This window comes from Necator americanus, chromosome III (genome assembly GCF_031761385.1).
Source record: "Necator americanus strain Aroian chromosome III, whole genome shotgun sequence".
Classification (NCBI taxonomy): domain Eukaryota; kingdom Metazoa; phylum Nematoda; class Chromadorea; order Rhabditida; family Ancylostomatidae; genus Necator; species Necator americanus.
Genome location: NC_087373.1, coordinates 6,827,344 through 6,947,850, shown reverse-complemented (window position 1 = coordinate 6,947,850; position 120,507 = coordinate 6,827,344). Strand labels below are relative to the sequence as shown.

General features: G+C 39.0%; 9 protein-coding genes across 20 annotated transcripts; 4 read left to right on the top strand and 5 right to left on the bottom strand.

Moving 5' to 3' along the window:
- Positions 1-17,516: 17,516 nt before the first annotated feature.
- RB195_008808 (uncharacterized protein) lies at positions 17,517-17,894 on the top strand (the record flags this gene model as incomplete). Its single annotated transcript, XM_064195497.1, has 1 exon — positions 17,517-17,894. One exon carries the CDS (start codon positions 17,517-17,519, stop codon positions 17,892-17,894), a length of 378 nt encoding a protein of 125 aa, XP_064046642.1.
- An 11,905-nt stretch (positions 17,895-29,799) lies between these two features.
- On the bottom strand, positions 29,800-38,876 carry RB195_008807 (uncharacterized protein; the record flags this gene model as incomplete). 2 transcript variants are annotated; one of them, XM_064195496.1, is made up of 16 exons in its annotated part: positions 29,800-30,092; positions 32,333-32,430; positions 33,526-33,635; positions 33,716-33,754; positions 33,798-33,915; positions 33,986-34,067; positions 34,132-34,327; positions 34,378-34,464; positions 34,522-34,656; positions 35,825-36,010; positions 36,111-36,295; positions 37,973-38,105; positions 38,187-38,294; positions 38,323-38,365; positions 38,509-38,694; positions 38,809-38,876. In XM_064195496.1, the coding sequence occupies 16 exons, from the start codon at positions 38,874-38,876 to the stop codon at positions 29,800-29,802; spliced, it is 2,067 nt and encodes a 688-aa protein (XP_064046640.1). The 2 variants fall into 2 exon arrangements, with proteins under 2 accessions (XP_064046640.1, XP_064046641.1); XM_064195495.1 differs by lacking the exons at positions 29,800-30,092; positions 32,333-32,430; positions 33,526-33,635; ... (1 more) ...; positions 38,509-38,694; positions 38,809-38,876 and having other exon boundaries at positions 33,723-33,915; positions 38,187-38,282.
- A 4,143-nt stretch (positions 38,877-43,019) lies between these two features.
- Positions 43,020-44,975, bottom strand: RB195_008806 (uncharacterized protein; the record flags this gene model as incomplete). The annotated part of the gene is made up of 7 exons (XM_013452059.2): positions 43,020-43,043; positions 43,097-43,265; positions 43,363-43,467; positions 43,521-43,607; positions 44,463-44,560; positions 44,653-44,831; positions 44,909-44,975. The coding sequence occupies 7 exons, from the start codon at positions 44,973-44,975 to the stop codon at positions 43,020-43,022; spliced, it is 729 nt and encodes a 242-aa protein (XP_013307513.2).
- A 1,055-nt stretch (positions 44,976-46,030) lies between these two features.
- Positions 46,031-52,917, bottom strand: RB195_008805 (uncharacterized protein; the record flags this gene model as incomplete). 2 transcript variants are annotated; one of them, XM_064195493.1, is made up of 22 exons in its annotated part: positions 46,031-46,166; positions 46,263-46,442; positions 46,869-47,018; positions 47,093-47,209; positions 47,685-47,749; positions 47,812-47,944; positions 48,709-48,879; positions 48,947-49,059; positions 49,139-49,307; positions 49,386-49,497; positions 49,570-49,809; positions 49,963-50,077; positions 50,168-50,293; positions 50,372-50,509; positions 50,656-50,778; positions 50,841-50,984; positions 51,125-51,228; positions 51,282-51,358; positions 51,446-51,510; positions 51,588-51,710; positions 51,776-51,886; positions 52,867-52,917. In XM_064195493.1, the coding sequence occupies 22 exons, from the start codon at positions 52,915-52,917 to the stop codon at positions 46,031-46,033; spliced, it is 2,763 nt and encodes a 920-aa protein (XP_064046638.1). The 2 variants fall into 2 exon arrangements, with proteins under 2 accessions (XP_064046638.1, XP_064046639.1); XM_064195494.1 differs by lacking the exon at positions 52,867-52,917 and having other exon boundaries at positions 51,776-51,877.
- Positions 52,918-54,456: 1,539 nt separating this feature from the next.
- Positions 54,457-77,011, top strand: RB195_008803 (uncharacterized protein; the record flags this gene model as incomplete). 4 transcript variants are annotated; one of them, XM_064195490.1, is made up of 21 exons in its annotated part: positions 54,457-54,478; positions 57,539-57,637; positions 68,543-68,664; positions 68,742-68,840; positions 69,221-69,310; positions 69,572-69,700; positions 69,756-69,827; positions 69,882-70,006; positions 70,063-70,174; positions 70,268-70,329; positions 70,410-70,569; positions 72,646-72,716; positions 73,454-73,474; positions 75,475-75,576; positions 75,783-75,888; positions 75,992-76,051; positions 76,356-76,466; positions 76,614-76,709; positions 76,775-76,790; positions 76,855-76,897; positions 76,981-77,011. In XM_064195490.1, 21 exons carry the CDS (start codon positions 54,457-54,459, stop codon positions 77,009-77,011), a joined length of 1,749 nt encoding a protein of 582 aa, XP_064046633.1. The 4 variants fall into 4 exon arrangements, with proteins under 4 accessions (XP_064046633.1, XP_064046634.1, XP_064046636.1 ...); XM_064195491.1 differs by lacking the exons at positions 54,457-54,478; positions 57,539-57,637 and adding an exon at positions 64,473-64,527; XM_064195489.1 differs by lacking the exons at positions 54,457-54,478; positions 57,539-57,637; positions 73,454-73,474; ... (6 more) ...; positions 76,855-76,897; positions 76,981-77,011 and adding an exon at positions 64,473-64,527 and having other exon boundaries at positions 72,646-72,741.
- RB195_008804 (uncharacterized protein) lies at positions 57,577-61,974 on the top strand (the record flags this gene model as incomplete). Its single annotated transcript, XM_064195492.1, has 3 exons — positions 57,577-57,637; positions 61,753-61,861; positions 61,923-61,974. 3 exons carry the CDS (start codon positions 57,577-57,579, stop codon positions 61,972-61,974), a joined length of 222 nt encoding a protein of 73 aa, XP_064046637.1.
- Positions 77,012-78,600: 1,589 nt separating the features above from the next.
- On the top strand, positions 78,601-88,027 carry RB195_008802 (uncharacterized protein; the record flags this gene model as incomplete). 7 transcript variants are annotated; one of them, XM_064195484.1, is made up of 20 exons in its annotated part: positions 78,601-78,696; positions 79,625-79,786; positions 79,851-79,925; positions 80,085-80,172; positions 80,282-80,357; positions 80,424-80,513; positions 80,572-80,690; positions 80,751-80,821; positions 82,973-83,041; positions 83,154-83,161; positions 83,226-83,322; positions 83,382-83,505; positions 83,643-83,692; positions 83,774-83,872; positions 84,594-84,717; positions 85,996-86,120; positions 87,115-87,285; positions 87,817-87,838; positions 87,897-87,955; positions 88,016-88,027. In XM_064195484.1, 20 exons carry the CDS (start codon positions 78,601-78,603, stop codon positions 88,025-88,027), a joined length of 1,737 nt encoding a protein of 578 aa, XP_064046627.1. The 7 variants fall into 7 exon arrangements, with proteins under 7 accessions (XP_064046627.1, XP_064046630.1, XP_064046631.1 ...); XM_064195487.1 differs by lacking the exons at positions 85,996-86,120; positions 87,115-87,285; positions 87,817-87,838; positions 87,897-87,955; positions 88,016-88,027 and adding exons at positions 83,897-83,973; positions 84,034-84,083 and having other exon boundaries at positions 83,774-83,849; positions 84,594-84,678; XM_064195486.1 differs by lacking the exons at positions 85,996-86,120; positions 87,115-87,285; positions 87,817-87,838; positions 87,897-87,955; positions 88,016-88,027 and adding an exon at positions 84,034-84,083 and having other exon boundaries at positions 84,594-84,678.
- A 3,925-nt stretch (positions 88,028-91,952) lies between these two features.
- Positions 91,953-103,141, bottom strand: RB195_008801 (uncharacterized protein; the record flags this gene model as incomplete). Its single annotated transcript, XM_064195481.1, has 4 exons — positions 91,953-92,014; positions 95,525-95,612; positions 95,926-95,988; positions 102,863-103,141. 4 exons carry the CDS (start codon positions 103,139-103,141, stop codon positions 91,953-91,955), a joined length of 492 nt encoding a protein of 163 aa, XP_064046626.1.
- Positions 103,142-111,320: 8,179 nt separating this feature from the next.
- Positions 111,321-118,157, bottom strand: RB195_008800 (uncharacterized protein; the record flags this gene model as incomplete). The annotated part of the gene is made up of 7 exons (XM_064195480.1): positions 111,321-111,417; positions 115,974-116,104; positions 116,168-116,237; positions 117,346-117,449; positions 117,736-117,829; positions 117,931-118,033; positions 118,109-118,157. The coding sequence occupies 7 exons, from the start codon at positions 118,155-118,157 to the stop codon at positions 111,321-111,323; spliced, it is 648 nt and encodes a 215-aa protein (XP_064046625.1).
- Between the last annotated feature and the right edge of the window lie 2,350 nt (positions 118,158-120,507).

Genomic DNA, 120,507 nt, shown 5'->3' with positions numbered 1-120,507 from the left:
ATTAATATTATTTATACGTTTGTATCTATTGTTAGAACCATCAGCTTATATGTAATTATATTTTTATTATTTTATTACTTTTAATTATCTTATTGAGTGAAAGTGACCTATTTATTATACCTTTGTTTCACACATCAACTTCACTTTAATATAATATCCCCATCTGAAATTTTTGTTTAGAAAAAAAAGCTATAAAAAAACTTTATGATCTTTTCCGATCATCAGATGTCAGCGTTCGTAAATGTCCGAAAATGCCGAAAGTGGTTCATAAGAATCAGATCATAGGAGGGTGATCAAAGGTTTTAATTTCAAAAATATTTTATTTCCGACGGCTCTAATGCACTGTTTATTTCTAGGACTGAACAGATATATGAGAAGTTTGTAACAAAAGAATAAATATTACTAAAAAAAATGTTGTAGCAGATAAAGTCGAGAAAGAAAAGTTTCTTGCACATTTTAGCATTGCACGCTTTCCCTGCCCTCCTAGTAAAGAGCCTCAGAAATTTCATACTCACCGAGAATTTTTAAAAAGACGAAATTATAAGATAAATGTATCAGAGACCTTTTAGGGAATCTGTTACAATTATTTTATAATTTCGTTACATTAATTTTACAGTTTTTATTTTTATTACATTAATTTATAATTTTTATTTTCATTGCATTAATTTTATGATTTTTTAAAAAGACGAAATTATAAGATAAATGGACTAGAGACCTTGAAGGCTATAATTTATACAGATGCGACAGAAGAAAGAAGGAAGATAGAAGAAACTGGAATACCCTGATCGATCCATCAGGGGAAAAAACCAAGTGAAAAAATAAGGGAATTTAGAGAATAATTATCTATAATAGTTAGGAGAGAGTGGTTAGGAAAGACCACTCCCTCTGAGTTCCAGTGAAGAGTGGAACCATGCGGTAGTTGTGATGTTCGAATAAAATTATGGGGAATAGAGCAACTCAGTTGGAGCAAGTGTAGCGCAGCCGGTAAGAGGTTCCGCTATGCCTGCAGCTGGATCGATCGGAGGTTCGAATCCGCCGTAGTACGTAAACCAAGCCTTTCAGCGCTTCGGGTGCCGGGTAAATTGGTGCCGGACTTGTCTGGGAGGATAAAGACACTGACTTGACACATCGGCCAGCGACCGCAAATCATTGTATGGGGCCAGTTATGCGTTCGTAAACCTCAAACGATCCTGAATTGAAGTGAAGGTGGTGGCGTGGGTCCCAAGCGGATTGATTAACGCCGAACGCTTATTGCTTTATCTTTTCACGGATCAGCTCTACAAGAATCACTTCGTGCAGCGCAAACTATCACTCTTTTTCAAAAAAAAAAGTCACACGCTTGGTTGCAATTCCTCAATTTCTGTAGAGGATCTCTATCACTCAACGATGATTTTTTAAAAAGCAAAAAATTTCTGGAGTTTGTCATTTCATTCCCAGCAATCTATTTCAAAATAGTAATCAATTAATAGCAAAAGAAAAAATAAGTGACCAGTTTTAACTTCTTTATCGTAGAAATTTTTTTTAAAAAAATATTCTTTTTCCTTATTTTTTCCTTATTTTTTTAAATCTAAAAATTAAAAAAAAATGAAGAAAAAGAAAAAAATTAGCTCTTTCAAGGTTTTCAATCAATGGAAGAATTTTTTATGGAGCGTCTACAGAGACAATTGGAAAAAAAACAATAAAACCAGAACGGTTCAGTGCAGAACTCCGGCATTAAGAGATCACAAAAAAATGGATATTTAGCATTTGTACGTGGGTGTGAACTTGAATTTTTAAGAATTAAAATAGAGAGAAAAAATCGCAGACGACAACACCACGCTGCTAGCAGACTTGCCACTTCATTCATCGAACATCTCTTGCACGACGACGAGGTCAAGGATGTCCCGTTGCGTATTACGTGTCGAAAAAAAATAAGGACGCAAAACGAAGCACGACCCGTCAAGTTCGTTTTAAATAAGCGAAAAAGCGACTACGTTCAGTACTGAGCAAGATAAATCTTAAAATTTTCTTCCTCAGAACTAAATGAAGGTCCCATTCTTAAAAAACGATGCGCTCTCCATCATTTTCCAATCATCAATCAATCGAAATTTTCCTATTAATCTCTGTCTTAGGACAAAAATTAAGGGGAATTTGAATTCGTTCTGATGAAATAACATCGAACAAATCCACTCAAGCTATCCGATTTAGCTCTTTTTTTTCTTTATCCGATGAAAAAAAAATTGATAATCAATGATTCGACGACTGATTGATGTCGACGAAAGTGATAAACAGCAATTTTCATCAACGATAAAGACAAAATAGCAGGTCCCTATGTACTATTGATTATTACTGCGATGGAACTATCCGAGTACGAGGGAACTTTTGCCTTTGGCACGAAAGGATTCACATTTTTAAGGAGATGTTTTCCACAGAGTTGAACGAGCGCGGCTTGCGTACGCCTTTGCCGCCACCATCCGCGAGTTGCGAATGTCGCGGAAATCAATCTCCTCCGCTACAGTAGTACCGTAGTAGTAGCTGAAATTTGTCCAGAAGCAAACGCACTAGTAGAAAAGTAGCAGTAAAGAGTAGATAGTCTCATAGTAGAAGATTTCACCTTTTGTGATACACATTAGTGATACATCAGTGTCTCACTAATTCGGGTGATATACCGGTGTCTCACCAATTCGAGTGATACACCGATGTCTCACTAATTCGATTCCGCTATTTAACCTTTTTGGTCCTAGATAATCTACATACATAAGTGACACCCTACGCAGGAAAAATTGTCAATTTTTTTGTCCCTCCATTATTCGTTCTATTCTTTTTATATGAACGCAGGTCTGCGTTGAATGATCTGCAAATTGTTGCAGGTTTTTTTGCGTTGTTCATAAATAAGTAAACAATAAATAAAAGAATAAGTGGACAAATGATAAATAAATGGTAGATAAATAGATAAAACTAAGTGAACAGATGTACAAAAACAATAATAAAAAGTAATAATATAATCTAAAAAAATATAAAATACAAAAATAATGAAAAATAAAAGGGAATAAAATAAAAAATAAATATGAAATACAAAAATTGTAATAACAAAAGGTTAATAATTAAACTATGGAAGGAGGGGATGTTTACTGGATTCAAGTCAAGTCAAAAAAAAAAACTGATGGATTTCTAGAGCGATTGAGGATTTGCGAACGACAGCTGTGTGCGTTCGAAAACGTGGCATACGTTGAATGCCGGGAAAATCACGTAAAGGTCGAAAACTTTCGAAAACTATTGCAAAAATGCATCATAAAAATCCCGTTCAACTCATTTTTTACAATCATTTACAGTACCTTAGTGGAAATAAGATATATATACACCGCGAAAAACTTCAAAGAATCACACAACTGTTGTGAACCCAGTTACTGCAGAAGAAGAAAAGCGTTTTGGAACACCTCATCTGGGAACTGGAACCATTAGGAAAAAAAATCGCGGAAGTACAGTTTATTTTCTATTCTCGAAACAATAAAGACCTTTTTAGCGGGATTTATAGGATAAAATAGTAAATTTTTTGGCTAAGGGGAAAAATATCAGGGAGAAAATACCTTTTCAATGCATTTTTAATGCATATATCATTCTCAAACGATGCGCTATCCGGCGACAAATCGTACAGTTAGCTGCAATTTCTGCAAGAAACGATAGAATGAGGTAATAAATGCAATCACTACGTACCGAACGTGATGTAACGAGCTATATGGCATGAAATTCCTGCTCTATTCACATCCTACAAAAGTGCATTCCTTGCTTTTTCTACCTACATATCAATGAACGGTTTATGTATCGTAACAACGGCTAAAACATCCTCTACAAAAACTGCATATGGATTCTCACATTCTAACAAATTACTCTGTGTTATTCCGGGAAAAAAGAAAAAAAAGGCTGGCATCGCAGACAATCCATACAAACTGGTCGATAAGAAGGTACGTTCTCAGAACAGCAGACATTTAAAGGCATCACTCTAGGAATCTGACGTGATATGGATTTCCGATGGTCAAAGACTATGACGGGATCGTAGATAGCAGAAACGGGTGGGATCCCGCTCACTTCTTCCCGATCGCCGTAAAAAACGACCCGGAAGATGTGGCTTCGAGCGTTCCGGGACGCTATCTTCTACAACGAGTTCGATTGGAGCGCGCCAGCCTTGTGCACGCGCTGCATCTTCCGGGCAATCAGGAAGAAATAGACGGGATCGCCCTTCCATAATCATCCATAATCTATATAGACTCCGTATAGACATAATACAACTAAAACCGCAGATTCGTGGTGTGATGTCTTTAAGGAGCCAGTGCTTTACTAAGTGAACAGTAAGGTCATTGTTCATCAGTGGAACACTCAACGTACTCTCGTCAGAACTTTAATGAAGCCATCTTTTTGTCTGGATAGCTCCGTGAAAACTTCAATCAACGATATATTTGCAGAAAACCCTATTCTCTTTAAACAACATTAAACAATATTAACACAATTTAATTTAATAGGGGCGGGGGTAGCTCGGTCGGTAACAAGTTCCGCTGCCTGCACGATCGATCCGAGGTTCAAATCCGCCCTAGTGCTCACCAAGCCTTTCATCCATCCGGGGTCGATAAATCGGCACCAGACTCGTCTGGGAGGATAAAAACACTGACTTGACTCGTCTGGGCTGGGTTCCGGAACTCATTCTATAGGCCAGTTACACGTTCGTTAACCTCAAACGATTCTGAATTGAAGTGAACGTGGTGGCGAGGGTCTCAAGCGGATTGATTAACACCATACACTTTATCTTTTATCCTTTATCTTCTAGGGAAAAAAACAAAAAATAGAACATTAGAAATAAGTGGAGACAGTATATTTGGTTGTACCTGGCACGAAATTCGAGTGTAGGAATCATGAAACTACTCATTTTCTCGTTCGTTGACCTCACATCAGGTTTATGGAAAACGAATGAAAAACCAGGAGGAAAACTCACGAAATTTGCCGACGAAATTTGCGAAAACTTAGGAAAATATCCGCAAATATCGGAGAAAATAAGAAATAAAAAAGAATATGAATACATATGTGAGAAACAAAAGAAATGAGAAAAATATCGGAAAATCCGTAGGGAAATGTTTCTTTTCAGAAGTACAGCGGGATGAATCGATCTGGTTAGCGACTGACCTGAGTGACGCAACGAAACCGTAAGGTAACCAACGTTCGTTCGAAATTGGTGAAAGACCTTGGGAGTAGGAATCGAAAAATCGCATTCTTTCTTTTGTAGTCGACACTTAGTCACGTCAATTAGGTCGGAAACGTTTGATTATCGCCACAACAAAAACCGTTACGATCGTTTCTAATTAACTAATTAACAGTTCATTATGAATCAACCAGCGATGACGATGTGAAGGAGTCCTTTAATTATTTAGAAATGTTAAGATTTCATAGGAAACGATAGGTCGAAGGTGAAAAAAAGCAGAAAAGCAGGGGAAAACGAACAAACAAAACTTGCTTAAATATTTTATGCATTCAAACTTAAATTTAGATCGAATTACTTAGTAAATTAAACTAAAATTCAGTAAGAGACAAGGGGACCGGGTTCAGAAAAGTAAAATCAGGGAAAAATAGGCGAAAATTAGTTAAAGTTTGTAGGAATTTAAGTTTAAATCAAACTAATAAATAAATTAAATTTAAATCCAATAGGAATCAAGGGCTGGGTTCAAAAAAGAAGAAACCATTGACAAACAGACGACATTTAGTCAAATTTTAAGGAATTTAAGTTTAGATCAAATCAATAAATAAATTAAATTTGAGATTAGTAGGAGACGAGGATTCAAAAAAGAAAAAAACAGAGAAAAACAGACGACTTTAAATAAATTTAGTAGAAATTAAAATTTAAATGTAATCAAATTAATTCATAAATTAAATTTCGATCTAGTAGGAAACGAAAAGACTGGGTTCACGAAGAAAAGAAGCTGAAGAACAGACAACATTTAGTCAAATTTAGTAGGAATTGAAATTAAATTAAACTTTAAAAAAATAACTAATCATAAATTATTTTCATCTTTCATTTTCATTAATCGTTTCCTCATCATAAATTAAATTCTTTTTTTCTTTTAAATATAGAACTAAATTTAATTTTAAAAAAATAATAAATCACAAATTATTTCCATCTTTCATTTTCATTAATCATATTCACATAAATTCACATTATTATTTATTATTTACTATTTATTCACATAAATTAAATTCGAGTAGCTAGCTGGAAACAAAGAAAAGCGACTTGGAAACGGAAAAAGAAGAGAAAATTGAATGAAATTTCCCGTGATGACATCAAGCGGACACGTCAACACATCCGCTCGCTTGTCTAAGTGCAGTGAGGAAGCACTTGAGGAATGTGTGTGTGTGAGTGTGGTGCGTGTATTTCACGCATGGGACACCACTCGACAGCGGACGGACGATGGACGGACGGGCGGACGGACGGTTCGGTCGTTTTAAACACACACCCCACACATATACAGACCAGCGATTGCAAATTGTTTCGCCGTGCACAGGTCTATTCTATACGTATAGGGCTAGTTATTCTATACGGTGGACGAGAAATCCACAACCCCGAATCTAAAAACCATTATACCGGATGGATGGATTGCATAAGTTCGTTCGTATCGTTCGATTATTCGTTTATGCCATTAAAATGTATGGCGTGATTAAATTAAGCGATTTTTTGTCTACTTTTTTGCGTCAAAGTGAAACGTTACAGTTTTTAGTTGGAAATTTTAAATTTTTTAAACATTTTCTTACCATTTTTTTGCATTTTTACAAATTACGAAAAAATTTTGTTACATTTTATATTTTTAATGTTAACGTTAATCCACTGGAAGTTGACGTTAGTGTTTCAAAATATCGAAGTTTTGTATCACTTGACGGCCAAGCACCATTTCCAATAACTTGATTTGTGTTTTAGGGATTTTTTTTTCCAAATGCAAAAAAAATCAAAAGAAAAATGAATCAAAATAAATTTTAAAAAAAAAAATCATTAAAGCACTGCAATGGTACCATTGAAGAAATAAACTATTTGTGATCGCAATAAAACATTTGTTTTTTTAGATCGAAGTCAACAAAATGCATGCAGAACAAAATTTTCCCGGATGGTACAGATTACGCCTGGTAATCCATGAGGTAAAAATTACCTGAGTGAGTAGAAATGAATCTTTGAGAACACTTTCGCCTGCTTTTTGCAACAAAAAAAAAATTGAACAGCGCCAGACAATGAATATACAATGATAACCAACAACCAACCAACAAATATACAGTAATAACCACCTTTGTTGTTAAAACCTTCACTTTTTCTTGTCTATGCTGTACTGTAAGACTACAAAGTGAGTGCGTTTAGTGAAGTGCATTTTCCAAAAACAAAAACGAATTGCGAATTTACAGCATGTAATGCTATACACATTTTAGAAAAGCAATTAGTGTTGAGACTGAGAAAAAATCCCAGGATTACAACCGGCGAGACTCCTGAGAATTTGACAATTGTAGGAAAAAAACAATAGAAACTATATTTCTGATTAAAAACCCGCATTTTTTTCCCAGAATCTGACTTGTTAAAATTTATCTTGAGGCCAGGCACGAACTCTTCGAATCAACTAATATAACTGTAGCATAATTCTTTACGGATAAGTTCACGGATGCGGTGAATCTCAGAATCTCACCTGTTGAAGTTCATCAGCTCATGAGAATAAGTGGATATGTATATGGAATGGAACCGAAAGCTCCAAATCAAATTCTTCTTCATAGGTTCTTGGAATTTCAGGAACTTAGAAGCGTGGATCGTGAATCATTCTCGCAGCCGAACTGTTCTGGATATCACTTCCGAAGCCCCCCCCCCCCCACAGAACCACAGAACCTCCTGGGGCGTGGACCATCCCCTCTACTACTGTTACACTATTTATATCAGCGGAATTCAGCCTATCTTTTCTATTGATGTGCCTACGAGGCTATTAGATGGAACATTTATTACCCTAAGGCTATTTCGGCTTCCTCGCCGCGTCCTCAGAGGCCAGAGTTTTCTATCGGATGTGCAGCCGCTGACAGCTCCCACTTGCTGTTGCCCAATGTATCGACGAATAGCACTTCAGTGATAAAAAAAAGAAGAAAGAAAAAATAAAAAAAGTGATGAAAAGTGTTTGGAACATGAAAGTTCATTTAAAGGACTATTTCCACCAAAACAAATGTTCTTTACATTCTACAACGGATATTCTTGTACTTCCAGGACAATACAGAACGAGCACGGGGTTACTAGTAAGCACGATTACCAGTAAACAACAAAAAACTGGATGAAAAAGTTCCCTATTCCAAATTACATCCATCTTAAGTGCAGTGCATTTGTTCCCTCGAGAAACGTTCATCAACTTGAATAAATTAATCCTACTATTTAATCTTTATTTTAGTTTTTGTAATTAAGTTCAAAAATAAAACTGTATACACTTTGTTATGTGATTTAGCAAAAAGAAGCATTGTGTAAACCAAGGAAATTTAGCGTCTAGCTAATTCTAATTCTAGTACTAAGAGTTCTAGTTCTTATAATACTAATTTGACCAATTTAGCTTAATTTAGCTATGGATTCATTTATTTTGAAGAAGGATTATGCAGTTTATTTTAGAATTTTAGAAATTACACCGAAAGTTTTAGAGCCGTCGAAGGATAAGAATATTTGAACATAAATCTCTTAAATAATTAAGATATTTCGCTTGGAAATATCTTAAGGTTGCGCGAATACTGAATGAGAACGAATAAATTTAAATCGTCTGAGGAAGCAAAGTGTAAAAATGTGGGAAAGATACTACTTGGAACGAAAATCAAAGGAAATAGTCGTTCCCAGTCCTTCTCAACAAAGAAGAAATCCGTTACCCGTATCCGGGGACATATGTCTTTGGAAGGATAATTATGATAGCGATGAAACCACTGATGAGTTCCTTCTCCCTCAGTGGTGCCCAGCCCAAAAAAAAACCTTGCTGCAATGGTATTTCGCTGCGAGACCCACTTTTTTTGTCAGGTAAGTATTTCCAATGCTGAAATGAGTGGGTACGTATTTCCCCGCTGCATGATGATGCTTTACCTGAGGAGAAATCCCTATTGGATTGTAGTATATCCAAGCAAATGTTTTCAAATATGCACAGGATAATTTACCCTGCATTTATACAACAACTATTCAATTGGATAAATGGTACCGTATCCGTGTGCAGAACTAAAGGAATGTCGTTACAGGAAACGATAGTTAAGGGCAGCATACCATGAATCTGAAGTGGTGCGGATTTCAGGTGGAGTATCCGTATACGGGGTCGTAGATTATGGAGACGGAGTAGTTCCGCTCATCTCCTCCTGCATATATGCAACCTGCCGCCTCCAGAATGCTGTATTTTACGACGCCATCTATTGCAACGCCCCACCTCTTGCGCCGCCTCCGCCCTGCGATTCGTCGAAACTCGATCCGGACAGCCCCGATAGGCCGTAAGGGACGCTACGCGTGTAAGGGTGGCGTGCTGCAATCGAAGGCATCGTACAAAACAGCATTCAGGGGCCGGCTGCTTGCAGGGATTCAGGGGGAGATGAGCGGAACCACCCCGGTCCCCATGATCTACGACCCCGTATACGGATACTCCACCTGAAATCCGTACCACCACAGATTCGTGGTATGCTGCCTTTGACTGAGACTCGTCCGCCCTGCCGCGCATTTGACGCGACGCGAAGCCTTGCGCTCGTTATCGGTTTTATCAAAGTGTTCTTTAACAGTTCAGAAACAAAAAAAAAATTATCCAGTCATTCTTTGCTCTTTTCGTCTTGAGGCTTCTCGTTTAACTAATAACACAGTACAGAAGAATTTTGAGCCATCCATAGGCATTGACAGTATTCTATACTGCACTGAGAATACTTCCAGAATTTACTAGGAAAGTCGAGAATAGGTGAAAAAGAAAGAGGACCTCTTAATTCAATTATATATTCAATCAATCAACTTTTTCCAAAAAAAAAGAAACTAAGAGAATTCCCCAACGGAACAGCACACATAAAAATTTAGACATCCGAAACGACGAGCGACCTCGATCAATTTATGAGAAATGAAGAGTTTTTTTTTTCTCCTTGTAAAAACAACCTCGGCGAAACGAAGGACACGGGAACAAAGTGACCTCCTCCTCAGATAACCATAGCCAATTTATTTCGCTCGGATGCGAATGCGCATTTGAAGAAACGCGAAGGAAAAATCTTAAAAAAATTTGACACATTGACGACTACGGATGTGGAAATAGCTAAGAAAGAACTACAGAAAAGAGAAAAAAAGAGGAATTAAGAGATTTTTCCGACGGAACACCACACATAAAAATTTGGACATCAGAAACAACGGTCTATCCGGAAAATTTCCGGGCGGCAAAACTTTTCCGCAGAAGAATGGACGAGGAAAATTAGTTGACGAAGAATACACGGATAGTATCGAAACAGTAACAATTATTGTTCAGTGTTCCGGAATGGAGGGGTATGCTACTAGACTAGGTATGCGGTTTTATGATCATCGCTGTTGATTTATAGGATCTATATACTGTCAATTTTCGGGATCAAATCGTTTCTTTTCAAACCCGTAACTATTCATCCTAGTAGAATAATCGTACCATAGCTTCAATAAAAACTAGTCCTATAAATGACCGTAAACACATCATCAACTGGTTGCCTTCAGAAACGTTTGAAATAGGAATTGAGAGAGAGAAGAATCGCTGTCTACCGTTCCCTCCCCCTCCTCGTACTTTTTCGTATCCACGATAGTACGATACAAGGTTATAGAATAAAAATTATATTTAAAAAAGCAACTAGTACACATGTGATAGTCGGAAGCGGCGCTACCCTCCCTCCTTAAAGACATCACCCCAGGAATCTGAGGTGGTGCACATTTCAGGTGGAGTATTCTTAAACGGGGTAGTAGATTATGGAGAGGGGGGTGGTTCCGTCAATGTCTTCCTAATTGCCGTAAAAAACGGCCCGGAAGATATGTACCGCTTCGAGCGTTCCGGCGCACTATTTCCTACAAGAAGTTCGATTGGAGCGCGACAGCCTTGTGCATGCACCGCATCTTTCGGGTCGTTTTTTTACGGCAATTAGGAAGAAATGGACGGATTCACTCCCCTCTCCATAATCTACTCTCCCGTATACGAATACTCCACCTGAAATCCGTACCACCTCACAATCGTAGGGTGATGCCTTTAAATTATAAGAGGTGTGACCGCTTTCGCCCGAGCCGCAATCCCTCCTCTTCCCTCTGTCTGGAATTTTCATTTCATATACAGAAGAAAGCATACTACAATACTCTGCATGAACATTGAAAAACCGACGGTGAGTGACGGTGCGGCACCGTCGGCCACCGTCGCTTGCTCATAACTGCTCATAAAATGGAAACTTCAGGACAGTTTATATATCATTTGATTCCTCTCTTTGAGATCTATACGAAAACCCACATATTGTTGAGAAAAGAGCAAAATGACGCCAAATATGCGCCAAAAAGCAATAATTGGAACCTAACATAGCCTAAGGTTATAGTTGACAAAGTGTTCAGAGACTCAAACTTTCACATTTGGTCAGAACAGCAAGAAATTGTTGTGGACGAGTACTTGAAATTGTTGATTTGTTATTTTTTAGTCATTTGTGCGTCATTTTTAGTCATTTTAATTGTTGCATAAAATAGCGGTTCGTCCTTACTTTGAACGTTTGTTGCAATGAAAGAGGTTGTCAAAACAGCCTATAAAATCGCGGTTGAGCACAACTATTCCTGAATTTTGTGAGATTTGTGTTGTATACAGACAGATGAACCCCGCTCGTACACTAGAGTATCGCAAAGTTTGAAAATCCCACTTTTCGTCTTTTTCCTTTCATTTCATCTCTACTTTGCACCTCCGTTAATCACCAGAACAGAGGTCAAATCGAAAGAACCTAAGTAGATCGCTTAAAACAGGTAATGTACGTTAGTTTATAAGGTATGTTTCCCTCTGAATAGATTTTCTTGCTCTATTATAACACCTTCTTTTCATAACATTCCATAGAAAGGAAGAGTATGAAGCTTACTATTAAATTTTATGCAACTATTTCAATACTATGCTCCTTGATTCACCAAAAATCGAGTTTGCCACAGCATTTCGAGTTGAATGATATCGTTTCCAAAACAATTCGAGATTTCTTGCTATCTGACTCCGCGGCCCGGCTATTTTCGCACCTCAACAAGGCTGGCCTATTCCACCATTGGCGGTCACTGCTGCAGCATTGGAAGGAAACATTGTGTGGATGTCAACTCCACATTTTATTCCAAGAAATTCAAATATGTACATGGAATAGAAAAAAAAGATTGAACACTTCACTACAATATATAATACCAATTCACATCACTATTAAAATGTTAATATTCATCCTCTCATGTTGGATTTATTAGTGCCAGAAGGGTAGCTCGCTTTTTTGTGAGGTACTTGTAGTTAGAGTCAATTTTGAAATAACAACAACAATGAATTATATAAAAAGATAGTAGTCATTGTTCGAACTACATATATAAAACAAAGCATAAGATAGTTTAAATTTTATCGTATTGATGACAGCTGAACTGGAGCGGTCAGATCAAGTGACAGTATTAATAATCTCATCTTCACTAGAATTCGATTAATCTCAGTCTTTGATTTCATTACGTAATATCTGCAAAAGATTAGTTCAGAACTTTTTCCAAACAAAAATATGCGACGTCTATATAAATGTTGCCTTTCTAACGCTGTACTTGCCAATGGTGCAATATGCCAGCCTTGGTTGAGGTGCGAAAATAGCCGGGCCGCGGAGTCAGATAGAAAAGAAATAATTTCGAATTGTTTTGGAAACGATATCATTCAACTCGAAATGCTGTGGCAAACTCGATTTTTGGTGAATCAAGGAGCATAGTATTGAAATAGTTGCATAAAATTTAATAGTAAGCTTCATACTCTTCCTTTCTATGGAATGTTATGAAAAGAAGGTGTTATAATAGAGCAAGAAAATCTATTCAGAGGGAAACATACCTTATAAACTAACGTACATTACCTGTTTTAAGCGATCTACTTAGGTTCTTTCGATTTGACCTCTGTTCTGGTGATTAACGGAGGTGCAAAGTAGAGATGAAATGAAAGGAAAAAGACGAAAAGTGGGATTTTCAAACTTTGCGATACTCTAGTGTACGAGCGGGGTTCATCTGTCTGTATACAACACAAATCTCACAAAATTCAGGAATAGTTGTGCTCAACCGCGATTTTATAGGCTGTTTTGACAACCTCTTTCATTGCAACAAACGTTCAAAGTAAGGACGAACCGCTATTTTATGCAACAATTAAAATGACTAAAAATGACGCACAAATGACTAAAAAATAACAAATCAACAATTTCAAGTACTCGTCCACAACAATTTCTTGCTGTTCTGACCAAATGTGAAAGTTTGAGTCTCTGAACACTTTGTCAACTATAACCTTAGGCTATGTTAGGTTCCAATTATTGCTTTTTGGCGCATATTTGGCGTCATTTTGCTCTTTTCTCAACAATATGTGGGTTTTCGTATAGATCTCAAAGAGAGGAATCAAATGATATATAAACTGTCCTGAAGTTTCCATTTTATGAGCAGTTATGAGCAAGCGACGGTGGCCGACGGTGCCGCACCGTCACTCACCGTCGGTTTTTCAATGTTCATGCAGAGTATTGTATATTTTTCTTTCAAAAAATCCCTTTTAGAAAATCTCTTTTTTTCTTTTAAAAATGTTTTTCTTTTAAAAACAAATTCCACCAAAACCCTCTTTCCAAGCCTACGATCCCTTCCACTTTGAACTGCCTGAAGGGATTGACTCTTCACAGCTAGGGAAGGATTTGTCACCTATCCGTGTCGTAATTATGGAAATCAGAAAAAAAAATATTAAAAATAAGATAAATGAAAGATAAAAACAAATAAATAATAGTGAAAGTAAATAAATAAAAATAAAATAATAGCTTAAGAGATCAGTGGTGGATTTTTTAGAAAGAGGTCTTCCGAGAGCTTTCTAATGTGCACCAATTATGCGCATCAAACATCATTGAAACGTTCTGCAGGACAATATTCGCAAATCTATCATTGAAGCACACTCGAATGAACATGAGCCAAGTGAATTTTTGCATTTTGGCATCCACCCGTTTCTGTGCTCTTCCTGTTCTTCGATTTGCACCAGTACTACTTCCATTTGCCCCCATAAATAAAAATAATAAGTAATAAATACTATAAAAAATTGCTCAGTGGGGTTTCTTCTCGCGAAGGAGAAAGATCTCGCAAAGTACTATCTTCTTCTTCTCAAAGTGCATCAAATCATTCTTTGAAGAACTTCGTAAAGATGTCTGACTGTCGCGTCCGCGGACTTCTTTCGGTGTGTTCGATGTCACGTGCTAACCGGTCGCTTACGGCCCTAGTCCAGCGACTGTCGTTGAATCGTATCAGGCTCACCTAATTTTACTGTCCTTGGTATATAACGTCTCTAATCCTCGATGGTTGAGGACTGAACTCTGAATCGCCGTTTGCGTAATTGCGTGAAGCGGAATCCTTCTAGCATCATACCTTCAATTGAGCGTTCTATGGCGCTGACCGGATTTTCATTCTGCCTGCGATGTGCCCAGGTTTCCGAAGCATAGAACTTAAGTAAAGCAATTACTTCCGTTTTATGCTTCGGAAGCCGAAGTACGGAGGTGTTGAATAGGTAAGCACAGAGCGGAGCGTTCCTGGTCTTATTCACTGCATCCTCGATGTTCTTATACGCTCCCCAAACCGCTAGTGTCCTTGCGCCCAACTCGAGGATGGGTTGCTGTTAATTTCCCGACATAGATATGCATAGCTGGAGCTCTTGGACGTATTCATTCCGTTGAGCGTGTATCAAGCGTCAGAAACCTATCCATTTTTCATGAACTTGTACACACCCACCTGGAAAGTGATCTTTTTACACGTTTCATCAAATTCGACCAGCAATCATTCCGCCTTTTATTCTGGCATTAATATGAGGAAATAATGAATGTACAATGGTATGAGTCGAAGCTTCCGTACCCCGCAAGGGTACGCAAGCTAACACCATGTCCTTCCCTCATCTACGATAAGGTTCTCACTAAAATGTTGCTTTTTTACGTGCTCAATTGCATAATCATATAATCCTGCTAAATGTTTCTAACAATAACAATAAAAAGAACAGTTAGTTTGTAAGAGACTTCATGATGAACTATGTAAATCTAATGAAGAAGCTATATTTCTACAAACAAAAAGGAGCGGCGAGAGAGTGAAAGAGGGTAACTGAGCAAACACATCGAGAAGAACACTAGAAGCAGATTCAGGATGTCAGCAGTGCAAATCCAAGCACGAATAACCGGAACGAGTGCATAGCAATCATCGAGTGACGTTCTTTTTTTTCTGGTATCGTTGTAGTTGTAGTTGTACGTAGTCCGCAGTTCCAAACGCAATTAACATCTTGCGATGCTAGTGACACTCATTCGCAACCGCAACGAATGCCCGCATCCAAGCAGATATTTCCTGCCAAACTGATGGAACAGAGGTTTCTCGGGTGTAATTTCAGTTCGAAGTTATCTTTAATAAGTTTAGAGTAAAATCTGTAGAGTAGTTAAGCGAAATAAAACCGAAGAAGCATCGTGGCAGAAGTTTGACGATGTTTTGTTTTCTCCGGGAATAAACGCTCCCAAGTAATTCGAAAAAAAAGCATGAGAAACATCCGCGACCTCATCTGCCCAACGGTGCAACTTATTATGCAATTTATTGCCGACAAGTCCGTCGATGCCGATCCTCCATTATTCGAAGAATATAACTCAAACTGACCAGCAGAAGTTGCTCCACCTGCCAAACGTCTCAGAAGTGTTGCGCATTGCCCGCAATAAGTTGCGTCGTTGGGAAGATCGACCACGCAATGCTGTTTCTCACGCCTTTTCCTGCATTACTATTGGGAATTGAGCTTGCTTACGCATTCGTGAACTACGCACCTATCTCTATCTATTCCTGGAAAGATCCTAACATCGTTGATATCCTGATATAGTGCCCCTGAGGCTTATATCGGAAGTAGATCAACATATTCAAGATTCCGTAGAAGATTTGAGCAAGAAAAGTCAACCCATCAAATATAAACCTTCCATTAAAGCAATTTTAAATCATAACATTTTCTAATAGAATAAAGAGAACACCTACGTCTAAGTGTCGAAGAACATAGCACTCCCTCCATCAGAAATTTACGTGAATGGAGTTGTTGAAAAAGAAAAAATAGAAAAATAATATAATAATAATAACCATAAAATAATTTAAAAATAATAGAAATGAAATACAGAAATAATATAATAAATAATAATAGAAGTGTCGAGACAGCTCTAGATGTCAAATTTAAACTCATAAATAATTTATTAGTATTTTTGAATGATTATTTCAACACATCCACTCATTATTCGATTAAGAACAACTTTTACAGCATCATAGAAATGTGCAAAAAGATAAAATGAAATGAGACCAATGAAAAATAACACACAACAAATAACTTGAACATAACCATTCCCATTCAAACACCTCGGAGGCTTGAACTGAGGTTGTAATGAAGCAATAACAGCAAAACTGGTTCCTTACCAACGTGTATGCTATGAAACCAATGGAAACTAGTTTTACATCATGAAACTCACTGCAAACTAGTTTTCAGCAATCCTGTTCGACACTTTCGTTTTTTTAAAAAAAATGAAAAAAGTAGAATTTTCTCCGAGGTCGTTAAGAACTGGTATTGCACTAAGTGCAATGAGGTAATCTCTAAGCAAATATGACATATCTACGTTTACTGGGTACATAGATATTTGTGGCAGCAGCACAAAACATTTCTTTCTGTATCCTTTGCACAAATAAGTGAAAAAAGTGGAAGGTATTATTCTAGGGCTGGTGGCCATCCACTTCGTGTAATCTTGGCAGCCCACATGACATCCTACCTTCAGAAAGAAAGATCCCAGACCAGTGGAAAACCTTGCGAACCGTTCTTGTTCATATGAAAGGTGATCGAGAGAACCTTCGGAACTACCGTCCGATATGCTTGCTGAGCGTGTTATACAATGTATTCATTAAGATCATCTTCACGCGCACATCCAGGACGCTGGATGAAGCCCAGCCTCAAGAACAAACTGGATTCCGCCAAGGGTTCAGCTGCTTGGACCACATTCAGACGGTGTCGAGGGTCATAGAGGTTTGCCGGAAATACCGCCCTGACTCTTGTTCTAACCTATGAGAAAGCCTTCGACAGCGTAGAAACGAATGCAATACTGTCGGCGCTGGTCGACCAAGGTGTATACGCGTCGTATGTGAGGATATTAGCCAATTGCTACGATCGATGCAGCACTAAGATACAGCTTCTCCACCGCTCCCTCATTATACCCATAGGAAATTGGTACGACAAGGCGATACTATATCGCCGAAGCTGTTCACGGCTGCATTGCAATGGTTAATAAAATCACTTTCTTGGGAAGAACCGGGCATGTGTGTTAATGGAAGATTCCTCTACAACCTTCGTTTTGCGGACGACATCGCTCACATTTCGAGAAGTACCAATGAAGCAGAAATGATGTTAAACGGATTTAACCGAGCAGGGAAGCGAATAAACAGAAAGAAGACACAGTTCATGAAGAACGCCTACTGCGAGGACGGAGGAGTACAACTTGAAGGCTCCGAAATCGTGGAAACTTCGTCATACGTATGTGTCGGACATTCTAATAATATGGAAGACGATTTGAAGGAAGAAATAAATAGAAGGATGAGAGCAGTGTGGGCAACATTCATGAAGGAAGCTACCCACCAACTGAGGGAACAAGATCTCCGTGCTTATCTGTTTGACTCAACAGTTCTCCCAACGTGAACAGACACTACTACCACGTCTAGGAAGCTACTTACTAACTACCGTACCCTTGAGAGATATCTTCTGAAGCTTAGCTGGCGCATACAACACCTGACCGGTCCTCGCAGCTCCGACTTACAAGCAATGTAAGGTCTTCGCGACCCAGCGGAATATATATCGAAAGCAAAGCATAGATGTGCCGCTCAGATTATGAGAAGAGTCGACGATAGATGGACTAAAAGAACGCTGGAGTGGATCCCAAGATATGAAAAGCGCCGTAGAGGGAGACCACCGACGAAATGGGGTGGTGTGTTCGCTACACGTATGGACCAGCTGAGAGCTCAGCTGTATACGGGTTAAAGACCTCGTCAATGTCACTCATTAATCTTGAGAACATATTGGACATGACAATGGCGAGGGAGCGAAACGAGTGGAAGAGATGCTGGGGCCCGCACGTCCAGTGAAGACGGACCATCTAAGTAAGTTCGTATTTACACTTGAAGCAGCATATTAATTGACAACTTCGCGATCTCCATGGGCAAATGCAGAAGCACTTAATGTGCTAGTTACAAACATGAACGGCGGTCATGTTTAATTCCCCTGAATCGTCCTGAAAACCGGCGTAGGAAACTTCCACGGTGCTCTATAGCGGAACATCCTCCTACGCGCCTCACTAAAGAAGAGGCCTTTTGCTCCATAACACATTTAGTTAACAATTTCATAGGATTTTCCTTAGTCTATGACTGGGCATTTTTATGTCGCTTCTGCCCATTTAAAGGCGGTGTATCTTGGAATTGAAGTGATATAGAAACCGCAAAGAAAACGTACAGAGAGTTCTTGTTATAGATTACAGAAACCAACGTAGCTCCGCTCAACTTCATCCAGCCCTCCTGAAGACTGGCGTGAGAGCGGCGTTTGTTATTGCGAGGTACGTTACAGCACGTCATCCTTGTACTCGCTCCTGTTCCCTCAGCAGCCTATTCTTTGGTTTTACTTGAATAGGGTGGTGAGGAGACATCATTAGTCTTCGACCGCCATCTCGTGGGCGCGGCGCGCACAAGCGGGCGCGTAGGAACAAACGTAGGAACAAACGCGCTTCCCACGCCGCTTTTCAGGACAAGAAACGGTAGATAAACGCAGCTAATCTTGTTTTCGTGATCCTCCCGTAATCGTTTCGTAATCCCGTCCCTAAGTTTCCTCTTCGGTTTCCGTACTAAGTCAGTTTCATGCCATTAAAGTCAAATTCCAAGAATAACATCACTAAAATAAAATCGATAACCCTGTGTGCAGCGCTTATAATTTTCGTGATCACTATTCCATGAACGCGGACATTATTCTAATAAGAAATCCAACTCGAATAAGATCTACGAAAAATCTCGGATGGTGAAAAAAATAGATGCTGATGAAATTGGCAACAAGCACCCACGCAGAATTTTCGTGATCTACGCCTTCGATGATCTCCATCCGAAAAACAGAGTCCAGGTCTTCAATTCTAGAGAAATTCACTGTTTTGGTTTCAAAGAACACACCTTATAGATCGCTGAAATGAACTAGAATAGAGTAAACTTTAAGAAGTGCAGAAAAGAACTGCTAAAACTCTACGTCTGTGAATATGGATTTATTTTTACGGTAGTAAATTACATTCATGTGGAAAAACCGAAAATTATCCCCGGTTTTTTGATGTACTTCATCTTAGCCACATCTGTACGAGTGCATTCACCTCAAATGTACTCCTATACTCCAAAACTAGAAATTTCCGGTTTCCGGTTCACCAGCAATAGAACAGAAATTTCCTTTTTATTTAGAGAAATTGATGAATGTGCATGCGACCACAGTTAAATCAGGAACGAATATTGAGGCTAGCAGTTCAATGCAGCAATACACAACTGAGTACGTTCTTTTTTCTATTTTTACAGTGTTAGGGTGATTTACGTTTCTTAACGGAAAGTTCCATTCAAAAAAAATTATTTCTTCTGCAGCGATATTTTATGACTTTTGAAGCAGTAAGCAGAAACGGACATGAAAAAAAGAAGAAGAGAAGAGAAGAAAAGGAACGAAAGGAAAAAAGAAGGAAAAGGAGAACGAAAAAGAAAGAACTTCCAGAGCTTATGGGCTGCTCCTCACATATAGTTTACATCGCTACCTTATATCTGTGCGTGGGGTAACCAAAATAGCTCCATTGATTCATCGATTCTCAAGGATTTGATCCTTTCGCTAATGGAAAAGAATGGATCATTTATTTGGAAGCGAGTAGAAAGATCACATCACCTCCTTTGCTGTTCACATTCGATCTATAATCGCTCAGGATGCCGATTCTTCCGGACGTATGTATGTAATATGTCTGCGAATAATTGACTTTTTATTTGTTATTATTTCTACCCTCGCGAATCAATTTGGCCTTCTTAAAATTATTCATTATAATTTCTATTTCTTTAAAATTTACTTGCATATTTTTTAAAACTATTCCTTATTTATTTCTTCTCTTTTATGAAATTAATTTTGCTTCTTCCTTAGTACTTCAGATTCTCCGTCACTACTACTCGCCTTTTATTATAACAGATCCTTTGGGCCGATTAATAAACACTGATTATATAAGATTATTATATTAGATTAATAAACTAAATAACATTCTGACCCAGTGCAAGCTCTCGCAATTCGTCATCGAAACTAATCCCACTCGTTTCTTAATACCTTCTATCAATCACACAATATCTTTCCTGATCTCGTTGATACTCGCTTTTTTGCTCTTTCCAACAAACTTCTTTTTCTGCATTCTTCGATACTCTCCATCACTTTCGGATCGTAATCAATTTCTCGACTATTCATCGTCTGATGTCGGTTATTCGATCTTGAGTTGAGTGTTTTATTGATTTTTGATCGATAGTTGATCGTTCCAGCCGTTACCACAACGGTATGGTTGTTTAAGGCTATCGCGTGGGTTACAAGTGAGGTTACTTTAAACCACACATTAGATTGGCAGAAATTCTGAAAAGAAAACTATCCTGAAAATCCATCAGAATTCTTCGCACATACATACACATATTGCCTCGCCAGTAGCATTCTCTTTATTTCCAGATAGAAATAAAACCGTAGCAATTGTTTTTTCTTTGAAAAAAAATGTCTTACAAACATACGTACATCAGCAAACCACAAAATGCCATACCTATTTACTTATTCTTGAGTTTTCATTTCGATAAAACATATTGCATTACACCCACTAAAATACCCATATCAAAGATGGGTTAAAAAGACGTGAAACTCGGTGCAGTTACGTAAGCCGTTGCGTACGAAGCGGAGCAGTGAAGCCATCGGTTGGAATCGAGGTGGGACTATTACGAACTCCGGCGATGGGTATCACCAAGATCCCAACCATGCTCCACCGCTTCGAGCGAAGCACTGAGTTCCATGTCGATTTGACCCGACTTTATTCACCAGTATGATAGTATCAATGATTTGATTCTTTTGATAAATTTGATTCTTTTAACCTAAATTCGATTTAATTTATTTTTTCTTGATTTTTTCTAAGATTTGATATAAGCCACTAAATCCATGTTAATTTATCCATCACAATGATTGAAACGAAAAACTCAGATGAGGTAAATGTGTGAGCGCTAACGAGATTATTCAGGGTAAACTTAATTACTGACGATTAGCAAGTACAAATAAGGAAATATGTAAGTGCACGTGCCAGGAAGTACAATGTTCCACAAAACTGTCAGCATTTATCTGCAAGAGGACTCTAACTATTTTTGTTGCTTCCTTGTTTCTGCCTGAATAAACATTCGAAAAATGTCTTTGAAAATACAGAGGTTGGGGCTTCGCGGGTTAGTACTCTTGAAAATCCACCCGGATTTTCCGAACACATTCCTTATCACTTTCCCAATCTGCTCCAGTTCTTTTCCGAACGAACAGAAAAATTGTGGCCCTTGTTTTCTTAAGCAAATGGCTGACGTACTCGACTTAAAGGCATCACCCCACGAATCTGAGGTGGTACGGATTTCAGGTGGATTATTCGTAAAGGGAATCGTAGATTATGGGGAGGTGGGTGATTTCGTCCATTTCTTCCTACTTGCCGTGAAAAAATGGTCCGGAAAATGCGGCAGTGCACAGGGCTGGCGCGCTCCAATCGAACTCGTGGAAAATAGCGCACGGGAACGCTCGAAGTGGTATCTTTTGGGCCGTTTTTTACGGGAATTAGGAAGAAATGGACGGAATCACCCCCTTCTCCATAATCTACTATGCCGTATACGAATACTCCACCTGAAATCCGTACCACCTCAAATTCGTGGGGTTATGCCTTTAAGCTGGTCTCACCAAACCCTGGCAATCCTTGTTCCCCTAGTGTTCTGAATTTGGAAAAAGGATCTCGCGTGAGCATTTTTGGATTTCTGTACCAGGAGAGTTGTCCACCCGTCAGCGCACAATGTATCCAAAAAGGTTAACTTTTCTGTACAAAACTTTTGGCAAAATTCTAGTGAGCTCTGTTCTTTTCAATTTTTTTTTTTGTTTTATGCCCTATGGGTTTTTTTCAAATAAATAAATAAATAAAAATAACTTCCGCAAACGTCAGGGGTCAATAAGATCATCATGATCGATTATCACATAAGCATAGAGATTGTTTGTTGAATCAACTAGTTTGATCCATATCGATTAAAACAGTTATCAGTTCTCAACAGGAAAAAAGCAGTAATGGATGTCGTGTTTCTGAACAAATAAAAAACAAATGTCTTAGTTCAGACGCTACATATAAAGTGTAGTGTAGCGGTTAGAGTTTCCGCCTCCTGCACTAACGAACGGAGGTTCAAGTCCGCCCCAGTGCTCACCAAGCCTTTCATCCCTCCGAGGTCGATAAATTGGTACCAGACTTGTCTGGGAGGATAAAAACACTGACTTGACACATCGGCTGCCCCCTGCAAGTCATTTCATAGGCCAGTTACACGTTCGTAAACCTCAAACAATTCGGAATAGAAGTGAACGTGGTAGCGCGAGTCCCAAGCGGATTGATTGACGCCAGAAACTTTATCCTTTATCCTTTATATTAAGGCAACTAATTGGAAATTTATCGCAGAAATGTAAACAATGTTTAAAGTACATACCTGGACAACAAACAGCACACAATCTGTGAGAAGCTTGAACACACATACACAAATGTTTGCTATAACCAGTTTGTTGAGAACTGGCCTGTGGATTCCTGGAAATATATAGACATAGAGCATTTCCGAGAAAATACACTGGAAAAAATGTTCTGTCGGTGGTGAAAATCTACTAAACCATTTCTTATATATGTATAATATCTTTTTCTTACCCCTAGGAGGTTTGACGACAACAGTAGTGACCAAGAATACAAAGAAAATTTAAAGGAAAAATTTTTTCGTTACAAATGAAAAACTAAGTGAGAACATAGGTAAAAAAGAATGCGAGAAAATTTCTTTGAAGTAAAATGGGAAAAATTCCCCCATTAATGAAGTTCTGAGTCAAGAAGAGAGGAAATGTGTTTACAACCATATTCTGGACAATCCAGACTTCCTAATCTCTAAAGAGACGAGAATTACAGCTTATAAGGAATTACAAACCGATACAGTACCTAAAAGCAGGAAAGCACTGAAGTAGTAGAAAGGACGAAAGGAAAATGTTAAAGTAAAAATAAATTATTCAAGGCGCTGGCCAACGGCTGTCAAGAGACATTTAATGAGACGAATTTTGATCGCCACCTTGGCTAAAAACGGAAAACGATGCTTTTCGCAACGGAAAAGAACGGCATCGAGCATTCGTGGTTTTTTTTTTCTACATATTGAACTAAGAAACAATGAGAACGGGAAACGATAGTGATAAGGACCATGTAGAAAATTTTAATTTTTATTTAGTTACTACTTAGTTACTCAGCCATTAGTATTTAGTTACCATTTTAGCCATTTTTATTTAGTTACTACTTAGTTACTCAGCCATTAGTTTTGGCTTTTTTTCAGCCATTTTTATTTAGTTACTACTTAGTTACTCAGCCATTAGTTTTGGTTTTTTTCAGCCATTTTTATTTAGTTACTACTTAGTTACTCAGCCATTAGTTCTGGTTTTTTTTTTAGTTTTAAAAACAATGGGATACCAATTAAAAAATAATCTATTACAAGTGGTGTTTCACTAAAATGAATGTTGGCCGATGAGAAAAAAAAATTCGAGACATTTCAGGAGTTAGGAGATGATGGGTTGACAACGTCAGCACGGTTTCCCATTCGCTGTATTGTCTAATCTACGCTATAAAATTTAGAAAAAAAGGCTTTGTCACAGAAATTCTTTTTTCTTTCCATCTATTCAGGATTTTCTACTTTATGAAGCAAAATATTCATAAATGTACGCACGTCATATATGTGTCGAGAACTCCGTGCCGTGCTGTTGAATCTCCCCTGTCCTCTGCCACGACGAGGGACGAGTTCGGCGCGTTTCGGCGACATCACACATGCGCCAGATGTGGTGCAGATGCGCCTTTTTTATACTGTAAACGTCACTTCCAAATACCAGTTGAAATACAGTATACAGAATTCGCCACCAACGAAGAGGAACGAAATAAATCGCCACCAACGAAGAGGAACGTAGAGGCAGCGCATCACGCAATTCACGCTCTTGGGACCTCTCCACCAACAGAGCGCGGCTAAAGGGTATAATTCACTAATATGAGCGTGACCACACTTAGTTCCGCTTAATAACGCAGAAAAGGGGCGTGAGAAACAGAATTAAATGCACTCGTCCTCTGTACGATACAATTTATTACGCAATAGTACACGAGCGGTTTGCTCGTCATTCGCAATGTCTGCAATCTTACTGATATAATTCGAATAAACAGCAAAAGCTGCTCCTACATCTGCACCATCGTAAACGTTTTACGGTAGGGCTTTCTTTTACTATGCGTCGCAAGTTGTATCGTAGTGAGCAACGTGCAACGAAGTCTGTTTCATGTGTCTTTCTCGGGATTATTAAGGGGATTTGAGAGCGATCACGCTTATAATCATCAACACTCCTATTTCTATAGGTGGAGAGACGCTGATATCGCAAACTTCATGATAAAATGGTAAAGTTTCTTGCGTTAATCAATCCGCTCGGGATGCGCCACCACGTTCACTTCAATTCAGAATCGTTTGAGGTTCATGGACGTGTAACTGCCCCACACAATGACTTGCGGGGGCTAGCCGATGTGCCAAGTCGGTGTTTTTATCCTTTCGCACGGATCTCTTACCAATTTATCGACCCCGGAGGGAGGAAAAGCTTGGTTGGCACCAGGACTGATTCGAATCGATCGTGTAGACAACGATAGCTTCTACAACGGAACCTCTCTGCGCTACATCCGCCCTTATTTCGATGTCTTTAAAGGCAGCATGCCACGAATCTGAGGTGGTGCGGATTTCAAGTGGAGTATTTGTACACGGGGTAATAGATTATGGAGAGGAGTGTGATCCCGTCCATTTCTTCCTAATTGCCGTAAAAAACCGCCAGAAAACTGTGCGCGTGCAGAAGGCTGGCGCGCTGCAATCGAACTCCTCGAGGAAAATAGTGCGCCGGAACGCTCGAAACCGCATCTTCCGGGACGTTTTCTACGGCAATTAGGAAAAAATGGATGGGATCCTCTCCATAATCTACTACCCCGTGTATAAATACTCCACCGGAAATCCCTACCACCCAGATTCGTGGGGTGATGCCTTTAATAGATGGTGATCCACGCAAAAATTTTGACCGGTTGATGAAAAGCAAGTACAAAGCCACCTGCAGGGTCTGGAATAGGTCATGGGCTATCAGCTATCCCAGACACTGAAGCAGACAAGAACTGTCAATGAATTTTTGTCGTCGCTGCCTCTCTAATTCTGGAAAAAGTGCATTGAGACTTTGCTATTGAGTAGCTGATAATGATGACAATTACATTGTTGATCCTTGATTTGTACTAATAGAATTTAAAAGTTCTAATCTTCTTCAAAATCGTGGGAAAATATATGTAAAGACCAAAGAGATGAGTAATACAAAAAAATAAGTGACTAGAAGTGAAAGTAATGCGGAGAAAAAAAAGATAGGAAACGTTGCATAGCACTCTTCTTCTTAATTTGCATCATTTTCGACGTAATTCTATATTGTGGCTGAGGAATAAATTGTGCTTACATTTCTTTGGACTTCTTGAGAGCGCTGCGTTAGAAGCGACTATCTATTTCAGCTTTGCTAGAGTAACTCATAAATAATTCAAAAGTCGTGATTGTCGAGCGAAAAAAAAAATATGTGGACACACGCCTTTGTTATCGATGAGATCCTCATTTCTCATCGCCAACAAAGCTCTCATGTTCCATTGTTTGAGGAAGCGTAAAAAAGCCTAGTGTAGAATGAATTTGGGAGAATTACAGTGGATTAATTAGGTGTGGTGTGCCGATCTTCATTTAAGTCTCGTTCTTGTCTTTCAGATATCATTAGAAGTGAGTGATAAGAACACTCACGAGTAAACAACATTCTGAAATCATCAAAAATAGTGTGTACTAGTCCTGTGTTGTGCGTGGTGTGTGTATAGTCGAGTTAAAACGACATGAAGCACGGACAATTGCGCAAGCGGCTGCGCTCGAAGCGGCACGGTGGAGACAGCGGTTGGAATCGAATTGGGACCATAGCGATCTGCAGAGATGAGTGGCGGTAGCGAGGATCCTCACACGATCCCAACCGCTACGCTCCACCTCGCCGCTTCGAGCGCATCCGCTCACGCATCCGTGCTTCATATCGTTTCGACCAAACCATATGGTGTGTATGTGTATGTGTATGTGTATGTGTATGTGTATGTGTATGTGTATGTGTAACTAATATTAGTTGAAATAAAAAGTTTTGAGCTTTTTTTGGCTTTGTTTCGACGATGAAATTAACATAGAACTGATAGGTTTAGATGAAATATGTGCCGATAACTTTTGTTCATTTTGATGGAAATTTCATAATTCTGTAATGGAAGAGGTTCTCATAATTATTGGCAAAAAACTTGACCACCTCATTTCTACACCAGCCCTGTACCATCAAGAAAATTCTGCAACTGCTTGAAAAGCAGATAGTCGTTTGGGCCAGGTCTGGACTAAGTAGAGGTGCAGTAGAACCATTCAACTAAGCTCTCAGACCTTCTGACGATCCGCTAAAAATGTGTGCGATCTGGCGGAATCTTGATGGAACACAACACCTTTCCTATTGGCCAATTCTGGGGACTTATGGTTTGCTTCAACTTGGCCACTTGTTGGCAGTAGAGGTCCGAATTCAATGCTTGTGCTGATGATGGGACGCGCTCGTAGTGGATGATTCCCTTCCATTCCCACTAAACACACACCGAACCTTTCTTGGCCGCTAATCCGCAGTCGGTTAGAGGTCCGTTGTAGCCACACGGTTGACAGCTCGAAACCGCCGTAGTGCAAACCAAGCCTTTCATCCTTGGAGGAAAAAAACACTGACTTGATCATCGGCTGGCTCCCGCAATTCGTTGTATAGGCCGACACGCGTTCCAAAAACCTCAACGATTACGAATTGCAGTAAAACGCTTTGACGTATCCCAAATGGATTGATACACCAGTGACTTTTGACTTTATCCTTCAATACAACTCAAATACACAGCAGAAACTCTCACTAGCGCAATCGTGAACGCGTTGCGGATTGTCTGCTGTCCACCACCCGTAATAAGGTGTGTGGTTGAGTAGACGAACGCACAGAGGGCGTTCATGCACGCGTTTTGGTGTTAGAGATTTGCGTGATTGTGTTGAGAAGAGGGTAATTGAGCGCGATCCCGCTTAGATCTCTGAATTACACCATACCAACATTTTACTCCTGCAGAATCCCAAAATGGAGAATTTTGTGATGCGCTGCCTCTAACGCAGCGATTTCTTCCTCTCCAGAATGCGGAGCGGAAACCAACTTGTTTTTGAAATAGTAATAAAATTGTCAGTTTTTGCTTCAAAGAAGTTTTTTGATAAAACAACATAGGTAAGAACATATTTTAATTTACGCATAACGCAACATAACGCATTTAAATAATTTATTAACAAAAAATTTTGTCAGGCATGTGATGTTCGTTCTCAATGATGCATTGTTGAAGTTTGATTTTTGAGTTTGACTGACTTAGAACTTTCCCAGCAGGTCTCTGTTGATTTGAATGATTTGTTGTACGAAGATCATTGACCTCGCGTAAGATTTTGTCACACGCGGGAACAAAGCCATTCCGATTAAGATTGAATCTCATGCGGAATTCACGCTGAACCGCTGTCACCAGTCCACCACCTCAAAAAAAACAATCATACGCGAATACGCGTTGTTCTAAGGCAAATCCACTTGGGCCATGATATGAACTTCATATAAAAAGAATTCATACATTTATACAACTGCAACAACTGCCATCATCATCCTGACGAGAAAACGATGTAATACACTATAAAATATGGGGAATGCTTCAGCTTATTCGCCTTCGTCAGAGGTAAAAAAAAGTAAAAGGTAATATATGAGATTTATCCTCCACAACATTGTCACCTACAGAGAAACCTCAGAAGAGATCTAAAGGTACTCACTTCAAATGTTCCCGAGCAAGACCAACTAGAATCAATTATAATTCAGCGCTAAAGGACCTTGCCTGGGTTTTGCATTCATCAGGCGAAGACCTATTGAACATAAATGCAATCACTTCGCTGTTCGTCAGAATTTGCTCGAGCTGGCGCCAGTATTATCTTCATCGCGCTCAAATGTTGCCCAGTGGCTCCATCTGCCGCGAAGGACTCGAATAGCATCGTATTTCTCTTTAAAGGACTTTGTGGAGAAGTCTGGCCATGGGGGCAGCGGTCTTTCTGATTCTGTTTTCTGCTTCTGCTTTTGATATGGGTATCCAGTCGCCCACAGCTTCAATCCAACGTTTGTCGTTGGAACGCGTCACGTGTTCTGCCCTCTTGATTTCATCTTCCTTGACTCATAGTCTCTGATTTTCGACCGGTGACGTTCTTTGATCCAATACAGATAATTAATGCCATTCTGCTTGAAAAATCTAATGTTGTGTATTGAAAAAGCTCAAGCAATCCTAAACGATCTTCTCACAAATCATTAGGGTCATCCGAAAGGATGAACACTTTTCTCATTTACAACTGCAGGTTAACTAATACTCTCCGCCACATGGAGGTTCGAAAAAAAAAAACATTCGCAAAAGATCGAGATCGACAATTGCCTTCAACCATTTTATACGATAAGGGAAAGTGAAAGCCGTGAATGCCTACTGCAAGTAGCTCCTCTTCTTATCTACAAAAGTGTTGGTGTAATCAGTAGCACCTTGCGATGTAATCTTGTAGATTTCGAAAGAAATGAAATGCGAAGAAAGACATTGACCTGACAAAGACCTTTGACATTCGGACAGAACTGTTACTGATTATACCAGAATTTGACCATAATCAGGTCAAAATCTTTGCCTAAATAGAAACGGTCTGAACCGAAGTGCGTAAGCGGCTGTTATAGAGAGGTTAGTTCCACATTTGGAGAACATTTAAATTTCAGTTTCAAACACTCTTTCGAACACACCAATATAATATGGGCACCACTTGAAAGCATTGCTTAAAGTATGTGTTTTCCTCCTGTTTTCCCCCAACAGTTATCACAGAATGATGTTTTGGCATAAAATGACGCGAACGACACATCTTACTGACAAAGATAACGTTCCACGTCAGATCGTGTAGACTGTTCGCTACTATCTAAGCAGTCGTTTGCTTGCGTGTTTCCACTTTCTGAAAAAGGCATGTTACCAATCTGAGGCAAACGTGCAATGCGCGCAGGAGTCGTAGAGGGAAAACGCAACGGGCACGGCTATGAAACGGATGAAACGGATGGAACGTCTCATTCACCATCTAAAATATGCACACGAAGTTATTGCGCGCCAGCTCAATGCCGTGGGACCTATTGCATCCCATTTTTAGAATTTAGTGGCACAAACACGTGACAGAATAAGCCCGTTATTATATAGCATGATAGGAATGTCAATTATGACATTAGACGCTAAATCAGTCGGTCCCAAACATGCTCCACCGCGATTCGCATCAGATTCTGCTATTCTGCGGGGAAGAGAGTGGGCACGTGTGGCCAGTAGAGGAAGAGTATGCGGCTTAGAGGTGTCGCATTCTCCTGGTTGAATACATTTGTCTGGTGCTGCGATCGTGACCCAATCGACACTACTTGCGTTTACGTACAAATGGCCTACGTACAAGACTGCAAAATTGTCGTATCATACGCACAATACGACACGACAATTTTGCAGTCTTTTTTTTCTCGCCATGGCCAGATGTGGTGCAGCTGGTAAGAATGATGCTCCGACTGCATTATCGAACGTTCAAAATCGCCCTATAAGTCGACAAAGCCATTCATCCTTTAGAGATAGCTCAATTTGCCTCAGAAAATAAATGTTCGACTTGTTACGTCGACTGGACTCGCAAGTCATTGTATAGCGATTATAACTCTTCATTTGAATTAAAGTTGGACGAAGTATTGACACATTCCGAAGGGATTGATCACCTTAACACTTAAAGGGAGCATGCCACAAATATGACGTGGTGAGAGAATCGCAGGCAAAGTTAGAGTTAGGGATGTAGTTGCGTGATAAGGGAGGTTCCGCTCATCTTCTCTTGATCGTTGTATGAAAAGGCGTGAGTATATATTGATGTATTTAAGTTGAAAAGTTCGATCAAAAAGAAAACGAACTCTCTTGTTTTCAAAAAACAGCGTCCTACCACCGTCTGTACTATGAAAGGAGGGGTCCCATAGCTAGCATCATTCATTTCATTTTTACTTTATATGGAATGGATGTAATACGAGTAAAATGAAATTAAGGTTCGATGTAGTAACGCAGCGGCTGCGTTCGAAGCGGTGCGGTGGACCGTAGAACCGAGGGGTGGGGGACCCTTAACATCTATCCCTGAAATGAGTCCTGAAACAGTTTTCGTTTCACCTTCCTATCTTATGCCGATGTCAGAGTTCCCTGATAAGCATTTCACCTCGTGACAAGGTCCAATTTTTAGATGAACACTGCTTTTTCTTGGGGAACGGTAAAGAGGGTCCCGGCGGATTCTCCGCAAATGCCTCCGAGACATTGCGTGTCGTATGGACATGCCGGAGGGTACGCGAACATACCTCGATGAAGTCACGCTCCAGTCGTTAATGAAGACGCAGACGACCGTCTTAGATTCTTCTGGCCACAGAGACGCAAAGAACTACACAGTTATGAGGAAATATGTAAAGAATAATGGTGTGAGTTGTCGAAATTACTGAATAAATTAAAAAGAATGTAGTTAGAAGTAATTATCATTTTGTGTGGTTTTGAAGTAAGGGGACAGATGCCAGTCTTGTCTAGATTTTACCTTCAGGAAGTATTGAAATCTTACCTTATTAACTCTTTTTTCTTATAAGAGGTCAGAGATACAGAAGGTCCATCTGCCAAGACATAAATTAGGCTAAAAAAAAAACCTCGGGACTTACAGGATAACGATTAGCCTCATTCTCGTTACTTCTCAAAGCTGGAATGTTCCGATTTCAACGAAAATTTTCACATACGTAATTTGAAGCTATTGAATGCATCTTTCTTACCTATTTCATGTGCTTCTGGTACGGTTACAAGTTTGAGAACAGCAGCCCATCTCACATCTCACATCACAAAATCCCAGTGGATGTGCCTGACCCTTCAGAACAATTTAGTAGCTCGTGATTTATAACCTAGCCGGTGATGCAGTGATGCAGCGTGTGATGTCTATCTAGCGGTAGGTGAGCAGAGCCAGCTATTTAGATGGCAACGAAAATAAATCCCTTCTTGGGACCATCATTAATTGCTCTGCCGTGTCATGATCGGGGCATGCTCGAAAATCCGCCGGGACCCTCTTTACACGCACCCCTTTTTCTTGAGCGATTCATCATAGTCAACGAAATTATTGGGACACATACATACAGTCGGATCACTAACGACATGAAGCTCCGTGCGGTTGCGTAGGCGGCTGCGCTCCAGTTGACACGGTAAAGGCAGCGGAAATATTGGAATATTGGAATTGTGGTGGGACCATTACGAATCCGCACGACGAAAGCTGCTAGCATGAGTCCATATTCGACGTGGTAAGTATTTCATGTACACATCATCCAAAAAACCGAACTTGGTCAGGGAGCGCAGTATTCAGGTGTACAAAGCCAAAACTATCCGAAATTGGATTAGAATCAACGGCCAACGCCTTCAGATTTACAGATCGACCACAACAATTCCTTTACCGTAAACATGTGAAGCAAAAATATATTTTTCTCGCTTTTCTCACGCGTACGTCATCAACAATAGTTAGTGACTCATTAAACAAGGAGCCCGTTCCACAACATCACGTACCAATCCTTGTTTTGTTATGAAAAAAATCATTGGTATAGGAGCTGCGCCTATTTTGTTTCTTCTCAGTGTAGCAACTATCAACTTCAACTCTCACACAGGAACAATCCCAAGGTCACAGCACCACTCGCTACTAGTTTAGCCAAACATCCCTCTTTATTCATGTAGTGCCACTCTACCTGAATCAGCTTCTCACTGAAAAGACAACAAAAAACCAAAAAACTATAGTGCTATTTGCCTATCACTCCACTTCATACGTCGTTGTGATTTCATTTCTTCAATCTACCTGGTTAAAACCTGCACATCATCAAATAGCCTAGAGATGCCTAAAGATCTTCTAAACAACACTAAACATCGCATAAAATCACCATGTTATCCACCATCATATTTTTAAACTTTTTCTTCCGGAAGTAAGTATCATCGTATCTTAATTCGCATTCGCATTCACATTGTAGCAACATATTAAAAAAAACATTACAAAACAACGATTGCATCGAATCTTTATTAAGCGAAGGAGTTCACTTGAAAGATTGATACCTGGCAGAAACAACTTGAGGGTCAACACAAACATGAGAGAAGGGTGCGCTGGGGGCGAGACACAGGGCCAGCCGAGGCGCACCCATAAAACAACTGGGATATCCCAACTGCACGGTGTAGTATATTATGCTAGCCTAAAAGGCCCGCAATGACTCATACACAGATGGTTCGAACCAACTAAGTTGGGACGACTTCCGCATATGAGCACTTATATAATTAGAAGCTCTAAAACTATTTTATGCACAGGGATGAGAGGACAAGTTGATTCGTTGAGATGGTATTGCCGAGCGGGAAAACTGCTCAGGTCGCTTGCACTAAACACTAAGTTTAGCGAAAAACGATGAGATGGTAGAATGAGACAGAAAAAACCGCATGATGATGTTGGAACCTGACGATGAAAAAGGCATCCGGCTGAAGCCAGACAGACAGAGACGGACAGCACTCCTGCCGTCCCTACACGTTAGAAGCCCGTATCAAACAACAATAATTGAGAACGCTACAGAAAACGAGAACGCTCTCATCTCAACTATCAAAAAAAAAGAGAAAGAAAATTAGCATGGAGCGCATAAATTTACAAAATATAAAGAATGAAAAACTACACACTGCAGGTCATGCAACAAAAGATCTAAAATGAACGCTTGAATACAGTGATCACTGAATGTCACCAAAATCATTTGCAAATGCACATAATGAAAAAAAAAACTAGGAACAAAATTAGAAACTGGAAACAAAGAGACAAACAACTTAGAGCACGTAAAGTTTACATTTGGAACGTATTGCCGCGTGGTATGTTGAATCGCGAAAACAGGCTCAGCCATCGAATATATAACGAGATCAGATGGAAGCACTGATGAATAGATAAGCTAAAATAGCTAATTAAACTACTGTTTTCTTGTACTATTCTACTTTTCGCTGTCCTCGATTTCACATGAAACATGCTTACCCCGAGCTCAGTTGGCGTTTGTTTTGTTATTGTCCTCATCTTCGACAATCTGGAAGTCCGCCACATACAATTTCGGATCAACTGCTTTTGGAATGGGCTCGATTTGCGTTCGAAGTTCTTGCTCGATGCGACGCAGAGTGTGCCGGTCTTCGTAAGTGATAAGATTGATAGCAACACCTAGATGACCGAATCTTCCCGACCTGAAAACGACAATGATACGCGGCATATAGAGCATCCATACATTGAGAAACCTTTAATTCTATTACTGACCGGCCGATTCTGTGGAGGTAGGTCTCAGCATTTCGGGGGAAGTCAAAATTAATAACAACATTTACAGCTTGAATATCGATACCTTAAACAGAACATCTTCAGCATATTTGCTTAGGAAATTGGAGTACCCTTGTGCCATTACGTACCACGAGTAAGCAAATCCGAACAGACCAAATTGCGGCAATTTCCCTGACGGAAATCGTGAAAGACGCGGTTTCTGTGATTCTGTGCCATCTTAGAGTGTATGTAGTAGCAAGAGTATCCTATTTCAGTGATTTTCTTCGCCAAGAGCTCCACACGCTGTGTAGAATTGCAAAAGATGATGGACTGATTTATTTGGAGCTGAAAAATGCGACATTAGATCTATACTGGTAACATATGTCAGATATTACCTTGCGGAATAATGTGTTAAGGCAGTGCACTTTTTGCTTCTCCTGTACATACGCGTAATACTGAGTCACACCGAGGAGGGTGAGTTCCTAAAACGCAACAGGACACAAATGACAACTCATGAAACGGAATCTAACTTAACCTACCTCCATGAGGTTGATTTCGTAAGGTTTTCTCATATGCTTCTGCATAAATTCGGTTACAGTCATTGGGAAAGTGGCAGAGTAAAGCATGATTTGACGTTCTTTCGGCAGATAGGAAATGAGACGATCCAAGATCCCCTAAAACTGGAGTTTGAAACTCAGTTCCTCAGCAACACCTTAGTGGATATTGTTATTAATAACTCAAACAACTATTTTTTTCATTAATGGTGACATTCGATAGCGACTGATGAGAGATGCAAAATCGTATCTCAACAACAATTAAAAGACCTTAAATCCAACTTCTGCTGTTATTTCTCTTCCTTTTCCTCGTCAACATTAATTAGTCAAGCCAATTTCCGAACAGATAACATGTCGTATCCTGATAATTGTTCCATATGGAAACAAGGCCGATACAATAATCTACTTTATAATATTGATTCATCCATTGTGCAAACCAATGGTGATGGAAGGGAAATAGGAAGAACTAAAACGACCCAGAACAGAGAAGCCGAATGGATGCGCACGAAGAAGTTCACTTTATAATCAAAGGAACGTAAACAAAGCAAGCACAGTTTCGAGCTCTCATGCTGCACTAAACACTGATGCTTACGGCGTCATTACGGCGTAAAAAGGTACCGTTAACGCAAAACCGGACTATGGCATCTCCTAGGATTTTTTCGCTGTGCAAAGAAGAAACAAGTTCTCCGAAGACGGGAAGGAACGTACTGATCGGAGGGAGGACACGCCACTAGTCTGTTTTGGTTGCAAAAAAAACCTCAGTAGGTATGCTGCGGAAATAAATATGGATGGTAGCAATCAGATAAACCAAAGAACCGATCTTAAACGCAGTTCGGAATGAAAAAGGAATCAACTGTTAGAAAAAGACAACTTTCGGCAATGGAGCTCTCATCTTTTTCAGAAGGTTCTAACTATAAATAGCCAACGAACAAAATTATAACCGGACTGACGATTACGATTGTTCAAAATAGTACCAAAATTTGTACTGTACTGTATTATTGCATCATTACTTATCTTTACAATTAATACCGAAAAGCGAAGATCTTGAGTAAATTTGCATCTGAAAGAGTTTCATGGTTTGGTGGCCCCCACAGCACAGACACCGTGCCATCAGTAAGTCAGTTAAAACCATCATAAACCATATAAGCTCAGAAAAATCCCCACACGCGAACGAGATGTCTGCCAGTTTTCGACAAGCGGTTGCGAATTCACTCAGTGTAAGCAAAATCGCTACTGTTGTGACCCAGCAAGTAACCAGTCATGTGAAAATTGATTGAACTTAGCCCACCTGGAAATCTTGGCTGAGAAGCTTGTCAGCTTCATCAAGAACGAGCATTTTACAGTTCGACATATCGGCCACTCCTTTCTCCATCAGATCAAGGATACGTCCTGGAGTGGCGATTACCATATGCACTGAACCATTCAAGCGCATAATATCATCACGAAGGTCGGTACCACCAGTGGTTACCATAATCTGGAATGTTTTCCGTTGCAGACAACTATCCAACAGCGAATCTACGTGAACATCATCAATGAAAAAACACAAAGCCAACCAAAATCACAAATACACTCACCTTTAGCTTGATATGCTTCGAGAGTTCGACACAAATTTGGGAAGTCTGAAGAGCGAGTTCTCTAGTTGGAACTATAACTAGTGCTTGTATTTTCTTTATAGCAGGATTAATTTTCTCAATAACTGGAATGCAATATGCGCCAGTCTTGCCGGTTCCATTCTTTGCACGAGCAAGAATGTCTTGTCCTGAAATACACCGAATACAAATGTAATATGTTTATAGTGTGGTAAATTGAATTAAATATTCCAGGAAGATTTCCGAAAAATCAGGCAACTTAGGTGGTAAGTGTGTCGTGGTAGTTCGAATGAGGGTAAGTGCTAGCAATGCCTAATCTCCAACAAAAGTATTTTTGCGCTTGCTGCTTTGATGAAAGAAGTAGACATGACTGCTTTCTTTTTTATTAGCATCACGTTCAGCTTGACAGTAGTGTCCAGGAGTGTCAAGATACAGTCAAGATGATTGAGCTCATTGAGTTACATTCCCTATCCGCATTCTCTTTCATATTGTCAAATGAGATGCATCAGTTAGAAAATTTCGCACTTTTGATTTAATCTTAATTTAATTAAATCCAATGTTACATCAGCATATTGGCCGAGACTTTCACTTCTCTTTCCTGAAAAAAATGCCAAAATTTAAAACTATCTCATCAATTACAACTACCCTCTCTGAAGACATTTTTGAACTCTTACTCCTATCTTGCAACAGCTCCCTTTAGGTCAAAAAACGCGATGACTATGCTACATATCAAATTATACTACATGATATGGGTGGTGTAAGTAGTTCGTATCTAACAGTGTAAGTAGCAGTGACAGCTGGAGACAGTTAAAATAATGACAAACAATTTTTCTAATGTGGACATATCACACTATGAATGTTAATGTTATGTTTGCATAAGAAAAGTCGAACTTCCAGAAACGCCATTTACAAAAATGTTACGCTACAAAAAATACACCGTAGCGACTCCTCAACAGCATCAATGATGTGCATTTCAGATGTATGTACTTCTTTGGTATTACGTTACGTTATTTTCGAAATATTTTTCTAAGATTTAGACAATATGACTTGTATAAAATGTGGAATTTGTTTTGGTCATTTCCTGGTAAAACAAGCACCATCTCCGAAACAAAGAAAAGAAATGTAAGTTAGTAATCGATAACCACTGATTCCATCATACCGACCAACTATTTTCATTGGTACATTTTTTGTTGGTGAAAATCAGGATGCAATAACAACAGTTTGTCATAATATTTGGTTTCGCAATAATCTACGCTCTTAAAAAAGCACCATCAACATGTCCGGCCATTTAAGCACATCAGCCAATTACAAAACACATGACAAAAGTGTTCACACGTCCTACATGTCCTTAACACTAATGGGAAACTGTGCTAACGACTTTTAATAGAAATGTTCCTTTTTTTGTAACGTCGTTGTCCGGATGGATTCAAATGAAACTACTTCTTTCTACCACAACACACACGCCACTTTCACAATAACGGCAGCATATGCTATGGAGGAGAAAACGAGAGGCTAATGTTTTCTTTCTTATTTGAATAAAGACAGCACATCAACTCTATTATTTCCCCAACTTTTCTGAAGATGCCAGCCACTTTTTTTTCTTCTTTTAATTTCTTTATTTCATTTTTTCAGAGATCTGTACTCCACTATCGTCATCAATGTAGCTCCTACTAATCCTTTTCGACCCTAATGAAACTTGATAGAAACTTCAGTGTAAACGAAAACCTATGGTAGTATGGAGGAAGCTTCCCGATGTAATTTAACGTGTGGTCCAATCAGTTCTTGAGGTAATACCTCTGGATTTCAATTATACTTAAACTAAATAGACTTAATCAAACTGGACGAACCTGACAAAGCGACACCAATGGAAGCCTCCTGAATAGGACTCGGCTTTTCCCATCCTTTCTCGAAAATGCCCATGAGCAAGTCACGACTAAGACAGAAATCCTCGAATTCCACTCCTTTAGTGTCAGTGACATCCTGTAAAGTTCTCAAATCGATTTCTTGATAGTCGCGAATCCATATCTTCGAAGCATCGCCAAGTGGACAGAAAATCAATACCGCGGTTTTGAAGCGCTTATCCTTAGCGGGCAGAACGAGGCCGGCCTTCCAGTTCTCATCGGTGGTTACGGCAACTTTCGTATCAGCGGCGCTCATGTTGAGGATTGGCTAGTGCGACGAACACACACACACACACGTGGTACAAGGCACACAACGTGGGAGCAAGTATCAGATGTGACCTATAAACGTTTACTGATGGTGGTGGTGGTTCATATTAACGCGACTGCCAGGCGCCAGCCAGACGCGCCAATCGCCTGACAACGGACAGCCAACGCTACCCAGCGTCGGGTCCCACGTGCATCAACAAAATCAAATCACCTACCGAACGATGCTTAGACCGGGATCGGATTGAAAAGTTGGATTATCGGCAAAATAAACTGATAGTCGAGAAGGAACACTCAGATCTCGCAGAACAACAACGTCGAATGATTGCGGTGCTAATAGCTGTGAATCGGTCGGAGGCGTGGTCGCGGGCGCGCCAAGCGTTGCGCATGCTCGGCGTCGAATACTCAGCCAACCCGAATCTACCAAAAGCCGCGAAGTTCAAATCGGCTGGTCTTTGATGTAGTGAACCGAGGGTTGAGGAGGGGGCCTTCGCTATTGATGACGGCTGCCACTTCACCGTTGTCGCCTATTCCATGGGGTCTCCAGTGCTGAGGTCTGACTTTTCGGGTTTCTCAGCATTAACATCACTTCGGTAAGGTGGCCCCAATTTTCTAACACACAGAAGATGTGACCCTATGTAGGTCACACTTTTTTTGCCCTAAGAGGGAAAATGTGACTCATACTGAGTGTCATGGGTCAAGCTGTGAGACACATGCTCCAACATATGTGGGATGCCAGGGTTCCAGCGATACTCGGACTTCATCACAACATCTTAGCATAGGCTCTATGAGGGGTCCTCGAGCATAAAGCGATCATTTTTTCGAATGCGATTTGCGTTGCTGGTCCTGGGTAGAATCGTTATGGCACTGATACAGTGAGACCCACTTTCCCTCCCCTGAGATACTTGTCCACGAATCTGTAAAAGAAAAGAGAAAAGGTGCGCGACTCTAAATCATATGAGGTGGGGGGACGGGAAGAAAGGGTCCCGTTGTCCAGAGCCCACGGCAGTTCCGCTCAAGACCAGCAACTCAAATCGCATTCGCGAAAAATCGTTGCATTACGCTCGAGAACCTCTCGTAGACCCAATACTCAGGTCACGCGAAAAAGTTCGAGTATCTCCGAAAGCCTATGCCGCTGTGTAAGAGGTGCTTTTCAATTTTTTTTGTGAAATAATCGTTAGTATTGTTTTCAATAAAGTTATAGTAGGCTTAGGGAAAAGAATGGAATTAAAACAATGAAATTAATCACACTCGCTAGAAAATAATTAGATACACGCCTAACACTGGAGCGAAGACGAAGATGCGGGAGAAACATTGTCATGTGGTTATGCTTAATCTGGCACAGTAGCTCACAATAGTTCGAAAACCTTTCTGTTCTACCTCGGACCTAAATATGTTTCGCTGCTGCTGAGAATATGCTTCTGCTCTCTCTCTCTCTCTCTCTTACTAATACGGTATTTCTTCGTATGTCTTTGAGACGTTGTGCTCACAAAAGACGGGGAATACACATTTCTGCGAGACACATTAATTCCACATCGTAACTGTAGCATGGAGGCAGTTTGGAGCCCTCATACGGAGGTTGTCATCAAAGTCAAACGTACTAGAAGGCTTCACATTTTACTCTCACCTGCAATTGTTATGACTGCGCAAAATTCTCTTCGCCTAGGTGCTCCAGGAATTTGTTGTTCTCGAACCAACCCTTAGCATACTTACGTCTAGACTAAGAAAGAGGGGAACCGCCTCTTATTGAAACAAGAATGGTTTGGAGTCATATAAAAAGATATTGAAACAAAACTACAACTTAATATCAAGATAAGAAGACTTACATCGCGAAAAAAAAAAAACAAAAAATTTCTTCTCAGATCTCTATCTGAATCTCAAGCATCAGTATGTCATCGAAATGTACGCAAAACCACAGAAATGTGTGCAGTGTGCCACTGCGATTCTTTATGCGTTGTTAAAGAGTTAAACGCGTTCGATGCACGTGAGTGTAGCCCATGACAAATAACAACACCAAAACTGTCAATGAGTGCGGGCGTAGTCCTTAAAGGCATCACCCCACGAATCTGAGGTGGTACGGATTTTCAGGTGGAGTATTCGTATACGGTATCGTAGATTATGGAGAGAAGGGTGATTCCGTCCATTTCTTGCTAATTGGCGTAAAAAACGGCGCGGAATATGCGGCGTGTGCATATGGTTGGCGCGCTCCAATCGAACTAGTTGTAGGAAATAGTGCGCCGGTACGCTCAAAACCGTATCTTCCGCGCCGTTTTTTACGGCAATTAGGAAGAAATGGACTGAATCGACCCCCTCTCCTTAATCTACTATCCCGCATACGAACACTCCACATGAAATCCGTACCACTCCAGATTCGTGGTATGTTTCTTTTAAAGTCGTCATCTTCATTGCAACTGTCTATGCACGCACATTTTGTATACAAATCGACAAATGTTGCAGCCACAATTTTCTTCCTTTCAGTGTTTTTTTTGTGTTCGAATCTCAAAAATACTCTACTTGAAGGGATCTGGATACATTAGTATCGTTAGCAACTTATTTCGAACAAGTTTCAAATCGTTTGAGCGCCAACGTATAAGAAATAACAAGCGGTTCGTCGCCAATGAGAGCGTAAAGTTCCCGACAGGATGCGCATAATTCTTGCTTGCACATGAAAAAAAAAACGTTGTTAACGACCGGTTTCCTGTAGCCTACTATGAGTGGAGGCTAAGAACTACGCGTTGTTTTGCACGCATTAACGTGGACGAGACGGATTGTGTTGATTACATCGTGAGTAATATAATACGTACCAATTTATAGTTGATGTGTGCATTACGCAGCAACACAATGTAATTGCATTCATCTGCCATAAGCGACGGGTGGATTTAAAATATGGCCAGTATGGATAAATGCAATTAAACTTTTAAAACTGCAACTGAACAAAAAAAAAAGTTCTGAAAAAATGCACTCTTTTTTATGCTTAAAAGCACGTGTAATGCAGTTTTTTTCAATTGCACTGATGTGTTTTTAGTCACGGACCATCAAATTTTGGATGAGGGGCATTAGAGGTCTTCCAAAAAGATAAAGGAGCATTGAAGGAATGAAAGGAGAAAAATTTTCAAAATTAAAACGTTTCGTCTATTTCAGTTCTGAAAAGACAGGTGTAGCGCAGTCGGTAAGGGGTTCCGCTGTGTCTACACGATCGATCGATGGTTCGAAACCGGTCTAGTGCCAACTGGGTGTCCGGTCCTTTCGATAAATTGATAACAGAGTTGTCTGGGAGAACAAAAAAAACACTTTTGCTCGGTTAGCCTCCATTAGTCGCCTCCACCAGTTGTGGAGGTACGTGTTCACAAAGCTCAAACTATCTTGAATTGAAGTGAACGCGGTGGAACATTCGTGCCAGACTGATTAACGCCAGTTACTTTATCTTTATCCCTTACGGATAATTGCAAATGAAACTTTACTAGAATTAAACCATTCACCATTAACATCATTTTAACGGCAAGAGTAATCATAAGCGTAACAAACATATAAAGTCTATGTAGACTTGACCAATTACCGGAAATTCTGATTCCTCGAACGTTACGTAACTGTGTAAACAATTATCATGAGCGTAAAGCTGGTTGCGAAAATTTAAACATGCGGCGAATATCAGAAATAAAGTGGTGTGCTGTGTAATTCAACGGTGGCAATATAAGTGTCGTTTGTCCTAAATTAATAGTATAGAAGGGAAAAAATATGAACAGAAACCTTGCAAGAGAATCATAGTAGCAGAAGCAATGCTGATTCCGGGGGGAAGTGATCGCGAAAAACGTTCCTTTGCAAATCCTCTCGTACACATAGTCGGAAAAAGGACCGGAAGCTTAGTGCTCTTGCACAAATCGCTACGCTCGAAGTAACGGTAGCTAGTGATTACTTATCCATTCACATCTACGGGTATCTAATCTCAATTTGTCAGAAGAGTTTCTAGTCCTTTTATGGGAAGCACTGAATGTCAATAAAACACTCTTTAATATCACGACTTTTCCAAGCAATCCCGTGGGTAAATGACGAAGACGAATGAATTACTCGAAGTACGTGTACTAAATCACGTGCTGCTCATGTTTTTTGAATGTTCTCATTAATCATAGTTGGGCGAATGCGATAGTGGGTGTATAAGATAATGAATGACGAAGGAATAAAATTCTATTGAATGATGGGACAAATAACAGCAGTTTCATGACACGAAAACTCTAAACTTGGCCAATATCCCGAGAGTCCACTTTGCAATTCTTTCAATATCCAAGTCATATTCACTATATTCTGTATTTTTAGGACGGGGACTAGGCAAACCGGTATAACAACTACCGAACAGCAAAAACAAAGAGCAGAGGTACCACAAAGGCAAGGTCTGCCTAGCACTTTTACCGATACGTGAGATGGAACGAAGCAAAACATACATCTCCAAAAATGCTTGACATAATTATTATTAACACTAATATGATCTATTTCTAGCCAGACTGACTGTTTAACTTCTGTTTATTTAGCTGTAGCAAAATTTCTTAAGCAATTTTAGTCCTAAAATCTCAAAGTTAAGCAAACCGCTTCCGGCATAGCATGTATTGTAAGTAGAGAATACGTGGAATTATACACGAAAACAAAGTGTCTCCAAGCTTCATGAGAAGGAACTGTAGAACATAATAAATAAAGCTTTGTTCATATGTACATCAATGCAATGCTATCACTCATGCTTTTACTTCTTTTGCGCCGAAGATGCCTAGAAAATAGATATAGGAGAGTTCACAACACAAAACTGTGCAACATCCTCACCTCAAAGATAGTTTTATTCAAGTCATCATCAGTTCCACTGTCACCATCAGAATCTAAGGGTAATCCATTAGTCAACCTCTCTTTTTGTTTTGCTTTCCATCGAACTACTGCCTTAGCGAAGGTTTGCTTAATGCTAGGGGTTGAGATAGCAGCTGTTGAGAGCATTTCACTGAAATAAAGTGATAAAGCAAATAAATGAAACAACTGCAGAGTAAGTTAGTAACAAGGACAATTTTAAGTTTAAAAAAAAACGTTATGAAAGTTACCGTAGAACTTGATTTTCTTGTAGAAGTTGAGATAACCTTTGCAAATCAGTGGATGTTGTGTCTTCACATCCTTTCATAAAACCAGACAGGTCATCAACGAGCTTCCTAAAGAACAGTAATCACTCTAAGAAATTAAGTGTGTACTGAAAAGTGGGTACCTAAATCGTTCTTTATCATATGCCGTATCATCAATATCCTCAGGAAACAACTTCGTAACATCTTTGAATGACGGCTGCTTCGAAATTCTGTGAAATATCACATAAATTAGTACAGCGCACTGTAAAAAGCGAATAGGGCTGCTTCTTAGTACAATCCTTTTCCCAACTAAATATATTGTGACCAGGAACAGCGCAACATAGACTGCCATGTCATTACCTTAAAGAGAAAGTAACACTGCTACTAGGTCCCAGTCAAGGATAGTTTTGTTACCTATAGAAAGAGAATCCATTTGTTCAATCCTACAACTGTCAAATAGCAATGAAGTATTGGTAAAATCGAATTCTCTCATGTTAAATATCGTAGCTGATAAAAGTTTCCGACAGCAAATTCATTTTAGAGTTTGCATAGAAAGTGCTTTCTTTGTTTTTATATTCTGTTCGAATAATCAACAGAGAATCAAATGTTCATGCAGAAAAATCACTCTAGTTTAGAACCATGTTCGGATGAACAATGGATATTCAAACGTCAACGCAAGAAAAAATCACTAAAATTTCGAATAAATCCACGCGAATGTTCACATTATAGTAGTTCTCAAATATCTCACCATATTTTCATATATAGACCAACAAAAGACTATTGGAGATAACATTATTAGTATGCCCAGAAAATGACAGTATTATTCAACGGGTCATCAAACCTTTGTGTTATATGCCGAATTAACTTCTAACACAAGCAAGCGAGAAGTGATCGGAGGTTAAACTGCTTCTCGCGAAGGAAAAAGAAACATTTCCAGAGACATTTTACCACGACTTTTCACAAGAAACAAACTTTCACTTATGAGCATAAAATTCCCGTTAGGTACTATACAGTTACTTGGGGAAGAAGCTCGTATATACGAATTTAAAGAAGATAATCACAAAGAAAACCATCTGAGGAAGCACCTGTTCATTCTTGCCATAACGTTGCGATGTCGAGCCATGACTATGCCTAATGTTTCCATAGATTCATTTATAGCTTCTCGAAGATTTCGGTTCTCTTCCTAAAACATAACTAAATGAAAGTTAGACTAATTTAAAAACTTTGAAGTCATCCAAACTAGGCAAAAAAAAAGGTCAAACAGTGGTCACCCACGTGATATGCTAATATCTGCCTATTTTCTCTCTGTAACTCCTCCAGCAAGATTGCTCTCCTTGATCCATTGACAGTAAATGCGTTAACCGTACATATTATGTTCTGATATTCCCTCATACACGTCATTTTTTCATTAACAGCGTTCACACGTCGTATCATCTCGTCAACTCGTCTCTCACCTGAAAATGAGAGACATTGACTAGAAGGAGAAAATATTGTAAATCTTTTATCCAAAGAGAAATTACAAAATCATTACCGGTTCCAATTTGTAACATCAACTCCCGCGTGTCTCTCACAATACACTCCACTTCGGCATTCGCCATTTTTCTGAAATACAGCTCATAGTACGAACAATATTATGTAAATACTGTTAAACTTGCAAATATGACTTAATTTCAATAAAATAAAAAGGAGCTCCATTGCTTTATCGGAAAGCAAGGTGCATGATGTGTTGACGAAGAAACGATCAACACATAAAATACGCAGATCCGCAATTTCTCGTGGATAGGTTTTACGGCTAATTTTACACATCCTGTTACTCCTGCTGAATATCCTTTGCATTCTAGTTGAACTGAGGGATTATAGGGACAGTGATTACTTCCCATGATTGACATATAGAGAATTTCCTTCTGTTCGAGGTTTTCTTTGCACTGCTCAGGAGGTACTGGCGAATCAAAAGGAGTGTGTCATTTCGAGTGTGTCAGCTCCAGGATTGGCGGTTTTAATGACCTAGCAGTGAGATCCAGAAAAATGGTGTCTGTACGGAAATCCAAGCTCTGTTCCGCTGTTTCGTAGCTTTTAGAAAAAATCCAGGACTAACGGTATTCAAAGACCGTCACCGTTATCATCGCCCTACTGATGAATATCCTCGTTTTAACGGTTTAATAAGTCTAGGCTCAAGAGGCTCAAGATCAAGCTTACTTAGTTATTTCGGTCTTAGCTGAAGATCTGCACATTCTTTAGGGGAATCTAACGACTTTACGAAGACTCTTGGGATCTAATTGAGCATGTCCTCTGCTTCGATAAACTTTGAGCTAACGTTTAGTCAGCACATTTCCTTTCGCCTTTCCTACCATACATTTCAAGAAAAGTTAAATTAACAAAAAATGTTGAACATCCGTACGACATGTATCTATCAAAAGCATCACATAATACTTTCATCTTCCTGTCTGCAGTGCACAGACATTTTCAAAGAAACATGCATTCAACAGTAGAAAGTATGTACTATGAACAAATTCAAAATATACTATCAAATGTGAGCTAACAGATTGCCAAGCAACGAAATAACAAAGTCAACAATAAAAACAATATTTCTCCAATAGGAAGGCAACAACAGTGAACGGCAACGAACAAACAATGCAACATAGAAACGAACAATTCATTTCTTTTTCTTTTTGCCACTTTCTCTCAGCTCTTTGTTCCATTCACCTTGCTGCGATTGTAGTCCACCCATCAACCGTTTCGTCTTTTCTCGCCTGTCGCGATCCTTAGTTGCAGTCTCCTTTCTTTCTAGTCTAAATTACAATCGATTTACATCATCAAGACAACCATAACCTCCTCCTGACATATGTATTAACCAAACCACGTAAGTAATAAGGAAAAGCACCAACCTATTCAAGAATGATGCATCTTTGCGAAGTTCCTTGATAGCACCTCGCCTTTCTTTCTTAATCAAGTGTTGAAGTTTCTCCTTTTCTGCTCGAGGTCCCTTGCGTCTTTGATCACGGCTCAAGCGAGGCCGCTCTGGATCAAAGCCTTCTTCGAATCGTGGCTCCAGCATTTTCAGCATGCTGTAGAGAATTTGAGAATATGATACGCTAATATCGAGTTCAAAAACTTTGATTTCTAGTGGATAAAGATTTTGATGTTATTCGATAAGTAACGTAGGAGGTGCGCTATCAATCAATATCTTCTCGTTTGTTCTTCTCTTTGCCTACGCACTCTGCTTCTTTATCTTTTCGTAGTTCAAAAACTTTGATTTCTAGTGGATAAAGATTTTGATGTTATTCGATAAGTAACGTAGGAGGTGCGCTATCAATCAATATCTTCTCGTTTGTTCTTCTCTTTGCCTACGCACTCTGCTTCTTTATCTTTTCGACACGCCATTGAGCATAGCAGATAAATAAGTAGATATCAAAACAAAATCTCACACATCTCAGATTTTTGTAGTCTCTCTCACACCACTTATTGGAAATAGGAACTGTAAAAATGCCCACCTCTTTTCTGTAACAATGCGACTCAGTTGAGTGAGTCGTGAGCGCGCCTTACATTCAGCTTCCGCGGAACGGGTAAGGGCCTCGATTTCCTCTGCGACAACAGCTGGGATACGAGCGAGTGGAATTCGTTTCAAGAGATCCACAAATGGTCTAACAGGAGCAGAGGATTACATAGAAAACACGAATTGTAAAATACGAGTTAAAATAAAAGTGGCGGTACATACGTGAAAGTTGCAGTGAAGGTGTGTTCATGAGCAGCGTAGATGAGGCGGTATTTCTGTACAACAGCAATAAGTGACCGCAATACTCTGCATCGGTTCACATCAGAATCTTTCAGACGGCTGCAAAATAACAAATCGTTTATGGTCATGGTTTGGACTTGAGAGCAAATCATTTGTGCGAAATGCAAAATGTTTCCAAAGAAAAATCCCTAAGTTAAAAAGGTTGACTCACTACACAAGCAATTTGTATGAGAACTTCAGAAAAACTTTTACTGGAACAGGAAACAGAAAAAAGTCTGCAACGTCCGTTTAGTACTTTAAAAAATGTTATTTTGTACTAGAATTTAGGTGAACGTAGGATTTTGGAGAAAAAAAGCATACACGACAAGCTCTAAAGCGAGCAAATCGTCGATTCACATCTCGAACAACTTGAGTTTTGCCAAAATCATAAAGGAATTTTCATTTGAAATCAAGTCGTATTAGATTTCAACTAAAATCAACTTCCTTTTCCTTGATTTTTTTCCAAATTATTGTTCGAGAAGCACTACAATGCTATGTGGAGTACCAACATTTTACTACAGAAAAAATGACTGACCATTCATCGTCATTGAATACTTCAGAAAACTTCAACGGTTCAACAGCAGCATCTTTTGGGAGATTCTGAAGAGAATGAAAGGAATTTATTCTATTAATGCAGAACACTTGCTAAACATCTACCCAACCTCGACAATGTAAAGCATCCTTCTATGAGGCATTGATATAGGAAAAGCAGTAGACGGAGCGCGTTCGTTATCCTCATTTTCAACCGCCATTAACAAAGCACCTTGGCAAAATGCGACAGCCTCCGGGACAAAACTGAAGCAGATATTGGTGGAAAATTTTATACAGTAAGACTACGTAACCAGAGAAAAGATTAGCCATAGTCGATCAAGTCGATAAAATGTGAATTTCTCGGAAGATCTATAGTAGGGTCAAAACGACATGAAGCACGGTGCAGTTGCGTAAGTGGCTGCTTCCGAAGCGGTGCGGCGGAGCGTAGCGGCTAGAATCTAGGGAGTACTCTTGATAACACCATTCATCGCTGCAGTTCGCGATGCTCCCACCTCGATTCCAATCGCTCTCTCTATCGCGCTGCTTCGAGCGCAGCCGCTTACGCAACTGCGCCGTGTTTCATGTCGAACTATACGGAACAGGGTGTAAATATAGTCACACAAACTTTGCTTGAAACGAAGACACGACTTCATCGTTGCGCATGAAACCTTACAATCCAAAAATCCGTGTTCCCTTCTGTGCTATTCATCTGCGCATCTGTGTATCCGCTTTTTTCGGGAAAGTCTCCTAAGTTTGTTTCAATATGCAGCTCAGTGGAATGTTTTAAGTTTTTCGGTACAAGAACTTGGAGATTCTTTATAGAGCAGCACAACTAGGGTGAATAACTGAAGCCGGACACTTTGGAAATTAGATGAGCTAAAAAAGATCTCCCTAAGTACAAGTAATCCCAATTTTGGGTCAAATATGGTGTGAATATAACTTTGCAGCATTCTCAGATCTTAAACAAAAGCCGATTTCCACCAATCCTAAATATAGCATGTTGTGCAACTAAAGAAACGACAACTCACCGTTTGCTTTCTTCAACAAAATCGGCAACGACAGTAACGAGAAGGATTTGCCTTGCAAGAACACTTAAGTTTTGTATGTGACATTTTGCCAGGGTGACAGCAGCCAAGGCCATAGCTGGCGTACAAACTGGATGCCATTTATCGGAGACAGGGAAAAGTGAGGCTATTAACCTAAAGTAGGCGTATTTTGGTTGTAACACAACGAAAATTGTGTTGAAACATGACCAGATGAGCTCACCGCAGCAAAGCAATTACAGAAAAAGAAGTTGGAGAGGTAAGACTTTGCATGCGCTTTTTCCAGTGTTGGCGTATCAACGCTCGAACACATCTGACACTGAACTCAACGTCGAACTGAAGATGAAAATTCCAACAAAGCGTAATGCAAATAAGTAAGAATACTATTCAAATTGAGGAAAAACTGATAGCGTACTTTTAAGAGCGAGTACATTGTTTTAGTAAGAGATCCAAGCATTTCTACAGTGGTTTCGGTAGGTAGAGAATGTGAACAGTCGTCGAAAAATCGCAATAAGTACAGAAACAGCTTAGATAACAATTTTTTGTTGCCCTCAGCAAGGCTGGGGTGGTGACATTTGATCAGCCTGAAGAAAAAAGAAAACTGACAGCCATACCACTGAAATAAGCAAAAAAGCAGACACGGCAATCATGCTAATACCCACCTTTCTAAGACCACTTCCATTTTGTTCGAAGGGAACTTGTTCAAGAGATCCACGAGCGCGTCAAAATTCTTCGGCATTCCAAAAACGAAGGGAATATTCAGATCTTCTTTATCTAAACAGTTACGGAGATTATAAAGCAACTATATAAAAATTATCAAGAATTGACATGTAAATTTTCACATACCAATAGAAGAGTGGTTGCTTTCAGTTTTACTGGTTTTCTTTTCTTTGAACGCATGATGTTGTTCTTCGGCAGCTCCCTCATCTTGCTCGACTCCGATTTCACTTCCATTATCCTCATCATCCTCGTTCTCAGTGTCTTCATCCTCTTCGTCACTTTCATCTTCCTCTCCGCCCTCGTCTTCTTCATCGGACTTTCCTTCCCCATCATTATCGGTTTTAGATACAGGTTTGGTTTTCTCATCTCAAAACAAGCATATATTAAGGGTAGATACTTCGAAATCACAGCAAAAATTTCTTACTAATTTCATAATCAGGATAAAAAATGAAAGAAAAGTTACTAGACCATGGAATTCTAGGCAGTACAAAATAAAAGAATATGAGAAGACAGAAATACCATCACTCTCGTCGATCAAATCGTTGAGATCTTCTTCGTTTTCGTCCTCCATTTCCTCATCCGTTAATTCATCATCAGAGTCGATAGCGACTTTCTTCTTAGTAACACGTTCCACCTGCCATGGAGAGAGAGAGGAATTATCATAACCGCAGATGAAAACAAAAGAAAGAAAGGATGAAAACTAAAGAAAGAGAGCCATTCAAACCTTATCTTTGTCCAGGAACGCACCAGACGAATCAAAACGGACTTCAAACCCGTCTTTTTTGCTTTTTTTCTTAGGTCCATCGCTGATATTGTCTGCGTCGACAGACACATGACCGCGCTTATTCTTCTAAAGCAGCCCAGGTGTGTGTATTAATATCTTCGAATTTGAATGATTTATAAAGGAATGTAACCGTTGATTATTTACCTCAGCATTCATTCTTGCAATCCTGAGTGATTCTAGCTCTTCAAGATGTAGCTTCTCCTCTGCTGCAAGTTCTTCTGCTGTTTTCGTCCGTTCAGCCGGGGTTGCGCGAGCGTCTGCATCAAATTTGAGAGTTAATGCCTGCAAAGTGTAATTTGAATGAAATTGAATAAATGGAAAAAAAGAAATTCTGCAGCCCTAAAAAACCGACTACAATAGTATTTATAAAAAAAAAATAATACAACGGCAAAAAAAAGATGATAAAATATGCGAGAAGTTATACGAACCAATGTGTCGTAGTCGTCCTTCGTAACCTTCTCAGATTTTGTAGCTCCTACAGGTCGGAACGTTTCTTTCACTTTATCCAAGATTTTCAAGTATTTAGCATCTAGCTCTTCAGTAATTGTCTCCTACAAAAGTGAGATGAGCTTGAAAAGAAGAGCAAAAGCGACGAAAGACTGTTGAAAGGAACCATATCATCCTTAGCGTTTTGCTTGTTTTCCCGCGCCTGCTTTGTCCGTGCGATGAGATCAGCAATGATGTCCTTACGGCTAAGCTTTTCTCCTGCAGTTGTGGTGGAATCCAGATCACCGCCACCGAAATGTGCAACTTTGACCTATTACGACATAATTAAATACAGTTGAGCAATTAGTGAACACAGTTGAATAACTACAATGACGTCAATGAGATATCAAACACCCAGAGATCTTTAGGTGTGACTAAGGAAACACGCAAACTATAGAAATCTGGACTTACCACATCAGCCCCAATATTGCCAACGTCATCTTCATCATCAGAAGCAATAGTCTTATCATACTTCTGAATAGATGTCAAAGCTTTTCCACCATGTGTTAGCGTATCTGAACGATCCAAATAATATCCGTTCCAGTTAAACATAAATTAAGCAATCTACCTTCATGATTGTCATAATCATCCGTTAGGTTAAATTTGCTTCCTTTCTTTAAATGTTTGACACGCTCAGCTGTGAACCTAAGATATTGTATGTTGATATCGTCATGAGGTCCCATTGGAGCATTAAAAACATGTAAAAAAAAGTGAGGAAGGTGAACACTATACCTTAATGAAGCCTTTTCTTCGGTCGTAATTTCTTTATTCTTCTCTCCTAAGCGTTTGTCGATGATCTAGAGAATTTTAATAGAAAGAGGCAAGAGCAGATAAAAATCTACCATTGTTGGACAAAAAAGAGAGGTATCCGTACCTTGTTAACCTTTCCTAGGCGCTCGTGTTCAACACCAATCGTTTTTGCTCTCTGTTCATACGCACGTTTACGTGATAATCCAGGATGACCGACACCAACAGAGCCCTTTTTCTTACCAAGCACCTGCAGAGAAAAAGATGGAACCTCTAATAAAATGAAAAACATTAAAACATTGTTAAAAAGCTCACATCGTGTTTCAAACGATTGAATTTCAATTCAAAAGGATTAATTTTTGGAGCTGCTTTCGACTTCCGACTTGATGTTTGTTTCGGTCGTTTTTTATTCACCATACTTACTGCCTGAATAGTTCAGAAATTCCGTAACTTATAATAACGGAAGTTATTCCAATTCGAATTCTGAAAGTTTGCCAGAGATGTGAGGAACATTTTTAAGAGAAAGAGGAGAAACGAGCACCATATAGTGGCGTGAGGCAAGCGGTGTGTTCTGCATTTTCAGAGACGAGGAGTCATGCGTTACAATCGTCTCCCCGTTCGCAGACTCGAGGTTTTTCGTTCATTTTCACCCGACTTCGTCCAAGGAATGGCATAGTATTGGTACGTACTTCAGAGAGAAACTCGAGCACACAATATGGATCTGCGGGAATTCCACAAAGATGACCACACCTTCCACAAAATCATTGCTTAGGATTTCGATGCCGAGGTCGGCTGCAAAAGGACTCCTGAGAAACTTCACATTGGGCTTTACGGTCTACAGTGGAACGAACAGAAAAGGAAACTTTCTGGGTTTATCATCGACACTCACGAGATCGAAAAGCTCAGCTTTAGGACATGCGGTCGAAGATTTTGAAGTCATTTTCCTGTTGCCCAGAAGTTCTACATAGGATGACTACCATGCAGATTTCATGAAAAGGGAGGGGGCGGAGGCACTAAAAAATTGTTCTAGTCGCTAAACGATTAGAGCTGACTGTTTAGACCAAAACCATTCTTGGGACACAAAAATCGTCCCTAGTTAAAAGTTTTAAAAGTTTCCTCGACACCCTTGCACGACCAGCAGGCCATTCATCAAGTTCTTCATTGGATCTCGATGAAAGCTCCACATAGTAATCAGAGTCAGATCACGAAGAGTCAGCAAATTATAGTCGGGCCAGAACGCCATGAAGCTCGCCAGCCAACGGCTGCGTTCGAAGCGGCGTGGTGGAGCCAACGATTCGGATCAACGAGGTGACGTCGCGAACTCCAGTGATGTGTGGTACTAAGAAAGTTTCCATCCCATCTTAGCCGCTACGCTCCACCGCACCGCTTCGAGCGCAGCCGCTTACCGCACTGCATCCAATTACACGTCGCTTTAGCTGCACTGTAGCAGCAGACATTATCCAAATTAATGGCGAAATTAAATGATTGAGTAGCGCTTCACGATTTACAATAACTATTCGATATAACATCACGCTTAGCCTCGTTCTCCAATTTAAGGAGATAATCTGAAATAGGATGTCATAGTCCTACTGTTCCAGAAGATTAGCGAAATCACCGGGGACCCTTAATATTTAAATCGTTTTTCCGATTACATGAAATTTCTTGAACTGTGTTAATAATATCTATGTTACTGTTAGCAGAATAGGGACTTCTACAAACATATCGTGAATTGGTGTTTTCACGGATTTATCTCAGAATTTTCAACAAACTTATGTGCAGTGGACAACGAGAAAGCTTCATGAAAGTTCTGAGAAGAGTAGCACTGAGTCCGCACCTCCGAGCAGGCATTTTTTTTGTCCCATTAGTTTGCATAGATAATGAAAGCCTCTTGCCTCGAATTTCGCCCTAATGAACACCGTGATGTAAACAAAGATTTTTCTGCCCACTTGAAGAAGGTAACAATCCTAATGCATGAATCTTTTTTCGTAAGTATTTTTCCTACTGCCGCGATAAACTATACTAGTGTAGTCGTCGCACGTAACATTGCCACACGGCACGCTACGATGAGAGTTTAGCAATACTAGGAGCTATAGTCGGGTCAAAGCGACATAAAGCATGGTGCATTTGCGTACGCGCTCGAAACGGAGCAGTGTAGGCAGCAGCTGGAACCGAGATGGGACCATCGCGAACTGCAGTGATGGGTGGTGGCAGCAAGCATTTCATCACGTTCCTAGTCGCTATGCCACACCGAAGGGCTTCGAGTGAAGCCGCGTACGCAATTGCGTACGTGCTTCATGTCGTTTTGACCCTACTATATAGTCAGGTCAAAACGACATGAAGCATGGTGCATTTGCAGACGCAGCAGCTGGAACCGAGGTGGGACAATCACAAACTGCAGCGATGTGTGGTAACAGGAGTTTTACCACGCCCTTAATCGCTACGCTCCACCGCAGCGAATTGAGCAAACAGCGCCAATTCATGTCGTTTTGAAGTTCACCTTTCAGCCGCACCTCATTTCAATGCTTAATGCTGTTTCCGTTTAGTTTCTGTTTGCGACCCTCGTTCTTTATAATTACCAGCAGTAACAATTAAGTACAGCGAACATAAACATACAATATACACGTAATTCTTTTGATGAAGAGGCTCATTAATTTAGAAATCATAACAATGTAATTTTGATAAAGCATAGTTCTGCAACAGTTTTGGGTATTTTAATAAGCAGCGATTCAATGGTAAATTTTATCCACAAAGGGAACGTTCTCCGTATAACCCCGGCAAGTGAGTTCAGCTGTTCCGTGTCCTTTTCCTTGCTACAATGACATTACGGCGGTATCTTGGATACGGTACGGGTTCGTCTCTTGTTGAACAAATAGAAACATGTTTTTCAGAACACTACCGGAAGCAACAATATTATCACAGTATAAAGGAGATAAGTTCGTCCTGCCATTGCTACGTACACTTCGACAGCAACCAGTGCGGGATCCCATTGGTTCGAAATGGTCCCTCCACCGTTAAATAGTGGGTTTCTGTCTATCATATCAAAATAATTCTTCTTTTTTTCTTATTGACAGTGCTGGACTGAATTGCGCGTATGATGCGCTAACATCCCACTTAGTTAGGCCTTCATTGAAAAACAGCAACAATATCCATATTCTCCAGTTTATCATCCACTTTACAGGGATAGAATTTCTCGATCAATTCAGCAATCCTATCAACAGCGCTATTAAAAAAAGGATTTTGCATTTGTTTTACTAACGGATCACTTCGAAAAAGACCTCGATTTTGTTCTCAGTTTAAGCGGTTACAATAGTGGATAGAAATACAGCATTCGCAGCAACCAGAAACAAACCTATCCTTGTGTTAACGCAGGTTTCGCACTGCAACGGCACTACTTTTTGCATCCGACCAGTGATCTGACGACAATAGCAAGGAGTTTGCAAGCTTTGAAACACCTGTATGCTCAAGACGTGGCGCTACAGTAATTAGTGGAACTTTTAACCGCAGAACAATACAGTCCGGTCAAAACAACATGAATCACGAGTGTAGTTGCGGTGCATTTGCGTACGCGCTCGAAACGGCATGGTGGAGGCAGCAGTTGTGACCAAGTTGGGAACGTCGCAAACTGCAGCAACGGGTGGTGCCAGCGAGGGTTTCACCACACTCCTAGCCGCTACGCTCCACCGAAGCGCCTCGAGAGAAGCAGTGTACGCAATTGCGTACGTGCTTCATGTCGTTTTGACCCTACTATAAGTAGGGTCAAAACGAAGTGAAGCCGGGTGCAGTTGCATAGGCGGTTGCGCTAGAAACGAGCGGTGGACCTAACAGTTGGAATCAAGGTGGGACCGTCGCTAACTGTAGCGATGGGTGCTGTTTGCTGTTCATTTAGTTTTGACCCTACTTTACAGCACTGCAAGTTCGCAACTCATACATTCGTAATCAAAGACGGTCCCTAAGATCTTAACGATGATGTTACTTTAGTGCAATCAAGTTGTCCATAGGGGTGAATGTTTCTTATTCTTTGGCAGAGTTAGATAAAGTCCCTCGCCAAAACGTCCTCAAATGCATCACCCCACGAATCTGGGATGGTACAGGTTGTATCTGGGATGGTACAGACGGGTAATGCCCATACGGGATAGTAGATTGTGGGGAAAAGGGTGATTCCGTTCATCTCTCCCTGTATCAGTATAAACGAACGAACTGCTTCTTCTTCTGTTGCAATAAGCAACCTTTGCGCCCCGCCCCAGCCTGCGATTCATCCGAATAGGGTTTTCGACGAATCGCAGGCGGGGTCGGGCGCAAGGGTTGTGCATTGCAACAGAGACCGTCGTAAGAAACAGCGTTCCAAGGTCGTCCGTTTACACTGATAAAGGGAGAGATGAACGGAATCCTATTCCTCACAATCTACCGACCCCGTATAGGCATTACCCGCCTGAAACCTGTAACCACCCCAGATTCGTGGGATGATGCTTTTAAGCATTCGCGGCTGCGCCTCTAGCGCCGAGATAAAGCCAGCGATTGCAAGTTTGGACCATCGCTAGCTACATTCGGACTGCAGCAATGAATGGTGCTAATGAGGGCTCCCTCTGGAAACCCACCCCACATTCCAGAGCAGCCTCTTACGGAACTGCACCGAAGTCATTTTGACCCGAATATAGAGCCGAGAGTTTCAACATGTAATAATGTTACATGTCCGGCAAATCTACGTCACCATAATTGTGACAGAACTTGAAATTGGCTCCCATGTTTCCTGACAAGATGTACATTTTCCGTATCCGAATCCAGAGATCAGATGAACATTGCTTCAACTTTACTGTTTTGTGTAGGTGGCTGCACAAACTTACTCCTTCTATTTATGTACACTGTGAAAGGTACTATACAATGGAGTCAAAAACATTTAGGATCTTTTTTTGCATTATTATGAATGAGGATCTCTAAAACACAGTCGGCGTGGAATGTGTTGTATCGGGGTGACACGATGTGTTCGTGGTGAAGGCTTGTACTAAGACATCGCATGACTACGATTACCTATAGTCGGTTCAAAATGACATGAATCACGAGTGTAGTTGCGGTGCATTTTGCTGTTCGAACCGAGGTGGGACCGTCGCAAACTGCAGCTATGGCTAGTACTACCCAGCGTTTCACCTCGCTCCTAGCCGCTACGCTCCATCGGGGCGCCTCGAGAGAAGCCGCGTCCGCAATTGCGTATGTACTTCATGTCGTTTTGACCCTACTATAGTCTTAGCAATTTTTTCCCATTAAAACCTCTCTAGGAGCATAATATGAAGGGATCCAATCTTTGTCGTTTTTGTAAGTAGTTACCTAGCCTGATGCAACACGATCTACAGTAAGTGTTTTTGTACCTCTCAAATTTGTAAATACGAAAGACCACAAATCCCATCTCAGACCAAGTCCAATCTGGCAATTTAAGCCAAATTGACACTGAATAGAGGAGAAATCGTGGCTAAGGTTCTGTCGTTTATAATCTATGCTGAAGGATTCAGTGTTAGCATTAGCACACATTTGCGCGATTGTTGAAATGCATGCATGTTATCAATGAATATAATGAACCATACATGTAATTTATTGGCTCGACTGTACAGCCGTATCAAAACGACGCGAATCCTGGTGCAATTACGTGAACGGTTGCGTCCCAAATCACTCTGCGGGAACCTCTCTCGACTTGACAACCTTTACGACTTAATAATGGTTCCACCTGAATAAACAGATCCCAAGGGTCTCATACTTTTTGATTTGTCTGTTTAGGCTTCTTAGTTGTCGTTACTTAGTAACTTCTCGTCCTAAGCATGTGACCACATTCGTTCTGAACCCCTTCCGTTTCTTTCTTCTTTCTGAATTTCTTTAAAGAATTATTAGTTTCTAAATAAATTTTTGCCTCCTCCTGTTTTCTTTCGCCTTTGCAGAAACTGTTGGTCTCATTAAACTGGAAGTCAAATATGAGCGCGCGCAAGCGAGGTGTCGCCGTCGGTTCTGTTGCCGGGCTCCTATCAACACAGCATCTTCTTTCCCACTCTTAGTTTCATCGTCATTCTTGTGCAAGCTGCTTCATCCTATGCATAGGTCCGAAGCCGCTCTATCCAACGGCACCAACTCTCTTTATGCTTCGTCCCCGACGTGGTTTTGTCAGGCGATCACTACCGAAGTGCTTTCACGCTGAGGGTGAGTCACACCTCATTGTTTTTCCTTCACTTTTTACCCATTCTCATATTACTATGGACTTACGAGTTGTCGTTCGCAGCTCCACTCTCCCGAGTAAAGCTATAGATTTTTGAGTCTACATGGAGAGCAATACAGCATGTTTACTCTTGCTCCGTGAATGAATAAGTACACATTAGGGAACCATCTGTAGTTAGTCATCCATCCTGTAATTATTCCCACATGCTGTGGTTAGTCAGCTGCACAATATTTCTTAGGATTTAGGTGTATTCTGCTGTTAACTAAATATCAAACTATTTTACCACCATTACGAACTTTTACGGTTTATTCATGACTCTTTCTGGCACTGGGCAAGATTTCTCGTGAAATTACCTTTTTTGTATCATTTTTAGTATCATTTGTGCAAAACCGATATTAGTGTGCTAGACCGGGAAGAGAACGTTATTTTCATGTTCTCATTATTCTTCAGATTCCACTATTCTCCTCCTTATTTTCTTTAAATCAGGGCCTCTTTTTGTCAGTTTATGCCTTCTTCTCGAGAGAATAATTACAATAATTACGAATGCTTGGAAATCACTCCTTTGTTCATCTACCCTTCCAAGAAAAATTCCCAAGAAATCCAGTTCTGTATAGCAAAACAATGCGAAATCATGATTATGTTCCGTGGGGTAAAATGTTGTTGGGGAGAGGGACACTCAGCGGCGCCCTTATTTCTTGAAGTAAATAATCAAATCAATCAAGGCCTTAAGGTCTAAGCATTAGTCTTAGACGATCTATGACATGTAAACCAAAGTTAAAGTTAAGCTTTAAAGCTTCTGGCGTTAATCAATCCGCTTGGGATGCGCCCCCACGTTCACTTCAATTCAGAATCGTTTGAGGTTTACGAACGTGTAACTAGCCTATACAATGACTTGCTGGGCCCAGCCGATGTGTCAAGTCAGTGTTTTTATCCTAACAGACAAGTATGGTACCAATTTATCGACCCCGGAGAGATGAAAGGCCTGGTGAGCACTAGGGCGGACTCGAAACTCCGATCGATCATGCAGGAAGCAGAACCTCTAACCGCTACACTACACCCGCCCAAACCACCGTTACTAAGAAAAAAGTAAGTTAGAGCGACGGAAAATAAAGGCGCTCAACTACATTTTACCCTGTTCCGTGTAGACTTGATGAACGAATAGTAGCATAAAGATTCCATGACTTGGTCGCTGGTGGGTAGATCAACGATCATTCTGCGTGGAGACCGTTGCGACCGCGCGTACTTTATTTCTCTGCAGGATTTTTCCCGCTCATACGCTCACACCTGATCATTAGCTATTCTATTTATGTACAACCTTGCAAGTCGCTATTAGGTGTAATTTACACCGAATGGCGAGAGCATGTTTAATTTATTTCATGGTCCTCGTCAAGCTAAGATGTATATGGGGCCTATGATGAATACATAATATCGTATGTGGTCTCTGACAAGTGATCTCATTACGGTATGTGGTTCACTTCTACTCAAGTAGCTCTGCTAACATTTGTTTTTTTTTCCAAATTGCACCCATTTACACATTTGAAGCTTGAGCGGAAACTCCGCTAATGTTTGCTTCTAACTCTACATTACTACGAATTACTGCTAATCGGTCATAAAACAATGATTTTAATACAGACGAGTAAGGAGGAGGACGAGTGAGTAAAGAGTATTGTCCACCCTTCTGACGAAACTAACCTTGAGCTAACCATAAGTGCATGGATCGACAATAAGCTTACGCAGTTTGCAAAAAAAAATGGGCAAGTCCGTTCCCTTGCTGATAGCCCTTTGAACAGTTTGATATAGTCGCGTCAAAACGACGACAGTTACGTAATTGCCTGCACTCGAAACGGCACGATGGTACAAGCGGTTGCGATCGAGATGGGACCGTCATTAGCTCTGCAGTCATACTGAAGTTAGCGGTGTTCCACTTTGATCACAACCGCTTGCTTCCCCGCTCCGCTTCGATCCCGGCCGCTAAACAACCTCGTCAGGTTTCTGATCATTTTGATTCAACAGATATATCCACTTCAATTGCACATCGAATTCGAATTCGAACCCTCCAAATAGTCCTCTCAATTGCTGGAGTGATATCTTCCCATGAGATATATGTTTATTTAGGTTTGGACTTCTTCTTATTAGATATATCTCTAGTTACTAATGTTTGAACTTCACTCCTTTGCGAAATTTATGGTTATAATTATTCCTACTGTAGCGCATGTTAATGTGAGATGATGATGAATGGCTGTGGTGAGATTATACTGGTCAGGAGATCAAAGACTCGACAATGGCTTTTGACTTCTAAGTTTTTAGTTATGTGCTTATTCCTTTTGTAATTTCAATTTAAGCTCCATTAGTTCTACTTCTTGGTTGGCGCATATTCTTAATGAGATATTCCATCGAATGCGGGAGAAATTTATAGTTTAAGAATCACATCTGTTGTATTTCTACTCAGTTATGCAGTTTTCGATATATTTTGTGTTGAAGTTATCTTATATCGCTGGATCAAAAAGACCTACTGTTTCCGAATTTCAACTTCCTTCAAATCTTGTAGATGATCCAAAACACTGAAGTTTTGACGTTCTATGTGCTTCCGTAGTTTCTTTTCCAAAATAATTGACGAAAACTGGTTGTATTGGCGACAACAAATGTCATATGGTGAATCATCCAGTGACGCTGGTCTTCGATGTTCTTTTAATAGTTATACTCATCTTATTGTTATCTTTTGAGTTAATTAACAGCTGTTCTTTGTACATTGGTCTTTGATTGAGTTATTTTCGTCCTTCTTTACCGCCTGCATGGACCTTATCGAGGAGTCCTTCGCTACTACTTTGATGTTTCAAATTCATGTGACCTTATCGAGGGACCTCGATGTAATTACAAAGACCAAGCCACCATTTTTTGTTCATTATTTTATTATATTAACGTTGACACCACTTGGTTTACTAAATCTTACTTCTCTTATTTTTGTAGGGACTTCTATGAGCATCTTTGTGCCATAAAGTTTGTCAAGGTTAACTCGAACAACTATTGGTATTACGCCACTGGCAATTTGGGGAATGCCCGCTGTTCTTTTTATGGTCTACGTGGTAGTAATTAGCCCAATTATGGACACGATCTGCCATAATTGCTTTAAGGTGATAATAAGAGCTGCATGACATTAATCTAATGCTTAAGGGATTATAAATCACTAACAACATATGCTGTTATTGTAAGAATCGGAACAATGGGTAGTCAGGTGATGGAGTGCGGTACCCTCTATGTTTACATGTGTTCTCCGATAGTGAACTACAGCGGCAATGTTCAAAGAGTTTGCAATGATTTCAGTACATTATGTTCAGTTGGAATTGGCACAGAAGTCTTGCTTTTTGTTATTTTTGACGTAGTTTTTTTTTAGCGTAAAGGTCGACTACAATGAAAGTTGTATCTCTCTGGGTAGTTTCCATTATTTTGCAGTCCAATAATGTTTTCTCGTACTTTTTTGTATGTTTTTTGGTTTGTTTAGCGTGAGTACAGTTTAGTGCTATCGTAACTATTGTGCTACTGTATATAGGGATTTTATTTCAAAAAAAAGTTGTCTTTTATCCATACCCAATGTTCAGTTTCTTTCGTAATACGATAAATATTAGTGCAGAACAACCAATCTCAAAATACTTTTTTCTTTTTACTGTAAGGATTTTACAATTATATAGTCGTTGTTTTCACAAGAATATCTTTTTGATTTATTTTAAACCTTCCCAATGTAGTTGCGTTTTTAGTTCTTTCTGAAGTATGTTGTTTTTCATTTAATATCTATATTTAAATATATAATAATACATAATATATTTAAATTCTGGCTTTTTTCTTTAAAAAAAAAAAAAGAAAGACTTTGGGACGATGTTCATGAGAGAAAGAAGTAATTCATTGAATAAGTATTGTTTTCATTGTTTTTGACACTATTATTTTTGTAATACACCTATCTTTAGGTGCTTGTTTTACTCTATTAATGTGAACGACCGAGATTTTAGCTAATCTCCTTAGAAGCGCATCTTGAGACAAGTTACGCAACAGCAGGAACAATTGAAATCTTTTCATTCTTTGCTCTCTTCTCTTGGAATGTTTGCAGTGACATTTGAAGAACGATTTATTGCCGGTATGTGTTCGCTAGAAATTATCAAAATAGGCTGCGTTGTCAGAGACGTTGACGCGGTCGAACACATGCAGTACGACCAACTGTCAGTGAAATTTCGATTTTATCGCCGATGTGTTCTTGTCAATTATTCCTCAGAAGTACAGTCAAACAAAACGCCTATTCGACTTCACACCGTTAAAAGTCGCTGCGCTATAAAACAGGTTCTACGGACTACTCACCTACTGTTTTGACATCTTTTTTTTTTCTGCAATTGGGGTCAGTTCATTTTCCAGTTTTTACGCTTTTGAAGTAAAAGTGGATTTTCATCTATTTATTACTCGCTCATTGTCATCTTCCAATGAAAAGGCATTGTGTGATGTTGTAACATTCTGTTGTCAATGAAAAATCTCATACTTCAATGATGCGAAAGGTTTTGTTCTCCGTTGAATGTTTACATATTTTAAAGATGAAATGATTGGAATTCTTAGTGATGTAGAATGTGAAAATCGTGCAGAATTTGATCGTCAATGCTTCTCATCCTTTCATCTTGGTGACGAGATCAAGCAGATTGTTTTTGCTGTTGCTAGAAAACCACTATTTTTTCTTTTTATTCCTTATTGGGGCACCCTTCACTTTGGATAGGTAGTAAACGTTCCAATATATATGAATCTGATTATGTGACTTTCATTCTTGATCAATAGGTTAATTTTTGTGGTCGAAAACTGAGCTGACGTCTATTGATTTATGTTCAACTTTCATAAAACTTCGTGATGACCACTATTTCTCTGACTTTCCTTAACTTGTCAATTCAGCATCCCGAAAGCGGATTTCTCTAACTGCCATTTTAAAGGGTTGAGTGGGTGGATAATAAACAGATTTTGATTATTCAGTCTCGTAACTATTTGTCTCATTTCCGGCTTCTCTTTTTTTTGTGTCCTGACAGATCACTTTTATTAATTTGTACTACCCTTTGCTTCTCATTTTTCTTCTCATTCACCACCCCTATCAGCGTGAATTACTTGGGTAAATGAAGTGTGGTATCTTGCACCTAAGGTGGAACTATGCATTAACCTCTAAAATCTTCGTCAACTGTTAAAATGACAATTGTTAAATGCAGTAACTTTTTTCGTCCGATAGCAGATGGGTGCGACACTTTCGTTCACTTCGTATATGCACTCTTTGATAGATCCGCGATGTTAAAACTTCATTACATTATGCATTTTTATTTTGTATTATTTTTTAAAGATTTTTTTCTAGCGATTTTTGTGCTACTTTTTTGTTCCGCTTCTCCTCCATGAGCATATCGCGAACATTTAGTTCTCTCCGTTGTTTGAAGCGATGTCGCTTCCATGATGCGATAGTCGGAGACGGTGCTCTGACCCCTTCACTTTTGAACGGTTGGGGAAAGGATCTCCTTCACTTTAAACGGTTGGCGAAATTATCCCCTTCACTTTTGGACGGTTGGCAAAAGGACCCCCTTCACTTGAGCTGCACCCCATAAGATGAACCCCCTTCACCTGAGGAGGGTCCGGTTTCTCCCTATCGCACCTACGGTCGCTTGAATATGGGACGGTGAACTATTATGTAGTCCCATGATGCACTGAAACATCAAAGTTTCAGATAGGAACAAGTGCTCTGTGTGTGTGTTTTTTTTTCTGAGCTTAGGTTTCCCGCTGCTCTGGAAACATCACGAACTCTCTCCGAACAGTTTAAAACGTAGATGTGTTGCAGCATGCTAATTACTCTCATCTATAGATAAATAGTTGGTAACTACCGATTTCTTCCCCAACACATTTCGTCTTAAAACTTCACCAAAACCCTTTGAAGTAACATATCGTTGTAGTTTTGTCAAGGCTGTTGTATGAGTTATGGTTTTTAAAATATCATTTTATTTTTTTCCTACAATTTTTTTGTCATTTTTCTATCAATCGCATCGTTTTTCTTATCATCGTTATCGTTGACTGGTGTCCATCTTCGACTGTCTGTGAATCCTTATCATTTTTCCTCTTCCCCATTCCGGAACTGTTCTGTCAATAGCTTCCCTTGTTATGATTTTTGAGAGGCAACATTGCTAATCTGTACATTAGTGAAGTTCCAAGACCCATTAATGGTAATATAGATAAGATAGTGCTTGTTATGGACGAACATTTATCACTGAGGCTAAATAATGTACCCCTTTTAGATCTTATGGTGATTAGAGACCACAGCAACACTTTGAAGTGTTGTTTTAAACGAAAAATGAAATGGTTTGAGAGGAATCTGTTGAAGAAGTTGTAGTTTCTTGGTGGTTCATCCTTGAAATCGATGGATTTGTTGCAGTGAAGACTAAGAGTGTGCCCTCATTAAACATTTGTGAAGCGCTCACTGACACTTAGATAAATTCTTCCTAGTTTGAACACTTCGTAGATTGCTTTTTTGTAGAATTTGCCTTTATTTTCAGGTTCCTATCGATCTAGAATATGTATGAGTTCTAATAAGGAATCATATTCAGCTCAACATCATTTTCACAACAGTTCGCTGTTTACTAATCACTGTTCATAGATCATAGCAATAAATTGTATACTAATAGCGACAACTTATTTTTTGTCACGAACCTCGGCGCTCAACCCACGCATCGACCTCAAAGCATGACCCAGGAGGCGTCTGTGGGCGTGTCCTATTCGTGTGCGCTTAGTTTCTTCACAGTCGTCAAACTATAGCTATAGACAACGTCTATGCCACCAACGCACGGGCTCACTAACGTCGATAGCGTGTCAAGGAGGAATACTGGTAAGTTTTGACATTTCCTAAACATTTCTAGGTAGTTTAGATTTCTAAAATAGTGGAGATCTGTGGTTGGTTAATCATCGTTTATAACGAAAGTTTTGAATTTGTTCGAAAAAATGTGTTATAAAATCTTCAGAGACATCTGTTGTTCCATTTGAGGAAGCACGAGACTCCTCACTTCTAAACTTTTTTCCCCGACTTTTTCCTCGACGTCCGTCTAAGATCTTTTATATAATTTTTGCTTTTCTTTTCCTTATATTTTGAAAATATACGCTCGGAAATCTCCACACTCGCTCTTTCTTGTTACATCTGTGTGATGTCAAGAATGTACATAAATTGGAATTTTTTTCTTAGTAATTGAGATGGAGCAGTTTTTTCATTCGAAAAAAGAAACAGTTGGAAGTAGGTATTAGCTTAGGGTAATAGAAATTGCCTACTTGGAGTTGAGAAGTAGTATAGTAAAATGGATTATTTTTAGTTTAGAAAATCTTTCAATTATTCCTTTTTTAAATGGAATTGTCCTTGTTCAGTGGCCACCCTTTGTACAAAACTTTTTTGATCCATTTTTTTTTGACCGCAGGAAGTTCTCTTTTCCCCTTATCAGAGCTGTATTTAGAAATTAGTAGCGTCAGCTAAGTTTTTTTTTCGTTTGTTTTGTAAGTGCTGCTTTATTTAGTATACAGAAACTTTGAAAGAAATTGTGTGGAGCCCATGTTTAAAAAAATGCAGTGTGTGTTGAACGCAAGTGAACCATGGCGTAATAGAATTCATTCAAACACTGATGCTAAGTTTAGAGAAATGCTTCTAGTCGTCAATGTTGCTATAGTGTTCTTTTTATTCGTGAGTCGAATAGATTGATCCTAATTTCATTAGCTTGTAGTAAATCATAGAGTATTTTTTCAAGAAGGAAATCTAAGCTTCTTGATTCACAAAGATTAAATTGATGTAGCTGGCCTGTAGATAACAGTACTCCGCTTCAGCAGTAGTTATTCGAAATTGGTAAAGAAAAAAGTTTATAAATAGGCGCACATGTTTCTTTCCTTTTTTTAAAAAAATGAAATCCTCAAATGATTGGGGGATGCAGTTACTGGGAAGCGCCGATCTCGGTTGCGTTTGTGGATTCGCTTACTTCTGTAGAACTGTTTAGGATTAGTACGTGTTTGAGTAAGATTTCAATTGATACGGGTTTGTTTGAGTTTTTCCAGCAAGTAATAAGCATAAGCAATAGACAGTAGCAATAAGGAGAAGGCTTGTGAGTTTAGCTGAATCCACTATGCTCCCAAACATCTTTTCCTAATACGTTGTAGAAGGAAGGTTATAATCTCTCATTATCGTAACTCCTTTCGATAGTGAGTATCTTTTTTCTGTGGCTTCACAAAAACCACAGTTTTTCGGGCGCTCATCAAATAAAGTCTTTATTTGCGTGTAACTCGTGTGTTCTTGGACCTTTCTAATCATGTTATAATAACATGAAGAATAATAGTTCCTCTGATTTGGCCGCTGGCATCGCTCTGCCCCTGCCTCTGACTACTTTGCACAACGAATGTGAATATTCTTTTGTGTGTAGCGCCTGCTAGCCAACAGATATTTGACGTTGATTGTTCTTTGAAGTCAAGCGCCTAGCAGATTTTGCTCCTCGCCGATGTCATACGGCAACACAGCGCGTGATCCTGATTGTTGTGCTGTGAGAGATCCTGCCGAGGCGTCTCTGCTCGATCCCTAAAATAATCCATATTGTGCTTCTTCGAAGGATTATTAGGTCGAGATCTGTGAAACTGTAACCCTAAGGTTTATTATTAACCATTTAAAAGTTAGAGAACATATTTCCCAGTTAAACCTATTGATTCTAAAAGGAAAAGCGGGAATTTTTGCACTTTTATTAGGAGTTTTTAACTGTGAACAAGATGAAGAAATATCTGGTTGCAAATATAACTAGTATCATCAATATCGGCAAATAAGGTTCCGGTGGGTTCTGAAAAGAACAGAAACGCATTTGATCAGCTAATCTTAGTTTTGTTAGAAGTTACTCCATGCCAAGGCTCCTCATTCGTGAATTATATCTTGTTCATGTACCGTTTTATGCGGTCTTCTTGATGAAAAGCAGCTTTTCAACAGGGTCCTATGTTTGCACAGGCTTTTTTTTGCCTCTCTTCAAGGCTATCTTTAAAAGATGGATTATCGCTTGACAAAACATAGCGATATTTATTTTGGATGAAGTGAAAGTTGCTTTGTGAGCAAATAGATAAGAAATTAATAGGGTAGAGAAAAAAACTATGCTCTTCCATTTTTGCAAAGCGTTTTCTAAAGTACAGTAAGGTCAAAAAGACGTGAAGAACAGTTGGTACAGTTGCGTATGCGATGCGGTCAAAGCGCTGCGATAGACCGTAGCTATTAGGATTAGTACGGTTAGGACCGTAGGGGTTAGGACGGAGAACCGTACTATAGTTAGGTCAAACTGATATAAAGCACGGACAGTTGCGTAAGCGGCTGCGCTCGAAGCGGTTGGAATCGATGTGGGACCATGGCGAAATGCAGAGGTGGGTGGCGGTAGTAGAGTAGTCCCTACACGATTCCAACCGCTTCGAGTGCAGCCGCTTAAAGGCATCACACCACGAATCTGAGGTGGTGCAGATTTCAGATGGAGTATTCTTATAAGAGGTAATAGATTATGGAGAGGAGGGTGATTCCGCCCATTTCTTCCTAATTGCCGTAAGAAACGGCCCGGAAGATTCGGCGCCGCACAAGGCTGGCCCGCTCCAGTCGAAATCCGTATAGAAAATAGTGCGCCAGAATGCCTGAAGCCGTATCTTCCGGGCCGTCTTTTACGGCAATTAGGAAGAAATGGACGGAATCACCCTCTTCTCCATAATCTACTATCCCGTATACGAATACTCCACCTGAAATCCGTACCACCTCAGATTCGTGGGGTGATACCTCTAAGCAACTGTCCGTGCTTCATGTCGTCTTGACCTAAGTATATAGTTCGGGGATTTTGTGCATCAATCAACGAACAATTCTCTGCACTATTCTTATACGTAAAGTTTTTTTTTCTGCCAACTCTCATGTGAAACCTAATATACAGCGATTCGCGCTCACAGATTAAATTTCATTTATGTTCAGATTTGTTGTCTGGCTCAGCGCAGATATTGAAGTCATCGATTGTTGATTCGGACGTAAATCGCGTCGAGCGCAGTACGATGGCCGCGCGCGACGTATTGACCACTCCCCTACGCTCCCACGCTTGCGCCACAACATTCGCTTTGATTTTTTGGGCCCCCATGACGAATTTCTAAGTATTTCCTTTTTTCTTATTTCCGGCCGTACACGTCAGCCGCGATTATTAGTGCATATATCTTTAGTCTTTAGGGTAGTGGTAGGGTAATTTCTTTCCTTGCTTTCTTCCAGTTCAGTTAAAACGAGGGAAACGACACCAATCATTTTATTTTCAATTTGAATACGACATTTTATTGATGACTACTCGCCGCAGTCGCTTCATTTTTTTGCATATAGTTTGTAGATGACCCATTGGATTAGCTTCTCCAGGATTTGTCTATTTCACACGACTAAATAAATCCGATCTGACGCTGTCTTTAATTCCATAAAGTAGGCTTCATCGTTGCCAAGCAACTTCCGCCATTTATTTCGCGCAGGTTTCTTTTACTGTAACGCTACGTACTTTATTGCGTCAGTTTCTGTTTTTCCTTAGTGCATTTTCGGATAGTTAACTTGCCTTTGTAGACCTCTTCACTGCGTTGTGTCCTATTTTTGAGAAAAGTAAAGTTTTATCATCAAATTGATCGTATTCAAATTGTTTATAAAAAGTAAGGCTCATTTTATTTTTCATTGGAGTTGCGCGGCCTGTCAGTCAGCTGTGCGGTTCAGTTTTTGTGACTTTCCCTGACTGTGCTATCTATGTATATTTGTTCTGTTGTCCGAATTGCGACCTGAATAGTAGTGCAGTTATTGATCTTCCGAATGTTAAATGATGTATTCGAAACCACAAAATTCCCGTTTCTAGAAATTTATCGAGGATCTTGGGTCGATTTGACCACCGGTCAGACTTCACAGTCGAAACCATCGAGCGCAAGAGTACCACCGTTGCCGTCACATACTGATCACGTTAGAATGCCTAACATCAAAGTTTGTGGTTATTGATTTGTTCAAGGATTTAATAACGTGTTATTGTTCTTCTTACTTGCTAATATTTGCTTGTTTAGGTGTTTTCCGGATCTTCACATCGTGATCTGTCGCAACGTATATGCGAAAGGCTCCAACTAGAGGTGTCGAAAGCATCGTTGAAGAAGTTTAGTAATAAGGTGAGCATCGGGAACGTTTTGATCTCTTTCTTTCTTTTACTTCTTCTTCTCTTATAAGAAACTGCTTAGTTGAAGTTAATTGTAACTTTCACTTGGTGGGAATTTAGAGAATGGTCAAAATACCGGAGAACTCGCTTCTGTGCTAGGCAACCTCAAAATATTATCTTTTGATACTCAAGTATACAACAAGAACTAAACTTTTCATTTTTACGAAATAGTTTGATACGTTTTACTTTGACTTAATCATCACTGGTATAGTAACCAAACATTTCTTTCATATTTTATCTCATACCTTTCTTTTTGATTGTTTCTCATTGTAGTCTATTTTGTGGTCACTGTTTATTACATGTGAGGTTAGTTTAGACTGTTGTTGTTTTTAGGAAACAAATGTTGAAATTGGCGAATCAGTACGTGGCGAGGATGTATACATCATTCAGTCAGCTGCAGGAGAAATCAATGACAATTTAATGGTTTGCTTCACCTCATGACAGACTTGTTTCAATATATGAAATGTTGTGATGGGATTCTGTGACAATAGGTTTTCTGACGGGAAATGGTCAGTTGTATGAGTAAGGATAGCATATATAATTAAGAAAGGAAAAAAATCTGATCTCATGAGCTCGGAATCTAGGGTTCTCCTTAATGAAAAAAAGAGATTAAATGGCAGCAAATTAACAATATTTGTCAACGATACATTAATGGGCTATTTTTCAAAGATGTCTATGTTCCAGGAACTCCTTATCATGATTAATGCTTGTAAAATTGCCTCATCATGTCGAGTAGCAGCCGTAATCCCATGCTTCCCGTATGCTCGTCAGGATAAGAAGGATAAGTCGCGTGCGCCGATATCAGCAAAATTGGTATGTGAAATAATTCACATATGTAAGAATGGATTTCTTCAAAATTCAATTTTAGGTTGCTAATATGCTCTCAGTGGCTGGTGCAGACCATATTATAACAATGGATCTTCATGCGTCTCAAATACAGGTAATATTATAGCTGTTTCTATCTTAGGAGATGTTGACACATGGATTGTTCTAGGGTTTCTTTGACATCCCTGTTGACAATCTCTATGCCGAGCCAGCCATATTAAAATACATCAAAGAATCGATACCAAACTGGCAAACGTCAGTGATTGTATCTCCTGACGCAGGAGGTGCAAAAAGGTAGCAATATCATCAATGATTTGTAGGGATATTGTAGAGATTCTTGTCATGTTCAGAGTGACGTCAATCGCTGATCGCCTGAATGTTGACTTTGCGCTCATTCACAAAGAACGAAAACGTGCAAATGAGGTAGAGAAAATGACATTGGTCGGAAATGTCGAGGGAAAAGTACGAGTATTTCTGATTTTATTACTTATGTGTTGTGTTTTGTTACCTACATTTATTTCTATGCTCAGTGTACAAATTTATGCGATTTTTTAGGTTGCCATACTTGTTGATGACATGGCGGATACATGTGGAACGATCTGTATGGCTGCTGACAAGTGAGTTCTCCAACTAGCTTACCAGTGTGCAGTGAATTGATTGCTCTTCAACAGTCCAGTTTATCTCTCCATATGTTTAGACTCGTCGAAGCAGGCGCAGAAAAAGTGTACGCATTCTGTGTCCATGGAATCTTCTCAGGACCAGCATTGCAACGTCTAAACAATTCGAAGTTTGAAGCTGTTGTAGTGACGAATACAATTCCTCAGGATGAGAATATGAAGCAGTGTCCGAAAATTCAGGTTAGCTGCACACAGTCAACGTATACTATATGACGTTTTGTATCAAGTTTTTCTTTGACCCTTTCACACTAAGGCATGCCTGTCTCTGCCGCTAAACATCCAAGAATTTCTGTAAAAATGCGGTTTTGTAAGCTAACAAACGAATCAGTCCCGTCAGTGCTTGTGACCTTTCGTATTACGTTCTTTCTGATGACGTAAATTCGGGCGTTGGTGGCCAGCCTAATCGAACAAATGGTAGCTAGACGTGTTTCCACGTGCATTCGCTGCGTTTCTGCGTACTTGGTTTTAAACGTAACAGCACGATTGTTTTTTGATTGTTGAACCGCGGCAAAAAAAAAAACCGATGAAGAGTTGTTTGGAGAAATATTCTAGGGCAAAAGAAAGTTGATAACATGGGTGCTATACGGAGACGCCGGACCCTCCTCAGGTGAAGGGAATTACCGCATGGGGTGGAGCTCAAGTGAAAGGGTTCCTTTCGCCAAGCGTTTAAAATTGAAGGAGGTCCCTCGCCAACCGTTCAAAAGTGGAGGAGGTCAGAGCACCGGCTCCGACTATCGCATCTATGGTTGATAATTCAACATAAATTTTCGTAGTGGAACCAATGTGCCCCAACAGTTATTTCTGTGTGAACATCTATGTCCAACCAAAGTCGTATAGGCAGTCAAGCTTCTGCTTCTGCTTCTGCAGGCTTTCAGAAAAAAAAAAATGATTGTATCACGCATTATTCCTTTTTTCGGTTTTTTTTTCAGTATTGTGATAAAATCAGTAAGTTCATTTTAGACAGAATTTACTTTTCCATTCATTTCAAAATTTGTTTGTTATAAGGTCTTCGGAGATCAGATGATTCTCTTGTTGCACACAGCGTTGTAGCTAATTTTTTTAAAACAGAAAATCATGATTAATAGTCCTCAGTTTAATCACTTCCGTAGATTAGAGGTAGTTTTCGTCCAGTAAGAATACTGTTATAAGTGGGGATTTATAAAAAAATTGCGAAACATGTTACCGACGGTGTTTTTAGAAATCGAATTTGTTTCCAAGATTCTGGACGAAATTGGAGAGATTGATTCGCTTTATCTTGTATTTATCAGAAACCGAGGGGTTTTTCTTTTCTTTATGGTCACTAGTCAAAAGAATGAAGGAAGATGTGAGGCTTTCCTGAAAATTCTTTTCTTTTGTCTAATATCTCTCAAGTGTAACATGACAAAAGTTTCTGCATTGTGTCAAGAAGTCATACATCGGAGTGCAGCAGAATTACAAAGCGCAGACAACAGCTGATAATATAGAGCAAAGTTTTTATATTGTACAAATTTATAGAACGTTTGTGATGATAGTGAGTGAATGATTGCTATTTTCCACACATTATGTTGGCTACATTAGTACTACCAGTTTGTTTTTCGTTATATAAACTGGAAATTGATTCTGCAGGCTCAGCTCAGAACCACGAATTAGTTATGAGAATTTTATGGATATTTTCTGGATAGATAAAGTATCTCGTAAGTCAAGTAGTTCGATAAATACTCAATGAACACTAAATGCTTGATGGTGAATTCCTAGGAAGTCTGATTGGTGGTTACCTTTCGTATCAAACAATTACGATATGCAACTTTTCAAACTTAAACAGTCATGTTCCTTTTCTTAGTAAGTATTTTTGCTTATGGATCATCTGTTCCCTCTTGATTGAAAAATAATCGATCTTTTTAAGAAAAAAAGGGATTAGAAAGGCTTTGCTTACCCTAGCAAAACGATTTTTACTATTATATGCCATAATTCGCCGCTGATTAATACTGAATATAGGTGCCCGTTGTTGAAATTTGCGTAAGCATTGAGGGCTACGTTCTTGTACTCTGCTGTTGTACGTCAGTTCAGCTTTAGTTATAGTGTCGCATGTCGAGAAGGGTTGCTTCCAGTTATTAGGTTTTCGTTAAGGTTACTGTAAAAATATACATTTCAACACGAAAGCAGGCTCGCTTTTATCTTCTTCAGAGAATAATTTATGGCTCGTAATCGATTGCATTACAGAGTCAGCTCAACATTTAATGTTGGCATTTTTTTTATTTTATAATCGTTCAATTTTAGTGCATTGATATTTCAATGATTCTTGCGGAGGCAATTCGTCGTACACACAACGGTGAATCAGTATCGTACCTGTTCTCGCACGTGCCAATTTGCTGAAGTAGCATCTGTCGATTTTCTACGCCACAATTCTTCAAGTTTTAACCAAAACTTATCATTATTCATGGTTCGTATAGTGATGTTGTTTAGAATCAGTTGTTTAGCATTTACTTACGTATTGAGGTAATGCAGTTGTTAGGACTCATATTCGTTAATTATTGATTGACAAGATGATTATTGATCACCCCAAAAAAAGGCGAAGAAAATGCGCGGTCTTCTTTCATCTGTTCATGCTCAGCTATTCTGTACTTTAAAGTGTCTAAGAATGCAGTAAAAAATTTAAGTGCAGTAAAAAAATGTAACCGTGTTCATTTTTCCGCGCATAGATCTGTTCATTTTCCTATGACGTGCCATGTGATTTCAAACTCAGATCTGTATGGGTGGTCCATTTCGGTAGATTGTATGTAAACTAAAAATTCTTCATGTATTTGCCATATCCATCAATATCGAAGTAGGTGTTAACATTATGTTGATTAACTTTTCCTATTTTGGGAATGAATGTGTCAAGCGAGTAATAATAAAGAAATGATTGTAAAATTGTTTTATTAGGTGTCTTCAATAATTGTTTTCTTCAATAGAACTGAACACGAGGTTATTATAATCCTTTATTCTTGGCTAACGTTTCGGCAATATCGCCTTCTTCAGAGCCTGAAAGGGGTGAAATCGAACGCGATTAATCCGATGAACGCCTTATCCGCCATGTTTTATTAAGATTGTACTGCAAAATCTGTCGGTAAATTCATTGCAGTGGTTTGCGCTTAATTTGGTGAACCCTTAATTTGGTGAACCTAATTTGGTGTAGAAGGCTGCATTGAGGTGTTTTGTACATCGTAGCTGATATTTCTATTCCCATCAGTTTCCTTTGTAAATCAAGCGTTTAAAAAAAAGAACTGAGATTGGCACTCACTCCTATAATATGATTGCATGGAACGATAAGATAAACTGGTAAAGTTTGTTTTAATTGCGACCGTATACCATTTACGATTCGTTTCGAGATAACCGAATACCATTATGAAGCCTAGTTTTATTGATTGTTTCAATTCATTCCTGGATCACATGAAAAACGCATCGGTTCCTCTAGACTGTTTTGGCTGTAGAACAAACAACCAAAATAGTCATGTACATATCAATATTATCGATCTCTCGGCGCTTGTTTCATCCGTCCTTCTCCAAGAGTGACATAGGGTGCATCACTAACTAGTTTTTTTTCTTTCCTTCTCCATCTACCTTAAGAGGACTTGTTGATGCTTTGATGAAAATGCTCCCATTCTGAGTACTGTGCAATTATGGATTTACTTATACCACTTACTATCACGTTTCTACTATCTTTTTCCTCTATAAAGTTCACTTTTATTGTATTGGAGTAGAGATAAAAATTGAAATTAAAATAGAAATTGAATAGAGTCGAGTTGCTTTTTCGTACTTTGAAGAAATGATCTACTAAATGCATTGCGGTGCACCGTGCGGCTGAAACAGTTTACCAATTCCAACTCCAACGTGTGTCACTACTGTTTCATCGCTAATTCATTGAAGTATCTGCGTTTTGCTCAGGAGAGCTGAAATACTCGTGTTGTCGCGTACACGCATGTATTCAACATAAATCAATATGAACAACATTAATTCCTTCAAAATGTGGTGATAAATCTTCCACACATTTTTTCCACATCTCCTTTTTTATTCGAAACTTAATGATGAACAAATATTTTTTTTTACTGAAACGTCTACACTATATTTTTCTAGTATTGCAAGATGCCTCAGTTGATTTTGATGAACGTTTCCTCAGATTTTTCGGTCTCAAAAATTGAATCTGGATCTCAATCTGGAACATTACAATTGCCATAAAAGTGTTCGTGAGTGCGGCCGCATACAAATGTTTTCTTTTAATATATGTTTTCTGTTAAAATAAGGCTAACCATGTAGTTTTCAAAGTCAAGATTTTATCCGCATCACCTAGCCGTTCTCAGGTGTCTTCAAAAGAAATCTCTTCAACCTATCCCTCTACCCAACTATTTACGGTAAATGGTAAGAGATTCACTTGCACAAAGCGACTGAAGGCTTCAATAGATAGGTCCATACAGATACATACGATAGTTTCATCGTTGTTTCACCACTTTCTTGCTGCTTCTTGCTAACTATCGCGACACTCGCACATTTTCTGTGTAATTGCGACCACACGTGCAGCTGTTCCTTTTTTTCTCATCGCCTGCTTTTTTTGGTTGGTGTCTTTTTTTAGTTGTTTTATAATAGCTTCGTTATTGACGTTTGATTCTATATATATATATATATATATATATCGTTCAGAGAAGAAATGGAAGCAATTATTCTTTCCTTGTTTTTTCCATAACTAAATTGGGTTTAAAATGCGATCTAATAATAGACCATTTGCGAAGTCTTCGGGGATTTTTTTTCGAACAAATCGGTTCAAGGAAATTCTAGAGATGATTTCTTTGTATTTGAGGAGAAATATAGTAGATGGATGGATGGGGGGGACTCAGTGCCGCCCTTATTTCCCGACACTCTAACTTACTTTTTTCTCTTACTAACTTTAGTTTACATGTCATAGATCCTCTATTTCTTAGGGCCCCGATTGACTTGATTATTTACTTTGAGAAATAAGGACGCCATTGAGTGGCCCCCTCCCCCCGACTACATTTTACCCCTACATTTTATCCTGTATTTGTTGTTACGGGACTTCTGGAAGAATATTACTTAATTATCCAGATTTTGTTTAAGGATGCGGTTAGATCTTGTTTTGAGCTTCCTAGCACTCCTCTTCGCAAATTCAAATGCTCAAACATGGACGACTGGAGACAATTCAACAGTTGTTGGTTGTAGGTGAGGAAGATTTCCGAGTTTTCTTCCGTTTTATGTGGTCCGAAATATTTCTTTCTAGTGTTATTCGCGACATACATATGTGTATTTGTTAATTTAGTGTTAATTTAGTCGTTTCTCCAAAATTTTTGTTAAGATTCGTTTCTGGTACATGTATATTGGTTTGTTATATGCTGAACTAGTCATATCCTAACGCAGTGAAATTTAAGTACCCATTGTGCACTTAACGATGATGATCTGACTTGCTGGAACACAACTTTGAATTTCTTTTCCAAAGTGCTTATTGGGCAACTGAGACATTACATAGCTGTTCAGGTACGACTTTATGATATTCAGGATATGATTTATTTCTCAAATTCTCATTCTATTTGTATAATATCGTTACGATACGATACGTATGCGATTGTTTTTCGCTTAGGTCGATATCGATCAGTGGCATCGTCGACACGGAAAACCGGGTGGTCAGGATATGGATTTGGTTAGTATATAAATTCTGGTTTTATCTATCTGTATCTATCCTTAATTTCTTCCACGTTTACACATCCGTTCTTCTACTTTGCTTAGTTTCCAACCTTCCAACCAACCCTTTTTCCAATTCGTTATTTTAACAGTCGGAACCATGGCTTCACACTGTATTCCATTTTCAACCGAAGCGGTTATTCTTATATATCATATCATATCTGTTCTGTTGTGTTATGCTCTGTTATATCATACTTCGCTTCCATTTTGTTCATCTTTCTAACAACGTTTTAATCTTGTTTCTTATTTCATATCGTTCCTAGGTCGCTTCCGAAATTGAGACTTCTTTCTTGAGCGAACTTCAACCGAAAGATATTCTTCAAAAGTCTACGGTTACGCAGGTTGCAAAGATCCTCAGTGATAGGATTCGTAATGTAGGTTCTTTCTCCACAAACTACTGCCCACTTTTCGCTACATATTCGTATTTTGTTCAGTTTAATTTGCATAGGCATTGTTGAGTGCTTTTTTCAATGTGGTTGGTCAATAATAGTGGTTTGGTCACTCTAAATTTTTTTGTTCAGGTATCTGACCATGTAATCACATGGGTTCCACATTTCCAATGTCCCATACCTTGTGAATATCGCCGTAACAATTACCGCAATCTGTTGATAGCTTCGGTAAATCTAAGCCTTAATTTTCAAACTTATATTATTGTACTTTTATACATGTTGTCATGATTTAGATGATCTTGAATGCATGTATGGTTATGGTAGTGATACCTTTCATTGTTCGATTTGTTCGTTACCAACATGTTTGGGGCAGTGAGACTCGATTGGTTAACTCGTAACATGAACTGCTGCCTAGTGTGAGTCACACCTGTTCAATGCTCTTTTCTTAAAACTCGATTTTCTCCTGTTCAAACTCATTGACATACTGTAATCACTTCAGGCCGAGTTACCACCAGAAACACTTTCCTTGACGGACTAATATATTGCAGTGACTATATTCAACCTTAATTTTACTACCTTCGATTGGAAGATAGACCTAAGGATGCGAAAAGCTAAGGTATTTGTTGGAGACGTGCAAATTGTCGTATTAGTGTAGTATTTATGTGTTGAAATGAGTTAAGGTGGTCGATGATTTATGTTCTACTTCTTATGCAAATTTGTAGGGATGCTCTTGTGGTTGGTGTTTCCATTTCATTTCCTTGGTTTTTTTTACGTGTTATCTCTCTTTCTGTTCATTTGTACTCTCAGTAGGAAAGTAGGTAATGGTTGGTGGATTGGCAAACAGATGTACGCTATTTGCGCTAAAGTTTATTTATGGTTACTGAAACTTTGGGAAATAATCTGAGCCTTAGTTGTCCCCTACCTTGTTATGTTCTTATTTACTTCACTCGAAAGGCAGATAGACTTCTACACTCCTCCATGATTTCACTGCTTTCTTTATGTACAATAATCACAAAGAACACAGTGCAGTACATTTTAATTATTTTAATTTGCACAGCTGCGCGTACAACACCGAGTAACAATAAAATTTGTAGCTTTTAATTTGGGCTTCAGTATTTGTTTTTCGTTAGACAGTGACAGAGATCACAGTGAGAGTACGATGACTACGACAAAAAAGATAAGAATAGTCTTGAATTTCTGAAGAATAACTTTTTCTCGGAGAATAAGTTTGGTTGAACCAAAGCTGCTGCATTAACATCTAAATAATGGGTTTTCTGCAAATTTTTGTGCTGGTGTGACGTTGCGGCTGTGTTGAGAGCGTATAAAGGCAGCTTATAATGCTGGATAATCTGTGAATGATTTTTTTCCACTTTTCTTCTCCTTTTTTCGTGGATCATAAAATTATTTTCTATTTTTTTCTTGCTGAACAATGCCTGTGACATCAAGTTGCTCCCGAACTCATTCATAAATAATATGTCTTGAAGTTGAGGATAGTTTGTAATTTTGTAACTTTATTGTTGTTCTTGTAGTACAATTTGAAAAGTACAGTTGTGGATGAGTTTGGATGTAATTCTGATATGCATTCCGTGCCACTTTTATCCTCAGCTTTATCTCTGCTCTTCTGTGATTTTTAAAATTGAATTTGCGAAAACTTCTTCGTGTATATATGCATGTATTAATCGGAAATATCCAAATTTGTAAACATTTCCTTGTAAAATGCTACCTTTATATGATTACAGTACATGGTTTACATGGTTATGGTCACATGATGCCTCTGCACTGTTTTTAGGCGCCGTTCTATGTTTTGTAGGTGTAACTTTGCAATTCTTCAGCTCTGTGGCTTACTTCTTCAGCTGTATATGTTACTGCTCAGCCATTAACCTTGCCCAGAAATAAACTTGTATACTTGTTTGGTTCTTTTGTTTTCTTGTTTCGTATGTGAATTCGATAAGTATTTGATTCTATCAATCCCGCTTGTAATGTCCACGATTATTGCATTCCACACTTGTAAATAGTAGGAAATTACGGACTGTTTTTGTAGTAAACATTGTGGTGTATTCCCAGACATATTGACACGGTTATTTTTTCTCTTGAACATAATGCCTATTTCTTAAGTGAAATGGAATCTGATAACTTGTTAATGCTTGCTGATATAGCTAAATTGGATAATGAAGAAAGGCCATTCAGTTGGGATCAGAACAGGGAAAAAGAAAAGGTAGGAAATCTCATCTGTACTGCCAAAGTATAGTATATCGTATGATGTTTTGAAAAGTTTTTCATTTTTGGATTATAGTTGGGTCAAAACGACACGGAACACGGACAGTTGGTAAGCGGCTGCGCTCGAAGCGGCGTGGTGGAGCGTAGCGGTAGGGATCGTGTAAAGAATCTCGCTACCATACCATATACCACCGTTGCCCATCTCTGCAGTTCGCCATGGCCCTACCTCGATTCTATCCGCTGTCCCCACCGCACCGCTTCGACCGCAGCCGCTTGCGCGAATATTCGTGTTTTATGTCGTTTGACCCGACCCTATATTGGTTTTTTTCGTCAAATCGAATATTAAATACCTGAGAATCAGTAAAGGATGGAAATCTAAAAGAGACTCGTGTCTGTAGGTTTAAAGTTGGGTGGAAAAGCCGGCTTCAAGCTCAGTGGAGTTCCCCCCTCAAAGCGGCGCGGTTGAGTGTAGCGGTTGGGGGCCTTTGGTAGTATCTCTCATTGCTGCACTCCTAATGAAGCTAGCGATGGTAACACATCGATCCCAGGCATCAACTCCACTGCGAAACTGTTCGCGCAATTGCATCGAGCATAAGTCCTTTTGATCCAACTACAATAGGTCGGAATTACCAAATTCCTGAACAACATGTTGTTAATATTTTGATTTTACATCCAGCAGATCGATCGAGATCACCATAGTGCTTTATAATAAATCACCCTATGATATGGTAATGATAGTAATCCAGTAGGTGAAAAGGGTTATCGTTTCCTTCTAGGAAATGTACTAGTTGCAATGAATTGTGAAACTCAATCTTTGAACCTTGTTCCGGGCTAAGCGCCTGACCATCTGAATTCAAAGAGTCGATTATATGTGCAAAAAATGCACGCGTATCGAACGAACCTCCCTAACGATTTTTCGTTTAAAGGAAGCATTATTGGAATCACATGAAGACGGTTTTGATCATTGTTACCTTCCTTCAAGTGATTTTGATCGTCTCGTTAACCCTACACATGACTACTATCGCCGAATAGGACAAGGGGAGTTGGATGATCAAGAACATTCATACGCTATCCAGGTCCCATCTGAAGTATGTATTGAGTTCTAGCAAGTTTTCTCCACTTTAAAATTTTAGAACAAAACTACTGTTGCAGCTTCTTGGTGGAGAAGACCGTCTGTTAGGATTCGACAATGGTGACACGATACAAGAACCCTCGACGTCTTATGTGGTTTGTTTATACTAGTCCAGTTTTTGTGTTGCAGCATAACAAACATCTGATATAAAAACTAAAAAGTGAAGATTAGATATGACGCTCACCCTAAATCGAACAGCTTCTGCTTTTTTTTGAAAATCTCTTCATATTACTGAGTTTGTGAAGCAATTCCAGGATGGCATAATCTTATGTCCGCACAAATGTCAATGGGCCTCTTGCGAAGTCGTGTTCGCAAGTTTGGAAGAATTACAGGCGCACGCAGGTCTATAATTTCCTGGTTTTGTGTTTGTCGATGTCTACAGATGTTTTTAAAGATAGCTATCGATTTGTCTCGATTCTATGAAGGCTCCTATCTTGCTGTCTTTTTCTAGAAAGACACGTCGAACTAAACAAAAGAAGTTGTGAATGGCGTGATTGCAAGAAGAAGAATAATCGCTATGCGCACAGGTTTGATTGCACCAAGGATATTCTTGAGATATCTCACAAGTTCATTAATTCAAACATTGATTCCAGGTACTTACTACTACGACATCTACGATCACACACAGGCTCAACGCCGTTTAGCTGTGAGCATTGTGGCAGCCAGTTTGCCACTAGTGAAAGGTACAGTTCAGTTCGATTTCTTTTCGTGATCAACGAATTAAAACGACTTTGTATTCAGAATGCGACTACATATTCGTGCAATACATATTCCAGAAGTTAAATACAGATGCGAGCTATGTGACAGGTTTTTCAAAACGACATCGGAACGACGTCATCACATGACTCGAACACATATGAGTGAGCAGTTAATTCCTTATATAGCTTATCAGCTAAATGAATAATTCTACTTTTTTTCAGTGGAACGAATTCGATGTCGACATTGCGGTGGATTATATGCGGGTTCAACGGTGCTGAATCGACACTTGAAAGTGTGTAAAAAGAAATAAATGCTAGATAGTTCTGATGGAAGTTCTGTGCAATATACAGTATTTTTCTCCACACATTGCACATTACATTCTTTCTAAGCTATTGCACAACGTGTAAAACTTATATTCTTTGCTGCTTACGTGCCAAATTCGTAGGACATGTCTATAGTAACATCAACACGTACTGGAAAACGGTGCAGCTGCGTAAGCGGCTGTGCACGATGTGGTGCGGTGGAGGGTAGCCGTTAGGATCGAAGAGGGACCCTTGCTGGCATCATTCCTTGCTGCAGTTGGTGTGGTTCCAACTCGATTCCAATCGTTGTCGCAATCGCGGCGCTTCGAAACCGCTTAAAGGCATCACCTCACGAATCTGAGGTGGTACGGATTTCAGGTGGAGTATTCGTATACGGGATGGGAGACTACGGAGGGGGGGGGGTGATTCCGTCCATTTCTTCCTAATTGTCGTAAAAAACGGCCCGGAAGATACGGCTTCATTCGTTTTGGCGCACCATTTTGTACAAGAGGTTCGATTGGAGCGCGCCAGTCTTGTGCGGCGCCGCATCTTCCGGGCCGTTTTCTACGGCAATTAGCAAGAAATGGACGGAATAACCTCCTTCTTCGTAGTCTCCCACCCTGTATACGAATACTCCACCTGAAATCTGCACCACCTCAGATTCGTGGTATGCTGCCTTTAAGCAACTGCACCGTGGTTCATGTCGTTTTGACCCGTCTATAGAATATAGAACATATCACGGCTTCTTTTTTGGTCACACTAGAATCAAATCCATTGGTCCCAGGCACAACCAAGATCTCTGTAGCTGGAACCAATTTGTGCACATAGTGCTACTCTTGGTCGAAGAAGCATACTGTTTTAGTCATTGGTGTACATAGTCAATGGTAACAAATTCCCCTTCCAGCCAGCGAGGCGCAGACAAACATCGTCAACAAATAAACGAAAAACCTTCATCCTTCATTTTCTGAAAATCAGATAACGACAACATATGTTCCGGATAGTTTATGACAAAGAAAAATCCAGAAGAATTGCTACCCTTTGACATTATTCCGTTCAACTTTTCAGGTTGACACCAAATTCCGTTGAAACATTCTTGTTGATTCTGTAGAGTATAGTAACCTTCTTAACCAATTTCCAAAGATTTTCCACACAAAACAATATATCAGCAACGAAAATCTTTGCACATTTCAGTCGAGTGGGAAGATGTGAAAAGAGAAAATGTTTCGTATTAGTCGAGTCGAAGTCTGCTTGTCCCTCGAATCGAAAAACATAGTTATCCTTTCGGAAAGTGTGATCGTGCGTACGAAATACTAATCTTACAAACAAAAAGGAAAAAAAAATTATGATAGAAAGACATGAAACTACCATTGGCCGGCTCCAAGCGAGCATGTCACAAATGCTCCTATTGGCTGCGCACCACCCGCTGGTTATCGATCGCCCAACCAACCAACCACGACGTCCGACGTCCTTTGTCCCCATAGTCTTATTCCCACAAATTGTGTTGTACGTTATTATTATATTATCGTCATATTACGTTATTGTACAAAAGATCAAATCCAAGAGCATCAAAAACAAATGTTGCACAGTGAAAATAAGTACCCATCTAACGCTGTTTACATATTTCTCTCGGACGTAAGCATCAGCTTACAGTCATGAAAGCTCTAAAGGACGGGTTCGAGACTAAAAACCGGAGACAGAAATGTTGCGTATTAGTATGGAGATGGTCTGCGATGGGATCGAACGGCGTACATCTTTATCCCACAAAAAAGTAAAGCAAACAAACGTAGTCTAACCTATGTCACCTGGACTTTTTTAAAAGTTAATCATTGGTTGTGATAAAGTAGGGGAAAATGTAGGGGGGAGGGATGTGAGAAGCAGCCTGTGGCGACTTTCTTTCTCGACGCTCTAATTTACTTTTTTCTCTTGGTGACCTTGACTTATATGTCATAGATCCTCTAAAACTAATGCTTAGGTCTTAGGACATCGATTGATCCAATTATTTACTTCTACTTTACTCTTTTCTACTTCTTCTTACTCTTTACTTTTACAAGTCACTAAACGTGCACGCGTACATGAGCGTCATACAAAGAGGTCCCCGCGCGAAACCTAGCGGTCAAGTCCCTGTTTCGCCTAGCGTGCAGTCTCTAAACGTATACACTAGAAGTTCCGTGGGATATGGAGTGATTGGCTCTTTGCTCTGTAAATTTCACGTATGTTTTTCCGTATTCAATGTAGCTTTTGAAGTTTTTCGTTGGAAATCGTACATGGATCGTTTAAAAACTTCGAGTCATGTGTGGAAATGATAGAAATATCGTATTTCAGCGGTACTTGTACGAAGAACAAGGCTTCCCATCGGGGGTTTTTATAATTTTCGGACGTCATGGATCCTGTCAGGGAAACCATTCAACAGTACCAAGTGGAAGGTACTGTCCCCTTGTATAGCCCTGTGCAAACGGGAGTACCAGAGATGTTCAACAGTGGAGAGTATGCGGTAAGCTGTTGCTGAGCGAATTTCCGTTCATTGTATACTACAAAAGACTGTATTTCCAGGTTCCAGACCTTGGAAATGAAAATATGATCACAATCAGTTATCAGGAAAAGCCGGTTGTCTTCCTAATGGTACCAGTTGGTGAAACATGCAGCGTAGATGTCACTAATCAGGAAAATCTATCCCGTTAGTTCAGATAGTTCTACTCTTTGCTTCAAACAGCCGAAAGGATCTAAAGCAAACTATTGTTTCTTTCAATAGACCTTCACTAGCGGTTTTATGACAAGATTTGATGTCAGATAAAGCGTATTTCACTTTTACAGCATCAGACACTCTACTCTCCTACGCATCTGACGTTGTAAATTCGAATGACGTAAGTCTTTCGTCTTTTTGTCGTTTTGTCTTGTTGTTCGTACTCCAGATTCCTCAAAATTTACGTTTATCCAGATTTCAGGTTGTTTATGTGAATCCACGACAATATGAGAGAATACTGAAGCGTAGGGATACTCGAAAGAAGATGATGTCTGAAGGTCGATTATCTAAAACTCGAAAGGTTTGTGTTTATCTCTTGCTCCAGATCAACTAGTTCAGAAATTAAGCTTAAATGGGGAAAAAAGATGGAAACTACGTGAAAGCTGTGATTTTGTGCAAAAGGTGTAGTTTTGTGCTTCTGTCAGTTTTTAATGGTGTTTTATACAAAGTTCTTCTATTTAGGAAGATGATTGCTTTCCTTTCATTCCTTTATCCGAAGCGAATCACCCTCGGTTTGTTTACTTATGTCGACTTAGATTAGTAATTCTGACTCTAAGGATCAAATTCCAACATTTTTATTTGATTTTTGAGTCACTTTCCTGACAGAAAAAAAATCAAATTTCAATTTCTATACATTTAGTATTATTTGCCAATGCCCGAATGAGAGACAAAAAACCTGGAGGAGAGAAATCGAGGGAGTTAAGACGCTACAGAACATTAAAACAGTATTCACAAAAGAAAAAAATAAAGAAAAAAAAAGAAAATGGGAACATTTAAAACAAGGCGCTATCAAGAACTTTCAGGAGGAGTAGGGAGTAATTTGCTTGGGAATTTGTTGGAAACATTTTTAAACAGGCGAAAATTTTCGGTACTTCTAATCCTATTCGTCTATAGGTGAAGAATTTTTTGTTTTGAGTTCGTGGTGAGATCGCAAACCAGATTTTAGTGGAGTATTGCATTGACAGACCATTTTAGCTTTATTCAAAAATTTTGTAGACTTCATATTGAATGTGTGATTTCAGAAATACCTTCATGAATCGCGGCATATCCATGCTACGAAGAGAAAACGCGGAGAGCAGGGTCGATTTCTACCATCCACAGCCTTAATACGTGGCTCTGTGCAATTATCTGAAAGGAATATCAATGGTGAAATGAACGAAAAAACCACCTTAAGTTTTCCACCTTGAAATTCTTTGAGTTCTCTTCTACTGCGCATTTCTACCGTCAAGCTAATGCGTGCCAGGAAGCATAGGCAGAAGAGGGATGAGATGAAGATATTTCATGGTGGTACATTCTGAGTGATTTGGGTCTTCTTAGTTGTGGTGAGTCGCAGATCAAATTGAACTCGAGAAATTTGAGGGTGCACACAACTTTAGTCTTCCCCGAAAGCGAAGATTTGCACCTGTATGTCCGTTTAAAAAAGTGGAAGTAGGTTGTCCAACAATCTCCAAACCCTCTCTTCTTGAAACCTTGGCATTGGAAACTGTATTTATGTTATCTTGTTGTCAAGACGAAGTTGTCGAAACGTGAGGCCAATGATAAAAATTCACCAAAACCTTGTTGGCATAACAAGACAACATAGATATAATGAAAGTTGGGTTCTACTCAAGATATCCTATCTTTTCCTGGAAACGTAAGCTTCTTCGCTCCAATCAGATTGTTATTTCTTTGCGTTGCTAATGGTAATGATGATAAGTATAAGAGAAAAGATGTCTATGCTTTCGAACACGGATTGGTTGTGTGAACAGCGGACAGGGATTGATTTTTGATCATGATTCGCAGCCGCCCTGACCACATCTTATTCATTTTGATCTACTTTGAAATCAGTGGTGTGCTAACTATTATGAGAGTAGTAGAAGTGTAAAATCGTTGTCGTTAGGAAACATTTCGGGACTGCAATCGATTTTGTAAATTGAAAATTATCTGTAAGATTACTGTGAAGGTTGTCAAAGAGCTGACTGTCCAGAGAATTCCACGGTTGTGCTAGGAGGAACCAATCATGTACGGCTTGGTTTCTCATTTTACCGGACTTTCATTTTTTTCATTTTGCTCACTAAGTTAATGCATGTTATTATAAGTTATGTTATGTTAGGTTCTAGATCTCAAATGCTTCCATTTATCAGTTTTCCACAGATCTCCGGAAATAAAGTACGTACCTAACTGTATATTGATATATTGATAAGTGATTCTTAGAAAGTGATGCGTTCTTTTCCTTAATGGTCAAATCTGGCAATTTCTTATTTCATTGAAAATCAACAAAAACTTTTATGTGTACTTTTTCGGTCGCGTTTACGTACATGTTTAGCTTCAGGTTTTTTTTTTGCTTTGCTTGGAATCTTCTTGTCATTAAATTATTACTTTAAATAATGTGATGTACACTTCAAGCGGATTGCTGTCCGCTTATTTTTTCTTTTCTCTCTCCAGTTGCTTCACCACAGGCTATCTCATTAAGATCTACAGATTTCATTTCATTAGCTTTGTGCTGTTTTTGGCAGTCTAAAATGAATTCCAGTGATGCTGCCGAAATCCACTCTGCTATATATAGTGCGGTATGTGTCCCAATTTTAATTGAGAAACTGTGTGGAAGGATATTCGTCTATTTGATGCTTTTTATTTTATCTGCATGACATTATATGGTATTATTTTAAGTGTAAAGAAATGTATGCAGCTGTCACTAGGGAGAATTAAATGCTAGATTATTTGTTGTCTTCCCTACAAGATTAGCTCTTCCTTATTTGTTTAAGGTTTACTAACTTCATAAGGGATTACTGATGATAAATACTCACTTTACACTCGAACAAACTTGAATCTATGTTCCACCGTTCACGGACCGGGCTCTGGTTATGAAATATTGTCTGTCGTTCACATTGCCCGGATATGCTGACGTCATTGAAGCCACTGGTACATTAGAACTGAGAGCGGCCATTATACTGCTTTTGCTCGCTGCTAACTTAGTTAAGCGCTGAGGACATTATACTCTTCGGCTGAATGGATTTATCTAGGAAATGTTGGAACGTTTTTGGCAGTTCATATAAAAAGTACTTTGAGAGAAAAAATCATACATGTTTTAATATTATTTTAGTTAGTTCCAAATATATTAAACTATTCTGTTTTCTTTGCTTCAATTTTCGTTTCAATCACATTATTCTTTGTCAGGACCCGTGAGCGTAAGTCTTTGACCAAACTAGATGCTCTTTTATCTGGAAGTGTGCTCAAACCTAAGCATTTGCGAATCGACAGCATCAGAAGTGTTTTCTTAAAAGGGATATTTTCCGGGATTTAAGAAATGAACTACTGTAGTTTTCCATCTGTTATAAACTATGAATGTGAACAGATCTGTTTGCAAATTAGTATTGGGCACTTGCTTTGGGTAGAACTGTAGAACTTATACGTTAAGTTAAGTAGAGAAGTAGAGTTAGGTTAAGTATTAATCGCCTTCGGTTGCATTCACCTAATACATGACTGAAAGATGTGCCAATTCACTTGGGACATGGAAATTCTACAGAGAACAATCCCAAACACAGTTGATGTTGATCTTTCAAGATTGAGAATGTGACTGAGTGGATACTCGATGCCGACAGCACCACAGAATTCTCCAACAGCACATCCTGCAATTGTGCACTGTCTCATGACCCCACATCTGCACTGAAGTTTTTCTTCGTTTGCGTCGCTATTTTTGCCTTGCTTGTCATTCTTTACTATCAGAGAGACCTGGTAGGTCATTTGAATACAGAAGTTGTTCTTCTCTGATTTTTACCTTCGTGAGCTTCATCGATTCCGAGGCTGGACACAACGTAAAATGTTTGTGCTTTGCGCTGTGGTCATACCTTAAACGCAGTGTTAAGGGAAATGTTTGGTATTAGCCTCTCTCGTAGTGAATAAAGATCTTAACATAGTTCGCAAGTGTCACAGTTAGAGTGCGGGATTACTCTCCTCTACGATTCTTCCCTCGGCATGCTCTTTATTGGTTTTACTCGAATAGGTTGCTGAGGGAATTGAGCCCCTGTTTTCCGACAGCTTGCTCGTGGAGGAGGCGCGTGTATGGGTTTCGATACGGATACGCAACATCATCATTATCGTGATATGCTGCCTTTAAGAAGTTTTGAAAGCATACACTGATACAAAAAGTGAATTTTGACGTTCTCCCATGTTGCATTTCTCCTATATGTTGCGTCAAGGTTGTTTCCAGCATCGAAATCCTTGCGGCCCTTGGACATGTGTCAAGAAACGAAATTCTTCTTTCAGCTATTTTATCTGTCACGTAGTTGTCGGTTCTTCAAAAGCAGCCGTCAGGATGCGAACGAAGGTGTAGCGATTGAGTTTAGCGAGCTTGTTAAAAAACCAGACCCAAGAAGTCACGAGAAAGACGTCTTTGATGTGTGAGGTGACGACACTCTACTCATTTTCATCTATTACAGTAAGATAACAATGTTTTTTCCTTGAGGTGTGGACATAAAAAGACTACTCAGAAGTGAATCGTTAAGCTCATGACCAGATCTCCACGTTCCTTGTTGGTACTTTTGTTGAAATCAGTTTTCTTCTTATTACTAGGATTTGTTTGTTATCTTTATTGTTGTTGTCAATTCCAAATATCCATTTTGTTCATTTTGCCGTAATGTTAGTATTGTTTCATTTTGTTAGTATAAACTAATGATACTTCTTTGCAAGATGATCCTTTTGGGGATGGTATGTCCCTCCTTTTTTTTCCAGAATGTATCATTATTCTAATTGAATGCTGATGAAAGGAGAGCTGTTGACTCCGCAGCAATGAAAATCGCAATGTAGTTTCTAATCAATGACTACACCAATATGGAGAGAAATGACGTTAGCTCCTTCCTAATTTTGTCAGCTACTCAGCTCCTTCATTGTGCCACTAATCCTTGTGCCAGTTTGTCCATTATTGTGTAAACCCAGGCTCTACAAGCAATTAAAATGGTCCCCTTAGTTGCGATGCACCCATTAGGGCGCGATATGGGTGATTGGCATGGCCGAGGATGTATGAGTTGAATAACTAAATGGAACTCGACCAGCTTTTCCCTCGAGAGTCAGAAGAGTCGAACAATGATTGTGACTAGCCAATGTTTCATGGTATGAATGCTAGGAAATAATTATTGCAATGCTTGTGGAAGCACATACCGCGAGTCTGAAGCTGGAAATAAGTGATTAGTGCAAGGGATGTTATAATATTTGTTCAACTGTTCATTCATACATAATTGTATTTTATTGTCAATATGAAAAAATTATCATTATTAGTTCTTGGCGGCTCTGAGCTCTCAAAACGACAGCTCCAGTGCAAAAAAAAAAAAAAGAAATTCTGAAATACAAAGCAAACGTCATTCTCTAAGCATAATTCTTATTTGTATCCCCTTAAAATGCTTCTTAGTCGCGTATAAAGTACTTTTGAAGTGTGATGCTAGTAGTAGTTAGTATCCATACTCTTTTTTCTCTGTCGGTGTTATTTTCTGTCTCTTCGTTAATCACAGAAGAACACAGCGTTCCGAACTATGGTGCAATTGCGTAAAAGATTGCGATCGAGGTGTCGCTCAAGTGGAGTTTAGAGTAAGGATAAAGGTTCCACGGCACTACTTAGCTCGCAGCTGCCTACAGCGACGAAGGATAATGTCACTCTGCTTCAGTTTTCTAAGAGTATTTGTGACAAAGTTTGAGGTATAAACTCTATGAAAGTTTCTATACCCTTCAAAATCCTAACTTTATCCCTTCTTGTGTGGAATATTAACACATAAGTGACAGTTTAGATAGAGAATTATAGTCTGAAATTTTTTAATAATATTTATAGGTAGAGAGGGGTCCGAATGAGTTCACGAGTACGATGCGACAGCTCCAACATACGCCCAGTTTTGTTTGTTCAAAGACGGGTCTGACAAGGTATTTATGTCATTTCACAATTTGGATAAAGTTTGGGTAATTTTTAAGAAATTAAACCGTGTAGGGGATATCTTCTTATCTTTAATTGTTTAAAATAAGGTAGCCAGTTACAATTTAGATGCTCCTAGGTATTCATTGGTTCATGGAACTTTTAGGGCAATTTTCTGAGTTTATAGGAATCGACAAAGCCTGTAGTTTAATTAACGATCTTAAAGAACTAATTATACCTAGTTATATCTGCCTTGCATCAGTTTCTGCAGTAACGAATGGAGTGAGCTCATCCTAAATAAGAATTAATGCGTTATGCATCCATCGGCCTCAATAAAGAACCTTTTAAAATATGTGTTTTTCACTTGTTTTTATTGTTCGCTGCGCTGAAAGTGACGTTAGTAACCGTCATCATTTAATGTATCCTCACTAACCCTTAGTGGTGACTTCATTATAATACTTTCAATACTTTATTTTGTTTTTACTCTCCCCATAGATCACTTCTGAAGCCACAGTGATGGATATCAAGGTCAGTACGATATATCGGGATGTTCAAAACCACGGTGGTGAACAATCTCGCTAAGGATTTATTCTTAATTGGATTATTTATTATGTACGTGTGGATTATGACGGTTTCCTTTCTGCTTGCTTGTAATGAAATGAGTTAAAATTTTTAGACAGGAAAGGGTAATAGCTACACTGTGTGACGGTTTGGAACCATAGATGCGTTTTCCGCTCTGAGGTACTACCAACTGACGATTTTTGTTCTTTTAGGCAATGACAGTACTTTAAAAGACTCACTTTTTAGATGTAAATGCTGTAAATTTTGAGAAGACTATGGAAATGTCGAAACAGAAAAATATATTGGAGATCGCCGTGGTAAGTTGGTAACAGTGAGTTGCCCATTGTTCTCATTAGTGTCTGGTTGTTTGGACATTCTCGTAGTTTCTGAGTCACCCTCTCACGAATCATAAATGAAACATGCATTTAACCGATATAGTTACAAACTTCTGCAGTTTTCTTCATGCAAGAGTTGGAGTATGGATTTCACGTGAAATTTTATATGCAATGCAGTTCTTCAGTGAGTAGATGTGAAGAAAGGTCTGAAAATACTAATAAATAGGTTAGTGCAACGTTGTGTTACACGTCCAAGAACATATTACAGAATTGCGACGAACATAAAATATATGCTCGCTTTCACACATGCGTTACGTATATGGTCATAATCTCAACATGGGACAAGAAATTGCTCGACGAAATTGTGTACGTCGCAGCTGTTCCAGTGAAAGTACATTGTCTAAATGAACTTTGAGAAGAAATTGGCGCGAGTAACCTCACACTGATTACAAATATACAATTGGCACCGTAGAGCTGTTAGTTTGCTTCATGCAAAGTTTCTTTTTTAAACAACGAAAAGTCTTGTATAGAACTCCTGTTATGAATGACTTTTGCTTATCCACCAATAGCCCACCACATAAATGAGAGAAGTGCCGAAAATGTTTCTTGCATCCGATTTCTTGAATTATGCAACGAGATTTCAACAAATCTGTTTTTCTCCCCCGTATGCGTCAATATAGGTGCAAATTTTCACATCTGTTTTGTCAGATGTCCCATAGTTATTTCTGCTTCTTCAATGACGTTGATACTAACAACGACGTCACCCCTTGAAACAATATTCAGTAAATGTAAAGGATTCCCGTTTTACTGGTCATTTTAAAGCTTCACGTTTGCGAATGTGCGATAGGTCCCAGAACGATTTTGTTGCATAAATTTTGCTGGATATTTACGAATTGTGGTGCGACATGCAGCCGTAATATGGTTTAGAACCGTCTCGATGATGTTATTTTCTTGTCATCTGTAGTTCTAAATATCTATAAAATCGTCATATTATGGTTCCATACGCGTGTCTATGGTAGGTGAAAGCAACGTTATTCTCTGGGCTGCATTGCGCGATTAGCTATGCTATTTAGTTGTGTGGCACTACGGCCTCTCGGGAATATGTTGTGCTTTGAGAGGTACATTAGGCGTTTAGTGTGCTTTCTATAGTTTCTTTCTCTATTAGACTTCACTGATCACTTGCTAGTTTGTGAACTAAGGAATTAAGTATGAATTATGTCGGCTGAAGTGTGTTCTCATCATTTTTAATGATGATATTGAAAATATTTGGTCCTGACACGATTTGTTTTTATCATCACCAGAACGTTTATTACATATTCAAAAATAATACTTGAGAAATAATCCTGTAACACAATGAAAATATTATTAACGAGGCGCAATATGTGAGGCGCGTTGGGCGTACTGTAATTGGATTAGCTCGTCAAAATAAAGCCGTCATTATAGCCGAAAGGGTCAGTTCTTGTGTTGTCCTCATAATCTTATTTGATTTGCAACAGAAAAGAAAAAGAAGCCGGAAGAAGAAGATATCAATGAGACGGACGATGCGTGGATTACGGTAGCGGTAGGCATAGGCGGTATTTGCGTCGTCGGATCATCAGCAACTGTTGAGATCAGACACTGATTTGCTGTTGTGGTGCTGTTTGCTTCACTTCACCGGTGATAGGGTTTCGTGCTGAAAGTTAACGTCTTCAAAGTATGTTCGTAGTACTATTATTGGAATTGTGCATTTTTTTCGTCGTTTAAGCTTTCGCAACATCCGCAAGAAGAAAGACAACTTTGTACTGCGTTCAACTCTAGTGTGCCGACATGCAAACCATCTGAATGAGCGACATTTCGCAAGTCATTAGTGTCAACACTGACTCATCGTTGCTCCTATAAGCTGGACGAGTCTACGAAATTGCGTGACCGACCGAGTTCAGTTGGTTAGTTGTAGCTGATGAGATTTATGGAAGTCAATAAAACGTCGTATATTCTACAAACGAAAGCTGAAGACGAAGGAATAGAGCGATGTGCGTCAGAAGGAGGTTTCTGGTACATTAAAACAAACGTTCAGTGCAATTCTGTAGACGCAAATCATTCTCAAACTTTAGAGGAGAATCTGATGCGCATTCAGGATGACTGAAGCAAGGTAAGCTTGTCCAAAAAGGTTTCATTCAATGGGTAATTCTTAAATGGTACCAACAGTAAGAATATTTTCCGAATTTGTGGATATTAGTGGTAGTGGGTGGAAAAGTAGCTATGGTCAGTAGTTTTATTTAGATTCACTTTATTTGCTTTACGTTACGAGTTTGCTTGCCTAGAATAATAGCAATGTAGTGCAATTACAGGAAACAAGCAACTTTCGATAAGTTCTAAGCGACCGAACATCAACTGAGGAGAACATATGACTGCGAAAAACTGAAATTGCGGTAGGTTCCCAAGCGATTTTCTTCCGTTCCGTTTCTAGTAATGTCTACTGTTCTCTCAGTATGGAAATTAAGACTTTTGCGTTGCTACTAGGCAATTACGCCAAAATTGAACCTATCGAAATGCGCTGACTCACGCATTTGGATGAATTTCACGTCATTACGGCGTTAATTAGATGGTCCTTATTGGAAGAGTCATGCATTCTAGCAGTGCACAATCTGCGCAAGTGATTTTGAATCAAATTTGGGAAAGTTGCGGAAGGATTGAGAACAAAAGATCAGAAGAGATTTTTGTTGGCAATACCATTTAGTTATTTGTTTCCAGTGCAATCGAAATGAAACAAATAGGAAGTGCTAATGGTTTCCATTGAGAATCGTTTAGTTTCCATCTATTTCATGTAAACAAATTTATTGGGTTTGTTTCGTGAAGTGAATAGCTTTCGTTTTACCTAATTATGATTCCAAATTGTGCTTAGTCAATCCAACATTCTTAAGCTTGACCACGGGAAAAGCCCAGTGCCGGTTAGTTTTTGAATAATTGAACTATTTAATGGTCCAGAACACAATGAAGGCTTCTTAACTATTAGAAAAAAAGAAGGAAAAATGGAAGATTACTCAAGGAAAAGCAGCAATCGGGCTATTCGTATGGTTTGGTAAAAGAACCTGAATTCCGTTTTGGGAAATGAAGGAAATAAAATTTATACTGGGTCATTGTATTGAAGGTAAGAAGGGCTCTAAGACTTTAAAGGGAAGTTGATTTAATTTTATAGTGAATTCCTCTTGTATGTCATCATATCCATTATTTTCATTATATTATTTTCCACACTTTTTCTCCCGAAAAGATCTCACTAGTATTCGTCTTCCTCCATATATGCTTTATCTAGTGTACATCGCCACACAAATGATATTTTTTTTGCAGAAATGGGGTTTAGTTGGTGAACAGCTGCAGAAATGCAGAATGCTTGATCTTTAATCCTCACGTTTTGCTGCATGTAAATGAAGGAATTAGGATATGTGGGATCTACGCTATGATTGTTTTCTTTTTTTTTTTGTTTTGGAACTTCTGGAAAAGGAAATTTGTTGTTAAAAGTACGTTTAACCACAAATTCCTCCGATCTCATTTTTCCGAAGGCAACAGCTAGCTTTTTCTCGTCCTTACTAAAACTAAAGGGCATTGTTCGTTTTTCTGTTGGATTAGTTGTCCAAAAGAGAGGAATTCCACGCTTTTCAAACATGCACTTGTTATCGAATTCTGGTGGTGATAGTGGCACTCCTGAAATGCCAAACTATGTGCTTGAAGTAGCCATAGTGTTCACTAAGAAGTTCGTAGGGTCGGTCGTAGGTCGATAGTGTCGCTGGCGGAATGCGAAGAAAGCAGGAGGGCGAGTTATGAGGTGTAATTAGTGACGGCCTGAATAGTCGGGTCAAAACGACATGAAGCACGGTGCAGTAACGTAAGCGGCTGCGTTCGAAGCGGGACAGTGAAGAAATCGGTTGGAATCGAAGTGGGATCGAGTGCGGCCAAGAATGGTCCTCACTCGATCCTAACCGCTACGCTTCATCGCACCGCTTCGAGCGCAGCCGCTTACGCAGGTACATCGTGCTTCATGTCGTTTTGACCAGTGAAGGGAATTTTGAAGTTGTCACAACGGCCAGGATTAGAGTGGGATTTGAATGTTTACGAATGTCCACAGCTAAAATCGCTTGATTCTTTGAACCTCCGCCGCAGTCGTTCATCACTCGTCTTCTTTGTTTTGGTGCACAAATTTAACTCGTTTGTAAAAAATACGGTGTACGTTTAGAAGTTTTCAAATAGTGGAATTTAACGCATGTATTATCGAAAATCGCCTATAACTTGAGCCCAAATAAGCCACGCCTATTTAGAAACAGAAATGAAAATTGCTCTTTTGGTGGCTGCTACGGACATCATTGCTTCTTCACATTAAATTAGGCGGAGATTTTGTGCTTGTCATCGAACGTCTTTCCTTTTTATTTCGCCTAAGTGGATTCGGAAATGACCATTTAGACCACCGGGATGTGTGGTCTTTGCTCCACATGTATGTTATGCGCAGTAGATAAAAAAACTGAACTCAAAGTTCTTTTGAATTCTTTTGAATTCGGTGCAGAAAACCTTGGAAAATCCCTTTGATCTGCGAAGATAGAGTTCAGAACGAGTATCTAGAGCGAATTTCTGGGTCTCTGGAAGTGGATTCAGCTGAAAATCTATTTTCTTACTAATTTCTGAGATAATATCACCAAAAATTGGTATAAATTTTGCATGGATTACAGTCATTTTCTGGATACAGTCTTAGAGAGGACGTGTGGACAATTAACCAGATGTTGAACGAGACTGTGTGATCTCTGGAGGGAATAACATAACCTTTATAAAACAAGAGAAAAAGCGAATACTAGAGCTGTGACGTCATGAATGCTTTTGGATTACTAAAGAGTTAAATTCTTAAGTGGTTAAAAATAACTTGCTATGTTTACGCGTTGCACTCCGATTAATCCCCTATATAGCCGAACAATTCCCCGCGTTTAGTTTGTGCGCATTCTCTGATGATGACGGAAACACGCTCATTTGCGATCCAATTTTCGTGCTCGAATAAGCCACACCCATCGGACATGCTGCCATTGCGGACCCATCGAAGTGGTCGTTATGGCTCAGTTTCATGAATAAGAAAAAAAAACGGCGGGACAAGAGTTATTGTTAATGAATTATGCGTCGCAGCGTTTTTTTTTTTGGATAGAAAACATGGATTTCGATAAACACTCACCAAGTGATGGAATAGTTTTCTTTGGGGTTCGCTGTGGTGATGTGGGCGGAGCCGAATCGAAAATTGACGATTTAAAGGTGGGGTTGATCTGTAATCGTGATTGGTTCGGAGGTATTATTGCATATTCGTAAGTGAACTACAGATTCACTACAACTACAGATTTTAAGAAAATTAGAAAATTAGATCTTAATGAAATTAATTTGATGAGAAGTTAGTCGTTCATGTTTTGTTGTTGTTGTTGTTCATTCCTGAACATATACTAGAAAAGTTTAGTTTGATGAAAAGTTCTGAGAGTTAATATTTAAAAAATACGTCTATTATGACTACGGCCAAATTATAACGATATAGATGCGTATTGACGTTGTTTCCAGAACTTTTACTTTAGTATAACAAGATATTACCTTTTTCGGTGATGGTTTTGATACTTCAGATCCAAATAGACGATCACGTGTGTTGGTTTGATGCTGAAAACGAAGGCTGATCAAATAAAACAGTAGTAAATCAAGGAAAAAAAGTGCAGCCGCCGCAAGTGCAGATTTTATTCGTAAGAAAAAACAAATATTTCTTTTTGTGTCAGGCGTCCCGGATACATGTTGGATTGAACGTTTGGAAGAGCTGTCCACCTCTAATATCTCCTTATTTTTGGGTACCGTGCCTCTTATGTTCTTTGTATTTTCATAGAACAGGTGAGAAATCCATTGAAAGGGGTAATTGCCGTACACATTATCTAAGATTTTGTTTTAGCGTGGGAAAAAGATGCAAATTTGCTCATATACAATGAACTATGTGCCTCTTGGCCTTTACTATATATTGTAGCGATTTTCATCGAACAAAAGAAAAAACTGCTAGTAAATAAGGAAGATACAGATTTTGAGGCCCATAGTGAACATATCTCAGCGGCTGAATAGAAATGAAATATTTCGTTCGCATGCGACGCGGCTCCCCGGGTAAACATAAGTGCTGCGACTACAACTCTGTAGGTCTACACATCCTAAAAGTCTGTGGAGCTTCTCGTAGCGGTAGTTTTTTTTTCTAAAATGTTTTCTAGAATTCGACAAAATTACTGTTATCAATGGTTAATTATTTAGTTATTAATAATTAATTAATGGATACTATTAAAATTACAAAACTTTTATTATAATTATTAATTAATCAGTGTTTTTCTACAAATATTTTCCTTTTCGAACTAAACATAGATTCAATGCTGTAAATTACTAAAGGGATGGCTTCGATACACTGCATTCAAATCTCTTTCCACCCATTTAGCTCCAATGCTACACAATTGTGAGCATTTGTGAACGCTTCCGGTCTATTTTTGAATCCCATCCATTGTTTAGAGTGTTTTTGTTGATTGGAGCATATTTGTGTTGTTTACTGAAAGCCTAATTCTAGTTGTTGTACATCAAGCGACACAGCGGATGACATTGGTGCAGGCGGAAGCTCGATGAGCCGCTAAAACGCCACTCAATGGTTGGTTATAGTTCCGTTTGGAACTTTTCCTCAACCTCGCTGTCTAAAACTGGTCGAGTATTGATGAGAATTGAGGTTTGTGAGAAAGTCTTCGGGGAATTTCCGGAAATAAATGGAAAGCGGGTCATGTTTTCTAATTCTCCTCAGCCACTAACGTTATTTGTATGAAAAAATGTGCCCAACTGGAAAGGTTAATGTGAACAAACTACTTCTTCTGCTTCCGTGCTAACCGAACCGTTGCAACATTGATTAGCGTTTCCTAGGTTTCACGTATTTGACGACAATAGTCAGAAAATGACGTGAAATGCATTCGTAAGTAGCGTTTCGGCAAAAAAAAAAGAAGGAGTGAAGGGCCAGGTGTTGACGGCGAAGCAGGTTTTGGACTACGGCCATAGCGGTTTTTGACCTCGGCAAGACCAATAAGTGGATAATTTTCGTTGCAGAAAGGCTACATAGTTTTTTTTTGTCGCATGGATCATTTTTATAAAAAGCTGGTCCACTTTTTATAAAAATCCTTGCATAGAATTGTTTGGGTACAAATTGTCCGCTTTTTTTTGGAAACGGTAGCGGACCAGAAGGCAGATAATCTTTGAACGGATTTTTTTTTTTCGGATCTATCGAGGAGAAAAATGCTCTGGTTTTCATCCCCGCTCAAAGTATTCGATGTCCGTCAACGATTTCTCGTACTAAAGCCTTATTAGCACATCGCATAGCGTAAGCGTAATGTTTGCCTAAGGCATATAGAAGAGACTTCCGCGGCGTTGCATCGTTTGGCGCATTTATAATTGCCGCCAAAGGAGTTAGTTCTAGACTAGACGAACTCGGTTACAAAATAATGCACGCATTTTTTTTCTCGTCAACGTCCCATGAGCAGATGTTTCCGCATCATTAGCTCTAAAATTTGCACATATGTATGAACATATGTATCTGCACAGTATTTGAGCACCGGTAAAAGAATTTGCTTGTCAGGAAATGGTGCAGATGTTTTTTTTTTTGTGTTTAGTCGAAAATTGCAGAACCAAGGATACCAAAACTTGGTCTAATTATGTTGCGTTTTTCTCGATTTTTATTTTCTATTGGAAACAGTTAGTATTTTGTAAGGTAACCTAAATAATGGACAACTTTAGGTGCAAACAAATAATAAAGGATTTTAATATTATATAAAAAGCATCAAGCATACGTAGCAAATCTTGTTATCTTGTTTTGATCTAGAAAAAATTAGAAGAACTACTTAACTACTTGCTTATTTTTACATTTTAGGACTTTTTGTTAATTTTTTAAAATGTATTGGTTGCATGTTTCGCATAAATAGCAGGAAAAATTCATCTGTTTTGAAAATCGACAGTTATCTCGTCAAACATAATTTAGTATATGAATATATGCTGAGTATATGCTTCCCTTTGAATTTCTTAACCAATTCGTGACAAAAGAACTTCTATTAATAAAATTGAACTGTACTCAACCTCAGTTACGTTTAACCTAAGATAGAAAATTCTAGAATATTTTCTAATTTTTGTTCGAGAAACTCCAAGAAGAATTTCTCCAATTTTTTTTTTGACACAAACTTCAAATTTCAAGTAAGAATCTGTCAGTTGCTTTTTTCTTACTAGGAAGACTTGTCCTAATTTTTGACCTCTCTGTTCATTCGCCCTGAAAGAGGCTCATTTATTTGTCCTAAAAGTCTTACTTAAGGATGTATGTACTGTCTGGCAACAAAGAGGACCAGTAATAAACAACAGTAGCGTTCATCTTTAACATTGACGAGAGATCCACGAATGCTATATTTGTGGATTAAAAATGGTCCCAGAGATTTTTTCCCCTACTTCTCCTCTATTAAATGTTGCTTGTAATCATCAAAGAGCGAACGTAAAACGGCTGCATTTCCAATAAAGCGCTTCCGCTGACGCCGTAGAAGTACAGCGATTCAAAACGGCTCTGTGGCGCCAACAAAATCCCCTGGGTCATTGAAGTTTGTGGGGAATTTTTGATGGATTCTGTCGTTAGTTCAAGCGCATGACGTCGTCATGAGAATACATGCGGTTTTCGGCAAAGTTCTCTTGAACGTGTTTGATGAATCGCCAAACCACACGTCCCTTGAGGAATAATGAATCTCTTTTGAAATAGCGAATATTTCAGACGTCAAAGCCTACCAAAAAAAAAATTAGCGTTTTAAATTTATTGCTATCGAAATGGATGTTTTCCTCGAATGAACAACGGATTTGCGAATTGACATCGTTTTGGTTTATTATTATTTTTTTTTCGTTCAAAATCCTGATGAATTAACCTAGATTAGATCGACTATACGTTTTCCTAAGCGCTTTAGTTGTAGCTCAAAGTGAAGCGATTCTGAAAACGATAGAAGGAGCTATGTGAATGTTAAAGTAAACAAATGTCGTTTACGTCGTGTCATTTTGTGTAATTTGAAGAAAATCGCGGGGAATTAGGGAGGTTTTCACGCCTTGTTTATTTTAGAACAAGTTTTTCTATTCAGAATTGAGATTCTGATGTGTTCATCCTAAAATACGAGATGAAAAAGAAAACCCGTTTTAGATGAGAAATGGCAGTAAAAAAAAAGTATTTTCCGCCGAAAAAAGCCGGATATTTCACGGGTTCTGCGTTCTAACCCCGAGGGACGATGTTATGTCCGGCAGTATTGCTCCGGCTTCGGAATACGCCTAGTTGAACATGATCATAATGAAGTGTGTGCGGGTGTCCGGGTGTGTGCTCCATGGATCTAGTACGTGTATTGCTATTTTTTCCCCGTAGGACCCACTTTTTTCTAAAGCTTGTAAGCGCGATTTTGTTCTTTGTTCGAGTTGAACAGCTCCATTAATGTCCGCCGTATCTCCCCACTTCTCTACTCAACCACCTATTTGCATATCGAAAAGAGGTCATGGATGCAAATTGAGTGCTGCTACTGCTGCTGCCGCTGGATTGAGCGTGGAGAAATATAGAAATCGATGAAAATGACGCAAAAGACGAAGAAAGAAGGGCGATTCAGAGATGAGAATGACTCATTGCTCTCATGAGGAGGAGGCGAAAAATCGTCCGTCCGTCGACGACCACGACGACCTTCGAATCGAGCGACCAATTTCAGGAGAAATACATCATTTCTGTCGAATAGACATAGCGCCTATGTATGTATGCCAGATTCTTCCCCTAACATCCACTTCAACCACAAATCCAATATCCAATTCGATATTATTTATTTATTTGTTTATTTATTTAAAAAACACCTACAGTTGTGCCATAAAACAGGAAAAAAAACAAGATGAAATAGGGCACACTAGAATTTCGCTAAGGTTTTGCACAACATTTTGCGACATTTCATTATGATGCGACATTGACAGGGAATCATTTTGCAAATTATTTTTTTTTTCATTGAGAGCTAATTTTTTTTTGAGGTACTTTTAATGACAGGAAAATGATGTTGAAAGCTAGAAATAGAAAATGGAAAAAAATCTTAGAAATGAAAACTCTTGAAATTGGACCTATTTGACGTATTCTGTTGGCGTCATAGAATTTTTCAAAATTTAAAAATAATACTGAACAATTTTGCCAGTGCAGTATTCAGGTTTTTAAGAGAAATTAGCAAACGAAAACAGTTATTCCCATAAAGAAACACTTCCATTATCATTTTTTCTGATACATACACTTATATAACTTTTTTTTTGAATAGCACACTTAGCGGTCCCCAAAATAAACAAATAAATAAACACAGTGATTGGATTTTTTTTTCTGAAATTGTATACTTAAAAACCCTGTGTATAAAAACAAATGAGGTATTCTGCGCGCAAAAACAATTTTTTCCTTAACATCCAATGTTAAGCGAAAATTATTTGAAGTCTAGAAATATTTGCGCAGAAATTTGGTTGTAGAATTCACTTGGCAGGACACTTTCTCTTTCTTTTCTTTTTTTTTTTGTTACGATCGTTTTCCGATGGGAACACAGAATCATTCAAGTGCGAATGCCTTTGTCTTCTTTGAGTAAATGCCGACATCTGTGAACATTCGGTGCTGCTTCCATTTAGCATCCAGAAACAGAAGACTTTCTATTTCTGGATGGTAAATGGAAACGGTTGGTAAACGAAACGCACGAAGACTAGTCTGCTCTAATTTCCACTCCCACGCTTCCCCTAAAAACTCCAAATTCCAAGATCGTTATCGGTCCTCGATTACGCAGATTTTTTTTTTGCAGATTTAGATCTTTACGCGAGAAAAAAAAGAGGATACCAAAGATTTCATAGAAGGATAGAAGCCGATCATTATGGGTCACGTCAGGATTTCTTCTTTGAAGAGAAAAAAAACGGAGGGTGAAAAAAAAACTGACGATGAGATCTCTATGTCAACAAGTGTCAATTTACTGCTGCATATCATTTCGCGGTTAAGTCGCTCGCATCCATAAAGAACAATGCTTCTCCTTTAGGATACGTATGCACTCGGTGTGCAATTTAATATCATCATAATGAAATGCGAGCACCGACTTAATATCATCGGGTTTTTATCCGATTGTTGATGAGATATTGAATTTCAGGAAAATATCTGAGAACGATAACCGATGCAAATCTCAGTGTTCTATATATGAAAGCTTGAGAAATTTTTTCTATAAAAAATTTAGCTTGTCGCTAAAAATCGTCGCTTGTAATGACTTAGTTCTTTCAAGTTGAATGGGAACACAATGTAATTTTTTTGAAAAATTTGCTCACCTCTAAAAATTACTCTCAACATAATTTTTTTCAAAAATCTAAGTTGTCGTTAAACATAGGCTGTTTTTAAGTTTAAAGTTCATTTTTAAGGTAGGGGAGGAGCTCTATTTATTTTTTTCTAAACTTAATTCGACGCCAAGGATCACTCTCGAAATGATTTTTTTTTTTCACAAATTTGATTCGTAGCTAAAAATCTGCTTCTAGTGAGTCCAAAGTTTGCTCTTTAAAGTGAACAGCAGAGTCAATTTATTTTTTTCCAAATTTAACTCCTCTCTAAAAATTTACTGTTAGTGAGTTTAATTTTTAAGGGGAATAGGAACTCAAATAGGGCCTGCACTTGTAATACGACCAATTGTTAGGTCAGGGACGCTCAGCTGTGTGCTAGCAGTGACAAGAATGACCATAAAAACGTAATCAAACGTGCTTCGTGGTGCATTTCGCCAAATAATCGTTTGAGCTCTTATTGCAAAAATATAATACTGGATATTTGAGACAATTAGACAACTTTTATGGGGAAAGTGAAGAGGAGTGTAATTGAAAAATTTTTCTCTAGGAGTTAAATTCACTCCTTAACTCTTTTCTCTAATCAATGTAACCGCTATCTGTCGTATTCTACTTTTTAAACGAATTCCTAGTAAATTTTTCGTGACCATACCGCTATTCTCCCGTGTTTTATTTTTAAAACGAATTTGTAGGAAAGTTTTAGTGACCACACTTCTGATCTATTCAGTTATTCACTGATTGTTAACCAGATACTACTTCTTATGGTAAGGTAGGGAATAAATCCCTCTCAAAAGCATGTACTTTTAGTCAAATACTTGAGTTGCATAAGATCAGCTAACTTTTGCTTTATTTCATTTTCGTCTAGCCAATACATGGGAAAAATGAAATTTGGGAGCTTACTGGATATTCCGGAAGTTTTCCACCTAATACTTTTTCTACTTTCTTTTTCTCGCCAACGCCTAAGCCAGAATGACTGAGAACGGCGAAATCTTTTCGAGCATTCTGCAGCAGGTAATAGGCTATTTCCTTATTGAGTAAAGGCAGCAGTGAGTGATGAGGGCAAAAGAAGACACGGAAATGTTCTATTTTCTTGGGTATAGACACTTTTCTCTGGAATTTCCCCTGAATATTCTGCCACGGAGAGTTCTGAAGGACTCACCGATGGTGTCGATGGAGCTTGAGATGATGGTGGTGGTGGTGGTGTAGAAGCTGGACTTTCCGTAGTACCGTTGTCGGACATGATGAACTTTGCGAGTGAAACCGGGTATTCGATGCGTCGTTTCGATGACGATGACGACGACGAGCGGGTGGAGCCGAAGTCGTTGCAGCTGCGCCAATGGGCGGGACAACGGCAATGGGCGGGGCAACGCAGCTCCGGCGCACTGCCGCCGACGTCGTCGCCGGCGGTCATCAAACGACGGCGATAACGCGATGACATGATCTCGTTACTAGATATTACTGTACATCATAGTGAAATCATAGAAGATGCCAGACGATAATTAATTGTTATTGAATCGACTAATTGAGGTCAGTGTAGTAGTAGCGATATGTTTTATGGCAGCGTAAATCTAAGACCCATTAAAGAAACACAGGAAATCAACAAAAACGACGCAGATGACTAGACCTCAATATTAATATCGGAGCAGATTTTCTTGCAACAATAGTGACCAAGAGTTGAAAAAAATGCTTAGGTAATTTGATCTACATACGCTATATCCTATAGATCAAATTGCACAGCAATGCTTCCGTGGAAAAATTCCATGGAAAAATGCGTTTACGAGACGAGGTTACCTCGAATTTCTCGCGCAAAAAACCACCATGCACCTTTTACAAAAAACGATCTCTCTCAAAATCCAAAATGTACTTGCACTCTTTTTTTTCTTGATCTTTCAACATTACCAAGACGTCTTCTCATTGACACATGCTAGCAGAACTACGGTAATTAACCTTTAGACACACTCAGAACTTCAATTTGCTGAGGATTAACGGAGTGTATGTGTGTTGATCAAAGAACAACTCAAGAACACCCTTGAGGCAATGTTGGAAGTTTCGGCCACGCAGAGGTTTTGAAGCGGTAGCTCTTAAATTTTCATTTTTTTTTCTCATAATTCCGTTAAGTGGATATGATGGTAGCTATTTTCATTAAGTATTCCGCCTACGACCTAAATGTGGTGGAATTTTTCTTTTCCTTGAATGAAGTCCATTATAGCAATAGGCACAATAAGAAACGTAACAGTCAACGGTTTTCTTTCTCATTACTTTCCATAATCAGAACATTTTTTCTGGTTGGTTCCTGGAACGAAGTCACTTTTTGTACCTAGTGATTTGTTGCTACAGCAACCTTTGTCGTGTTGCTGTGGCAACGTTTCCGTTTCGGTAATTTTTTTTTTCGAAATTTGAAGTCATTTCACATTTTCAGCAATAAATTTTTGGATGAGAAAAAACTTTCTTCTGGAGTTATTCAGGAGAAAATTGCAGTTATCTGGAAAGGTTTTGCGGTAGAATAGCAGGATTCCCGCTGATCCACCTAGAATTCAGTAGTTTATATGATTTCTCCTGGAGAGAATGTCAAAATATTTGAATAAGGGATTTTTTTTTTTTGCTGAAACACAAGAGAAATTAATAGTGATTATATGATTTTGGGCGTTTTCTCTTAGCAAATGATTCGTCTCTTTAAATCAGCTATCGGGCGGTACTTCCGCAGTACTACTGTCGAATAATCGTGATCCTGTAGTGGTCCATGCTAATTGTGGTGAAATCTTTTTTCTTTTTTCTTATATATTATTTTTTCTATATATATATTTTTATATTTTCTATAATATTTCATATATTTTTCTACGTAAATTTTTTCTTATCTTTTTCCGTTTCAGTAGTGTAGCTTGAATTCTACCAAAAAAAAGAGCTAAAACCTTTTCAAGAAATTCTTAGTTCCTAATTTTGTACAAAAATAAATTAATGGATTTCTTCCGCCGTTAACAAATTGATGAGAATATTGCCAAATTACTTCTTTTGGTTTCCCTCTTTGATATAGTTATTGAAGAGAGGAATCAACTTCGCCGCTAAGTACATATATCATTGACACTTCTATATTGCGATGATGTTTTTTTTTTTCTTTTCTCGTTTGAATGGCACTACTGCGAGAAGTTCGCTCGTTCGCACAGTTGGGATGGCTCATTCGCATTGGACTAGTTGTGAAATGAGTCCGGCAAGGATAATTAGCGTTTTTTTTCCGTTGTGTCACTACGATGTGCCACCATCGTACGGACGGCGACAGAACGAGAGAACGACGATGAAACGACTATGCGTACATGTACACGCATATAACTCTATATGAAGTATATTACATTAAATATTTTCAAAAAATATTCAATACAACATACTTGAAATGTCCTCAATAGCTTCCCGCACGCTGTTAGTATGTACTGAACCACTTGAATTTTTAAAGTTTATTTACTTTATTATTATTTAATTATTATTATTAGTTTATTTATTATTATTATCTAACTTTTTTCAGTTTTTAACGCTTTATTTATTATTATTTTATTTCTTTATTTATTGTTATTTAATTATTTTTCCAAATTTTAACTCTTTACTTTACTTTTTTTTTCTTACTTTCAATTACTTTTCTCCTCTTCGTTGTCGTCGTACGTGCGACATTGAAAATATGTACTTCAAATCCTAAAATTAGCTAGTAATGTTGTTTACAACAAATAAATAATATTCCAGTAACTGTATTTTCTGCTTTATAAAATATGTGACTTAGGATTAAGATAGCATTTGTAACGAAAAAATGCTGAAGTTGCCCTGTGTGTCCATGTGCGTGACTGGACTGCGCAGCGCCAAGGACTAATCCTAGTTCTTGATCAAGGATCTACTGTAATTTCTACTCTGAGGGATCTCATAAAGTAAGTAGGTGGGAATCACAAATTTTTAAGAAAAAAAAAAAACAGAATCACGACACGACGTCGATAAGAAGATGTCACCACACGGTGGCAACTCATATTTGCGTAGAACTTCACGAGTTTAAATTGAACACACATTGAACTATTGTTAAAATGTTCCGAAAATGTGACTAAATCGAGGATTTCCGTATGCAACTATGCAGTATACATCACTCGAGTGATCCTCATCAACTCGAGTGTCGTGTACTCCTAATTACCCTAGAAGTATACAGGAATTTTTGGTGAGTTGGCCTATTCATAGAACATTTGGGCAGTGTTTTCAAGAGTGTTCAGTATCTATTTATAAATGTCTACGATTTTTTTTTTAAATCTAGGATCTATTCATGAAGTCCTACTGAGTTACCGCCGCTGATGTTTGCCGTGGATGCTTCCCTGAATGTTGTTTTTCTATAATTTGTGATTTCTCGCACATTTATTTTACGTTTTCCCTTCTTGAAATTTCATTTTTTTTTAAATTTTCTATCTGTTCCACACCTAAAAACTATAGCTACAGTTCAGTATATCGAGTAAAAGCTATTAGGATTATATAAAACTCTGTAATTCTATCCTATTCATTGAATATTTAACTATTTCTATGGTGCTCCCGGCCCCAGCCCGGCCTAACATGTAAATTCCATAGGGGACGTGAACGTACGTTAGCTTGGAAGATTTATTTGTTTAGTTAATTGTATAATCACGTAGGTTATAAAGCTGTCCCGTAGGAAATTTATTTATTTATTTATTGAAAACACCTGCAGGTGTGCCATAAAACAAAAAAGAAAACAAGATGGAACAGAGTTCACTAAATTTACGAATCCTAGCATTAATTTTATTGCCGGATGTGATCTACCTTTCTAGAAATCTCCCTGGTAATATTGCGTAGGCAAAACTGCGTAGTAAACGCGAAGTTATTTGCATCAAACGTAATGTATTTTTTAAAATTATAGTAAATTATTTGAATTGAAAAAAAATTTCAAGTAAAAAATACGACTAGATTCTTCCCTGGACCTAATTAATAGCAGAATATCTTAGTTTCCTTATTTTAATATAGAAAAGCTGCCATATTCCAATTCTCCCGATCACATTTACATTTGGGACTTTATGTAATTTATAGGATTATGGTGACTTGGTGCATTTGCAAAATTACTTTTTCCCAGGTCACAGAGCTGTTATTAACAAGGGCACTTACACCTTAACGTTGCAACGGTAGCATTAACAGAAAGTAAAGATTAAATTTTAAAAAACTACACAAAAAAGAAGTTAATTTGAAAGTTTTTTTTTCAAATTCTTAGCTTTGATTATTTATGCGTAGTTGACTTGAGATAACTTTGAAGTTTACCATCATCATTATGACGCTGGGCACTCTAGGACGGAGGTAACAAGCTGGAAGGCCTCTTTAGACCTCGGAAGGGCGAGGAATCTAGTCAAAATATCAATCAATAGCCAATTATATTACATAACAGAATGAATTACTAGAAGCATAAAGAGAACATTCAATGAAAATAATTAGCTCTAACATCTATAGTGCACTTCATCCTTTTTCCATACTTTAATTTTTAGAGTTAATTATGTCACTCAGCTCTTTTTTCATGCTTTCAGCAAATCATTCTGTTATGCTTTTGGTGCAATTTATTATTTCTCGACTAAAAATTAACCCTTTCAGCATCGAACGCAACAAATTGGTGAAAACATAAAGAAAGAATTGATTGCGATAATTAGTTCTAAAAATTAATAACTTGAAATTTGCTGAATTTATTCGGTGCCGAAATTTTATCAATTTAATTTTATTTATGTAGTAAGTGAAATATTAGACCGAGTTTCTCATGCGTTTTTTATTGCTTAATTTCTCACGCGTTATTTTAGTAGCTACGAGATGGTGGTTCCCCTTCTCTTTCTTGAAAATTGAAAATTTCTCCTAAAAAAGACGCCTGAAGAACTTTTATCTTGAAAAATGGTCTTTTTTCCTCTGTGAAAGAATGTTTTTCTAATTTTTTTAAACTTCTTTTTTTTATTAATCGTTATATTATACATTAATACTGATTATTCTTTTTTTTATTAATATTTATGAAATGTCCTTTTTTATTTACTTGAATTCATTTTTGACAACAGTCACGGATTAATGCCAAAAGCGTTGCGCTTTCTTGAGGGTTCACACAATTCGAGAAAAATTCCAGCAATTACAGTAGCTTAATAGAAGGAATAGATTGCAATGAGAATTGGATTCAATGCTTCTAAGGTGCTTCTATTTGCTGTTTCTATTTTCACTGAAACGGAAACATTGAGCAGGCGGGTTTTGGAAATTTACCAGACAGTCGAGCTGTACAATCAAGATCTGTGTGAGCTTTCCATCGAAAAAGACCAGTTTTCTAGATCTAGCCTTTTGATCTGGGTCGTAAACTGTGGCGGCTACTAAGATGTTTGAAATTACTCCATATCCCATTAATCCGAAATGAGACGACATTTCTAGGCACTTTTTTTTCTCTCACTCCACGACAACCATTTCAAATCCCGGTTTCTGTGTGGTGTGTATAAGTGCAAACTAGCGTTGTGGTGCACTTTTAAGTGCTATTAGAAATTTCTGAACTGAACGACGGAATCGGTAATTTAGTTCCTTGTTATTCTGGAACAGTTTAAAATTAAGAACAGATTTCGAGAAAAACAAAGACCACACACACTTAGACAGACAGAGAGAGGGAGAGAGAGAGCAAGATGCGCCGCTTAATGTTCGAATCACAACGAAAGGACACGCATATATCATTGATGAACTCGTAAGCGAAACAGCTTACGAGATTTCAAAGCGATGAGAACGGTGTCAGTAAGGCAACAGCAGTGAAAACGACTGAATCGGTGATGTCCCTCTCCGAATTCCTTCGGTTTTTGCCCGCCGAGAAAGACATCTATTAATATTGTTATCAAAGAACATATGTCAGTTAGGCTCATTTTTCGTGACGTAAAAATACAGAGACAAGGGACGAGGGAATGTATCTGAAACGCTCAGAACGTACATTACATTTGATTCAATGATGCACTCGTAAAGTTCCTCTTTTTTAAATTTTTAAATTGAATCTAGGTATTGCTGAAATGAAATTGAATAGTTAATAATAATATAATGAAATAAAATAATTCTGATAAATATAAAACTATATAATCAATAATAATATAATAAAATGAAACCGATTTTTTTTAGAATAATTTAAATTTTTTCAGGTGTAATTTCTATTTTCGCTCTCAAACAGTCTCACCTTCCTTTTTTTTGCCACCGCATAAATCCGTCAGAATCGAAGTTTTTGTTCTTTTTGATAGCTAACTAATAAACTAATTTTTTTTTCTCATAAATATTGATAAAGCACAAGGATTGAGATCTTTCCATGGAAACGAAGAAATTTTCAACCGCAAGCGTTTCCTTTTTTTTTGGGGTTGCCTTGATCTTCAATTATGATTGTCTTCTCGGAGGATTTTTCCGAAATACCTTGAGGGATAACGGATTTTTTTTCCGAAATAAAAATTCTCTTTTTTTTTGGAAGGAGAGGGTTTAAAACTTTCAACTACTTTTCCCTTCTCGAAGATTATTCACAAATGCCCTGAGGGACAACTATTGAGTTGCTCTTGAGATCGATTTCGCCGGAAGCGACGCGACATGCGGCAACTTATTCCGCAATCCCTGATGATTTCTCGGCTCGAAGAGTGATCATCGCTGGTGGTTTTCGAATAGTTTAAACTATGTGGTGCAGAGGTTTTGCTAACTCAGTTTAACTTCACACTATACAGCTTATAACGAAGTTTTTTGATATCCACGATATTACACGGTTATTATCTTTTTCTATGATGCTTTCTGTTGAACAGCTGTTATTTTGAGGACAGTTTACGAAAGCCGACAAAGGTTTCGTTCAGAAATTCCAATGATCATATGATTCGTAAACTATTAGCTGTATTAACCCATGTTCCCGCTGATTACACCGTAGATTCTGCTCCTTTAGACGCTTGAGAGGTTAACTCTTTAAGGCCCTAGTGAAATTTCTTTTAGATGCTGAAAAAGTAGGTACTATCGCCCTCACAGGTGCCTAGTTTATCGACTATAAAATCTCGCACCTGCATATGTTCGCGCGTTGCTGGTGCTAGTCTCGAAGGTAAAGGTTATGTTTCTGGAAAAATATGGTTAGGAGACGACGACGAATAGAGAATTAAATTGAAAATAAAAATATTGTAGCATTAATCAATCTCTCTAGGATATCCTTGCGTGTTCCATTCGACTTCAATTTACAATTTGGGTCCAGATTTATGAACTCGTAGGTTTGCCATACAGTGCAGTGGTTTGCAGGTGTCACCCCAGATGTATCAGAGCAACGATTTTATCCTCATATTGATATTGATACTCAAATATTATTGATAAACCTTAAATATTGATAAGGCATAAGGATTGAGATTTTCCTATGGAAACGAAGAAATTTTCAACCGCAATTGTTTCCCATATCATATCATGTACTCATATCAGTTTATCGCCCTCGGGAGGTTGAGACAATTGGTTGGCCCGGGGGCGGTTTCGAACCATCGATTGTACAGTCGCAACTGAATCTCTTGCCGACTGCGCTACACTCATCATAAAGTGTGACGTCTTGGGAATTGTTACAAAAATAACGCAACGGCGTTTTTCCATGGTCAGTGATAATGGAGAAAGTGTATTATTTATTATTTTTATTTATTACTAGTATTACTTACTATTACTTACTATTACTTACAACCAAGAGTATTACATTAGAGTATTTTGCGATGTTTAGAACATAAGAAAAGAAGTTTGAGAGAATTCCCGGCGGTGCAAAAAAAAAACAGCATTTTTCTATGAATTTAAACAACATTCATTAAGTTTATGGTTACATTGTGGATTTTCATCCTGAAACGTGGTGGGATGTCCTCTTTTTACACTATGCAACACTACGGTGAAATCTTTTCGTCTAACCTTAAGCCGCGACGCGAGAACCAGTTACTTATTGTTTCTTTTCGCGGAGAAACTAGTACCGAAGCGATTAAAAGAACATAAGTGACTGGTCGGTGGGTAGAATTCAGTGCCGTGCGCGAACATCAACGTCACACCAACGTCCGTCGCAGCAGCAGCAGCAGTTCCAAAAGCTTCGAACAGCAATTACACATACGTACGTGCTTGCGCATGCGCAAGTACGTACGTACGTGTAATTGCTGTTCGAAGCCGACGCCCAACCACCGTACACCTACGAGTCACCTACGAACGAGTCTCGAACGCGTATGACTAAGCGCTTATTCATGAGTCTGTATAATATGCATGTTGTCTCATCAAAAACTCGTCCAGAGACTATAGAAACAGCAAGAAAATAGTCCATACTACAGTCTCAGTTGATACGATTGAAATCTAAGACAAATTTTTAAGCAAACGAGGATTTATGATACTGTACAGTAACTCTATTCGATCGCTAGAAAACTTATAATTTCTGGAAGAAAATGGAAGAGATAGAGTCTGAGTTGTAGAAGGGGAAGCACTCGGAATGCTAGTCACAGAGTCATTTAAGGCGTCTTCTTTATTGATTGCCTCTATTAACAAGAAAAAAAAATAATTAAGTATTAAAATGACAAGAATTACTAACGTTAGTTAAGAGAAACATGCATAAAAGATTAACACACAGACAATGTACTATGAACAAATTCCCTTTAATGGCCGCCAACGAATGGTTTCAATTCACATTCGAACGTCTGTGGATTTGGTGTATACGGATGGCAACAACAACGACATACTGATCCAGATGGTCTGAAAATCAACAAATATTGATTCACGGATTTTGACCTGATTCATTCGTAACCCTACGTGGGAGATGTGTTGAAGAGGCATATTCAAGGAGTTGATGTGAAAACGCTGAAGCGTTCTTGAATGCGCTTTCTACAATGACATTGTCGCATTTAAAGGTAGTATACCGCGAATCCGACGGAATCTTCGAGAAAAGTTACAGATGTTGGTTGTAGATGGAGGGATCCGCGATTTTTCCGCTCATCCTCTCCCCGATCGTCGTCGAAAACGGCTTCGGAACAGCTTTGTTTCGTACGAGGTACGTTAGAATGCGCAATGTACACGTTCCGGTCCCCTCAGCAGCCTATTCATTGGTTTCACCTCAATAGGCTGATTAGAAGACATCATTGATCATCGACCGCTCGCGCTTCAATGCGGCGCGTGCACAAGAAGGCGCGTTCTACCGTGCCTCGTAGGAACTAACATCTTTCCCACGCCGTTTTTTTCCACGACGATTAGGGGAAGATTAGCGAAACCACATCGGATCCCGCAGTTGACAACTGTACAGTATCCGGCGGATTCCCTTACCACGTCAGATTCGTGATATGATGCCTTGAAAAGAGTCTTTTCTTTGTGCGTCTGCGTCTCTTCGCTTCATGCTCTCTTCGAAGCTACCTCTTTCTTTATCATGTGACCAAATATTTAATATGTTAATTAATTATTATTATTTATACCATATTTGAGTACAATTATTTGTGAAACACCGAAGTGTTCATCATAAAAATCAGTTACTGTTTCTCAAAAAAGAACTGAAAATATGAGTTTCGTTTGTAGACCATCATTGATTAGCTGGCCGGGGGTAAGGATTGTTTGTGAGAACATCTTTCGTTAATATTTGGCAATTTTTTCTATAAGTAGTCTTATTTGTGCGCTATTTGTTAATGGAGTGCTGATAAACAGATAGTGCATGTATTTAGCGCGGAGTGGGGTACTGTAAAAGTGCTCCATTACTGCTATACTGTGCTATGTGTTTATGATGCGCTACCTTAAAGGTATCATCCCACGAATCTGAGGTGGTACGGATTTCAGGTGGAGTATTCGTATACGGGATAGTAGATTATGGAGAGAAGGGTGATTCCGTCTATTTTTTCCTAATTGCCGTAAAAAACGGTCCGGAAGGCGCGCGCACGAGGCTGGCACGCTCAAATCGAACTTTTAGAAAATAGCCGTATCTTCTAGGCCGTTTTCTACGACAATTAGAAAAAAATGAACGGAATCACCCTTCTCTTAATAATCTACGATCCCGTGTACGAATACTCCACCGGAAATCCGTGCCACTCCAGATTCGTGGGGTGATGCCTTTAACAAATTTTAAGGATTTCTATAGACGTTTGACCCAAGAAGTCGCACTGTACTCAAGTACCATTTCGCAAAGACGACGCGTTGCGCGGTATGGTTCTTCTAGCGACGTTTCTTAGACATTAATGTCTCAACGGATTGCAAATGCTAATGTTTACTTTTAAATATGGATTTTAGCAGCAAATACAAGGATTCTACATTAATATATTGATATTATTAACATATTAATATCGTTGTAGCGGTTAGAGGTTCCGCTTCCTGCACGATCGATCGGAGGTTCGAATCCGCCCTACTGCTCACTAAGCCCTTCATCCCTCCGGGGTCGATAAATTGGTACCAGACCTTGGGAGGATAAAAACACTGACTTGACACATCGGCTAGCCACCGCAAGTCATTGTATAGACCAGTTACACGTCGGTAAACCTCAAACGATTCTGAATTGAAGTGAACGTGGGGGCGCATCCCAAGCGGATTGATTAACGCCAAACACTTTATCCTTTATCTTTATTAATATCGTTCCTACCAAACTGATGCCTAAAATACATTTATTTTTAGTTGTTTTGCTTTATTTCAAGATTTTGAACTGCTAATCCTATCTAAGGTTATGCATTGCAACTCCAAAAAAAGTATTTGTTCTTCGGTTCAATACAGGCATCTGAGTATGTGTATTTCCAAATCGAAAAGGAAAACACTCTGTTTGTATATTTTCTTGGCATTTTTCGTCGAAATCCCTTGTACATCGCTCTTGTTGGCCGATATTGCTGAGAAAGGTCAACAATGTGGGAGCGGTCCACTTCTGTACGAGTTTCACGGCTGCCAGAAGATGTAGACGCGGGGTTTTTTTTTTTGGCTATCGATAATTATTTAGGTTTTTCGCCAAATTTTAGCCATTCATCTCACAGATTACTTACGGTAACACCATCGTAGGTTACTTACATTTTTACGAAATTCTAAAAGTGCTGCTTCAAGTTGAGCAAGACTGACGTACTTTTTACTATTAAAGATTATGAAACTACGAAGGCAGGAGACTTTTTTTGTACATATACAGTCGAATACTATAATTGCCCTTCTACAGGATTTTTGAAGAAATTTCAGATATTTCTGAAATTTCTTCAAAAATGAAATATTTCTCGTCTTTGTAGAAAAAGAGCATTTTAAAACGTGATCCGTTGGTTGCACAGTGGTAAATGTGCTATCTATAAATCTAATTATGCGTGGTTTCATTGATCGTTTAAAAGGAGCACATCACGGATCTGACGTGGTGAGGGAAAAGCGCAGGAGAAGCTAGAGATAAGGTTGTGGATTGCAGAAGCTGACGTGCTTCCGCTCATCTCTCCCTGATCGTCGTAAGAAACGGCGTAGGATTCGCTCTAGTTCCTACGAGGTACGTTAGAACACGCCTCTAGGTACACGTTGCGATCCTCAGCAGCCTGTTCATCATTTTAAAAAAAGCGCCTTCCACGCCATTTTTTTTAAACGACGATTAGGGGGATGAGCGGAACCACTGCGGATCCCGCTGTCTACAACCCTATCTTCAACTTTTCCGGCGGATTCCCCCTCTGCGTCAGCTTCGTTGTGTACTGCCTTTAATACAGCTTTTTTCCGGAATTTTCTCAACACCACTGAGAATAAATAAGGTAAGAATAAGAGCGATTTCATCATTATTCCCGCAGCACAACACCAAAAGGATTTCTATCAATTATTAAATTAAAACGAACATCCCTATTTTTGAAACCTTTTGTACCGGCCCGTCGCTCGGCTCTTCCACACCAAAATAACGTTACTGTAGTTCGAAATTCCGCATGGAACATCCGAAAAAATCCTCCTTTTCAATTCTTTTTGTGATTCTCGCTTTACTTACTCAATCTCTACTGTTAGAATATGGTTCTCCCTCATACGGCCATTTTAAAGGCATCATCCCACGATTCTGAGGTGGTACGGGTTTCAGGTGGAGTAGTCGTATACGTGATCGTAGATTATGGAGAGGGGGGGGGGGGGGGTGATTCCGTCCATTTCTTCCTAATTGCCGTGAAAAACGTCCCCGGAAGATGCGGCTTCGAGCGTTCCGGCGCACTATTTTCGTCAAGGAGTTCGATTGCAGCGCGCCAGCCTTCTGCACGCGCGCAGTTTTTGGGCCGTTTTTTACCGCAGTTAGAAAGAAATGGACGGAATCACCCTCTCTCCATAATCTACTATCCCGTACACGAATACTCCACCTGAAATCTGTACCACCTCAGATTCGTGGAGTGATGCTTTTGACTCGTTTCTGCGCGGTCTGCGTTTCTCACCAGCACTCGCTTTCGCCTTCACCGTCCTCTGTGCATCCACTTAACCTGTACTCTTTTCTTAAATGTGAGCAAGGGCAGAAAACTCCTCGTAATTGAGTATATGTCAGGAAGATCCTTCTTTTTCTCCTAATATTAATTCTTGAGTGCCGAGGATATTTCCTGAGAAGTTTCCAACATTTTGCGAAACCTTTCAATCGTATAGTGTCCACCATGACTATACAATTCGTGCAGAATCTCTTCCGCTGGGTTATCGCGATCTGTCTTTGATTAAAGTAAAACGAAGGTGAAGGAAGTGCGCGACTGACGCGTCGCGGTCATCCAGTTGAACCACACATGGTGTCTACTATAATTGCATGATTTTTTTCCGGTCGCTATATATCGATGTTCTGTGCTAAGATTGAAGAGAAGGCATCAATTAACGAGAACAAAGATTTGCGTATCTCAATAAATTCAAAAGTAATCAGTTTTAATGCACTCCCGCTCTTCTGATGCCTAGCAACAAATGGTGGGGGAATCGCAGCAGACAAAAATAAATTCACTACTATTACGACGGGGGATTTGTAGAGTAGTAAATCATTAGGAATGAATGGTTCTCCGTTCTGACACTATACGACGACTCTTCTGCCGTGGTAGCAGTGGTAAGTGACGCGGAGGGCACATACGAATATGGTGACCGATCGGAAATTGCTAAGTGCACATCGAGGGGGGGAGGGGGTCTTTAACAACGCTCCTCGCTGCCAGGAGTGTCGTAAATTGATTGCGGCAAATTTTCGTGTTGAGTACTAGAAAATCCACTTAAAAAGATCTCAACACTTTTTACAACCTCTAACTAGACGGCTGTTCGAAGGTGTTCTTGATTGGATTGTGGTTGTAGCGAGTGCGCTGGATTTTTTGTTGTAGTCCGACGAAAATCCGCCTCTCACTACTCCTTACCTGTGTTGCGGCACACAAGTGAGGTAGTCTAAACCGTCGATGATCTGCTGCATACTTTCCGTGACATTCGGCAATTGTATCGCTGGATTCGGCCAAAGTTTACAGTCTGGTGTGAATTTCGAGGTGCAAGCCTATAAATTTCCAATCAATAATAGTCGGTTCTACCGCGGCAATGGACGGAAAAAGAGGCAGACCTGATTCTGATCAATTCCCATACAACGACGTTCAGCGACGAACAGCGGATTGATCATTGATACATCACCACTGGAACAAACTTTATGAAATTGTTCACAAATCAGATCACTTCTTCAATCAATAAATTGATCAGCCATATGCATTAATCCTGGGAAGAAATATTCTATGCGAAAATACAATTAATATTTGTAGTAGAGTAGCCTATATTTATAGTTGTAATACAGTTAATGTCACTTCCTTAGCACCTCCGCCACTCAGTCATTACGGAGTGCGTTTCTCGCTACTAGCCCCACAACACCCTAAGAAGCGCAGGAAATACTTCAAAATTCTTTCACCTGGTGTTATATCTAAGAAAATCCAGATGGGTGGACTCTAATATCTTCAAATAAAAGTCATTTTAGCCAAAAATGCATTGTTTGTCCGCGGTTACCCTCTTTTCGGTGGTCATTATTCAGATAAGGTCGCTCCATCTGTAATTACATGTGCATGTGCTGCTTAGTCTCAATAATTTATTATAGAAAAAGTGTATTTTCTTGCAGCAATACATGTACCTATTTATTTTTATTCAAAATAATGTCGATGACTTGCAAATTTGTGGAAAAAGTACGGATTTCAGGTGGAATATTCGTATACGGGATCGTAGATTATGGAGAGGGGAGTGATTCCATCCACTTCTTCCTAATTAGCGTAAAAAAACGGCCCGGAAGATACGGCTTCGAGCATCCTACGCACTATTTTCTACAACGAGTTCGATTGGAGCGCGCCAGCCGTGTGCACAGGCGGCATCTTTCGGGCCGTTTTTTACGGCAATTGGGAAAAATGGACGGAATCACCCCCCTCTCCCTAGTCTCCCATCCCGTATACGAATACTCCACTTGAAATCCGTACCACCTCGGATCGTGAGGTGATACCTTTAAGAAAGCACTAGTGGGTCACACGCTCACTTTTAGGATAAAATGCTGGATCCATCGGTGTGTTGCGAAAGCATCGAGTGGGGTTGCAATCGCGGAAAGACTTACTAACTAACTTAACTTAACTTACTCTAACTCAGATCCAGTCCCATTAATAACTTGGCTAACTGCCAAATCATAGATATCTTCGTCCTTAACTTTTTTTGGTATTCTAGTCTCTTTTTCATAATTCTTTGGTATCGTTTAAATTAAGGGGTGGTGCTCACCGACGATGACATTGCCGTCCACAACTCTGTTGATACGAACATTCACCGCATTGTTGTTCGCTGATAGTTATATCACGTAGATAATTGTAGAAGTTATTAAAAGCCTGAAAATGACGTCACATTTGCGTGAGTTATTGATTGATTTTTAGAAATCTTGCTAATCTATTACAATCTGGTTCAACATTTTATAGCGTATCTTTTTTTCGGGTCAGTAACCCAAGATCGTAGCAGATAATCGATCGAAACTAGCGATTTCTATCGTATACTCAACATGAAAGGTCATGGAAACAACAGATCCACTGAAAGGGAAGCAGAAAAAAGAAGCTGCCACAAGTTTCTCTGCTGTTCAGCTGGATTTCCTAGTTTTCAGTGCTGATCTGGTCGGCTTACCACTCCCCATCGATCCTTTAAAAGTCGGAAAAACACATGATTCCGGCAACCTTTTCTTCCTGGTAGAAGTTGATCAAAATATGAACGTTGGAACCTGGAAAAAAATGTTCGTTATGGTCGCTGGTTAGAAAACTAGAGAATGAGATCGCCCTCCTTCTCCACTTTTCGAACCAGATCTTAAATCCACGCACAAACCTTTTCTCTTTGCCTTTCAACCACACACATGGACCCCATTCTGACCATGTCTCACAGTTTGGTGCCTGGATCGGGTTTCCAAACATTGCGCTGATCTGTGCGTCTAAATTTTGCGGATCAGCTCATCTGTAGATGAATCAATAGCAGAAGAATCAATAATAGAAATTTCGTTACTTACCTGTACAGCTAACAGCCACTAGAACCACAATTAGTATAAGTAGACCCATCTAAATTTTGATAGATAAAATAATTATGGATACTGTAAATCTTTCTGTAATTTATCTTTCGAGGAGCAAAAGCGTAGATAGCGAGAGTATCAATGAAAGCACGACGCGTTAAACAAACTTAAAAATAAATGGAAATAAAATTTTTCTAAAGAAATAAAAAATAAAAATTTTTAATTTTTTTAGGAAACAATGAACATATTATATTATTCGATGCTACAATAAGATCAATACGTATGTTTTGTGCTGCAATATCTTAGAGAAGTCCAGAGCGCGCATCGTTTCGCATTGAAACAACTATGTCTACAACATTATAGTTTCTAGTTCTCTGCAGCTTGTGCCCTTCTACCTGATGATTGAAAGTATCGATTACTATTGATTGATGAGGAGAAACAAAACCCTTCGGCAGGAGGTTCATCATGTTAGAGGGCGGTTAGAAATGAATTGCGTATGAAACGGGATAACTGTAGCCTCAGGGTCGAGATAACCCAGAGGCTTGTAGGCTCGCTACACGGACTCACGATTTTTGCTTATCTCTGGGAACATAATTAGGAAAAATGTAACAGCTGCTATTACAGTTACTATGTAAAGATATATAAGAGAATGGGGAGCAGTTTGAAAATTTCACGAAGCGAATTCGAATTGTACAGAAGTGTGAGGACGGCCTACGGATAATCCCACCCACCACTACCTATTCATCGATGCGTGAGACTAGCAGGTTCCTTCGCAATATCCGAAGTCGATGAGTCGGAACGTCCATCGTCCACAGTGCCGGGAACTTGTCCCAGTCCGCCTGATGACGACCGGTCACAGCGTCGTAATGAGATGCTCGGAAAAAAAAATTCTCCTATTCATTGAGAATGTTTCACATACGTTTCAGAAAAGATTTTTCAATCAAAATCTTTTCTGAAACGGATGTGAAACATTCTCAATGAATCAAAATCTCCATCGTTCTTACTACAACAGATATTCGACTATATTGAAAAGGCAAAAAGATCAATACATATGTTTTTGACAAGATTTTGAAAAAGAATCAGTCGGATGGAAATTTATTCGAATTTATTTCCCTATTTATTATTCAGACGTTGCAAACGTTGCTCCTTTGCAAATCTGGTTGGCTTTTGCAGAAACAGGTCAATGGTCGTAACAGATGTAAAAACCACGCGAAATTTGAAGAGGTTCTTGAAAGTGCTGGGCGCATACGATTTTTCTGCAATTAGGGACCGTTGGTAGAGATTACGCGCTTGTTTTGCAAGATAGATTTGGTTATTTCTATATATGGATAACTTTTAACACTTTCGAAGACAACTAAGCATTTTTTCCAGATGGTAGAATTTCGGACGGTTTTCTGTGAGATCTTTCTTTTTCAGTAGGTTTTCAAAAGAAAAAAAAAATTCTCTTTGGAAATTTAATCAGATATGTAGTTGTCTTAGAAATCTAGACGCTTATGTCTTTTTTTTTTAAAAAGTAAGAATAAGCTGTAAAAATCATTTCATGTGGGGTCTGACTGTGGAAATTCGCCCGTTGGGAACAACGATCGTACTAGAAAATATAAATGTGCATCAATAAATCTTCAAAAATCCGCCTACTTCTTATTTTTCTTGCTCGATGTAAGGACCAGAGGGTTCATTTGTGAATACTATGTTTTAAGTGTTTGTAAGGCTTCATTCGCTAATCACATTTAGCCTCTATTAGAAAAAACTCTAAACGGGACCAGTTCTCGTGAAACACTGAGTGCATTCTGAATGGAGAAATATGCGAATTCACGAGGGAAAAAAGACAAAAAACAAAAAAGGACAAAGACAAAGAAATGAAAATTCCATTCCCCGCAGATTCTTGTGGACCTAGTATGGATTATCGAGGAAAAATCTTGAGAAGTTAGGCCTGAAGGGAGGATCATTGAAAGGGAATGGTAGACTGAAATTAGTATGGAAATTTTGTGGCTTTTTTAAACCGACGAATTATCTGTGGGCTTTTTTTTTCAAACAGACGAACAATGTCTATCTACAATGACTTCATATCCTTGGGATTTCTGGGACCTAACTTTAAACGTTAAGATCGTAGTAATTGTACATAAACATTATATCCATCATTGCTAAGAAGATAAAGATTTTTCCCCTATTTCGTTGGTCCTAACACGAATCCCTTATGGTGACAGTGATGTAGATAACATGATGTTGAGAACACGTGAACATAATGAGGTTATCGTTGACGTTTGCTCGTTTGTGATCCTGGCGACGTGCTACGATACTATCTACTAGGATCGACAAGATCCGGGAGTTTGCAACGTAACAACGTATCGAGGGCCGCAAACAATGCGTAACATACGTTGAAGAACGTGAATGCGACAGCG